The following is a 144,179-nucleotide window of genomic DNA, read 5'->3' on the forward strand; positions in this document are numbered from 1 at the left end:
TGGCGTAACCTACTCAGGTTCTCTCAGTGTGGAAAACATGCACAAAAGCAATGGTGCCTTTTTACAGCGAAGACTTTCACCTATTATTACTTACAGTTGTCATCATTTCTTACGATAAACCCTCGACTCACCCATCCATCATTTTAATAGTAGCATGTCTGTGAACAATATGTGAACTAATAAAACTACTAAGACGATGCGTACAAGGGAACAAATCAAAGTCAGCAATTAGCCTGATGAATTCACTGTTGAGTTCACAGTGTGTGACAACAAGTTAGACTAGTGATAAATAATCATCAGTAATGTGGATATAATGATTGAGTCAGTAAAGGTAAATAATGGGACAGTTAGAATAGCATCACTTCACTGTAATGCAGCCTTTGAAACCAGAAAGAGACAACATTTGTGACATATAACGATATCAACAATCAAAGACAATATCTAGTCTCATATCACAATATCGATATAATACTGATATATCAACCAGCCCTTTCAGTCAGAGTGCAAACTCAGACCAAGCTGTATAAAACCAAACACCCATTTTGTGTTTCTCTAAAATCTTCAAATAACATAAGTTTCCTTAGCTCTCAAAAGAAACATTCATCTTATATGGGAAGCTGAATACTTTCAATCAACACGGCAAACTAGCTTAACTGCTGGTCAGCTCATATTGTAAACGTAGGCCTATTTATGCTAGAATGGCAAAACAAATCAAAACGCTAGCAGCGTACATCTGTGTGAAGTTGTGAAATGTTCTGCATACCTAACATTGTGATTGAGCACATCAGTATGTTTCCTTTAAAAACAAAAGCACAAAAATATTCCTTTTCCAAGCTTCGATCAGCGAGATTAAAGCCGAGTCTGTGAAAAGCAGCAGCAGCAGCAGCCAGAATAGAGTCTTTCCCTTTGATGTGCCAGAGACTCACAGAAGAGAAAATATTATCAAGAGCGCTGCAGCGGAAGGCTCGGAAGTCAGCGCAAGCGAACACGAGTTAAAGACGCCATCAACCACCAGGACCTCCTCAACCCCAAAACGAGGCTCCACGGTCCCCGAGGGAAACAGCAGGATTGGGGCCCGCCATTTTGTTCCATTTTGCTCTACGAGGATAGGGACGGGGGGGGCAGCAGCAAAGGACTAGGCTGAATTTCAAAAGGGCTTCAGATGCCATTTGAGTATCCGCAGAGATTGTGCTGGTAGAACAGCAGCTATAAAAGATTTACGCAACTCAAACAGGAAAGAAGAGAGGAGAGTGAGAGAGAAACCAAGACAGAGAGAGAAAGAAAGGCAGAGACAGACAAAGAGCAGAGAACCAGGAGTAGCCATGCTTGTTTACCTAAAAAGGACCACACTCAGCACAAAAGGGGGGAGGGGAGAGCCTTTATGGACGGAGGGCAGGCAGAGTGGGTGCTGGAGTTACAGCTGAAGGCTTGTTTTCGCTCTTACACCTATAGCAGAGCGAGCCGCTGCTGCACTGGTTTCTCAGCAATATTCAGGGAAGAAATATTATTGACAGAGGGAGAGACGTGGTGCCAATACTGGACAAATGATATACTATTTGTATATGGCAGTGTTTCTTTTATATTCATTCTGCAAAAGCACATCAGTTTTGTGTTTTCAGCTGAGCTAGATCAGAGCTTGTTCTGTTCATACGATGATGTTTTGCCCGAACTGATCTCTGTGAAGTTTGTGATGTAATGTAACCGTAGTGCAATTTACACACAGGGAGCAAGCACTACACTGGACACCGTCTAAAAAAATAGCCATTTAAATGCTACATTGCTTGTCAGCACAACAGCCAAATTGCCTCTTAAATCCCCATTCTTCAATGGGAATTTAAGAGGCAATTGGACCTTGTATGCTCTGATTAATTGAACATGCAGTTAACCCATCGCTCTTATTTCTTTTTACGAATGAAAACTCCATTTCTTGCATTTGCTCACCTCTTTATTGGAAGAATTAAATAACAAGATGATACATATTTAGAAAAGTAACTGAGAAAGATTTAAAGATACTTCTGTAAGCGTTAGATTTGGGAGCAGAATTTGGTGCGGTGGTAGAATGATGTGCTGATCAATGAGTGTTGACATGAAATACTTGAGTCAAATAACAAAGGACAGGAGTACGACTGACAATTTGTGTTTTTAACATCAGTTAGTGTTTAACCATAAGGGTGATAAACGTTCAGAAAAAAATTACTTTCGAGTGTCTCTATAAATGGGTTGTACCATTCCTCTTTAAAACCAATAGTTGACATATTATGCCAAGTCACACCACACAACTTCAGCTTCGATTAATAGTTTTCAGAATTCTGTGTTTTAAGCACCAATTACATTTTGTCATCAGAAAGTGTCTGATCCTGTGGTGAATAAAATGGAGACAATCCAGTAGGAAAATATGAAAAATGTAATGAATACCAATGAACTTGATGTAACACAACATTGCTCTACTAAAGTGCTTCAATAAAGAAAAAACAATTCAATCACACACGGTGGCCGACTCATATGACCACCTGTGCATCGCGGGGACTCACTACATTAACATCACCGCAATAGCATCGGTATCAATAAGCAGTATCAGCATCCATATCAATAACATAACGATACCCATCCCTAATTGCCAGGCTGGCTGCCAACAATCACCTTTTGGTTGCCAAGAATTCCAGCTTGGTTGATTGGTTATATTTCAAATCACGTTTAACTTGGCTGTAGTGGTCAAGCGTAACTTATAAGCCAAATGTTACCAAGAACACATCAAAAGTTAGGTAAACATACAGGACTTCACAATGTCCGGGGTTTGGTTTAACTAAAAAGACTAAATAAAACAGACGGTGACAAATTTAATACATTTGCAGAGTGATTTAGTGAAATATAAAAAAGGTAGAAAAACGACTGACAAGTCATTTAGTAGTTTGACGGTTCATTTGTGAGGGTAGAGTAAACCGAGCTGCTGATAAGTTAAAATGCAGAGTCATATTCTGAAGAATGAGATCTACTGAGAAACTACTGCAGTGCTCCCTGCATCAGAGTTTTATTCATCTGCCCTCTCATCCCTCATAATATGCTTTTTATATTTTGATGCCGTTTGTACCTTAACTTCGGCTCAAGGGCATCAACAATACTCGTTCACGACCGATCCTCGGGTTGTCCTGTGCAACCGTTTAGTGCTGGGCAGCATACCGGTTCACTGGTTTTAATTTCCTGTATGATATTCGTTTTTCACACACCGTCATACCGCATAGCCGAAACAAATGCCGTCACTCTTCAACAGGCAGCTAAATATATTGCTCGCCGCTATGAGTGCTACAGTGGAGCTAGTTGTCTTAAGTGTATTGAGAGGGAACCCTAATCATGGTTTTAACTTTATAACACAACAATTAACAACTAACTCTCTTTGACAGGGCAAAACACCACGACACAACACTTTGTGACACATAAACAATTTGTAACATTGTAACATGTAAAATTTCACCGCCGAACGGCATGCTGGGTAGAGATGCACCGATCCGATATCAATATCTGTATCGGTCCCGATATAGGAAAAAAATTCTAGATCGGGTATCGGTGACAATGTGACCGATCCATAAAGGCTAAATCTATTCAGTCCAATTATATGCGTTGTGCTCTGCGTAACGTCATGCGCTAGCGAACTGGCCGCATAGATTGTTTTCAAAATGGAGCGAGCGAAATGATCAGCCATCTGGAACTTTTTCACACTACCTCAGCCAACACATTCGACAGCTACCTGCAATACGTGCGCAGCGATGGTTCCAAGGGGCGGCACTGAAACTTCAAGCTATAACACAACCAACTTAATCAAGCATCTCCAGAGATTTCACCCTAATGAGCACGCTCAGTTCGTTGAACTGAATCAACAAAAAGGAGGCGGCCTGAAGCAGCTAACTTTAAAGGAGATGAAGGAAAGAGGTGAAAAGTTTCCACCTAATAGTGTGCAGGCAACAAAAATAACAGAAAGGATACTGAACTTCATTGTCATGGATGGGCAGCCGCTCTCAGTTGTCGGGGATAAGGGATTCCGGCTGCTAGTTAACCACCTGGAACCACGCTACGACATGGTAAGCCGAAAATATTTGTCGGAGACGGCGCTACCTGAACTGCACGGTAAAGTGTGCAAACGCATATTGAAGGAGATAAAAGATGTCAAATCGATAAGTTTCACGACAGACATCTGGAGCTCCGACGTTTCCCCTGTGTCACTTTTAACAGCACACCGGCTGGATGAAACTTTTGTGCCACACAGTGCAATGTTAAATGCAACAAACGTTTGTGGGTCACACACCAGCAAAGCGATAGCAGCTAGCCTGAAGGAAACGTTTGACAAGTGGCAAATTCCGTTGAGCAAAATCCACGTGATTCCGAGGGACAACGTCAGCAACATGAGAAAAGCGATGGACAACCTGGGGGCGCGTAGCGTCGGCTGCGTTGCACAAACAATGCAGCTGGTTGTCAGCGAGGGACTTCTGTCACAGCGTGCGGCCAGTGATGCGGTTGCATGTGCGAGACAGATTGTCGGACACTTTAACAGCTCGAGATGAACATTCAACCTAAACGCCTGCAGCAGGATGTCAAAACCAGGTGGAACAGCACTTACTACATGGTCGAGAGACATTGGATGTTATACTCATAATTGCACTGACTGAACAAATGCAAGTTGTGTTGTTTTTACATGTTTTTATGTGTGTTTAAGTGTGCTGTACTGGTGCAGAGTTTTCAATAAATTTGTAATTCAGTACATTTATGTCTGTGTTTAAAAAAATATATTTTTTAAATCGATTCAGCACTGTTTTTCTCTATTAGATCGGTATCAGATCGGTATCGGCCGATACTAAACCTCAGATATCTGTATCGGTATCGGAAGTGAAAAACGTGGATCGGTGCATCCCTAATGCTGGGTACAGTTCGCTAGCTAGTCTGTTAACAGCTGGGAGAGGCTCTTCTCGCTACAGTAACGTTACATTAAAGAACAGAAAAGAGCGATGCAGGAGGAACAAAGAGAGACCGGAGATAAACCAATAGAGTCTGTGCCCAAGAGAGGAGCTGTGTCTGCTGTTTGGAAGTGTTTTGGTTTTTAAAAAATCCGACATTTTGCGAGTTTGGAGCCACTGTTGATGCCGCTGGTGGTAACACGAGCAACTTACGTCAACCCAGCAGAAAATGTGAGTTATTTTCATGTGTAATAGATGCAATCCGAAATGTACACCTTGAAAACTGCGACTACGTCATGTTTTTATGTTTGTTAAATTATCAGTAGTAATAACTAAATTATATGCTTATTATACAATTACAAACAAAAATACTTTAAAAACTCTAAAGAAATGTAAATTCATTTTTTTGTTGCATTTTTGGCCATTTTGGTTAGACACATATACAACGCTGATTAGACTGTAATAAGTGTGGTATTAATTATAAATGGACGTTGGTACATAGAAGGCAACAAGAAGCTGTAAAAGGAGGGGCTTAGGACCCAGGGGAAAGTAGGTGAAGGAAGCAGGAAGAGACAGAAGACTCCACACAAACAGCTGTTCACCGCTCGGTGCCACCGGTTCCTGTGTTAAAAATGTCCGCTTAATAATTAAACGCGTGATAAAAGAATTTTCGCCGTTATTTAGTTAATGCGTTAACGCGAAGAAAAAAATACCATGATATACAGTGAAACCGCCAGAATCTTACAAAATACCGTGATACACATTTTTGGTCATACCGCCCAGCAACCGTTACCGTCGAGCCACCCAAACACAATCAACCAAGAATGTCTTGTTTTCACCATTGTTGTTGTTTTTGCAATGATTCAAGGGCTCACTCACTCCATCTTCAACTCAGCTTTTTAGTCAGTCACAAAGAATATGTGTTAGACGAAACAAGAATGAGATAGGCAACTTCTAAAGGGATCGAGGAGGACAAACAGAGCAATCAGGCGTGTTCTTACCACAACACTTTGTTCGCAGCACCGTGACAATGGGCTGATGGGCAATCCCAGAGGTCGACAAACTGTGGTGAGGTGCGAACGGGGTCAGCGAATCTCCTGCATCTGAATAAAACGACCAATAACGGAGTCTGAAGAGCTGTGAGACACAAGAGCCACGGTAGAGGAGCAGAGACAGAAACGCCGCCTGCCTTTCTATCACACAGAACGTGTAACCTCCAGCCACAATCACAGCGCCTGATCTTTGTGACCCACAGCAGAACTCCATTTCCTGTTGCAAGCAGAGGGCACGGTTCAATTCTCTGCTACTACTTATAGGAGCGGGGGCAACATCCGGCTAATGGGAACCTGATGGGCCGCACAGCTCGGGGGTTCCACGTCCTGGCAATTATTTACACTTTCAGCTATTTTTTACTTAAAACTGGAAAATAAGACTACTGTTTATTATTGATAAATATGCTGCATTAACTGTAAACATCAGCATGACTACATGGTGTGTTTTCATCAGATTTAGATGAAAACACACCATGTAGGCCCTACTGTCTTAGATTGCCTACTAATCAAAATAGAATTCAGCAGACGAGTAAATTATTCCAAACCAAAAACAATAAATCCAAGCCACACAAGTGCCTGTGTAAAGATGTATGCACAGCATTTAATGTCAAAGAATAAAAAGAACAACTATCAAATTGACAGACCCAGTGATACATTGATTACACCTCATGTGTGACAGAGAAACTTCAGCTTTAATGAGACTGCAATTTTGTGCCATTCTGTGTGTGTGTGTGTGTGTGTGTGTGTGTGTGTGTGTGTGTGTGTGTGTCACTCTTACATTCACAACGTAAACACATCAGTGATGTCCGTTCATGTATTTGAGCTCAAATGTGTTAAGAATTCTGCAAAAGCATCCTTCTCATATTTAAACCCCGCACGTCTGTCTCTTCATGTATAAAAGAATGAGGCATGTCTCACCATTTGAGGCTTTAACTGTAGCACGGAGAAATAGGAGCTACGCAAGCTCCAGGGAGACGGAGATACGCATCACTGCCTCTGCAGTGTAGTCAACACGAACGCCCCAACAAGCTGAAACACTCTGTGTCTTGGTGGAAAACACCACCAGCGGCACTGCAGTGTTTTCCTCAGCATTGGTACTGCACCAAAAAAGTAGAGAGCTTCTCCTCCATATTCCATCTCCTCCACAGCTCATCTCAAATCCCAACATGTCGTGCCCCTCCTTTACATGCTGCTCTACAGAGAAAACACAGGCACTCCAATGAGCTAACGTAGGGAATTGTGACAGGTATCCACCCAAAACAAACCCACTGTTAAGTCCAGTAACTACAGACACTTCCTGGAAAACCCAAAGAGCATTTGGGAATTTCAAAACACTCTTTAAATATTCTTCACGGGCTGGAGTTCTGATGACCTAATTCATTGCTTTCCTTATAGATGGGCTTGCAACACATTCTATGTTGCTTTAGTGCTGGAAGAGACCAGCAACTGGACAGGAAACAGTGCAGTTCATGACTAGAATGCATGAAGCACACTTAACTGGAAAAGCAGGTAGACTAGGATTTCTTTAGCTCAACTGTCAAACAACTACTATCATTGTGACAAGCAACAATAGGTAAACATTTGGCTGTTATTATAGCACTCCCTTGAGACATGTAGTGATAGTTGTCTTGGATTTAAAAAAAGTGTGTTAACCCTGAGAAGATGCAATACATTTAAGCCTATAAACCTAACACGAATGGATGAATAGTAAGTCAGTAAAACAATAAAAAGCCCTTTTTGCCTCCAAGACGAGACTTCACAAACACAAGATGTTCATCTGTCAGTATGCATTCAGGCAGGTGTGTATGTATTAATATATGATATTAATGTTTGCAGCACTAGCTGCTTACTCAACACATTTACATTTAAATTTAAAAATATCACACACTCTCAGTGCCATTCCCATCGCACATTGGCCAGTATGTAACGTACGCAGATGAATTAAATGTAATAAAACAACGTAAGAGCATGCATTACCTCAATGTGAAATACACGATAGTAATACCTTTTGTTGATCAAATATCAATGTTTTAACACAGCTAACGGCATAACCATAGAAAGGCTACATTCAAGAAGCAGAAAAAAAATCGTTGTATATTTCCAGTAAACTAATTTTTTTTTAGCAATTACACATAAGCATGAAGCACACATTAAATGTTTAAAATCCTGAGTAAGTGAAGATATTGCACGTTGACCTTTGTCGCAACACACATGAACCCACGTTAACCAGAGAGACGTGTTGTTGTTAACGCGTTAGCTGTGCAGGACCAGTAATAATGACACTTACCTGTGTCTGAACGTCCACAAATTCAAGTAGATATCTTAATCTGTAATCTTTAGTCTACGCCGCGATGTTTTCGGCCGATGCTTGATGATCCCATTTGTCGCCGTTGGTTCAGTACAGACTGGCCCGGAGACATCCGCATAAAGTAGCGACGACCATCGCAGCTCGACAGCAGAATCGAGGCTAAAACCATGTAGACCAACACACACCAGTCCACAGAAAAAAAAGACTAAAATATCCACGAAAAGTCGTTTACAGGGTTGCTATTTCATCGTCACCGCAAACTACGAACCTTTAACACTCCATTCGTGCAACGGTAGGCTTGCTTAGGTGAACGTAAACCATCAAAAGGTCGTATTTTGTCTCGGTTTAATCCTCTCCGACAACACATTCGAGCGGTTTTCGAGCGGCCTTTGACTTCACTGTGTGGACGCTGGGGACGGAAACGGTTCGGTAATGAAACGAGAGTCCTGATTGGCCGTTGGCGCGGTGGGCGGGTATAGTTGCCACACAAGATGAAACAGACGCCATTTTGGATCCACTCTGCACCCTTCTGTCGCTTCAGAACACACACAAGCAGTGCTCCAACGTGGCGGACCGCGGTTCACAGTTTCAAACGCGAGATACCACACTCCATTATATAGTCGGAGACCAAGAAAAGGAAATGGAGTACAGGCATTGGGTGCACTCGTTTTTACACATTCATAGAAACCTGAAGGTGTGTTTATTCCAACTCATTATTTGGGTATTTAGATTCGTCACAGGTCAACAGTTGATGTGTACTGCGACACTTACACTGACAAGTTAAAAGCATTTCGTAAAGCTGCTAATTTAGGCATCCACACATGCCAGTAGTGGTTAATACACTTCTCATCAATACAGAATCACAGATGTTATTCACCAGACATTATTATATTGATGATGTTAATACAATGTAGGTTTTGTTTCCTATACGTTTTGGTTAGACTCTTTCTACATACAGTCTATGGTTAGACCTCAAACGCAGGTTATGACTGAGAAAAAAACATAGTTGTCATTAAAGCGGAGTGTGCTGGTGAACAAACCTGATGCACCCATGGTCGAACTGAAACGCAAGTATATGAAACGAAGGCTCCCATTGGCTCAGAGATAAGATCTATTCTCTTACTGGTCTAGGTTATATGTCACTCAAACTGACCCGTATACGTCGCTTTAAACGACTGATACTTTACAACCGTGATAAAGGAGATGAGGGGCAGCAATCTGCACGAGTCACTCCCACTACGAACGACTCCTACAGCCTTCCACTGACCGGAGTAAATAGGAAGTAAATAGGAAGTCACCATTAAAATTGCTTACCGAGGGGTGATTATTTGCAACAAAACCCAGCACTGTTGGTCCTGTGTGACACATCGTTCCATGATCTCAAAACATGTGATATGTTTGTGCCAGTTGGATCTTAGAGCTGTCAACAAAAGTGTTCATATGTATTCATTTTTTACTAAACTTAAGTGGATCAAAGTCTACTGACCCCAGAGCGCACTCTGCTGGATCACTGCGGTGTCGACATACTTGGGGGGAAAATACTTTATATATACATATATATTTATTTCAATAGAATACATGTATATTATGTTGTTTTATTTGTATTAATTATTATTATTCATTTCAAGAAAGGGTTACCATTAGGCTGCAGATGACCCATATTTAGTGTATCCATGAAGGTGCATCTAATTACATTGCATGTGGGAACTCTGACACGTTTAAAGCGTTTTTTAAACACTCAATAACAACAACTAGACTCCCATACAACTGTCACTCAGCACAAGAATACTCCTCTGTGCCCATAGAGGCTCAGTATACAGCGCCACTATGAACTGAACCAATATGTGTGTATTGAGCGCACTAGTGTGGATTTGTGCTTTACACCGACAATGTTATCTTGAAGAAGTGTGCAGCATTCAGCAGATATAAAATGCATTTACCGTTAACTGCATGACATGTTATGTGAGACTGGAGATTGCAGCGCTGACATTGATTGTGTAATTCCTGCGCAAATGTGTGCGCAGCGAGTAGGTTCTTGAAAAACAACACAGTTCAAAGTTCGAAGCAAAGATGTTTCCAAAACCAACGAGATGTGTAAAACAGCACTGTTCAATATTCAGCACCGATTAAACATCTTCTCTACGACTTTGATAATGAGACAATACAGATCAAATCTAACTTACAGTAAAAACGTGTCGTTTCTTTCTTTCTTTCCCGTCTGCAGGACGTCCGGGAGTGGACAGTGTGCAGTATTGATCTCGAGCGGACATCTTTGCGCGGCTGCGCAGTTGAATAACATAACATAGCGAGCTAGCTCTGAACGGATTAGGGGGTAAACAAACGTGTCCAAACCCACGATTTGAGCCTGATATACAACTCATAGCGATGGGGATTTCAATTCAGTTAATGTAACGTTACAGTATTTTTGCGATAACAGACACCATGTCGGCGTTGTTGCTGCAGCATCGTACTGGACTCTGTAGTAAATACAGTGCAGGGTTACTGTGGACTCTGTCGAGGCAAAACTCTCGCATATCAACGAGCAAGCATATATCCAGTGATGGTGTTAACAATGTGCTGTTCAGAGGCGATAGTGTCAGAAAGACGCTCCTATCGAAATCAGAGCGGACACTTACAAGTCAGCCACAGAAAGTCATCCAGGTAGGTCAACACACACCATCAACATGGTACTTAGATCGTGCCTCGCATTCATGGCTGGTAGTGGGAACAGTTAGTGATGTGAGTAAAGAGTAAAATGTGGAAACACTGTAAGAAGTAACATATCTGTTACCAAAGAGACGCACGAACAGTCTGTGAAGTGTGATCTGTCTACCCGGTGGCCTCTCATTGAGACCCTTCACCGTGGAATACAAACAATGAGGGACAAACGATGAGATTCTGCTTTCTTCAGCAGAATTTGAAATATACATCTTAATGATTTCCATTAGAGATATCTATTTACAAATAGACTCAGCTGTCTTCATGAGCTTGAAAATAGATCATCAACTTAAATTGTCAGTGTCATCAGGTGACTGTTTTTTTGGAGGTAAGCTGACAGTGACAATCATTGGCACCCATTACAAAACGTTTACCAGCACCCCCTGCATTCACAATTCACTGTGAAGTCCTTTGGATAGATTTCAATTTCCGACTTTAGCGCCGGATGTTTTTATTAAGTGGGATTAAACTGTTATTCGACTGCGGAAGTCCTTTAATTTGAATCTGCATCATGCTTCCTGCTTCTACTTGGTGTATCTTCACTACACCGATTGTTTTTAGTTCCACTCTTGACACGTTTTCTCTGATATTTGGTCTCACCAAAATGTGATGTCCCAATATTCCTATTTTAGAGTCTCCTCCACAGACCCTTGGGTCCTGGCATGGTGGGAATTAGCAAAGAGTTGATCAGGAACAACCTGCTGAGGAATCCTGTTGGTTTGGTAAATCTATTAGGTAAACACGCCGTTATATCATCCTTTGCACTTTTACTAATAATCTTTTATTTTACTTACATATGACTACTTCTGATTTTAAGGGTCAATAAACTTCTTCAGTACATCTCAATCCAAACAAGAGAAAGAGAAAAGTGATGGACCAAAGGGAAAAACTCCAGAGGAAGATGAAGGTACGTGATGAATTGCTTAGCCGATTGATAACTACACCACATATGGCTGTGATCTTAATTTCTTTCTCTGGTCCTTTTTATTCTCCTCCTCCACAATTCTGCCTCACCCTTTCAGAGGAGAAGAAACGCCGCGAGCAGGAGGACCAGATGTACCGGGAGCGCCTGCGGACCCTCTTCATCATAGCGCTCATCATGAGCCTGCTGAACTCCATCAACACCAGCGGGGGAAACATCTCTTGGAATGACTTTGTCAATGAGATGCTGGCCAAGGGAGAGGTGTCCCGTGTGCAGGTCGTTCCCGAGAGTGACATTGTAGAAATCTACCTTCACCCTGGAGCGGTCATCTTTGGAAGGCCTGTATGTTGAGCAGGAGTTTTAATGCAAACACCGAATTAGCCTCGGAACCGTTACGGCAGACGTGCGTGCTAACCTCTCATTTCCTGCCGTGTTTCCTGCTTTGTAGAGGCTGGCGCTCATGTACAGAATGCAGGTCGCCAACATTGACAAATTCGAGGAGAAGCTGAGAGCTGCTGAAGAAGAGCTGAGTATTGACACTAAGGACAGGATACAGGTGTCCTACAAACGCACTGGATTTTTTGGGAAGTAAGAACAATAACCTTTCTCAGTGCACAAAATAAATCCATTTATGAGGTTCAATGAGCAATTTGAAGGAATGTCAACCACCATTTTTCATCTGTCCGCTTTGCAGTGCAGTCTATGCTCTGGGGATGGCTGCTATTGGCGTGGCTATTCTCTGGTACATCTTCCGACTGGCAGGCATGGGTGGCAAAGAAGGCGGCTTCAGTGCTTTTGTGAGTGGAAACCACATCAGAAATTTGGCACGTGCACAATTAGGTTTTTTTGTTTTGTTTCACTGATTTAATTAGTGTGTTAATTGCATATTACAATGGACTTAACAGAATCAGCTGAAGATGGCCAAGTTCACCATTGTGGACGGCAAGTCCGGTAAAGGTGTGAGTTTCAAAGATGTGGCGGGCCTGCATGAGGCCAAGATGGAAATAAAGGAGTTTGTGGACTACCTCAAGGTAAGAAACCAGACTGGATGAGCTGAGCTTCTTTGTTTCTCCCATCCAAGTCTCACACGAGTAAAACCTTAACTTCCCCATTGTCCAGCACTTACCACGTTGATGTTATGTAATGTCAGAATCCTGAACGGTACCTCCAGCTGGGAGCCAAGGTTCCCAAGGGTTCATTGCTGCTCGGGCCTCCGGGCTGTGGGAAGACGCTGCTGGCTAAGGCTGTAGCCACTGAGGCCCAAGTGCCCTTTCTGGCTATGGCCGGCTCCGAGTTCGTGGAGGTCATTGGAGGTACGTAGAGGCAGCAGCAGGAGCAATAAATATGGCTTTAAGACGGTTGACTTACGTTGCTCGTGTGTAGGCCTGGGTGCCGCGAGGGTGAGGAGTCTGTTCAAGGAGGCTCGAAGCAGAGCGCCCTGCATTGTCTACATCGACGAGATCGATGCCGTGGGAAAGAAGCGCTCCACCAACATGTCGGGTTTCTCCAACACTGAAGAGGAGCAGACCCTCAACCAGCTGCTGGTGGAGATGGACGGTGAGTGAAACGTGGGCTCTCAGAGCAGTTTGCCGTCATCAGAGGCGGACCTCTCAGACTGAGTGATGATGCATTTGTCCGTCTTGTTGCAGGAATGGGAACGACAGACCACGTCATTGTCCTCGCTTCCACTAACAGAGCAGATATCTTGGACAACGCTCTCATGAGACCAGGCAGGCTGGACAGGCACATCTTCATAGATCTGCCCACTCTGCAGGTAGTCTTGAGCATTCAACAGCTGCCAGACGCCTTAATTAGAAGTTACTTAACTTAGTTTTATAATGAACATGTGCCTTGCAAGGAAATTTTAAGGCAATTTCTCAAGCAGCTTCTTTTTTTTGCCTTTTTGAGAATATAGTGAATGTTTTTGTTTTATTTTAATCGCTGTCTCTCAGGAGAGGAAGGAGATCTTCGAGCAACATCTGAAGATCTTGAAGCTGACCCAACCAGCTAATTTCTACTCTCTGCGTCTGGCTGAGCTCTCCCCGGGCTTCAGTGGTAAACACATATTTAGTGCTTTGTCCTCCATGTAAATCTATGAACATCTGTGGCCATAACAAAATAACGGCCTGCCTCTATGAATAAACATAAGCTCTCGATCAACAAACGTGAACCATATTACGAAGTCACGACACAACACCGTTGGTGTTTACTCAAATGTCATTTCCATATAATCAGGAAATCTCTGTTGCCAAATCACTTTGTCTCTGCAGGTGCAGATATAGCGAACATCTGTAACGAGGCCGCCCTGCATGCTGCCAGAGAAGGGCACAAGTCCATCGATACCTTCAACTTTGAGTATGCAGTGGAGAGACTAATAGCAGGTACAACGATGCAAATACTGTATTGTGGGAAAATATGCCACTCTGGAGAAATCTGACAGATCTCTGTGTGTGTGTGTGTGTGTGTGTGTGTGTGTGTGTGTCTTCAGGGAGTGTAAAGAAGAGTAAGATCCTGTCCAAAGAGGAGCAGAGGGTGGTCGCCTTCCATGAGTCTGGACATGCCTTAGTGGGATGGCTTCTTGAGCACACCGAGGCAGTCTTGAAGGTAACGGCTTGAGAGTTGAGTGGTTCTGGTTCATTTTTATGTAGACGCAGCAAGACTTGTGTTGAAATCTTTTGATTGTGTGTTTTTCAGGTGTCCATTGCCCCGCGGACAAATGCTGCCCTGGGATTTACCCAGATCTTACCTCGTAACCTGTATCTGTTCACCAAGGAGCAGCTGTTTGAGCGGATGTGTATGGCCCTGGGAGGAAGAGCTGCTGAGGCGATCACCTTTAACAAGGTTACAACAGGTACAGTCCATCTATTGTATAGCCACTGTAATCACTCAAATAACTTCTTCATAGCTTTCTACTGCTCAGATTCCTAGCCCGTCTTAATCTTAACAAATTATTATTATTTTTTTATTATTCTTGAAATGAAGATTGTTCTTTTTCAAATAAGAGGAAACTACTCCAAAACAACTTTTTTTTTCTCTTAGTAAGAATTAGTCTTGAAGGCTGACTCTTATGAAGAATGTGTTGTTGTTGTTGTTGTTTTTAAGTTTATTACCCTGATGATCATTATTTTGATAAATATGTTTCTATTGATCAAACATGACTCATTAACTCTGAGTAGTAGTAGTAATTTCACCCAAGTATCTAAAAAGTAAACCGCGGAACATCCATCAAATATCAATACTCTCCTGTCCTGTGTACCATAACTTGGCACCCCAGGTAAAAGCAGTGGTTGAAGTATCCTCACTGTGTGTCCCCAGGAGCTCAGGATGACTTGCGGAAGGTGACCCGTGTGGCCTACTCTATGGTGAAGCAGTACGGCATGTGTGACAGTGTCGGCCAAGTCTCCTTCCCAGACACAGAGCCACAAGGGGCCGTCGGACGCCGTCCTTTCAGCCAGGGCCTGCAGCAGCAGATGGACCACGTGGGTTCTAATAATGGATTATTTGTCTGTTCTCCGTCATCCCACATGTTCACTCCCTGTTAGCCACACCCCAAACACAGCGAATGTTGTTTCATGTCATAATTGGATATAGATTTGACAGCACGTGTTGTTCTTTCAGGAGGCTAAGATGTTGATAGCGCGGGCTTACAGGCACACAGAGAAGCTGCTGCTGGACAACAGAGACAAGCTGATCCTGGTCAGTCGCTCCCTCCTTTGATCATACATTTGATGTGTTTAGACTGTGGCTTTTTTCCCCATCATTGAGCACAGCACCTCTGTATTACCTATCGCTTTTGTGTTCACTTGTAATAAATCCCAACTTGTTGGGGTCCGTCTTTTCCAGATGGCCAATGCGCTGTTAGAACGAGAGGTGGTGAACTACGATGACATTGAAGCCTTGCTGGGCCCCCCCCTCCACGGGCCCAAGAAGTTGATCCTCCCACAGAGCTGGTTGGAGGCTGAGAGGGACAAACAAGACACGGGGGAAGACAAACCTCAACCGCCTCCCCGTAAACACGGAGAAGAGGACGTGAATCCACAGCTGGTCTGATCTTAAAACAAATGTCTCTGAGTTCTTCTGTGACTGCTGCATTTTGTGAGGGTCGTCAGGCGCTGGGTGCATTTAATAAAACCTGGCTTTGATTCCTCACTTTGAAGCTTTATATGCCTGAAAGTGAAATCGGTAACGTTTCCATACAGATGGTTTGTACCCATTTAAGATAATCTGAAACAGGCCTAAACAACCCAGTGCAACTTGGGAAATGATTACTGTGGGAGGGATTCCATCATTTCTCTTGTGTGTTTGCTGTGTATCATGCCATGGAAGCTCTAGAAACAGGTCTGTTCAAACGGGATGTCTCTAACTATTTTACTGGATGTGCAATCAACATTCACATGCTCTGAGAATCACCAAACAAGGTGCACTGATACCTGAAAATGAGGTAGAATCATTTTTATGCAAACGTAACTTTAGCTTATACAGGTTTGGATGGAAGTATTACTTTTTGAGAATGTATTTTACATCTGTAAATGACATAGCAGAGCAACTGCTATGTCATTTACAATTCATGTCATTCTAGCCTGAAGAGTTGACTTTAGCTGTGATTTGTCCTCTTTGTCAGAGATGACCAGCACCACATATGTCAGCTTTCATTCAGGGTACATGAACACATTAAGGTCTGAATTATTGTCATGTTGATTTTTAAGCTGCAGATATTACACCACACACCTTGTTCATCCTCTGACCAGGAGACATAGAGTTAATAGGTTGACGTTTTATTTAAACTTTTGGACAGTGTATTGGTTTGATTGCCACAAGTGACTATTAAGTCCCAAAGGATGGTGTTGCTATATATGAAAATTTAAATAAAGTTTTTAAATATTGCGTGTTGTTCTTAATGTCACATTTAGTTTTAGTGGTCCCAAACCAATGAGGAAGCAAAACCAGGATTGTTAGATTTTTTTTTTTGCAAATTTATTAGAGATAAACACTGAAATATCACATTGATGTAGTATTCAGTATTTCTTTGAAGCACAGCCTTGAGTCTTCTTGGGTGTGACGAGACAAGCTTTCCACACCTGGACCTGGAGATTCTCTGCAGAGCCTCTCAAGCGCTGTCAGATTGGATGTGGACCGTTGGTGGACAGACATTTTCAGGTCGAGGCCTCTCCCGTCTGCAAGCCTGTGTGCTCAGGATCATTGTCCTGTCGGAAGGTAAATCTTCAGCCCACTCCGGACCAGGTTTTCATTGAGGATATTTCTGTGCTTCGCTCCATTCTACTTTCTCTCAACTCTCAAGTCTTCACCGCTGAAAAACGTTGCGACAGCGTCGCACTACCACCACCAGGCTTCACTGTTTGGAGGGTTTTGTGCAGGTGATGATGGTTTCTTCCAAACACAAATCTAAAAAAAATTAGGCCAAACCATTCAATCTTGGTTTCAGCAGACCAGATAATCTGTCTTCTCATAGTCTGAGAGTGTCGTTTGGGTGCTTTTTTGAAAACTCCAAGCAGGCCTTTGTGAGCAGCAGGCCTTTCATTTAGGAGAAGCTTCTGTGACATAAAGCCCAGATCAGCGGAGGGCTGCAGTGATGGCTGTCTCTCTTGAGCTTAGCCAGAAAGGCCGTAGGGTTCTTGGTCACCTCTCTTATCAAGGCCCTTCTCCTCCTCCGGGCGGCCAGCTCAAGGAAGAGTTCTGGTTGTTACAAACTTCTTTTGTGCAGGAATCATGGAGGCCACTGTGCTTTTGGGAACCTTCAATGCAGGAGAAAATGTTTCGCTGCCTCCCCCAGATCTATGCCTCGACACAGTCCGTGTCTCTGCGCTCTACAGAGGGTTCCTTCAACCTCTTGACTTGGTTTATGCTCTGATGCAGTGTCTGCTGTGAGACCTTATATAAACAGGTGTGTTCAAATCATGTACAATCAGTTGAATTGACCACAGGTGAACTCCAATCAAGCTGTGGAAACATGTCAATGATGATCAGGCCCCTGAGCTAAGTGCCATGGCAAAAGATGTGATTACGTTAACGTGATATTTCAGTATTTTCTTTTCAAAAACATTTGCAAAACTTGTCCTGTTTTCCTTTTTCGTTAAAGAGTATTGGGTGTAGATTGATGAAGGAAAAATGGGTTTAAACATTTTTATGTATATGTGTAAGAATGAATTATGTGTAAACCTGGTGCAGCCTGTGAAGAGGGTCACAACAATACACACACTAAATAAAAGATTTACATTTATTATTAGACACCTGTAAACTCTAAACAAAAAAAAAAAACACCATTCAAAGTCCACCCCTCCAATCAATTTGATTACAGAATATTGTTTTGTACAATTTGTTTTGTTGTGAAATATTTTTTTACAAACATAGGCTGGAATGGAGGAAAAGAAAAACAAACAAAATGAATATCAAAGTAAATTTACCTTATAAAATAATCACTTATATAAAAAGAATACATAAAGATTTTTTTTTTTATACCTCAGGCTTGTTATGTGCATCATTACTGAGCAAGTGTGAGGATAAACATAACCAGACATGGACAATCATTTCAACAGTCTGTGTGCCTTGTAGCAATGCACAGCTTCTTTCCTCGTGGCGGATCACGTCAACTCACGATTTTACTGTCTCATTTACTTTCCTCGACCTCACCACAAAACTTTGCAACGAGCCATTTTTGTTGTGTCCAAATGATCCTCAATATAACCTAAGGCACAAAAAAATTAGGGCCCATGGTTTCACACAGCATTTATTTCTTTCTTTAGCACAATCTCATCCTGGACTAAAATCTTTTCAAATGTGTGCAGAAAACCCCCTGATCTGTGTCCCTGACTGGTGGAGAGGCACACAGGTCTTCTTTCTGTGGGGTGCTGTCCACCTTAACGCGGGTCGTACATGTTGGCCAGTTTCTGAAAGCGTGGTCCCCAGTCGTTGAGGTAGTCGTAGTCCTGGTCTCCATCAGAGCTGCTTGAAGCAATGGAGCTGAGACTGCCTGCCAGAGAGCCCTCTCCCTCATAGTCATAGATCAGGGCTGTGTCGTATGGAGGCACATTGGGGTCGTTGTCTGCAGCCTCCAGGCCCTGAAGGAAGAAAAAGTACAAGCTTTTTAAGTTGATGTAGTCACACAGCCCCCTCTAGAGTAAAAAAAAGGTGTATTACAACTTAATATATAGTGCGCTGCAAGACCTGAAAACAGATTTTGATGTGTAAAATCAGTGATGTTGCCTCTAAGTATATGCACACATATGGCAGAAGAGTTTGACCAACACACACACTTCTTTGCTATTAGCTGAACTTAGCCAAAGTTCCCAAACTCCCCCAAAAGATGCTCCATGACTAAGATGATGCATTAAAAGCTCCGCCAGTAATTTGAAATGATATACACTTCCTGTCTCCTAAGTGGGCGTGGTCATGGCGCGACCACGATATTTTATTTTGAAAACATGGTGTATTTACACAGCTAAAAACCATATTTAGCATTACGAAAATGAGTTAGACGGAACGTTTGCAGATGTTGGTTGCCGGATCTCGCCAGAGTGTGTCCGTCTATCAGGCCTGTTGATTACTTTAAGTGATTTTGATAGAAAGGTCATGATTTGTACTTTGCTTTTAGGGATGGGTATACCCTTTAAGATAACTTTACATAATAGTCTGAGATTTCGGAGTATGTTTAGTCACGGAAGAAGCGTCTCACATCATTGATGTAGTCCTCGATATCAGTGGGATCCGCTGGAGGCCTCCGTGGGTAGATGGGTGAGGGCAGGTTATGCGGGGCGTCCCTCCTGAGGGGCTGCTTGCCTCGAGGGACACCACACCCTGGGTAGTAGGACCCCGGGGTCGAAGGTGCATCGTGGGGATTCCACAGCAGGTCGATGTTAAAGGCGTTCTGCACGGTTAGAGGAAGAAGCTACAGATTCTGCATGTACTTTCAGGATGCAGTGAAAACGTGCATAAACTGGACCACAGGATCGTCCAGGCCTCTTGACTCATGACCTGTGCAGCCTTACCTCGTCCTCCTCACCCCCGCCTTGCTCATCATAGTTGAAGACATTGTCACGAATGTCATCTTCGGATTCCCCGACTAGCAGACCTGCTCCTTTCTTGATATGGTGGCGTCTCCCGCAGGTGGTCACCGCCACAGCCAGGAGGAGCAGCACTGCGATCCAACAGAGGGAAACCACGAAGAGCTGTTAATCATTGTGTGTACGATTATAGGGCTTCAGCTAACGATTATTTTCATTATCAATTTATCTGCTGATTTATCATTTAGTCAATAAAATCTCAGAAAAAAGTGAAAAATGTCAATCCAAAGTCCAAAGTCACAATCGATAAAGAACCCCAACTGAAAAAAACAAAACATTTTCATATCTGACAGGTTGAAAACAGCAATCTTATGGGATTTTTGCTTTAAAAAACTGATACTCTATTTTTTAGTGCATGATATGATCTAGACAAGGTATTCAAGTTCCAAAATGGGTTCTCTAACATATTTGCATGAAGCCTCACTATGGGTTCTGTCTATCAAACTGCAGATGGCATAGTGAATATTTGTAAAATGAACTCCAAGTCATTTATTTCAACTGAAAATATCTGAGGTCCTGTTTGCTTTATTCTTGTTTAGCGAAAAAAGAAAAAAAGTATTTGAAGACTGGACGATTCAAGACGACACTTACACAGTAGGAGTGCAATGCTGGCCATGATGATGATGAGAGCGATGAAGCTGATTCCCATACTGGAGCCGAGCACAGCCCCCGCCTCAGACTTACAATCTCCAAAGGAGTCACAGACACACACGGTGACGTTGACCTGAGCATAAGCGCTCAGAACTGGGCTGCCGTAGTCGGACACAAACACTGTGACCGCGTACTCTCCTGCCTGCAGCTCTTCGAGGGGCAGAAGCACCGCATGAGTATCTGAAGAGGGAAAGAGAGTAGCGTGAGGTTCGGAGATTCATGCAAACCCCCTCTCACTCCAGCCTCACCCCCAATGCTCTTTCCTTACCGTTGACTTGATTAACGGTCCAGTTGATCGACAGGTCATCGGGCATCTCGAAGGTGAAGGGCGCAGCGTGGGGAGGGAGGTCTTCATCCACAGCCGTCAGGACCAGACCGGAACGCCTGCGGCCTGCGCCTCGACACACAGTGCCGCTCAGAGGGAAGAGCTGAGGGGGGAAGTCGTTGGTCTCCTTCAGTGTGATGGCCACTGTGGCCGTGGTCGACACACCACCAGCATCTACACAGGAGAACACAAATGCACAGCTTTAGCCTTTGTCACAACACTTGTCTTTGACTGTTTGTCTTTCTGAAAAGTGCAAACAAGTCATTTTAGTTTTTATGAAGAGGTGCAGAGGTGAAGAACCTGTCATGTGTGGTAAGCATATATAAACTGACCTGTAACTTTGACAACAGCTTTGTAGATATTGTTTCTAACGTTTGGAGATCGCATGTTAAAGGTTCTCTTGGCAGTAATGTCTCCCGTGTCTCTGTTGATCTCCAGCCACCTCTCCGGATCTCTGCTAATCTCATACCTGCCACAGAGAGCAGAGTTACAGCTATTAACTGTCCAATTACTTTTCTCAAATTCATAAAAGCACAAAAAATACTCTGCATCGTACCTCAGGTCAGAATTATCAGGGTCAAAGGCAATATTGCTTTTCAGTAACGTCCCAGGAACCACAGACTCAGGGACCACGATCTGTATGGGGTCCTCCCTGAAAAGTGGAGCTTCATTCTCGTTCACGACGGTCACCACCACCGTAGCGCTGCTTACTGGGAGGTTGGGAGCCTTGTTGCTCAGGCGATTGACATTTTCCACCGTCAGAATCAGGACGTGCTCATCCTGGGCTTCATAATCCAGAGGCTGCAGGACAAAACAGAGCAGAGAAGGCTGTTTGTGGAAGGAAACGTTGCACTGTGGTTGGATAATAAATCAGTTACCAACACATAGGAAAAGTCAAATAAGCAATTTTGTCTCAGTAACTTGTAGTTTAAAACTCAATAATAAACCCAATAGAGAGTGTTGTTCAGTTACAGTATATCTGAGGCCCTCCAAGCACGTTTTGACTTTAAAGGGCAAACCACCCATTCTGAAAATTCAGATTATTGTTACTGAACAGATCAGTCAGTAGGTTTTCCATATAGAAACTCTATGGGTAGAAAAAGACGATACTTTGACTAAGATATGCATCACAACTTTGCATAGTACGTTCCAGAAAACCTAAAATGATTAGGAAATAATGGACCCGTAATGTATAGCATTACCACAACCACTTCCCTGAGCCATACCCTTAGTTTGTCAGACTTTTTTTTGCATGTCTGCAGTGAAGAATATGGTAAAATGACAAACCAGATTAAAGATAAAATAGGGACTCGTGAGGTCAGGGTGAGGAACAAAGCTGAGAGAAATCATTTGTTTTCTTATCCACTTACATTTGTCAGTGGGACTTTGGATGCATGGCAAAAAATGTGTAATGCTCACTCAAAAATGATTCCCAACTCCTCCCTCAAACTCTTCCAGTTAACAGCAGATCAGCAGACTGTACCTTCACCACTGTCAGAACGCCCTCATTGCTGCCGGGATCCGTACTGATGGCGAAGTTGCCTTCAGGGTCGTTGGAAATGAAGTACTTGGCCTCCCAGTTACCCGCTCCACGATCATCTCTGTCTGTCACATTCACTCGGCCAATCTCATAGTCCTTCCTGTTCTCCACCGCTGACATACTGTACTACAACGGCCACACACAAAACACAGATCAAAAGTTTCAACATCCAACTAAGCACTAAAGTGAAAATATCCCTGACACATGTTGTCGGCTGAGACTCACCGAGGTGGGGCTGAACTGCGGGGCGTGGTTGTTGATATCAGAAACGTGTATGACTGCCACACCTTCACTTGTTAGTCCCATGCCCCCCATATCAGCAACCAGCAGTTTTAATCTGAAACTTTTCACCACCTAAGACAGAGCATGGCACATATCAGTGAAATGAACCATACTATAACGATCTGCAAAAAAATCTGAACGTTAACCTGAGTTTTACCTCTCGGTCCAGACCCACATCTCTGGTGTAGATGGCTCCCGTCTCGTTGTTGATACCAAACATAGTCTTGGTAACAGCGTTGGCCGGGATGCTCTCCTGGCCAATGATAGAGTAGCTCAGATAAGCGTTTTCTGTCATTGGGTCATCTGCATCAGTGGCCGACACTGACATCACCGAGGTGCCTGTCAAAAATAATTGAAAGCTTCGGTCAGCTGGATGATTCATACGTGACCTGTGTGCTAAGGCTGCAGTAAAAACATGTAAAAAGTAAAACATACTATTCTTAGAATGGAATGGATGTGCATCTATGAAAGCAATTTACTAACTTGGTTCACATGCAAATCATTTTATGTTAGTTGTGATCTTCTGCTGTTGTCTAAGTGATACCATGATCTGCATTCAAGAACAGGACAACTGTGCAGCCACTGATAAATATCATCTAGGATTTCAGTATTTCACTTAGAGCAGAAAACAAGCTGTGAACACAACACTGACATATTTAATGTAAGTTGATTTGGCAAACAGTTGCTTATTTACACATGTAAGTCTAACTTTCACACTCCCTTTTAGCTCCGGTCTGAGCTTTACCAACTCCTGAAGGAAGATATCTAACTGTGTCTGTCTGCTGTTTTGGTGCTGGGCAGGTCAGACTTTAGAGCTTTCTGCTGCAACTGCAAATTATGCTTATGAGAGCGGCAAAACCAAAACAGTGAGCTGAAAGATTTTAAAATGCTCTGCAGAGTTCAGGAATCGGGTGACAATTATCTGTCCATTGATAATATAAAAATATTGATTATAGCAGCTCTAAACTGTTTAAAGGGCAATTTCAATGACTGAAACAAACAGAAAGTATGGGGGAAAGTTCTATACTTCAGTCAAAGCTACTTTATAAACTTTTGAAGCAACTTCAGGAAGAAAATTATAAAGAATTGAATGACTTTTTGGAACATCGTGGCTCAAGACGATACGTTTGTAATGCAGTACGTTATAAATGGATGTACCTGGGACTGAGAACTCAGAGACAGCGCCACCAAACTGGCTCTGGGTGAAGGCGGGTCTGTTGTCGTTCTGATCCAGCACCACTATCTCTATGGTGGTAGGATTCTCTAGTCTCTCTCCACTGGGGGACAGCGCAAAGGCTTTCAGCTACACACACACACACACACACACACACACACACACACACACACACACACACACACACACACAACAGACAGACAAAAGTCAATGCTAGTGAAAAAAAAGAAAAATTGAGATTGTAGTTTCTTACTATTACCACAAATCTCATGCGTTCCATTTAGGAAAACATCCAACTCTCCTGGTGACTGTGGGTATTTGTGGTGCCTGTACTCAACATGTGCTGGAAATAGCGTAAAGAAATGTGCAGGAGGTTTGGTTCGACATAACAGGTTGCATCACAGTCATCTGGTCTGAAACCCTCTGAAGTCTCTCCCAAGATTCCCATAAAGGACCCTTGGAAACTGACCTCTGCCTGTTTATACTAGTTGTGAGACATTGATATATGCTTTAAGACAAAAACATGGACCTAAGCTTCGAAACACATTGTGCAAGGTCTTATTGATTGCACTGTGGCTTGTGTTAAGTACTTGTGCTTGATGGCACATTTTAAGTGTCTGGGTGATTAAATAATGTTAGTCCCACAAATGCTCTCTCACCGTGAAGCTGTTGTATCTCTCTCTGTCCAGCGGCCGCTTGCTCCTGATTACTCCTGTTTTATCATCGATCTCAAACAGATTCTTGGGCTGCTGGTCCACCCCCGGCCCCTCTAACTTGTAGATCACCTCACCTGTAAAGATTTTGTCCGATTTGATCTAGACAGAGAGAGGAGATAAAGTTGGTGATCATCACAACCTCATGGAACGGTGAGGGGGGGGGGGATTTTAAACCGTATGTCGTAACACCAGATGTGAGTGTGCTGACAGTTAAGGACCTTGAGACAAGCGTGTTTAAACTCACAGGGTCTATATTTCATGCATTTTACATATGGTTTACGCTGCCTTTTTATCACCATGTAAAAAAGAGGCTGTATATTTCTCCTTGTACGGTAGGATTTACACATTAACTGGTCGCCTGTGACAGCATTAACACAACATTACATTTCACAAGTCTTTTAACTTAGACACTGGTCTCTGCCATATGTGATCATCTGTGATGAAGAATTACGATCAGCACTGCATGGCTGTACAGCGCTGTGTTTAACTGGATCCAGTGTCGTATAGCTCCATACGGTCAGTCAGCCACCAGCTCTTTGCATTTCCATGATGAGGTTTAATTTTCATCATAGTCTATGTATTATTATAACTTGCATTATGTATATTTATTGTAAGGATTAATTGAACAGGGTGTTTGTTGGCTATATGCATGCTGCAAACAAAAATATTCATTGTATTGGGAGAAATATCTGTATTAGCTTAAGATAAACGCCTGAATACATTTTTGCATAAAATGAGGACTGTGGATTCTGTTCCCCATCACTTACATTAAAAGCAAATGTGGAGGGGATCTTTTACTGTCCAGTGTAACCCAGAGGAAGTGAAGCAAGCAATTTAGACAGACTTGGCAAATTGTGAACCCATATGTTAAGAACCATTTATACCAGAAAATGACAAAGCAGTTATCCAGTGATGAAATTCTGCTGTGAAAAGCTATGCTTTGACATTTTTTTTACCTGGACAAGGTCTTCAGGAACCTGCTTGCTATTCTCCAGCACTCTGATTGGAGGGATGATCCAGTCCCTCTTCACCCTGACCACTCCCTTTCCTTGATTCCTCCATGGGTAAAGGAACTCTTCTTCTCTGTGATGAGGTTCTGCAGAGCTCCACACCTGAAGGAAAACAAGAACAGCGTGAAACTCACAGAAGAAAGTCACAGGAACAGTCAGACATGAAGTATATGTTTTGGTTCCAGTAATTCTCCCTCATGTAGGACAAATTAGGTCATTATAGATATTTGCAGCTGTTTAAAAAGAGTCTCCCTCAGCGCTATGACATTCCCAGTGGTCTGCTGGAATGGCTGTATGCTGGCTGTAGCGCTGAGGCTGTCTGTAATGTGGAATTAATGGGATTGTGCAGGGCATAAGGGGTGCAGGCCCACAGCTTCAGGTTTCACTCACTAATACATGTCTTTGTCAGCTTCCTTTGATCCGTGTGCAAATTCATCTCAGGACGAGGAAACACAAACACCCACACTCATTTCACAAGCCCTCATTCACCGCATTGCTGTCTTGACCATGTTCTCTCTCACACACACACACACACACACACACACACACACACACACACACACACACACACACACACACACACACACACAACAGCTGTCGACTATGGATTTAGATCCTGTGCTTTCCCACCCGCATTCCCGCTCACACTCACAAATTCCCCTTTATGCTCAGCTCTGCACCTGACTGGGAGTTTGGGATCACCTTACGGATCTGCTCCGCTGTAGGAATTCCACAGACACACTCATATACACGCTTTCTCACACACGCACACACACGCACACACACAGGCTGATATAGTACATGCATGTGCATCAACAAAACACCCACCCACTCATGCGTATACATTTCCGTTAGTTGCTTCCTCTTTCTCTGTGGGAATTCACCGGATTCAGCACGACTTCCCATATGTTTAACAGCTCAAAGGCATACTCCATAGAAGTAGAGATACATGTAGATGTACTTGCCAAAAAGCTTAGCCTGTAAAACATTCTAATATAACTAAATCTTGATGGACAACCTGTTTTAGTAATACATAACCCAAATACTGGATAGAGGATAAATATGTGAGTATTTTGTGAATGGCCTGTGATCCCTGTCTTGTCTCTGGGGCCGGTGATGTGATATACTGATCCTTCGGCATGCTGCTGGACAGTGCAGGGAGGAATGGCAACCATGGCTGGCATCTGCTGGCCAAGTGAGGCTGGAGGGCAGGCTAATCTGGGACTGTTCTATAGTCTCGACCCCTACAAATTTAACTTTTTGTAGCCATCGTCATCTCCACCCTCACACTGGTGTTTACACTCACATTCCAGCAGTGCGTGTCACCCGCACAAATTCATCCTTGTAGCCATCTACTTCCATACTTAAGACATCTGCATAAATGAGCTCTCATGGCATTGCATTCATTCTGCATTGTCACTTAACCTCAACATCAATAACAGCTGCATCCCGGTTGTATTTCCAAGTATAGCACTTTCTAAGTTTGCCTGATTTGCGGCCACTTTGGCCTACATGAGCACCTGTTTCTCACTTTGAGAACGCACACTCAGCGAGATGCAGACCGCAGACCAGTGTGAGCTTCAAAGCAAGTTCATCCAATTTAAAAACACATCGCACAACTCTTCTCCCGTGTGCCATGCTTTAGACGCCAAGTAGGACATTTAGGATGAATGTGTTAAGATTAGCCACAGATTGACTTTAACATTAGAGTAATCCATTAACCTGAAGGGATGGAAGAGACTTGAGTATACTGTGTAAAAATGAAATATGTTGAGAATGTACTACTTTGTATTTAACAAGAAATCACAGTCATGGTAGTTGTGCTTTTAGGCTGTACAAACTTCTGATACATCTTAGGTCAGTGTGTCAGCGTGCTAAAATTTCTAATAAGCACTACTAAAGCTGAGAATGATGGGAAATCATTAGTTTTGCAGAAATAAACCAAAGTATTGGACCAAAAAACGTTTGACCTGGTGATGGCCCTAGAGGATAAGGGACCACCAAAGTTATTACAATTCACCCTGAAGACTTTGTGAATTTGTATATTAAATTTCATTACAGTCCATTCAATACTCAGTGGAGACATTTTACTCAAAACTACAAACGTTAACCTCAGGGTGCCGCTGGAGGAAAAGTCAGAGGATCACCAAAGTCATTAGGATACATAATCTGGGAATCATGAACGTCTGTAACAAATTGAATGGCAATCTATCCCATTGTTGACAAAACATGTCACTACAGTAGAAAACATAAATGTCAACCTATTGGTGGAACTAGTGGAAAAGTAGGATTTATGAATATTTATACAAAATTTAATATAAATTCATCCAATAGATATTTTTGATATCTTTTTTGTATTCATGTCTTGAATTTCTCTTGTGAATTTCTGTATTCACAAGGAGTAAATATCTTTAGTATTCTGTGAAAACTTTAATATGATGATGGTCGTGGATCTATGCATCACACAACTGATCAATGGACCATACAAGCTCAGACACCATCCTGATGAATGCAAGAAATACACAGAACGTTTGGTCAATAAAGCATTAATTACAGGAGTTAAAGTTCTGCTACATGTTTTTAAGTTTGATGGACTAATGTGACCACCTTCACGGTTGCAGTAAGGCTGAAGGAAACCACAATGCCGTGTTAGAGCTTTTCCAAATTACAAAACATTAACAGTTTACAATACAACAACATTTTCTTAATTTGCACACTTCTTTTTCACGCAGTGTCTTGTTCTGAACCTTCAATCTGAGCTAAAAATGACTCTGTGTTTTGGATTCTGGCTCCACTAAGTATCTCCGACTGTTCTAATGTTTTTACCAGACCAGGATGCAGTAACACCAAAGTGTCATGTTGCCAATTAGACCAGTGAGTGCCTTTTTTCTGACAGGCAGAGCAAGGACACCACACACAGATGAACTGTTTTAGAAGCTTTTCCCAGATACTTTTACAGCTTGGCCTTTCACCTCGCGCCCTCACAGAAGTATGGACAGCTTGTTTGGGGGCGATATTGCCCTCTCAGAAGAACCGTTAAGCACTCTGTTTGAGTGTTTACTTTACGGAGCTCTGATGTCGGCTTTGCAGAACAAAAGTCTACTGTCACATTACACAACAGTATTCTGGTTTATTTAAATCAAGAGATGTGCACTAAATGCCTTCCGTATCATAGTCAGTGTACTTAGGTTTTGAATCTGCCCTTTTTATTTATTTATAGGAGACGATTGGTAATGATGAGCTTGAAATTTTACAAATTATACCGGTTTGTCAGGCTTGCTGTCACATTTTCATCTGCCATCTAGTAACATTTATGTATTGATAAAAGCACCTCCTCTGAGAAAATCTACTGTAGCTGTGTAGAGGAGTATATATCACTTTTTGTCTCTGTACCAAGTCTCTGTTGGCCGGAGTGTCTCCTCACCAGACATGTTTGAGGGGAACAGTCGTTCAAATAGCTCAAGACCTCTTGTCCAGCCGAAAAGTAATGCCTGCAACATTCCTGGCGGTCCCTTTGGCCACGAGGCTAGAGGTCGCACAGGTGTCCCTCTGGTCACTTCTGTTACTGGACATTCAACCAGTCAGTCACCAACAGTACTGGTCCCACACCCCTAATCTCTGCTAAATCATGACTGCCTGGCATGGGTATAGACACTCTATTTATGGTGCCACTACTAGTGTGAGTCCCCCTCAGAGCAGATCTCTGAGCTCTAGTAATGCTGAGCAAGGTTATAATATTAATTACTAACTACCAATAAAGTAGGAACATACAGTATGTTACAATAAAAAAAATAAAATAAAGAAATTTAGAGAAAAATGTCAATGGAAAAGGGGGTTTAAGGTGTAAATAGAAACAAGTACAAATTCAAAAGTAATATCTTTACAGATTCAAAAACATGCTTTGACTGTGTTTTTGTGGCGATTGCCTTTTAAACACCTCTACATGAGTTAATTAACTTATTCATGGGGGATATAAAATGTGAAAAACCCATCATAACATTGCTGCTTATTCGTGTGCATGGCCTCTTAAACAACAACTGTCATCACTTGGACTTCTGTGTCTCAGTCCATAAAAATAATGAGGTGAAAAAAGGAAAGGACTTCACTGTTCTGACTATCTTTAATGATCTGGAAGTTGCCTCTCAACCCTTTGCTCCCTCTGAAACTCTAGTCAGTGTAAAACAGCCTACAGGTATCCACACCCAGCAGGACCTGTGATTCGGACTCTAAATCCTCTGACTGATTGTTTCCGACGAGTGAGACCTCTGCGGCAGCTGGCCGCTGCTACAGACTCTTGATTTGTACCCGATTTCATGGTTCAGAAACGGCCCACTCCTCTTTCCACGAGGGGGATTACAGAGCGGGACAAATGGCATCACGTATGCATCTGGGAACAGCTGTGGCTGCTGCTCACTCCTCAACACAACACACACCCAGCAGGCCAGTTCAAAACAACACCAGCTCACTGCAAATTAAAAGAGAACAACTGAAAGCTATCAGGTTACACTGATCGAAGTCTTTGGATTGGATTGACAGCTGGTGATCGTTAAATTAATTGAAACAAAAGAAAAAAGTAACACATTTTGGCCACCTGCAACCTACAAAAACATTGTGTGCAGATACAGCAGGTAAAAGCACAACTAATCTGGTTTATACAACTTTTGTTTAGCACGTAGCAATCTGTCCTCTTTCAACATGGAGAAAAATAGCGACTCAAGACTCTGTAAAAGGCCACTATTAATGATGAAGATTCAATCATCAAAGGAATACGCCACCAACCAGTGGCAGAAAACAAAATTAAAAAGGGCACCAGCTGCATGCACTGGGGGACCAGCGTGGAGAGAGTTTTATGGCATGTAGGGCAGCCAATATGGCACTGCATACTGTTTTCTCCACTTAGGAGTGCCAATTAGTGCACTTCATCATGTTTTCTCCACCGGAAGGACACACCAGAGACCACTTCATCATGTTTTCTCCATCAGAAGGACACACCAGAGACCACTTCATCATGTTTTCTCCACCGGAAGGACACACCAGAGACCACTTCATCATGTTTTCTCCATCAGAAGGACACACCAGAGACCACTTCATCATGTTTTATCCACTGGAAGGACACACCAGAGACCACTTCATCATGTTTTCTCCACTGGAAGGACACACCAGAGACCACTTCATCATGTTTTATCCACTGGAAGGACACACCAGAGACCACTTCATCATGTTTTCTCCACACCAGAGACCACTTCATCATGTTTTCTCCACTGGAAGGACACACCAGAGACCACTTCATCATGTTTTCTCCACTGGAAGGACACACCAGAGACCACTTCATCATGTTTTATCCACTGGAAGGACACACCAGAGACCACTTCATCATGTTTTCTCCACTGGAAGGACACACCAGAGACCACTTCATCATGTGTTCTCCACAACAGGGACATACAAGAGGGCACTTTTGCTATTTCTTTTGAACATTAAGGCACACGTTGCTCAACAGTCTTGAAAGGTAGCTTTGAAATGTTTATAGCTTGTTTATTAGTGGAGGCTTGGATTCACTGCAGTTTCAATGGATTGCAACGGCTCACCTGAACAAAGTGTATTAAGCATTGTATTGGTAAAGAGAGGACTGGTTGGAATGGATTTAGATGTTTTGATGCTGTTGTTTTTGCTGTGAGGTAGGGACACCATCCACTAATGCTGCTGTTCCATGTGAAAGAGTCAGGTATAAACTTCTCAGAGCCACCTTTCAAACCTCCTCTATTTCAAACTCAAAAGATAAGTGGGGCAGATTGATCGTATGTAATACAAAGTACAACACAGTTAACAAACTGCAAGAGTCCATTTTTGTTTATTTGGGTATCTTTGGCTTGTAACATCTTTGGCATTTGAAGATGCAATTTAACCCCATATCTGCCTCAGCACACAGAGCTTAAGTAGTTCTCCAATATCTGCATTCAGCCTGTGGACTGCTGGACCTTAAAGGTCATACTTCAGGGTTTACAGGTCTTTCAAGTCACACACAGGCTTATTTATTCATGTTTGTAGGAAAGGTCATGAGTACAATTATTAATAAGGTCCTGAAGTTTTGACCGAAACATCTTTTGTGTAATGTCATTAGGGGCTTAGGCCTCACTGTGACAAACTGCTTTTCTCCGTGTTTTTCCCATGTTCAGAAACACTTATTTTGATCGATTTTTTCCACCATAAATTAGCCAGAGAATATGAACATGAACCACAAAAGCAGAATACATTCACCATCAAGGCTTTCAACCACACAGATACTGAAAAGTCGCTGTAACTTTTAACAATCGACAAGGCCAGACACTTCCCTGATTGAGATCTGAATTATTCATTTCTAAGCATCTGCAACATTTACAATGAATTATAGAGCACATCATAGCAAGACTTCGCTCACGAATCACCGGAGCCAACTCACTCACCCACCCTCCCAACCTGGGCTCCATTACTTCTCCAAACAGAGAGAAAGACTGATGGTGGTTGGAAGTGCTGTTGGTAATATGTCAGTTTACATTGTCATCCATTTTAGATCTCATAATGGCGTCTGCTGACAGGGGCCACTAATGATGCCCCAAGCCCTGTGTACACATCTGGAGTCTCGTCCTCCTCAAAACACTTCATCACCCTCTTTACAAGCAGGATGAAATGTTTAGATCAGCCGCAACCTCTGATTGCAGAGCCAGTTTAATGCTTCTATTGCTGTGCTGTTTTGTTGAAAACATCACTCAGGTAAAAACATAAACTGTATATTTGAAGAGTGGGGCAGCTATAGGTTATACTCCAACCAAGATGACACTCTGAGTCTTGGGCTTGAGTCCTAAGGTAGGCTGAATCCATACAGCAAAGGGGAGGAGGGGGGGGGCGCTGTAGTTCAAGTGCAAGTGGAATACTTTTGAAGCAACCTAGCCAATCCATATAGGTTCATCACCTGTTGTGGCCATTTTCATAGCAATCAGAAATCCACTAACCCTATTGCTCAGACACCTGCGCTCTCAGCTCCTTTCTAGAGTCAAAAGTTAAACTAAATCAACAACTGAAGGTAATATTGTCGGCAAAACACAGAAAACGAACACAAAAAGTACTTCAACGCTCAACGTAAATCAACATATTTCGTTCCTTTTAGTCAACAGCAGCTATGAAGAGATTTTTCTTACCTGACAAAGCAGAGTTCCCAGCACACACACCATCAACATCCGTTCCACCATCCTCAGTACCTGCACTCAGAAGCTCAGCTTAGTATGAACAGACCTCTGGTGACTGAAAGATCTGAGGCTCCTCCACTAAGAACTGGGCTCCTGAGTGGCTCTACTGGGCAAAAAAAAGGCCAAACTCTCCAACCCTGAAACCTTCCCCACTCTTTCCTTCTCTCTATCCTCTTGCTGTCTCTCTCTCCCTCTTTTCCTCTCCCGGCGTTTGTCTCTCACGGCTCCTCCCTGTCCATAGCTGGGGTATGTATCACAGTCGTGGGGTAAGGGGTTAGAATTTCAGCAGCGGCCCTCCCATGTGCCCCAGCACATGTGCTGTCACTCACAGGCCGATGAGAGAAAGACAGAGACAGAGAGAGAGAGAGAGAGAGAGAGAGAGAGAGAGAGAGAGAGAGAGAGAGAGAGAGAGAGAGAGAGAGAGAGAGAGAGCGATGAAGAGAGAAGCAGGGCAGCTGTTGGTGGTGTAGACAGAAACACTGTCTACACCATTTAAAAGTAAGTAAGTAAGTGAACCGTAACGCTTTACAAAAGAATTGTGCTTTACAGAGAGACAAGAACATATGTAAAACACATACAGAGTAGAAAATATAGAATTATAAACAGGTTTTCGGTTTACAATGATGTCAAACAGAAAAGCAGAAACAGGAGCAAACAGAAACTGAAACCAGAGTGTTTGTAGAGCATATTTTTTCGTGGAAAGAAATACTCACTTATCAAACAATGAATGGATTAAAAAAAACAATTTTTCAGTCTATCGACTAATCAATCAATCGACTCAGCCTTACACTAAATTATTTTGTCACTCGCAAATACATCCAAAGCACAACTTTTTAAAATTCATACATGTTAATAAGCCACCACGACCGACCATTTCCAGTTTTTGTTCAAACTGAAAAACAGCCAATGATGTCAATCTAAGAAATAAATTGCCACAAACATCAATTCAACAGCTCCTTGACCACATTGAAGTCTTTTGATATCTGTTGCTGCCACACTGAGAGGAAACCAGAAATTGAAACATTTCGTTTACAGCCCTCACTACACTCCTGCCTTAAGTTTAGCACTTGTTTTCTTCTTAAATCCTTCTTGTCCGGATCAACCTTCATGACGTAACCTCGCTGCCCAGAGCGGTCTGTGTCGTGCCCTCACGCATTCAGAACATTCAGCCAGAACTCTTTGATCTGCTGCTATTTTGAACACTTGTGTCAAAGCAGATGATGAAGATCTATGGAGCTCAATGGGTGATGTCGAAGCAGAGGTTGGCACGTCTGCGATGCTTGAAATTTGGCGGAAACACCACCATGAGTGACGACGTACAAGTGTTTTAGTCGACCACCTCCGTTGCAAGAAGAGGTGGTTGTTGTCCAGAAACAGAGTGAGGAAGTTAGTGTTAATATGTTCTCAACCTGCAGGAAAGATGTGTTTGGCATTAGGAGACGGTGAGATCTCCGAAGTTCTACTTTCGACACCCTATCAGCAAGTCTGCCCTGATGGTCAAAGGTCGATACGGATCTTTAGAAAGTAAACAACTTCGAACAACGCTGGCGTCCCTCTCACCACAGAGACACTCCTTTACTTGAGGCACAGACACCTGTTCATGTTGAAAACCAATAGTGACGACTAACATTACAGTACTTACAGTACAAGACTTACATCACAGTTATAAACAAGGAATCAGCCACACAAATAAAACTCTCTGAGTTATGAATGCATGAGATACTGTTGATACTGCAGTCTAGAAACGCTCATGTTAGAAACTAGAGCAGTGAAATAAGTCAGTGCATTGGCATGGTGACTGTGCTGAGCGTGCTGAGTGGGTGTCGGCATGCGTCCATGTGTGTGTGTGTGTGTGTGTGTGGGTGTGTGTGTGTTCTGGTATAAAGGGGTGATTTTACAGCACCTGTCTCTGTCATTTTAGGCAGAGTCAGTTGGCAGGAGGCACCCTGATGTTTCTCTTCCTTCACCATGCACACACACACACACACGCACGCATGCACGCACGCACGCACGCACGCACGCACGCATACACACGCGCACACACACACACACACACACACACACACACACACACACACACACACACACACACACACACACACACAGGCTCTCAGGCCAGAGCACATGCACACATTTCATATGGTGCCAGAAGGATGTAACGCACCCATTGGCTAGTCTACACCAGTGTTTCTGTAAAAGGGATTCATGAGTGTGTCTTATAAATAAAACCAGTTTCAAAGATGATGCTGAAGTTCAAAAGATTACTGAAACCCTTTCTTAAACCCTGTCTGCAGAGCCAGAGACAGCGCTCTGCTGCCCACTGCTGGCAGCAACAACAACTCTCATTAACTCAGAAACATCAGTTGATTGATTACAGCGGGCGAAGCAGCCTATTAAAACTAACAGTGTACCAATGATGGAAACTACCATTAAAATATCCTGAGCTGAATTTTTTATCGCTACATTATTGAATCAAATACAATGCAATAGATTTTTGTTCACTTGGGAGCAGCAGAACAAGTTGTTCATGTAAACAAAACGTCAGTGGTGGAATGTAACTGAAATACTGTACTTATGTACAATTTGGAGGTACTTGTACTTTAATTGCTATAAACAGGTTCTGCATTCCAATACAGATCACAATCGGTAGGCAACGGGACAAGATTTTGGTATCGGAGATGTTCTGGTTTCCGTTTGTAGTTCGAGTGGTATTGACCAATCACAATCGAGCAGGCTTTGGCTGAATGCAGGAAAAAAGCAAAAGAGGAGATTCAGATCAAATATCAGATCAAGATTTGACAGGCAAAACATAGTAGTTTATAAAATATGACACATAGGAACAATGAATAGTTAAAAACTCTGTGAGTGTTACTGCATAATAAATATATTTACTTTTGATACTCAAATGTAATTTAGCTTTTGCTTGTACTTCTGTGACTTTACTTATTGTACTTGACTTTACTATTTACTTGTCTTCTCTTGTATAAAACCTTCCACAGTATATAAACTTGATTTCAGATTTGATTGGGATTGGTGTGCTGCAATGCCTTGAGCTCTCTAGGTCACTGTACTTGCTTGCTAGTAATGCAGCTATAGCTCATTTTCTGGTACTGCAGTTTAAGTCATTCAGGAAGACGTAATCAAGCGAGTGAGAGAGTTTTTTAGCCAAGTCAGTTAACAATTCAACGTATTTTACAGTTTGGACAATATCATTGCATATTTATGGATATTGCAAACTACACATGTTCATTACATAGGAAGAAAGATGACGTGCAAAAGCAGAATTTGTGCACCACACCACAATCACTGAGGACTCTGACCCACCAGTAGACGAAATGAGATGTTGAGTTTCAAAGGCTTTTTGGTGCAGGGTCCCACTGAGGCAATAATAGCTGAGAAGACTTGCGGTGCTCTTGGAGCTGCAGTTAGATTACTATTCACACTATTCCTCTGAACATACAGGTGGCTCGAAGCCCCACTGATCAGGAAATAGGGAACCCAACCTAGCTGTCTGGCTCACCGGGGAGACAGTAAGACAATTATTGATGACCGGAGGGGGGCAGAGGAAACCTGTACTTGGTTTTCACTCTATATCACTGGGTCCAATGACAGGGACAGTGGGGAACCATCTGGAAATCCACTATTATAGTCATATAATGTTATAAGTTCATCCGCTTTAAAAAAAAGAGCAAATAATATAAGACCTAAGTGTATAATATTATTTATAATTCTTAATCCTTTAAGGGTCGCTTCACTTTGAATGCTTCAGCTTGTGTCTCTTGATGAACGAGTAATTCAAACTTGTGTTGATAATTCAATACTTCATGCTAGTCTACTTTTGACCAATAAGGAAATACATTGGAAAACCCCTTCTACAGGACAGCTAATGCAACTCGACTTATTTATTATTTTATTTTAGGGTTATTATTACGGTTATATTTGCTTGCTTGCCACCTCGACAGGAAGTCAGTTCCAGTGCCAACAAAGTAATACAGGCTCTAAGCGGCTAATTGGGCCAAAGCTCTAACACCCTTTGAAGTGCATTGCAAAGCACTAATACTATTTCTGCATGTATAATGTAGAAACTTCCATCATTAGCCATCGATCGGCTGCCAAAACATTTGCCATAGTTGCAGTTTTGCAAAATGTTGCAAATTTGTTGAACAACATGTATCACACGTTAAAATAAAGTTTTGTTTTAAAAATACACTCATGTCCTGTCATATTTCATTTTTAGATTAAATTACCTGCAGTAAATGTTGCATTTTTCAGGAGCAGTTTGCATTGACGAGCAGAGAAACCGTAAAATGAGCCAGTTTATCATCTGTTGTCCCCGTACAGATGTTAAAAGGCTTCAGAGAAACTAAATGTATTACTTGAAGCTATGAAATTCTCTCAGTTACATCAAATTAACAGGGCAAAAAAAACTATTTTTATTTGGAAAATAACAAACCAAACAAATAAATAAAAAGCTAAAAGTAAGTAAGTATCTGTATCTGTTTTATCCCAGCATAGAACACGGGAGACTGAATAAGACATTACTTTGCATCAGTTTGTCAGTTTCGACTGTTGACTTCTATCCTGTTGACTTCTATCCTGTTGACTTCTATCCTGTGCCTTTGTTCATGACGGCAGCATTTTCTTTTCGCACCAAATGTTGTGACTCCAAACACCTGCAGAGGGCAGTGTTAGATCAGGTAAGCATTGAGCTGCAGAGGAGCGGAGAGACAGGAAACACATGAGACGTGAGTGTTTGTCTAATAAGAGATCCGTCTGAAGAATAGAACAAATAATGACCCTGAGGATGGAGGGCACAATACCAAGCAGAAGAACAACACTGACTCACAATGCAACACTGAGGCAGCAAAACATCAGACACTTTGCGTCATGCAGCAACTATACACCATATACAAAAATGATGATAATGGTCTCTGCATTATAGTCAGCTAATGAAATTGTTTTCTATAATGTCTCTGACCGTGTATTTGCCTTCAACTGATTTACATATCTGTAAATGTCGTTGCCAGTGCAGGAAAACAACAGCGACTGGAAAGCTTTGAAACAGCACAATGCAACGTTTCCCGAGGTGAGACTCTGAGAGCGGGAGGTGGTTGGGTTACTGCAGCTCTGCCTTCGCCCCAGTCAGCCTCCACCGTGGTGGGTTGCCAATTAGAGCCAACACATATGACACACTTGACTCCCCCGCTTGAACCATGGCTGGAGATAATAGGCCTCTTCCTGCAGCTCAATCGATGGCATACTGTCCCAGGGTAGATGTCTGCCTCAGTGTACACACACACGCACGCACGCACGCACACACACACACACACACACACACACACACACACACACACACACCCACGCCCACGCATGCACACACACACGCACGCACACACAAAAGTAACTCTTTCTTTCCCTCTCATCTGTCACAGAGTTAAATGTGAACTTACCGTTTCTTACACGGAAACACAAACACACACACACACACACACACACACACACACACAAAAGCTTTCCGCTCTTTCGTTCTCCTTTTTTTTTAAAACCATAAACAATAACTTCCAACTAAATTGACCTCATTATTCACAGTGAGATAAGAAACTAGTGCAACCCCCCCCCCCCCCCACTGATGCACAGTGAAGTTATGGGAACATAAATAGCTAATCCTTCTCCTTAGTGTGTTCATACGTCTAGGTAACCCCACAGGAGGAGTCCGGGCTGTGAGGGCACCTGAGTCATGGGGATTACAGACATTAGGGTAATGGATATCTGCTGTGAGCTGTAATAGGCAGACGCCTTGTGTGAACTTGCTCTCGGTAGTCCGTTCTCGACATTGTTGCTTCTGACTTGCATCTTGATTTGGTAGTTAGACCTTGGCTATCGATACTGCGGGGCCATAGCTGGCTAAGCAGGAGCATAAACATTGCATCAGTACAAATTCTTAGAGCTGTGTGTGATGCAAACCCACGCATATAACAGTATCCCCTCAGCGCTGAGCCTCTGATGCTCACTTTCTCTGGAAGAAATATGTGTGGAAGTGTGCGTTTCTGTGTGTCTCATTGTTTTTGTGTATGTAGTCGAAAAAGGAGCAAAGGGAGGAACGTTTGGGAGTCAGTGCTGCTCTTTGCATGGCCGGGGGAGGAGAGATGGAGAGAGGAGAAGCAGTTGAGAGGCGGAGAACTGCGGAGGAAGGCCTCTGCGTGGCTTTTTGGATGGGGGGGGGTAGCATCGAGGTGAGGGGTGGATGGGGACGGGTGTGGGGTGGGAGGTGGTTGACAGTTGTGTGCGTGCATGAGCCTAATCTGCCTCCATCAGCTGTCAGAGTCGGGGGGATGTCAGGGCTACCGGGGCTCCTGGTCCTCCCTCTCGCTCTCTCTCTGTCCCTCGCTCTCTTCACTGGCAATGTCATGTTGTCAGCCCACATATGCTTGTCTGCGGTGGCGGGGGGGTCGGGTGGAGGAGACATAGGCACATGGGCAGCCTCCGTCTTTTTCCTGTCGCTGTCGACACTTGTCTGCTTGCCTGATGTTGTTCCCTTTTAACCCCTCCAGCTCCCCCTGTCCTCTCTCCCTGCTGCTCTCCTCTCTGCGTGGAAAACATCAGAGACAGCGCTCAGTTGAGTCGAGAGTTAAACTCACAGGGCTTTTACTTCTGGCATGATTTTTGTCCCCCTGCCGCTCTCTGCTCACTTAACATCACAATAGATTTTGGAGCCTCTTTAATTCCTGGTGCTCACAACATTAAAAAACTATGATTGAACAACAGCATGTCATTCCAGTAACAGTGTCCATGTTAATTCAGAGACGTCGCTTAGATTATGTATTAGATTTGAGTCAGAGAGCTAATCTGAATTTCGATCTTTCAAAAAAGGTTGTTAATCAATATTTAATTCTGTTCTGATTTAAAAAATCCTTCGTGATATGCCACGTTCTTTAAAAAAATGTAAAATACTTGGAAATAAACATTCTTATTCTAACATTTTCGTCTTTTTCCAAATCCAAATAAGGATTGTAGCCGCAAATGAGGAGGTATTCTTTGCTCAATTTGTATAACAACATGAACCAAAATGAAAAATGTTCAGTTATACAGTATTGGTACATATACTAGTTTCTTTTCAATAGTGTATATTTTGGGTTAAAAATGTTTTTGTTTTTCTATAAATGGTTAGAAGAGTCTTAGAGGACTCTGGAAATAGAACAGCAGTAAGTGTTGTTAAGAGATCCTTGCAGAGTATTTGTTTTCTGGGAAAAAACAGATGTTTAGCTCTATGAAACGTAATGTGCTTTAAACGACCAACAAAATCCATTCAACACAATGTTTTACGATGGAGGCAGAAATCTTAAAACCTGGACAAATGAATACAAAGTCTATCTGCTTGGCTAGATAACATCTCTTATTGTTATAGTGTGAGTCCATCAAGCATTTTTACATTGTTATCATAAATCTAAAACAGTAAAATCCAATGTGCAGTGTTTTTTTTAACTCATAATTTTCTGCTATTTTGGGCATTTCATTCATTATTAATATTTAAAATATTAAAAATGTTTTTTTTATTTCAAGTAGTACGATGCCATTTGTTTGCATGATACAGGGATTTATCAATTATAGCTACAATGTGGTTTTCTTTGTCATTTCTTCTTTTAGGCTCAGCTGTACTGTATGCTATTTCTTTACTGTTCATTTTATGTAACTAAGACAATTTAATAGCTTTGAGTAATACATTTAGTTTCTATGGAGCCTTTGCATCTGAACAGGGACAACAGATTGTCTGAAAAATCAACCATTGGGCTCAAGTGTCGTGAGCAACGAGAGGCGCACATGCCAATAACAGCAGTCAAGCGTTTATATCTGTATGGGTAACGGTGCTCTCGCCCCAGTGACCTGCCCCTGGCACTTGCCACAGGGGGCTTTGAGACTACCTGTCAATCAAACTCAGAGTCCTTTCTCTGACTCACGATGCGAGTCTCGGCCATCTCATTACATCTCATGCCCCCATCTCCGACTCCCAGTTTCCACACAAAGATGATATCTCTATACGTGCCGACTGGAGCGCACCGCCTCCCTGTCTCTGCACGCATGTTGCATGTTAACCATAAATCCCATGTACTGTACATTTTGTCTGCATGAATGGATTATAGTTCTGTAGTACGTCCAGCTACAGGCGGCAGCTGTGGTTCCTTATTGAGCCGAGTTACAACCCTGTGTGAAGATTTCTAGTCTGCAGGATATTAATGCTGAGCAGCTTTAAGCAGGAGCAGGTCAAGTCTCACATTTTAGCCTCTGCAGACTGCTTGTGAAAGGAGGGATTTTTGTTAAAGAATTAGAGTACTGTGCTGCCTTCAGTGCTTCCAGAAACTGGGACTGGGATGTCCGGATATTAGAGGTATTTCTAATTAGTATTAAAACTTTAGTTTCAGCAATATGTTTGATTCATAAAATGTGATCAATGGGATGAAGCTTTCATGAGCAAGCCTTGTGTGTCTACATTACGTTTTCACAAGCACACCTGCAAGCAAGCACAAAAAACACATATATACGCTAAATGAAAACTCTCCCTGTCACGAGCTAACACAAACACAGACAATCACACACACACACACACACACACACACACACACACACACCCCTCCTGGCTATGAGTACCCTTGCCCCGAGTGCTCCCTTGCTGCAGTCTCCATAGAAGGCAGGGAGACTGTCTGAGTGCTTTATGTTTGCTGTAACACAGAGTCATCACTGTCAGAGCCATTGATTTGTCAACAACATAGTGATACACAAGATGGATAATGGCCCATCTTGTGCACAGTTGCTACATTTTTCTGGACAGCCAGGGAGCATCTGTTATTTTGTTTTTTTTCCTTCCTCCTCCTCCTCTTAAACCGCCCTCAAACCACCCAAACACACCCCTACACACACATCTTTGCAGTTTGAAAACAATAAAAGAAAAGCAATGTGTCTTGTTCAGCTACTAAATAGCTGTCTGGTTTGTGTCTCCTGAGGTGGCTGCACATCAGTGGCTAGCCCATCTATCAGGCCAATGCATGGCCCTCAAACCTCCAGGCATAAAGATGATAAATGCCGCACCTCCTGAAAAGGGCATGGAAAAAGATGGATGGATATGGAAAGAGAGAGACAGGTATAGAACTCGAAATGGAGTGATTGGGGGAGAAAAAGCGGGAGAAATTCAAGAAGAAGACAGAGAGAGTAGAATCAAAATGTCTCAGTAGCTTTTTTCACTCGCTCTTTATAAGTTCAAACTTGGCTTGGTTATAACTTAAGTGTTGACTAAGTTGAGATTTACGCATCACTCAAGTTAAATCGGTTGCACAACACAAACAAACTAATTAGCTCTCACAGAAGGTGAGTTGTTAGCCTATTGATTTACACCCACTAACCCATGTAGCTAATTAAACCAACTGACCAAGCGAATATTAGCTTGCTAATACTGTACATGACATGTTCAGAGTGAAAAGTCAAAAAAATAACTATATGAAATATTGGTGAAATATCTGACCTGACACTTGGTCAAAATGCTGTTTGATAACTATGTGGCTGAGAAGAATTTAAATACTTGTAATAACCTCAAATTACAAAACGTCAGACTACATGACTAACGCTAACCACTAGCTAAATAGGCTAGGTTAGCAGAATCAGATATTTCACTCTTACTCTAGACTGCATGAATACTGCTAAATCTGCCACACACATTCTTATCCATGTATGTGTTTACAAATATTACAAAGCCCAAGTCACCTACATTTACAAAGGATCAGCAGTTAACTTTAATATATCTTTTGGGCCGCTCTAAAACAGTTATATTTAGCAGTTATGTTAGACCTTGAGATTCGGAAGAGACTTCCTGTTTACATTGTTTCCTTGCAAACACTTAATTACAGCAAAATGTTTTAAATTTGCAAAAATAAAACATAAAAAATTCAAAATGCAATCATCTTTCTTCTTAACATAATTGCGCTACATTCTAAGCCTGCCCACTTTCTAGCGGCCAAATCAAATACAAATACATTTGAATTAAATCCCTTTTGTAAATGTACACCGTTTAAATATTCTGTTTTACTGGGGGATACGTCACAGAACAGAAGCTAAAGACGCTCTAACTTCCGTTTCACTGGCACAATAAATAGGATTTGTCAGTTGCGGTTTGTAAACACAACATTTAAAGTTGGCCTCACCTCTCCGGCTCAACAAAGGGTTAGGGTGCTCGGCAGTAAGAAAAAAGACAACCACAGATCCACTCTTGTTTTGGAACAAGCTTTGTCTGCTTGGCGTTTGGCATTGCTATATTTACTTTTTCGGAGCTGTGTCCGCCATTTTAGTAACCTACGATCTGGATACGTCTTTATAAAGGTTGAAGCCCGGAAACGTCCTGAACACAGCAAAATGAAAAGAAAGGGAAAGATAAAAAACACCACTACAAACTTCTAAATGGTCAAAGGATGATTGAGAAGGATTGTTTTTGTATCAATCTAACAACTTTTAGGAAAAACCTGCTCACTGTGTCTTTAAGTAGAACTTTACACACTTGGATTCATGAACAGCAAGGATAACCTAGACCACGCTCCTTGCGCTCATTCCCTATTCCCTCCACTATTTGATTAAACAGTACTTTCCCCCCATTCCCCCTTATCTGGGCTGTCGCTGCATGAAGGAGCTATCTGCAGTGTGACTGGCACACTACTGTCTGCTGCCTCTGATAGCATTCCACTTTGGTTAGGTAAATAGGAACTTAACTGAACTGAGACTATTTAAACAGTCTAAATGTAAGGAGATTAAAACTGGCCAAACAGCGACTGAGCACAGGGATGCATCGCTGCTAGTTATGCACTTCTGCAAGAACGAGAAGCACACACGCAAGGTTTGTGCGCGGCAAACACAAATTTCACAAAGTCAAACAGAAAGACACATGCATCAGGGTGACGCTCAGCAAAAGACGGACGGAGCGAGAGGACACATAGAAGCAGCCTTTAGTTGTTTTTGATGCCTTAGTGCCCCCTGACCTATAAAATCTCTGTCTGTGCTTACAAAATCTCCACACAAACACAGACACACACACACACACACACACGGATACAAATGGCATGAGGCAGGGAAAGCAGGATGGACCTGGGGACAAGTTTCCGCCTGGACGCCCTCATATGCGAGCCAGTCCTGCCCTGCTCTGCCCACAGGCCTTTCCAGACTGGCCAGTCGAGTGAGCGACCTACCCTGACTCTAACACTGTGTGGCAGGGGGACCTAGAGACAGATGTTCCGTGCCACTGGCGTGGTGCTGAAGAGGATATGGTACCCCATGTGCACACAGTGTGTGTCTCTGAAGACAGAGAGATAGAGAGAGAGAGAGAGAGAGAGAGAGAGAGAGAGAGAGAGAGAGAGAGAGAAAGACAGAGAGAGAGAGAGAGAGAGAGAGACAGAGAGAGAGAGAGAGAGAGAGACTGAATGGTTGAACAGTGATGTTGGGAGGAAGAAGGAGGAGCTGTGGTGGGTGGCTGGGTGGTGGAGGTGGTGGTGGTGAGTGGAGGGGTGTAAAAGGAGAAATAAATCAAGTCAAAGCAATTTGTGGCAATGGCTCTGCTGCAGTGTCATTAGGAATCCCGTCACGCAGCAGCTCCTCTGAGCAGTCAGCAGACGCAGGTTGACAGCAGGCCAAGGAGGAATTTTAATTCTCCCCTGTCTCACAGCCTCCACCTCAAATACATCGCCTATCCTGGCCAGCCCTGCCAATAGTCGCCTTCAAACTCATCCTCAACACGACTGGCCCCTCCTGGATTAATGGCTTTTTCAATACCATAATACCACACGATCGCTGCGAATTGTCGTGCAAAACTCTGTTTGAATTTCCTTGTACTTTTACTGAAGTTTCACTCACAAGTGACAATTCAAGCATTGGGAGAATTAATCTTGTTTGCAGCAGCTTTTAAATCAGCATATGTCACTATATACTATGTCACTATACTATGGTGTACACAACAGATCATGCCATTCAGTGAAATAATAATTATAGATTTACTTTAAAACATTATTTCAAATTGAAACAAATCTTTCTTGGCTTTATTTAACAGCGTTTCAAGGGAAATACATAGATTATCTACTTTATTAACATATTATCAATATCAACGATCAGGATGTTCAGATCATGTGATCCTGTTTCATAGAAAAATGAGTCACTTCTAAGAGACAGCTTTGAGCCACGGCACAGAGCCGGTGTTATCAGATGATGTAATTGACAGTTTTTATATTCACACTTTGCCTCATTCTGCATCGTTTACTTGAGCCTGCGTGATGATTTTCCAACATTCCCCCAAAATGATTGACATGACATGCCATGACTGAGGTGAACTATTTTGATTACGTTACAGATGACATTTCATGGTGCATTTGACCTTTAAATAAAAATCTGCTGGATGTGACAGAGATAACATCTCTTATAGAAACAGCGCAGCAGGCCAAGTGACACAGACACAATATGGACGTGTGTCAAACCAACAGATCCAAATCAATGTTATGGGAGGATAAGCAGCGCAAACTGAGAATGTGGTAATAACGCTGCCACGAGCAGAGCAGGGCAGAGTAATGCAGAACATTTCTCCTCCCAGCTGCCACTTTAATGAGCAGACAAAATGGCCACCGTTGAATAATTAATATGCGGGTCCATTAACAAGGCATTAGAATGCATTCTATCTCTTATTGATTTTTTCCTGTCTCTTTTTTTTTTTTTTTTTTTTCTAGTTGAAAACTTTTACTCCATCCGTAGACCACTCTGCGTCCAGCGCTTGCGAGAGTGAAATATGGCTGCTGCTGTTTAAATGTCAGCTTTGTAATTACACATGGAGCCACGAGCTGGGCTATCCCACGGCCTGAGGGCCTCTGATTTATGGTCAGGCACTGATGGCAACAGCACAGACACATACAGACGAAATGCATTCACACATAACACATCTCCTTAACCCTCACACACACACACACACACACACACACACACACACACACACACACACACACACACACACACACACACACACACACACGCTATCTTAAATCAGATTACGACCTTTTTTATTTAATGCATAGAGTTTATCCACTAAGTTCATGCTTTCATTTATTAACAGAAAGTACAACAGCTGAATACATATTATTATAATATAAATTGTTTGTTCCTTACCCAGTTCTTGCTATTCCACAACCTAATTACTTTAAAAATGATGCATAAATTATTTTTTTGTAAGAGTTTCTTTGTTGTGACTGTGATGTTGTTATACTGCGCTGACTGGTTTGTGTATGGTAAGTCACTGACACAGTGAGTGGGTTAATATACACAAAACATAACACGTGACATTGAAATATATCAACACGTTTTGAAAATAACGTTTTTTGGCATCTAAAAGTTGTTGAGAAAAAAAAGGTAATTATTGGCAAAATCAACAAACATTTTGAGGCTTTTGTAAAAGTAATGCTATGTTCTGAAACGTTGAATTTAATTTGTTGCTAAACCTGTGTTACTTGAGTATCGGGCCTCTTAAGACCCGAGGTGTACACTGTAGGAATGTTTAGCAAAACACCCATCCCATCTAAATCCTGTTTGCACACCTTTGGTGCTGAAACAATAAATCATTAATCGATCAAAAGAAAATCAATCGATATAAATTTAGTTTCAGCTTATCAAGTGTGAGGATTTGCTTTTCTGTGTTTTATAACATTAAACTTATTTGGAAGTTGGAAAAAACAATTGTGATGGGCATTTTTCACTATTTTATTGACTATACAATTAATGGATGAATCTAAAAGCGATAATGGGGCGGTTAAAAATGATAGTTGGAACCCTACACACCTTTATCTTTGCCACTGCATCGATTCAGAAACTGATAAGAGTGTCACTCCAGTGTCTGTTTGACTTGTATGAAGTGCAACCTCGCCCCTCCTTTCCTCTTTGCTTTTTGCTTAGCGGTCTAACACACTCTAGTGGCATGTGGGACACCTTGGTTCGATACACCCTCCCTTACGCTCTCCGCCCATCAGTCAGATTCTAGGCACAGATACCTGCTGGGAAAACCAATCTATATTTGGACGAATAGGGGAGGAGAGGCGCGGCCAGATCAATGTACAGATATTGATACACGCAGCCATGCGAGGAGACTACACTCCTTCTGAACTCATTCTCTCTCTCACTGAAAAGATTAGGAATCAAGATGAACTGCTGAGTAAGGCCTCTGTGTGTGTGTGTGTGTGTGTGTGTGTGTGTGTAGATGACAAAAAGAGACACTGTAACACACTGGCAGATACTACAGATAGAGCAGGGGGAAAGAGGAGAGATGGAGGAGGGAGTGCAGATACGTAGTACACACATAGATTACCACCACAGAGCTCAGTAATGGTGTGAGGGGAGCACGTCAATAATAAATACCTCCTATTACACCACGGCGGACCGCTGCAGCAGGCTGTACAGCACGACACCTGCTGACTCCCTGATCTACCTCAAATTACACTGATGCTCTCACACTGAGCTTCTGTGGACTACAACACACACTGACTGCATCATACACAGAGATATACTGCACAGTTACGCACAAAATCATACATGCGGCTCTGAATTCATTTTTTTCAGAGCAGTACGGAGGTGGAGCGTCAGGGTTTGATCCCCGCTGACGACTCCCTGTTGGGCTCTGGATTTTTTTTAAGCCCCCCCCCCCCCTCTCTTCAAAGAGACGAGGCTTGACATCCAGGTGTTTTATAGTATTTGTGGCTCTGATCATCCATCAAGCCGATCGATCACTCTCCCAGCAGCTTTTATTAATGATCTTGTCAGCCAGCCCGCTCTCGGGTGCAGCCGCTTGTCCAGGATGATAGATCATTAGCTAGTCTGCCTGCTATTTATTCTCTCATGACCTTGTCTCTCTCCATTGTTGAGTGGGCCGAGTTATGAGAGCTAGAACATGATAATTCACTATTGATTCTGTATTTTTCAGTTTTTTTTCCCCCGCAAAAACTTTTTTAGCTGTGATCGTGTGCAAAGACAGACAGTTACGGAAAGAGTCTTAAAAAAACAATTTTTTTAAAGGAGACATGTCATTCTCATTTTCATGTTCATGCTTGTTTTTTGGGTTTATACTAGAACATGAATACATGTGTAATGTTGAAAAACCAAACATTTTTCTCATACTGTCTGTCTGATTATACCTGTATTCACCCTCTGTCTGATACGCTCCGTTTTAGCGCCTGTCTCTTTAAGAACCCTTCCTGAAAAAAACCCAGTCTGCTCTGATTGGCTTGAGAGAAAAATCTGGCGTACCTTTGCAGAAACTTAATTTTCAAGCCGTAAGTGAAAACTGACTGTTATCGTATTTCACAGTTTGTGGGTTGGTTGGCGCTTCAGATACCCAAATGTATGTGCACAAGCACTGAAAGTTGAGTTTTTCATGATATTTCCCCTTTAAGAAAAAGTAAGAATACCACAATATAAAAATATACATTACATTTTGCAGAATGGTTCCTTACATAGTTAGATCAATATATCTTGGATCATTATTACTGCTTTATTATTATGCAAGTTGTATTTTGTACTATTATAATTAATTTGTACATATAATTTTATGTAATATTAAGTACCTTAGAGTTGTACTTAATTAGTAAGTAAACTGAACTTGACACAGAAGTGGTGCTGCAGAGCAAATAAGCAGGATAGCTTGATTCGTCATCGCCTTCATTTCAAAGACATGTTTTGGAACATCACAGAAAATGAGAAAAACATAATTAACAGAGGGACAGACAGGAAAAAATGGGCGAAAGAGAGAGAGAGAGAGAGAGAGAGACAGAGAGAGAGAGAGAAAGAGAGAGGGGAAAAAGGTCAACAGAGAAAAAGGCAATGAGAAAACAGAGAGCGAGTCAGCGGGAGTTTCACAAGAACGAAGCCCGAGGCTGAGCCAGTGAGGTGTAAGTAGCTTTAGAATAAACATGAGCTCCATGTAAACAACAACCTGCCACTACAAGCATCGGTTACGCACCCACACAGACCTGGTGGGGTTCTGGATTCACTGATGTGTGTTTGTATGTGTGTGTACTGTATACTCAGGGTGTCCCTGGGGCTGAAGAGCCTTGCCTGTCATCCTCCCATCACTCCTCTCTCTACCCACTTACATCCATAAAGCCTGTCATGTTGATCAAGTAGCTGCAGGCCCGAAGCCTTTTGTGATTGTCAAAAGAGTGCACATGGTAATGTTTGACTGTATAATTGAAGCCTGATTTTCTGTTTGTGACGGCAATGTACAACACAGCGGCAGTGTGTAAGTGCTGCCACAAATTCAGAGGCTACTGTGTGTCTGTGGCTCATTACTTCAGTCTGACCTGTTTATTATGCAGTTGGTGTTCAAAGAGAAGAGGGAGGAACTTCTTTCTCCTCCAGAATCCTATATGATGGATGGCTTTCATGTTCACAGCAGAATGACGGGCAGACCGAGACCTCTGTGGAGTCAGAGTGACAGAGGATGAGCTTCAAAGCCGCGTCCTGTATGCACAAGTGCAAATGCAAATCCTCAGAGAACAAGGAGCATAATACTACAGTGTTGACCTCTCTGCATTGGCTGCTTTGTGATGCTTAAATATTACGCTTGCATTTCTGAACTGTTGTGTCCATATAGTAGCCTAAAACTCTCTCTTATTCGCTTTCTTCCTGAGAGTTACGTGAGAAGATCAATATCAATCTTCTCATTTAACTCTTGGTAAGAAAGCGAATAAGTATTTCCCTAAAATGTCATTGTTTTTCAGCAGCACCACTGGGTGTGGTCAGAAGGGTCCCGTTGCACCTGTAACCACACACAACCGTGATGTCATCGTGTACCGACACACTCTGGAGGTTAAACCACTGGGCATCAGCTGGTGTTCAGTTGCTCTTTAATTGCTCTTATTCTGAAGCCCTTTGTGACTTTTTGTTTAGAAAATATCGATATAGATAGTTCATACCTGTCCTTGTGTCCTTTGTTCTGTTCATAACAACTTGATTGATTGTACAGAGGTCTCCGTCAGCCCCATGACAAAGTTGCATGCTGTCAAGCTTTTCTGTCTGCCTTCAACCAGGTGTATGCTGGGATACGATGCTGAGAAGCGGGTACAGAAAATGAATCAATGATTGAATGAGCTGGCATTCAATCAGTGTGCTGGATGTAATAAACAAAAAAATCTCACTTTGAAATCTAATACTGTTTCAATCTGTTGTTAGCTTGTGATGCCAGCTGGCTCCTGCTATAACCTAATGTGTCCATCGTCTGAAAAGATAGATACACTAATCTAGGAAGGTAAATAAATATCATTTTTGAGGCAGAAGTTTTACATTAGAAGTGAAATTGTGACAAAGTAAAAAGACACCAAAACAACATGACAATGTAAACTCTCCCGTCATCTCCTTACAACATTGCCTACTATTTTTAAACCTTTGTCATTCTACCCAATCTCTCTAAGTGTCTCGAACACATAAACAACCTCACCGGTGTCCCCCATAACCCAGCCTCCCGGACCCTGGGGCCCAATAAGCAGCCATCTGCAGACAACCACCCTCACCATGCTCCAGCAAACACAGGACGGGACAGTTTGACTGTGTGTGTGTGGGTGTGTGTGTGTGTGTGTGTGTGTGTGTGTTTGAGAAAGGGAGGTGGATGAAGTTCAAGGGCACGAGTACTCCATCAAGCTCGAGTCCAGGGAATATCCACTAGCTTCCCTTCCCCCCTTTTGTGCACCAAGGAGGCACTGGAACCCGTCCTTAGTGCCCCCCCCCCCCCCCTAAACACACACACACACACACACACACATACCTACAGTAAAGTGTATCTATTACTACACACCAGCTCTACGCTCTTCAGTTTTCATTTTGACCCACTGCTGCTAGCTGCAGCCTCGGCGTGGCAGCCCCAGCCCTCCTGCCCGTGGCCCTGGCCGACTCCCAGGTCTGGCGTGGGTGGTTGGGTGGGGCGGCGGGGGGATTTGGGGGCACTGAAGCTGTCCTCTGGTGCTCTTGCAGCCCTGCCTGCTCATCCATCCTAGCCTGCCAGCCCACAGATCGATAGCTCTGCTCTCTTAATCAGGTCTCTGGTGACTGTGGGCGGACAAGTGTGTGTGTGTGTGTGTGTGTGTGTGTGTGTGTGTGTATGTGTGTGTGTGTGTGTGTGTGTGTGTGTGTGTGTGGACAGGAGGTTGTATCGGCTGGGGTTGCACTTGTGTTTCTTTCCATCTCCAGCTCTCTGGCTGTTCATCACGACTGTTTATCTCAACCGTATTTTAGAGCCTTTCTCCTTTATCTCCAAATCCTTTGCATATCATCTCGCTCATAATCCTACGCTGACTTTCTTCTATATCTTCATTTCTGTCATCCGCCTCTCTTCTATCAACTTTCTTGAGCCAGCTCTTGTTAAGGCTTCAATTTCTCTCACAGTTCCGCTTCATGCGTTTGCTCCTCTCTGTGCCTTTTCTTACATCCCCTCTCACTCACACACACACACACACACACACACACACACACACACACACACACACACACACACACACACACACACACACACACACACACACACACTGCCTATTCTGGCAGCGCGCCAGGGCTCATTCAAAAGGAGTCTTCACAGTCAAGTTGGTCCCGGTGCTACTGCAATCTGTTTTGGCTTGTGATGAAGACAGAAGAGGTGAAGTGTTGGAGAAATGGTGATGAGAAAGGATGAGAGGTGAGAAGAGCGAGCGGAGAGAGAGGGTTAGTCAGATGGAGTGCGGGGCGTCCAGCTGTGGTGTTGTGCCTTGCTAGAGAATCCGCCTTCAGGCTCTCATCACACCTGTGTAACCACAGCTGCACGCACACGCGCACACACACACACACACACACACACACACACACACACACACACACAAGCACAGAGAAAACAAGTGTGACTACACTGTAGTAAAAGTAGCAGACAAAAATAACTCCAAAACACTTCTTCATTTCTATTTTGTACTTTTTTTTTAACTTTTCAGATAAACTGTTATTTCAAGTGCACCAGCGTGTGAACAATGCTCACACTAAGTGTTTTGTCACTGATCACATTTCAGTCTCCTCTCTACCGCCACAGTGTCTTTTATTTTGTTTAGTGCTATTTAATTAAGAATGCTTTTTGATTCTGGTCACACCGCTCTACCACCAAATGTGTCCATTAGTATTCTCTGATCAAACCATTTTAAAATACACCAAAACACTCTTCACCAATAGGTACCGCTGTGTTCTAGCAAATTTTATGAGAACAGTTGAACATCTGGTTGATGGAAAGCACATGCCCATCCAACGCTCAGTATTAGTATCGCTCCAAAATCACTGAATCGGATATCAAGAAACAAAAAAAATAGAAAAAAGTGTAATCCGATCCGATCCATTAGCCTTAACTATATGTCAAGAAATGTCATTGAGGTATAGGCCACATTGAGTGTTGAGTTATATCAAGTATTTTACGCCACACTTATAATGTCCTTTACACAAAAGTGCACTTTAATTTAAAGTGCACAAAATGTAATTTTGAATGTTGCTGACTAATCCAAAATGCTGCTAAACGTTCTGTGTGTGGAAAAGTTTAAAAAATAAAATAGTATATTTCTTTCACAGTTTAAGCATGATGCTTTTTAGATGGCTAGGTTAGGAAAAGTGCATCCATACGACTGTATTATGAACAGCTCAGTTGTTCAAAAGAGGGGGAAAAGGCTGTATTGGATTGGTATCGGCAGATACTCAAGGTTGCCATATCGGTGTCAGTGTCGGACATGAAGAAGGCAGATTGAACAGTTCCTCTGGGTGCAGACATTTCATAAACAGGATTGACTTTGATGTAAGTGTATCACATTTAAGTCGCAGTTCTATATTACATACTAATTGTATAAAGTATGCACTATACATTCATCTTTATAGTACACGATTTTTGCAGTTAGTATACAAGAAATCAAGAAACTGCACCAATAGTGCCACAGTGAAATGAACTTCACAGAGAGAAAGCAAAATGTTTTTTCCAAAGATTTTATGCTTATTATTTAGTTTTCCAAGAACTGTCTCACTATCATCTGCACTTCCTTTGTCCACTCCATTGTGGGATGATAGTGTCCATAAAGTCGGCATAACAACTTTTTTGAGCATACTTACTTTTGTGATGTCTCCAGTGTGAAGTTACTACATACTCAACCTGCGTAGAGTTCACACAGTATGATGGAACTGGGACATCACTACAATTACAAACCCTACAAAAGTGGGCCATTTTAGGCTGCATACCAATCAACAGTACTTGACAATGTCTTAGATATTATACGTCTGTCACATCCATATTGGTTAGTTTAAATTTGAACCACTTTGACCACCACCATCTATTTTTGATACCACTTCAGAGAATGTGGACTAGTTGCGATCTGGACAGACATTTAGTGTCCTCTTGGTGGAGTTCCGTTTCATACTGCCTCAATAAATCACATATCAAAGTGATGATTTCCAGACCTCTCTTGCACAGTAACTGATAAACAACGCTTGGCATAAGTGGCAATCAATGTAATAGAATTACCTTTGTAGCCCTGTTCATAGTTATGATTAAGTTACCTCAGAGGTTCAGTCATTTTCCATGAGGTGTTTCTTTCCATTACATCGTATTTCCTCGGAATACTTGTCTGATCTAAGGACAGCCGGGAAGTGGCGTACATCTGCAGTTTTTCACCAGGAACATCTATGTTGACAATACATATTGAGGAGATCCAGTCATGGGAAGAAGTGTCTCAGGAGGTCCTTCTTGTTGACCTTGCCCATCTGATTCCTTGGCACCTCCTCCACCAGCACCAGGCCTGTGGGGATGGTGTAGGGTGCCATGTGCTCCCTGCAATAAACACTGATGTTAATACACTGCCAATTGTTTACTGCAAAAAGGAAGATAAAGGCATTCACAACGACAAGAACAACACTGATCACTGTGCACACATGGATGGGAATATGCACACGCACACATATGCAACAACAAAGGGAAAAAAAAGAAAAAGAAAACAATTGCAAAACAAAGGCTAGCCCTGTGGCAGAGTAGTCGAGATAAGAAAAGAAATGTCCTTCATACACTGTGCAGCTCTCCTCCCTAATATCCCCAATTCGCCTTCCAGACACAGACAATTCCCTTCTCGTACAAAACAATATAATCACTGTGAGATGAAATAAAAAAAAAAAAAAGAAGAAAGAAATAATAAAAAGAAAAACAGAAGGCTGGGATAATTAAAAGTGTTTTATTTTTTCGCTTTTGAGTGCACGGTTGTTACGTCAAGTCTTGAAGCCTGGAGCTTTTCTATTATCTTCTAACCTAGTTTGTTTGTTTGTTTGTGCCTGAGTGTGTGAGTGTGTGCATGCTTGTGCTGCGAGTGAGCATAATGACTCATACTGCTGCCATCAAACACTCCTTTCAGCAGATGTCTCCGTCTCTCTGACTCAGTGAGTAAAGTGTGAGCGAGTATATGTGCATACATACACATCTCTGTAATGGGGCTCGCTCGTGTCACCAATTTCTCCCGGGCAGTGTGCCTGTGTGTGCGTGAGTGTGTGTGTGTGTGTGTGTGTGTGTCCAAGGCAGTGTGGGGCGCAGAGGGTGTGATAGAGATTCAGACTGACAGCTGAAGCCAGGGCACTGAAGAGTGAGCATCCATCTACTTGTTTATGTCTCATTTTATCTCTCTCTCTCTGCCCTGCACCCTGGCCTCAGCAGTGGGCCGTGTGCTGGCACTGCCTGTCCGCTGGCAGCACCCCTGGCTGCAAACACTGTGTGTGTGTAAGAGTGTGTGTGTGTGTTAACCTGGGTCACAAGCAGTAGTAGTAAGCCACCATGCTAGACCAGCAGGCCACAGCAGTAGGATCTAAAACCCCCACACCATATGGGGCCCACAGCCGTGATTGACACACCACACACACACACACACACACACACACACACACACACACACACACACACACACACACACACACACACACACACACACACACTTCAGAGCTGTGAATAAATGGTAGAGGTGGGTAGTAGAGATATAGTGTAGTGGACAAAAACAGATGGTGGGAAAGTGAAGAAATAAGTGGAAAAATTAAAGACAAAAATGATATAGTGGGTGAGTAAAAGAGAAGGCAATGGAAAAAGATGAGTGTTTGTGCCTTCAGTCGCTCCAAAGCGAAGGGCTGCATGTCACCACCAACTGTCTGCGTTAGACAAAATAAACTCTACTGACATTTAGAAAGGGCAGAAAAGGAAAATCAGTTTGCACGTAAGGCAAAGCCTTTCGTAACAACCATTTGTTCGCTTCCTCCGCATCTTCCTTCTTTTTTGCTCGTCTGTCTTTCGTTCAGCTCCCCTCATTAGTCCATCTCTGGCCTCTCTTTCTCTCACATCCCTTCATATTGATCTGCGGACTGCAGGGCCGGTCGCTGGGGATGTGTGTGCTGAACTGTAGAGTCTGCATTAGGAGCCTTCATTTGTTTACCACCAGACTGACAAAGAGCTGCGGAAATTGTCTTCTTGAATCAGCGTAATAAGATTTAACCAAGACAGGGTCAGTCCTCCTTTGTAATAACGGGATTTGGTGCTCTTTTTGTGTTTGTGGATTGGTTGTAAGTTATTCAGGTCACAGTCCCCACTGGTGGTACGGTTTGGAGACCACCTGCTGCCGCAAAGATTATAATACTTGAGCCGGGTTTAACTTTTTTGCTGAGCCTGCATTTTCTTTTGCTGGAAACGAATGAAGGGGTTGTGTTTTTTTCATGCAATGCTGTTGTCTATCTAAAGACAACCTTAGACAGAAGGATGCAGGTTTATACCTCTGTTTACAAGCTTCTTCCACACTTTAGTGTCTGTGAACAATAGTTAATCATTAATATGATCAAACTGTGACATGCATTTAGTACGCACAATAACAGCAAGTATACACACAACAACAGTCAAATTGAATCAGAGCGCTAACCACCAGGCAGTGTCTAGTAAAGAGAGATTATCTAGCTGAAAGTCACAGTACCTTGCCCAGGTCTTTAACTCTGGCAGGGTCATAGTCTGCCCATTCTTCAGCTGCACCACCGCAGTGACTTTCTGGCCCCATGTAGCATCTGGGGCCCCGATCACAGCCACATCTGCAAGGTTAGAAATCACACAGACAGGCAGACATGTTGTTGTTAAGTTTCAACTGCTTAAATTCTATCATCTCGCAGTGCAGTGCGTAAGTATTAGGACGTTGCCACTGTGTTGGCTCTGTGCTTCAGCACATTGATTTTAAAAGGGAATAATAACTGGGGTTAAAGGAGCTGACTCTAATGTTTAAGTGGAGGGTGTTTACATGCACATCGGATGGACAGTGTAGGAAATGTCTTTTTTTTCTTAAGATAGTCTATTCATTTTAAGGAACGATTAAGAAAATTCCACTGCATTAAAACAAATTAAACTCCATTATAAGGGCTACAAGCCCTATAAGTGTTGACCTATTATTGATGACCGCCCTCTAATTTCTTGACACTTTAACTTAATGTGCTACAGAACAGAGCCAAAATACAATAACTAAAAAAACATCATCTACTTACAGACTAACTCTGTAGAGCACTCTTACCTATGATGTCTGGATGAGCCAGTAGGTGACGCTCCACCTCGAGTGCACTAATCTTGTAGCCACCACTCTTGATGATGTCAACGCTGCTGCGGCCCATAATCCAATACACACCGTCTTTGTAGATCGCCGTGTCTCCTAAAAGACACGACCATACAAGGAGAGAGGCAGAACTAATTAATTAAGAATAAAACGGATTAGAAAAAGGACATATCGAGAAAAAAAGAAAGAAATCAATGGTTGTAATTAATGTAATTCATTTTTGCATTTTTAAACAAACTAAGGGCCTACAGGCTTTACTTAGACACAATGGTGCTTTGAGCGAAATGCTGATGTCAGCATGATAATATGCTGACAATGGGTAAAACCACCTGCTGGTGGCGCTACAGGAAAGGTCAGGGATGTATAAATATTAACGATGATCCATCCGCTAGTCGTCAGATATTTCATGCGGCTAGCATTGCAATTAACAAAAATCTGGCAAAACTGAATTGATTGAATCAGCAGCATTTTAACATTTTCTCTTAATTTTTGTAATGCATAATTTTGGGTTAGTACATTTGGTTGTATACAAGCTGTGTGTGTAAGCATGCATGTGTGTTTGAGACAGAGGGTCAGACTGCAGTCGATGGATGAGTGTTTGTAAGATACCCCCCCCCCACATACACACACACACACACACACACACACACACACACACACACACACACACACACACACACACACACACACACACACACACACACACTAGGTGTCTGGGGGACAGGTGTGGGGGAGGATGAGTACAGTATGTGGGATGAGGGGCTCAGCTGGGCCTGGGGATGACGAGCAGAGGAAATGGGTCAGTATGGATGAGTGGAGAGAGACAGAGGGGGAGAAAAATGGACAGAGGAGGAAAAGAGGGGAGAGTGGAAAAGCAGGTATAGGAAGGAGTCCGTTTGGATTATTACAGGTGGTACGTCCACAGCTGGGACTGAGGAGGGAATAGGTGTGTGTGTGTGTGTGTGTGTGTGTGTGTGTGTGTGTGTGTGTGTGTGTGTGTGTGTGTGATGCTGTGATGAGGTTAAGTGGACAGTGTAGTTAAGGTTGGAGGGTTGAATACAGGGGGTGGACTGAGAGGTCGACAAAGGTCAGGGATAGCTTCAACACAACTGAGGACAATTTATCTGCTAAATGGATGAGGAGGAATTTATATTCCACAATTACACACAAATAACAAGAGTTTTTAACTTTTAAGGCAAATTGGGATTTTTTTTTAATGAATATTCTCAAATATGACAATCTTTTCTATACAAATATAATGCAAATAAAAAAATCTTAAAATCTGCACATTTATTCAAATATAGAAACAATATTGTGGTTACGGACCCTCTTCAGACATACTGTTTCCTTTTTTATACTGAACAACAATTTAAAATAAATGAAAATAAAGGGATCTATAATTTACCCACCAGAATTCAATACCTGCCATTGTGAAGAAACATTAAGACCATTGTGCAGGGAGATGAAATATATATATATTAAATGTATATCTATGAAAATGCAGTAATATAAGTAAAAAAAAGTAATATAAAAACTGTAAAACACCATTGTTAATAAAATATTATCTCATCTAAATAATGTAATAATAATAATGTTGGACTATTCCTTTATTTTTTATAAAGGGTTATAGGGTTGGGGCTGCACGGAAGAGACTTTGCACTCTCAGCATTTAAAAGATCCTGGATACGGCCCTGCTAGGAGCATTTCCACCAGGTCAAGCTGTGTGTGTTTGCAGACACTACGGCAGGAAAGAGTCCACACCTGAAATATGGCGTCAGTAACAAAAAGGACTGTCCCTGACTCACTTAGAATCAACACAATGAAGCATGTTAGGAGAACAATTATATTTTGATGGTGGTCTGTGTTTACTGCCATCTTCCATCAGTCCTCTACTTCATCATTTAATCTCATTTCTCATTCTCTAGTCTAACCCCCGTATGCATCTATCTATCTTACATTTATGTCCACTTTCTCAGTGTCAGCCAAACACACACAACTACGTTTTTTGTAATTATTTCCTTTGGTTCCATCCTTGCCCTCCATTTTTTCCTCACTATCTCTGGAGCATCTCTCATCACATCTCGCGTTTCCTTCTCTCCACCTATCTTCACCGTCTCTTCTTCCCCCTCTTGCCTCTCCGCTTCAGCATCAATAGAGGGCCCATCTGTTCCCATACATCACGCACTTCATTTCAGTTTATTAGCTGGGATAAATCATAAATATTTCATTATACATCACGGGCGGCTGTCGCCTGCACACCGACAATTTATCACCGCTGCCCTCTCTGCCGGCTTTCAACGGCGGCTATAAGCTTTCCAGTCTATTAAACAAGATTGATACAGTGTGTAAATTTAGATATTGGGAATTTCTTCACAGACCACTGCACCGCACTGATAGGCCAGGGTAACAGGGGAGGAGAGGGAGAAGGGAGGGAGAGGGAGGGGGAGCAGAGGGAGGGAGTGGAGAAGCTTGGTTGGGTGTTAACATCACTAACAGTAGTCACAGTTCCCCCTATCCTCTCCTCTGGAAGGGGGGGGGGGAGGGGGGCAGAATGTAGGAATAATTTGGTTACAGCTATGAAGAAATGGGGGAAAATAGCAGTTTATAGTGTGTCCCGTGTGTGTATGCTTGATCTGAAACTAATACAATTATCACCAAATTTGCCCATTTGCCTGCAACTGTTTAAGCGTAAAGGGGAAGGAAACAGCATTAATGAGGCAATGTTTGACAATAGGGTTGAAAAGAAACCTTCAGACAACATACTTGAATTGAGTTTGAAGTACTTATACAGGACTCTTTAACCTTGTCTCTTTGAGGAGGAGGAAATAACGAGGGAAAGAACGGCATGTTTGGAGAGAGTCACAAGTGGGAATAGTGATTGGAGAACACGGACTGATAAGAGAGGAAAGAAGGGCGGGAGAGAGATTGTTGGGAACTGTGTTACTAGGACACACACATACACACAAGCTTGTACACAAACATACTGTATGTGCACACACGCTACATGCATACACACACGCTACATGCATACACACACGCTACATGCATACACAGACATACGCACGCAAACACTACTTCAGGCATCAGAGACTCTCTGCCATTATGTGTTATGGCGTCGGAGGCAGATATGGCCGAATGGCTTTCTTAATTAAAACGATAAGAAGCCTAATTGCACTGGGCTTTCATCTCATTCTGAGGCATTAAAGAAAGTGAAGGCACACAGTGTAGGGAAAAAAGAAAGAAATAAAAACAGTTCAAGACTTTAACTGGAGGATGGAGGGCAGAGGAAACTTCCATCATGTCTTTCAGAGAAGAAGAAAATGATATTAACTGGCTCTGCAGGAAACAGCATCCTGTTACAGCGCAATTCAAATTTCTTAAAATGAACACTAAATTATTCAAAGTCGTTAATTATCATTTTCTTAACAGGAAAAACAACAGTGTGCACAGAAGTGTGTTATGAACAGCGTTTAAAATTCTAGCCACAGACATTTTTCAGAGTAACACAAAATTGCCTTCAGAGGCAATTTTGTTGGAGCGTGACATTTTAACATCTTAGCAGAACTCCAGTGATTGGCCTTCAGTCCTGCTGACATCTTTTTGGTTTCTCAAAGAAGTCGACAGCGGTGTCATTCTTGACAATTTCAATGGTAAACCAAGCCTATTACATTGAACAAACTAGAGGAAAGAGGAGAAATATGAATAGTCTGCAGTGAGAGGGGGCGAGGTAACCCCAAAGATGTAAAAGCAAAACACATCTTAGAACACGTTGCCTCCACCCTGCAGAAAACACAGAGATAATATTTGACTGTACCTGGAAGGTAATATATATAACCAGATTTCTAAACACAAAAAAACTATTTATTCAACACAATTTTGATCATGCAAAGTCTATTTGATATTTAGCTTCATGACTACATGTTATGCAGGTAGGCTCCCTCCGGCTGCACTAGGCTGTTGGCTCTTTACCCATCAAACAAGCTGTTTGCCTTCCTCCCTCAGCACCCACTCATCAAACTCTCAGAGCTGGCAGGGAAGCAGCATGGGGGCTCCACAGTGATGGTGCCATTTATGTTGCCTCAGAAAAATGTGAAGTATGATTTGACACAATTCAGAAATAGCAATGGGGTATTTTCCAGGCTTTCCACAAATAATTCATTGCTGTCATTAATTGATTTCTGATTGAGCGCACACATGCTCCATGTAATTGTAGAGGTCTTGGTCAACTATTCAAAAACTACACAGACGCACACAGTCTGGACAGGTTTGTTTGCCTGGACAAAAAGTGTGTGAAAGAAAAGGGCAGCGTGTGACATATGACAAAGGTCAACATCACAAAAACACTTCAGCCTGTGTGCCACTAGCGTCGCTGCTGGAGGTGTCGGGGAAAGAGAGAGGCAACTGAAATTGCACAAAAACATTGTTTTTTTTGTGGAGGTGACAGAAGTCATCTATAAGGGCTTCAGGACCTTCGAGCGGTAACCCGCAACAGACTTCTGCTGAAACTGAAATAAATAAGTGATCTACGACTGTTTGTAACTGTATGTGATCTCACCACCATGTACTTGAATTCTGTGTGCAGACCCCACTCAACCCTGGAGATCTGGCTGGCATGTAGCCTGCTTTAAAGTGCACACTAAACGTGATCAAATGAAACCAAAGTCCAGATTCACATTATCATCTCATTCTGGCTTTGACGTACTGTCGTGAACACTCAAAATCAGAGAGAAACTTTGATCCATGGGTACAGGGTACAAATCTAATCCCAGGCACTCAGTGGGTGGTTAAAATGATAACGAATTTAATAAATATGGGCTACTACATTATACAAATAAACAAACACATATTAGCAGAGTAATGTTATACTGGTATCACTGTATGCTGCGTTATTAAAATGTTGTTATACCGTGTACATTTTTCTATGGTATTGAAAAAATGTGTGTATGAGTTAAAGGTACAGACAAGAGAAGTCCGTCTGCGCTGTTGTTGCAATATTTACTAATTGTTAATCGTCATTGGACATTATTCTGAAAGCTCAAAGCTGATTTTTCTACAATGCTGCTTTTTAAAAAAGTCAGGTATATAATTCTGTTATTGTTCGGTCATTGTAACTGATATTAATACCAATACCAATACCAATACCACTACTACTACTACTACTACTACTACTAACAACAACAATAATGTATGCCGTGACATTGTGATATTTTCTTAGACACCAGTGGCTCCGTCACATCTGCATAGATTCAAATCACAGTGTATCTGCAGTGTGAGACGTGTGTGAGTGAAAGAAACGTCTGATAAACTGGCAGTCTAGATGGAGGGCTAACCAATTGTCGGTTATATTCTTTCAAACATTACAGTGGTCATTGCTGACACACCTGGCGAAGATCTGCACTCTACTGAGTTCAATTAATAAGCGTATTTAAGCTACAGTGAAGTCTTCTGTATACCATCTCTGCAGACACCTAGGCATGCTAGAAGAATGTTAAAACCCATTGAATAGCTTCAAAAACTACAAGTGTTATTCCTTTTCAGAGGTACAATTTATCAGCCATGTTGTGTTTATTATACATGTCACTCCACTAGGATCACTTAAGTGCTTAAAGTGAGCCCGATGAGGAGGTGAGAAGGTACAAGTGGACCTAAACTCTCACACCGCGGGTTAAAGCTGAGTGTCCTCCATCATCGCTGTGGAGAGGAGAGCCTTATCCGCACAGAGATGTGAGAGGTCTAGATGAGAGTTGTGCCTCTTCTCACAGTGACTGTAAACACTTAGCATATATGAATATTAATGTTCCACATTAAAGCCCCGATGCCTAGATGGAAGAGTTAATGAGGATAAATAACAGACAGCCAAGCAGTGAAATCTCAGCTCTGACATTATTTATCATCCTTAACTTTTGTCACAGCTCTTTTTTTTTAGTAATTAATATCGTACAAGAAAGCACTTTGCACTTGGATGAGTGATCTAATTTGTTTAATATAATGCCATTAAAGGAGCTTGAATTGCTTTATATTCGTGTGGCTGATTATATTCCTTGCTGGGATGCCTCTCCACTAGCAGATAACAAGCTGAACTTGAGGATTGATGTCCGTCTCAGATCTGCCATGTTCATCAAGCAAACTACTTAACTGCCGTTTACATGGTCCTTCTCTGCACTGAATCACACAAATCTGATTGTCGACCAAGACACATCGGTTTCCAGAAAACAGCCGTCGAATTATTTAGCCTGAACAGTGAGCAGATTTCAAAACTCAGATTACTTAAATTTTCCAAGGTTTTCTGCAGGAGAATATACAGAGAACAAAGTGGCAGCTGCTTCACCAGTTTGCCAAACACTCCTGGAGTTTAGTGGCTCATATGAAGCAGTGTTTCACTACTCATGTACCTGCAACTGGTGTTCGTAAAACCCCCGAACCGCCGTGTGTTGACACCTAGGCTGTAAATGTTACAGGGGCGGCTGGTTTGAACATAGTGCTGCGAGCGCGGGGTGTTTGTGAATCCCACAGGGAGCTCTGACATTGGAGTTAGGAGGACACATAGTGACTTGAGGTTAAATCTGACATTGGGAACACAGAGAGAGGGATGGAGGCAGGGAAGAGGAGAGCACAGCTGGGAGCGAAAGAGCGATGCACAAATGACTAGTGATGGCTCTGCGGGATATGAGCCACACTTCTGTTTGTCTGTCTGTCCGTGGAGAGTTTACCCTGCAGACCTGAAGCTCACCTTTACAGCTGGGGTTACATCAGCCACACACAAGCAGACACAAGCAGACACACACACACACACACACACACACACACACACACACACACACACACACACACACACACACACACACACACACACACACACACACACACACACACACACACACACAATCAAATGTGTTTTAACATTTGAGAATCTGGTTCAGACTGAAATGCAGCAACATAATATAAGGCTGGCAGGTGAATCCTAAAATAATTGTGGAAATGGTTTTAGTTGCAACAACAGAATCTCGACCAAATAATATTTTACATAATAATAATAATAATAATATCTAACAGGATTCAGTTGGCTCACACAAGCAGGTTGAGTAGGAATGAGCAGAGTGTAAAACTGAGGTAAAATGACCACCTTTTATCCCCTTTGTTAACTTTTTTTGATTCTGAACGTAAGTCTCTCCAAGTTAATCAAATTAATAATTAAACATCAGATAAGGCAGGGTTAACTCAAACACACACACACACACACAGCTTCCGCTAAATCACTAATGCCTAAGCTTACCTCTCTTCCCACAAGTCCTTATTAATTTATGTATTCATACATTTATTAATGGTTTATTTCAGCACATCATAATTCATTCCGGGTGGAGTACCAGGCTCTCTTGGTTGGAAGGTTACGACTAAAGCCAAATCTACAACACCGATTTCAGTTTATTTCTTGCTCGTGTCTCACCTTTGTTGCCCCCATACTTGAAGTATTTACATGGGCGCATCAAATCCAACAACAAAAGCCCTCGCTGTCTGCAGCTCTGGACGGCAGACAGACGAGCAGAAAAAGAGGGCTTAAAAAAGGCGAGAGGGGATCAATGTGTGCCGAGATGTTCATGAAGATGAGTGGAAAGAGAGAGCACTCAGGAGAAGGTGACAGCTTGCCTATAGAGCTGCCAGTCATGCTACACAGGAGCCGCTCGCACTAGAGAAGACACCTCTGGCCAGCTGAGAATTTATCGATCTAAACTCTCACGCTCCTCTCCACTTCTTATGCTCCACTTTATTCTCTTTCCCTTTGTCTCCTCTTCCTATTGGCCTGTCAGTCTCCCCTCTAAGCTGTATTTACTTCTCAGACTTCATCTTCCACTTTGTGTCATCCACACATCGCAAACAGAATGGCTTTTAAGACATTTTCAACTGCGATGGATTTTAAACCATTTTTGCTTTTATTTCAGCTAAATGCAGTTCTGCTGGCTGACCAGACAGGTTGTGAATGCAGCAGCCTGAAATGCTCTATTTAATCCAGCTTTGGATAACTGGGAGGAATATGGCTTTCCTCCACAGTAAGTGCATTTCCATCAACCTGTCTTTAGTGCAGAAAAAATATTGCATACAAAGTCAAACAATGGAAACAGATTTAGCGAATAAATAATGACGTACATGAAGCATGTGACTTAGACGTCCACTGAAGCTTCAGTTTCACAGCGGAGATGAAAAAAAAATCAGATCTGTGAGGATCTGTAACTATTAAAAACAAACCATCCCCGACTCTTTTAAAATCTTGATACGACCTCTTCTTGAATGGTTCAATGGTACCCGGCTGGAGAATAAGCGCCTCTAGCTCTTTATCTCAATGCGCCTGATTCTTGATGAATGCATAACAGTAGTGGGTGGAAACATACACAATTTGCCATTTATTTTGTTGATTTTCTGGAAATGTTGATGAAATTTGACCTACAGTTGAACAGAAACTATTATCTCACTAAAGATTGAAGATGCAATAAAGGTCTGGAAATTGTATGCGGAGGCTCAATGGCTCAATAATAATTTACATAATATATTCGTTAAACAATCTTTGTAATAATTCATACTAAACCTAGAAATAACCTGACGGACATTGACATTACTTCTGTTGTACCATAACTTTGTTCGTCCTGTAGATCTCAGATACAGTATATCAACAGAGCCATCAGATAACTTTAAACCTAGAGGACTATCTTTTTAAAAAGCTCTTGTTGGTACTGCACTCAAGCCAGAAGCTAGCTTGATAAATGGCAATTCTTGGCCAGAGTTGAGTCTCTCAGGCTGCATACAAATCCTGACTGGCACACTGATGGAGCGTTGCAGCCTGAGAGTAGATGGTGCTTAGGAGGCACAATTTAGGGCAGGGAAGTTCCTTAAACACTTCACTCTGGTCTCGTTAGTGGATGAATGAGATGTTATGAGTATCTTACTGCGTTATCGTCCTATTTGGAATTCAAGGGAAGACATCGATATATTTTCCTCGATGACATGGAGGTCAAACACTGGATGTAGAAAAAGTGAGAGACAGAAAGCTCAATGGGAAGGTGACAAAAGATGAGCAAGAGTTAAGAAGTCAGAATTGGAGTGTGAGTTTGAGACAGAGTGAGTAAATTCACATTTGAAAGTTTTCTTTTAATAATATGCTCAATGTTGCACAACAAAGAAACAGGATAATTCAACAGAACCAGAGGTTAACGTTAAGGTCATCAGTCAGGCTAAAGTGTCAGTTTAAATTGCTACAACTTTATTTAAAAAAATTTAAAAAACACATTTTCTGTCACTTTGCTAAATAGATGCTCTTATTATTACAATACCCATGAGCCTTGGCTCAAGTGCTTTAATTGCCACCTAACATTGTCTCAGCAAAAAATGTAAACTTTCCCTTTTGGTACCCTGGATGAACAAAAAAAAAACCTCCTCCCATTTCACATCTAAGTGTGAGTGCGTTTAAGTTGGCATCAGGGAACACAGGTAGGTGGGTAAGTAATGTGTTTGATACATTCCTATTGAGCAGGCCACGGTGTGTGTGTGTGTGTGTGTGTGTGTGTGTGTGTGTGTGTGTGTGTGTGTGTGTGTGTATGTGTGTGTGTGTGTGTGTGTGTGTGTGTGTGTGTGTGTGTGTGTGTGTGTGTGTGGCTTGAGGGACTGGTCTGTGGGGAGCTGATTGCGCGGCTCTCATTATGTGGCCACTGGCTGTAATGGAGTGTGACAGCAGCGTGCTGTGCTCTGGATCTCTGTCCTTCCAGCCTGCAAAGCCAATTAAACACACTCTGCCCTGCTCTCCCACTGCCTTACCCAGCATCGCTCTCCATCACTTGCTCCATCCTTGCTTCTATTCATCCCTCCAACCCCTCGTCCTCCACCACCACCACCCCATCACCGGCTCTCCATCCTCACCTTAACCGTACCCACTCTCTGGGGCCCCTTTTGTAGCCGACTCTCTCAACCTACCACACACATAGTTCCAGCTCTTTCTTCACTCTTTTGCCTCTGGCCTTTTATTTCCTGTTGTCTACACGACAATCAAAAGCTCCAATCGCTTCTGCCCTCCCTTCTTGTGTCCCCAAGCCTCCCCTCACGCAAACCTAACGCCCGTCTCCCTGTGGCTTTGCAGTGCAGCAAAGCTCCTTTGGGGGGGCAGAGAGAGGATTTCTGGGCTGCAGGGAGAGAGAGATGACAGCTTCCCTGTGTGCTGCCACACACACACACACACACACACACACACACACACACACACACACACACACACATTAAAGGGAGGGAGAGAAAGAGAGAAAGAGAGAGAGAGAGAGAGAGAGAGAGAGAGAGAGAGAGAGAGAGAGAGAGAGAGAGCAAAACTTGGTTTCTCAAGACCCAGAGCAGTCACAACCACTTAGGAGGAAAAATGCCCTGCAGCACCAAAAACACACATCGTCCATTTATCACTCCCTCATAGTCCCCCAAAATGTGTGTGCGTGCATGCACACACACGCACACACACAAACACACACATTCAATTTCTGAGTGTGTGTGTGTGCCTACTGGACTGGATTCCTGGTTTTTAAGTGTTTAAAATCAAACCCCTGAAAGTGCAGTCTGTACCAAAGACGAAAAAATCTTTTGACATCATTCCTCCTTGTGTGAATCCATCTGACAGCACAACTCATGTAGATGCAATTAATGGCAGACATCACTCCCTCCAAGGTAGAATGTGTGTGTGTGTGTGTGTGTGTGTGTGTGTGTGTGTGTGTGTGTGTGTGTGTGTGTGTGTAGGCATGCACAGTGTTGAAGGGTGAGTTAAGAGAAAGGGGAAGAAGACAGGAGGGTTTGGTACCTGTTTTGAACCAGCCGTCATCAGTGAAAGACTCTGTGGTCTCTTGAGGTTTGTTCCAGTACTCTTTAAAGACAGACGGACCTCGAACTAGGAGCTCCCCTTCTTTCCCCTCCAGACCTGGACGTACCTGCGATATATTTTCACAAAGATAAAGGGAGAGACCGAGATGGATGATATAGACGGTTTAAAAGAGTTGAGTGCACTATCCACTTGATACAATAGCCAACATCAGCAAGGCAATACATGCTGAACCGCATGCAAAGTTATGAAGGCAACATACTGTATTTCCATTGAAAATAAATAAGATGGCGTTTACAATAAAGTATGGAGTTTGTAATTCATAATCAGTGACACTTCTTGACATGTTTTTAATCCAGTCTGTAGATAAATCAGCTTAGAATTTGATAGTTCATTTGTTACCTGAGTCTCGCGGTGGTTGCCCTCCACAATTGTGGTGTTGCTTGAGTTATTCATGACAATCCGTACTTCCACACTGGGAAGTGGAAACCCTACGGCTCCTGTCAACAAACCACACAAAAAACACATGAGTACAAAGGGAAGAAAGCAAGATGGGATGATTTGTGTCACTTTTACAGAAGCTGAACACTTGTGTCTAACCAATAGAGTGATCGACACAGAGTGCATGATTTCTCCCACACTGGGAGTGCTCTCTTTCTGATGGCATTAACCTCCGTCCGCAGGCCATAACTGGTCACTAAATGCTTTGCTGAGCTTGTAAAACACTAAACTGAAAGCCATTCGTCTCAGTCACCACAAGTCAGTTGACTTGTCGAGTAATGGGGATTTCTGGGGCAATGCCTGATGCAGCTGTTTACTTCGACATCAAGTACACACCAAAATAAGAGAAATCTTATAAACAGATGCCAGACCCAGTACACACTCCATCACATTGTGATCTATCAAAAAGTATTGAGTCTTCTCAGAATGACACTGAACCGCAGCATCCATGGCATTAAGTCAACCCATAACTCACAATATAACTCTCACAATGCCAGTAATACTCTCTACTTTTGTATGTCTTATGCAGTTTTTGACTGTACAGTAGAATTCAGCCCTTCAGTCCAAACTACTGCTGAAAGCTTCACAAGGCTTTTTATTGCAGCACAGTTGCATAAAAATGTTATAATTGAGCTGCCTAATTATGAAATACAATAGGGACTCAGCGGCAAAACTATTCAGAACTGTGAGCTGCAGTAATGTTTAAATGTGTAAACTATCATTAAGAAATGTGTAAAAAATGTGTTACAAATTGAAAATCCCCACATGTACTGACACCACCTGCAGCCTCCATCTTTGTGTGTGTGTGTGTGTGTGTGTGTGTGTGTGTGTGTGTGTGTGTGTGTGTGTGTGTGTGTGTGTGTGTGTGTGTGAACTCCTCAGTTAAGTAATTATAACAAAGAGTGCAGTGGGGATACACAAGGATGGCCTTCGTGGTCTTCTCTCTCTCTGTGTGTGTGTGTGTGTGTGTGTGTGTGTGTGTGTGTGTGTGTGTGTGTGTGTGTGTGTGTGTGTGGTAGCGTGCCTTCCTTGAGGCTATTATGCCATTTCACAGACCACTGCTCTCCCAATAAAGAGCAGGTCAGGTCCTGATTAAAGAGTGATTCTCTCACTTCATATTGATCGTATCCACTCCTGTCCTGATTGGCAATGTCTATCACACACCATCACAGCTGGGAAAAAACAACTGACCACAGAAGTAACTCGACTGTTTCTGAGAAGACAAGCAGGATGACAAACAAGCTTGAGTCAGAAGGTTAGACAAGCTGAATCCAGCCAAGTTATAGTGATCGGTGCATCCTGAAGCGCTGTACGCAGTGTGAACAAGGTTCTTTTGGACCTGAACTCGAGGTGGCTCTGTTGACTACAACACCGCTACACTGTTGTTTGCTGTTGGTGATCCTTGCACTACTGTGTAGTTTACCTAGTTAGCTAATTTAATTTAATACCATTCTATTATATTGTATACTCTTATTTATACTTTTATTTTATAATGCATTATGTTCTGCTGTTATTTTATTGTATGGTATATATTGAGCATTGTTCATACTTAATATTTGTATGTTTACTCTGTAACTTCGTTTGCTGCTGCTACAAACAAATTTCCCCCTGGGAATGGATAAAGTATAGAGCAGGGGTCACTAATAGGCGGACCAAGGTCCGGATCCGGACCCAGACGCCATTGTATCCGGACCCAGACGCCGTTGTATCTGGACCCTGGACCTAAAACCGAAAGATAATTGAGAATTATTACATTTTGACGGAGCGCCTATATTTTAACCGGCGCAGCTTTTCTAGCCTTTACGGCACTCGGTCAGTGGTCCAGGAAACAAACCGACCAATTACATGCGTTGTGAATCACATCACGTGATGCAGCTCAGTCAATCAAATATGGCTATTCTGACACGTTTCCTGACTCGAGTGAGACGTACAAACACGGGGCTGAGACGAGGAAAGAGAACGGAGGGCAGGAGAATTATGTGAGTCAGAGAAGTTGTTTCACATGATGTTCTCCTAAAAGAGTCTTTAACCAAGAATGAACAGACTCTTATAGGTTAATTCTTCCCACGGACAGTTTAAAACCAGTGTGTCTCATATGTTCAGAGACCGTGACGATTATTAAGAGGAAATGGTGCATAGTTACAAAATCATTTCACCTCAGGTTGATAGCAGAATACCTCAAGGTGTCACTCAGAGAGAACCAGGACATTCTGATGTAGCATTTCAAAATTAAAGCCCTTCAAAATCTCATGCATGATCTAACTTCAAATCATATTCATGAGACAATTTGTCTAATTTCAGATGGGATTTTAGAGGAAATGGTGCATAGATACATTTAATTTTGAAATGCTACATCAGAATGTTCTGGTTCTCTCTAAGTGACACCTTGAGGTGGTCTGCTATCAACCTGAAGTGAAATGATTTTGTAACTATGCACCATCTCCTCTTAAGATGCACATTTTTTGAAAGTTTTCAGTTATGTCAGTTATTCTTTAATCCAGCCCTTATTTTACTTGAAATGAGGAGAACATTTATTTATGTATTTCTATGTATTATTTATAATCCATCCAGTTCAATTTGAAAATTGTTAAAATATAATTGATGTGTACTTTCTTTATTTGATTTGACAGTTGTTGACTACACAGAGACGTTAAATAGCGCAAGTTAGATATTATTGTAATGTTCCAGACCTTTGCATGAGGAGATTTTCTCAATCTGGACCTTTTGGAAAGTTAATTGAATACCCCTGGTATAGAGTATATCTACAGTTGTGGTCAAAAGTTTACATACACTTGTAAAGAACATGATGTCATGGCTCTCTTGAGTTTCCAGTTATTTCTACAACTCTGATTTTTCTCTGATAGAGTGATTGGAACAAATACTTCTTTGTCACAAAAAACATTCATGAAGTTTGGTTCTTTCATGACTTTATTATGGGTTAACAGAAAAAGTGACAAAATCTGCTGGGTCAAAAATATACATACAGCAACATGAATTAGCAATTTTGGTGACTTAGAAAGTTGTGTCAATGAAATGAGCTTCATAGCATGGCCTCTTAACTTCTTGTGAGTGATTATGAGTGACTACAGCTGGTGACTTCTCTGAGGCCATTTAAATAGGGCTCATTGGATACAAACGCCCACAAACGCTACAATGGGAAAGTCAAAGGAGCTCAGCATGGATCTGAAAAAGCGAATCATTGACTTGAACAAGTCAGGAAAGTCACTTGGAGCCATTTCAAAGCAGCTGCAGGTCCCAAGAGCAACAGTGCAAACAATTGTTTGTAAGTATAAAGTGCATGGCACTGTTTTGTCACTGCCACGATCAGGAAGAAAACGCAAGCTATCACCTGCTGCTGAGAGAAAATTGGTCAGGAGGGTGAAGAGTCAACCGAGAACCACCAAAAAGCAGATCTGCCAAGAATTAGAAGCTGCTGGAACACAGGTGTCAGTGTCTACAGTCAAGCGTGTTTTGCATCTCCATGGACTGAGAGGCTGCCGTGCAAGAAGGAAGCCCTTGCTCCAAAAGCGGCACCTTAAGGCTCGACTGAAGTTTGCTGCTGATCACATGGACAAAGATAAGACCTTCTGGAGGAAAGTTCTGTGGTCAGACGAAACAAAAATCGAGCTGTTTGGCCACAATGCCCAGCAATATGTTTGGAGGAGAAAAGGTGAGGCCTTTAACCCCAAGAACACCATGCCTACCGTCAAGCACGGTGGTGGTAGTATTATGCTGTGGGGCTGTTTTGCTGCCAATGGAACTGGTGCTTTACAGAGAGTAAATGGGATAATGAAGAAGGAGGATTACCTTCAAATTCTTCAAGACAACCTAAAATCATCAGCCCGAAGGTTGGGTCTTGGGCGCAGTTGGGTGTTCCAACAGGACAATGACCCCAAACACACATCAAAAGTGGTAATGGAATGGCTAAATCAGGCTAGAATTAGGGTTTTAGAATGGCCTTCCCAAAGTCCTGACTTAAATCCCATTGAGAACATGTGGACAATGCTGAAGAAACAAGTCCATGTCAGAAAGCCATCAAATTTAACTGAACTGCACCAATTCTGTCAAGAGGAGTGGTCAAAGATTCAACGAGAAGCTTGCCAGAAGCTTGTGGATGGCTACCAAAAGCGCCTAATTGAAGTGAAAATGGCCAAGGGACATGTAACCAAATATTAGCACTGCTGTATGTATATTTTTGACCCAGCAGATTTGATCACTTTTTCTGTTAACCCATAATAAAGTCATGAAAGAACCAAACTTCATGAATGTTTTTTGTGACAAAGAAGTATCTGTTCCAATCACTCTATCAGAGAAAAATCAGAGTTGTAGAAATAACGGGGAAACTCAAGAGAGCCATGACATTATGTTCTTTACAAGTGTATGCAAACTTTTGACCACAACTGTATCTATCCATCTTATTGTATTGGAGTGACAGCATGGAGGACGCAGTGGACCAGGAGGACATTCACGGTCTTGTTCGAGGACATTTCAGCAGCGCTAAGATGCCAATATGCTTCATCAGAACTGCTGGTCGGACATTCAAATAGCTTCAGAAACCTCCTCCCCTCTTTACCTGTCACAATAACTACATTTGTTGGCTGATTTATTGTCCCACAAATAATTGTGATAAATTATATTATTGTAATTTTATTCCACTCATATAATGATAACATAATAGCATAATACTGCAAGTACACAGCAATCAACTTTACATTCTTAATATTGAAAAACAAATATTAAAATATCTGAAAGAAATGAACAAAAATGAAATAAAACCACAAAACCAAACAATAAATAAAATGGACTGTGGGCTCTGTTAACAAAAATTGCACTTAAATAAATATTAAACATTTGGCACAGGAGTATGGAGAGTTATTCATTCCTTACCAGCCAATAAATGGTTGTGACCTTTGTTAACAAAAAAACATATTAGTCATAGATTAAATAAGTAGTAACAAAAACACTGCTCTTTCATTTGACTTAAAGCCAAAATGTTTCCACACCAGAGCTGTGGACAAGCCGAAAACATAAAAGGTATAGAAGTTATGTCCATATATCAAATGATAAGTCAATATAGTAATTACTGTGACAGGTCTACTCCTCACATATCTTTCCGTCATGGCGTTGGTTGGGCTGTGTCCAACCAATGCCTTTTTGAAACAGACAATCCCACATTCACACCCACTTCACGCCGCAATAACTGCGTGGAGGTGAGAAAAGAGCCAGGGTTTGAACTTCTCACTCTAGTTCTTTGTGCGTTTTTGCCTCGTCAGACTTCTTTGCAATCCCGCCACATTCCCAAATCTCCAAAATCAACATGTTGAGTTTAAGGTTATTAGCTACTGGAATGATGGACGAAACTTTAAAAATAATACTGAAGGGAAACTGGGCAAATAAGAGATTACAAATCTCTCAGCCTCTCGTCATCTTTTCCTCTGATCGGGTGAAGAGGAGTAGACCGAATAATAGCTTGAGTTCTTCACCCTGTCCAGCAAAAACACCACCGTCTACAAAATGACAAAAACAGAGTTGTCTCCCCCAATGACGTGTCCAAAATCAATTTAAGTGTTCGTTGCAGGGAATCTCTCTTCCCGTCTACGCCCTCCTCTATCATCATTTTTTTTCATCTCACATCAGGAGCTGTAGAAATCGTGTAGCATTCGAGTCTCGATGATTCAACAAGATTGAGTGCCATTTTGAAGAGTACCGGCAGGTTATAAATGCTACATGCTCTGTGGGAAAAGGTCTATGTGTAGTGGAGAATGACAAAGGTCCAGATAAGATTGTTCTACAGTTATTCTTCCAAGAAGTTAATGAAAGACACAAAGCTTTAGCTGGATGACATCAGGAGGAAGACAACACTTAGGGCTGGAAGGTGAGATGTCATCTCTGTTGTCTATGACCATTAAAAGACAAAAAAAGGCTGATAGGTTTAAAGAAAAAGAATCAAAAGAGAAAATGATGAGATGAAAAGAACACAGATGAACTAATCTAACATACGTACATGTCAACAAGGGCTATATGACCTAGAAAGCCACACTGCTGTTAATCTGAAATGCTCTAAAACTGTAGACTACACAGCAAAATCGGGCCAAATAGACGCCCTAATTACAGTAGAAAAATATGAATACAATTGCTGTCAATAAGTGTATTAAGAGCTCCTCAGTTGGCGGAGGGCAGAAAGAAAAAAAAGTGAGTGTGTGTAAGAGAGGGTGACTCCACTCCACTACTCTTCTGAGAGTGTTTCCTGTGGTTGCTATTGATCCATTTTAACCTACTTAAAAACAAGACAAGAACACACTGACGCAAACAGGCACAAGCTCATGGCTGCGCACACACACACACACACACACACACACACACACACACACACACACACACACACACACACACACACACACACACACACACACACACACACACACACACACACACACCTTCCACAAAGTCTGCAGTGGAAACATCAATAGAACCACAGCTATTCTTAATAATCACCAGAGAGGAATCAAACAAAGCCTGCTCGGTTTATGCCGAACATTACCTGACAAACAAACAAAACAATTCCCCAACAAAGCAGCAGACACAGGGTTACCCAATCCACTTGCAAGCTAATTAGCTTTACCTGTAAGAGGAAGAGTTGGCTGGGGAGGAGGAAGGGTAGGAGAAGGTGGGGAGGGAGAGAAAAGGGGGAGGACAGGACTAGACGTGAGAAGAAAGCAAGCGCCACCAGTCTGACCTCATTTCCAGACATTGCCTTTGTTTTTGCATGTGTGAGGGAGGTGTCGTTGGGATCATGGGGTTTTACCTGACATCACAGCAGAGAAAACTGCCAACGATCAAAACACAACACATGAAGCCGAAGTGCTGAATCAAACCGGTGAGGGAGGTGGAATAATATCAGAGATATTTTAAGAGATATGTGATAAACAAAGAGGAAAGTTACCAAGTGTGAGGTCACACCAACAGCTTGGTTTCTTTGGTGGAAAGTGCAGAACAATAAAAGAAAGTTGGCTGAATTAAACCAGCTGTCATTACTGCGGTTGCATCTCATTTGTAAACCCAGGCAATAAGGTCAAATATTTTTTGTGGGTGGGTGTATAAGAGTATCCAGTCAGTAAAACTTGAGTACCTGGGATGCGTGAGCCCTTGAGAGGGTTGGACAGTGCCATGCCGATCTCTGTCATGCCGTAGCGTTCCAGCAGTGTGTGTCCTGTAATCTCCTCCCAGCGCTGCAGAGTGGGAAGAGGGAGAGCAGCCGAGCCCGAAACCATCAGCCTAGAAAGAGAGATCATTTAAATGTATTTTAAATTCTATCAGGACTGGAAATTAGCAGGAGTTCAGGGCAAAGACCATTTTTGCACATCCATAGTACATATCATGTGTTGCATTGTCACACATCCCTATGTGACGTTGGTGATTTGTGAGAGTCAAATGAGTTACTTAGGATTTTGTCTACGGTGTTTCACATCGTAAAGTTCTGCACAATTTGATGGAAAAGTGCAAAATATTGTCATTACACAGCCAACTAATTAGGAAAATGTGGACACTTCGAAAACATTGACATCTCACAATGTAAAAAAAATTGTAAAAGATTAAATGTGTTATTACACTATAAATAAAACACCCTCTGAAATGAATTGTTAATTCTGATATGTATGCACACATTTAGACGCCAGCTTCATTGTTCCTCGACACAGATAGTACAAGTCTCTGGAACGCCGCAGGAGGGATGAACACCATTCTTCCAAAAGATATTCCCTTATTTAATATTTTGATGATGGTGCTGCTGATGGAGAGCTCTGTCTGCCACTTTGTGTGTGTATATATTTATATATGTATAAAAAACACCCATACATGCATGCATCTACATATACATTAACCCATGAGTAAGCTGTCTGTCATTGATCTCACAGCCAGTACCTGATCCTCTCTTTGCAGACTGCTTTGACAAAGTCCTTGACGTGAGGCTGTGTGAAGTGCTGATCATAGTACTGGATCAGCTTAGAGTAGATGGTTGGCACGGCCATGAACACATTAACCAGGGGAGCCTTGGAGCTCAACAGCATCTCCCACACCTAAAACACACACACAGAGAGAGAGAGAGAGAGAGAGAGAGAGAGAGAGAGGAGAGAGAGAGAGAGAGAGAGAGAGAGAGAGAGAGAGAGAGAGAGAGAGAGAGAGAGAGAGAGAGAGAGAGAGAGTACAACATATAACTGAATAGGGAGGAAGGTAGAGGGAGATAAGGAAAGGCGAAAAGGAAAGAAGTGTATCTAATAGACGGGCCATGCAAACTAAATTATTACATCCAGACTCATTTGCGCATGTGAAAGTGCCGTTTTATTCTTTTATTTGATGTAAATGGCAAAGTAAGGTCCGGACAGTAGCCTCATATCAAACCTGTCAACATACTAAAAAAACAACAACAAGGAAAAAGATTTTTAGATTTGCAAAGGTCAGAAGGAGGAAAACAGCAGAGCGCTGTAGGGCAGAGCCCGCATGTCGGCCAGTTAGAAGGCTTTCTGTGCAGCTACTTTTGACAAACGTGATTGGTGACTGTTACAGAAGGAGCCGTTCGTATCTTAGCCTGCATCAAGCATGCTGCTTTAAACACACAGGCTTTAATGTGCATAAGCATACATGGTGAACTACTGTCATGCTCATATAAAAACACTGTTCAAATATCACATAAACTCACTTGTTCAAGGACAAAGCTATTTTACACACCCCGCCCCTCCCACTCTATCTCATCCCTCACACACACACACACACACACACCCCCACACAGTCTGGGTACATCGCAGTAGACGATGGGAGGATGGGACGACATCATGAATTAAGCGAAGGTGAACGACAGCTTCTCCCCCCTGGGAGACAAACGCTCCTCCCCTGCTGTCTCCCCTTCCCCTCCTCTCTCAGTCTACTTATCCTCACTTCTTCTTCTTCTTTCATTCTACTTCCATTCCCCAAGTGCTTCTTTTTCATTCCCTACCTGCATCTCTGACTCCACAAGCTTCCCTTCATCTTTCTTTCTTCCCTTCACCCTTTGCTTCCTATCTCACATTCACTTACCTTCTCTCTCCATTTCGTAATTTCCTGCATCGCTGCCTCCACAGTCTCTCTCTCTCTCTCTCTCTCTCTCTCTCTCTCTCTCTGACACATACTCACACACAGAGAGAGATGCACTCTCTCCCCTCATCCATCTCACCTATGTAGCACCATATCCTTCTTAATATGCCAGCAATTTCTAAACTCTTCCTTCCACTCCTCCTTTGAGTCACCTCGCTGTAGACTCCCCCACCCTCACCTCCTCTGACCCTAATAAACAAACAGAACTCAAATAGATAGACAGATACAGCTGAGGTGATCTCATAATATCATTGCAAGTTGATCTAAAAATTGTGGAGCATTCACAGGTCACCTGCACACATACAGAATAGAACTTTGTGCAGAGACGGATTATTATCCGAGTGTGCCCTGACCATTCTGGGTGGGTCGTGTCTATCAAGTGCAGTGGAGCGCTTCCACCAAGTCCAGTCTGGAGGGGAGAGGAAGGCAATTTATGTCCGTCAAAGAGTTGAACTCCACCGAGGGGACAGGATGTGATGAGAGCAGAGGACCATGGCCTGCATCCTAAACAACTCTATGGTCTACTCAGGCCTCAACATGGGACTCCAAAACAAATTGCTTCTTCCTGAGAAGGACTGGATGTTGAACGTCAAAGTGTCTGACGATCGAAAACTGTCAGGTATCAAAAGTTGGCATTGATGCTCGGCCATATCCTTTGATCAGCTACCACAATTTTGCTATTTTGTTAAAAAAGAAAGAAAATGATTCCTCAAGGTGAAGTATCAGAAATGTTGGTATCGGCGCTGAAACTCAGGTAGGCTTATTGTATTGGCCTTGATATCAAAATTAGAGTCTACGGGTCGCACTCTAACACTTGCTAAATAGCATTAAACACAAAATACGGCTGGTATGCAGGTATTTGATCATTTGACACATAATATAACACTTGAACTAAAGAGTTGGATAATTTGAAATTTTGAACTAATGATGAAAAGTGATTACAATTCATTCTGAGGGGAACATGAATGTCAGCACCAAAATCTAATCAAGCCTTTCGATAACTCATTAATAATTGTTCATTCATTTCACTCTAAAGCACCTCATGGTGGTGGTAAAGGAAAAGTCAGGAAATCACTAAAGTTGATGGGATTTATCCTCTAGGTACAGACATTCATGATCCCCACTGTTGTGCCAATAAATCTAGTAGTGGTTAAGCTATTTCATTGGATGAATTCAAACTTTGCGCTGCTGTTGGCACCAGAGGAGAAGTGAAGGGTTCACCAAAATCAGTAGGCTTCATCCTCCGGCGGCCATGAATGTCTGTATAAGATTTCATGGGAATCCATCTAATAGTTGCTGAGATAATTCTGTCAGGACCAAAGTGGTGGACAGGCCGACAGACAGATTGACTGTATAAAGACATTGTCATCACTTGAGACAAAACACAAACATCCTGAGTCCTCCCATCTTCTCCCACCTAAACCATTAAATGTATGAATATTACTTTATTAAATCTTCAATTATAGAATAGGCAAATGTGAGTTTGTAAGTAGCACCTCATCAATCCGTAAATAAAATGCCTTCATCTGGTAGAACACAATGAATTGATGCATTATCCCTCCCTCTTATTAAAAATCTTAATTTTCTCTGTGAAGACATATTTTTTGAATGTATTAATGAGTTGTTTCCTCAAGGTTAATCAAACATATTAGTTGCTGTGATGAAGTCGTCAGTATTCCAATAAACAAAACAATCTGACGAGTGCAGCTGAAACCCCAGGAAGAGTATCTGCTCCTGTCAGTCTGCAGCAGCACACTTGAAACAGACGTGCTGTATGTGCGTTTTACTGGATCACAATTCCTGCACTGAAAATGTTTGTCACTATCTCCAGGCAAAATCAGAAAAAAATCAATGCCGGCCTCTGCTGCCTGGGCTACCCTTCAGAGATCTTAGGGGATAGAAGAGACAGACTATCGATCACTTCATCAATGTACTGTTACTTCAGGAGGAGGAGGATAAAGGCTGCTTTCTGAGGGTGAGAGGAGGGGTTTTGTGATTTGGTACACAAGGTCAGGGATAACAGCTGAATACTGATATAACAGTGTAGCAATACCCATGTTGACAGATATTCCCTTTAAACACCTTTCCTCTCCATGTACCTTCACTGCCGCAGCTGCAAAGGACCTGACATGCAAACAAAAATACACACACACACACACACACACACACACACACACACACACACACACACACACACACACACACACACACACACACACACACGTGAATCTTTACCCCTATATGTTTCAAAGCCCCACACACACACACACACACACACACACACACACACACACACACACACACACACACACACACACACACACACACAGCACCCCATCTTCCCCTCCCTTCTCAGGGCCAAACAAGCACCATCATCCTTCAATGTCAGCTCATCGATTGATCTGCTGCTTAAGCCCCTGCCGTGAGTCGGCATTGGTCAGATACAAAGCCACACAAGGCAATTCATCACTGAGCCCCAAACACTTAGCTTGACAGTCAGAGAGGGAAGAGGAAGAGAAGGAGGAGGAGGGGGAGGAGAGAATGATAGAAGCAGAGAGGAGGTGAAGCGAGGAGGAAGGAGGAAGAAGAAAAGTGGAAAGGGAAAGGGAAAAGGAAACACTGATAGAGAAAGAGGGACTGCTGTGGAAAAAGGCTGAATGTCCACACAGAACTTCTCCATCTGAAGTACTTCTACGCCTCGCTGCCAATGACTGCATGGCCGAGTCTTACAACTGCCTCTTTTTGTTCAGGGGTGTTAGTGAAAAGGTGTAATGCATCAAGAGAAAGAGTCAGATCAAGAGGGAGAGGGAGACGGAGTGCAGTTGAGACCTTCTGAGGCTGGAATTCGGGCAGCATGACGCAGGTGGCGCCCACCCAGAGCGGACACAGCAGCTTGTTAACAATGCCATGCACATGGTGGAGCGGCAAGGTGTGGAGGATGACGTCGTCTCTGGACCACGCCCACTCTGAAACCAGACACTGGACCTGGTGGGTGAGGGGGGTAAGCAGGGGAGGAAAGAAAGGAGGGGGTCAGCAACCTCAGTCAGCTGCAGATATTTGTCTCGCTATTTTGTGGTGTTGCGGTGCAGTTGAGTTGGTTTCGTACCTTCCTACTAAACTGCTGCATTCAAAGCTTAATTAGTAATTTCCTGCTGCTTCAAGAATGACTTCCGACAACCACTGAGAACAGTGAATTTGGTTGCAGCATAATAATAACTCAAGACCATTATAATCTAACTGCATTATTATTCTACTGAGACTCCTGTTGACACTCCACGTGGCAGCGTTCGAGCTGTGTGTGTGTGTGTGTTGATGTGGTGTTTTCTATGTTCGATCCGTGTGTGCCGGGGTTTGGTAGCTGTGAATATCAAATAATGGAGGAACACAAGAAATCTGTGTGTGTCGCAGTAGGCTGAGAAAAAAAAAATAGTATCTGTACATTAATTATATTATATTATTAATTCTAATTAATTGCATTACATGCTTTACAAACATTGTCAAAGACAACAAAAATGGTGGAAGTTTGGGATCAGATCATACATTTGGAAGTAATACAGCAGATTTATTTTCCTTGCAAGTTTGCTTCAAGTCTTCATTCACATTAACCTGACAGAGGAGCTTTCCAGGAACTCTGACAACCTGATGTTGTTGCCCTCCAGGAAAACAGACAGACTCACTTAATCATCTACTCACTCACTTCCCTGGGCCAACCAGAGGCATCTGAAGCTCTGCCTTCTTTCAGATGGATTTAATTTTCCACACTATTGGACATGTAGGTCAATTTCACTTAAAAAATATACAGGGAAATCTTCAGGAGATCTCTAATGGCATAAATTAGTGATTATTCAGAAAGCTCGACTGGAACAAAAGAGGAATGATGCTAATCGGGGAGTCAAATGTGGGTGTGGGGATGTCTAAACACTTGCACTCAGAAACGTGCATATATTTTATGTGTCTCCATTTGTTGGCGCTCTGGATAGTCACTTCACCGCGTGAAACATCACATGTCCTGTTTTAAATAGGCCTAAATCAAACTCAGAAGACAAACACGGACAGCATGAAAAAGATCATGTAAATTTAGCAAGTGCGTCGGAAAAAATAAGATTTCGGACTCTGAAGTCACTGATGTCTGAGCTTCCAAAAGCACCTGAACACACCAGCAAGGAGGCATTCAGAGGCCCCAAATATCCTCATGACTACAAACATCGTATGTTAATTCATTTGATATAATAAATCTGAAAAAAGTAAGTTCGATAAAGTCCCTTGAATTGGAAATTACAGGGATGTTATCAATTAGGTTAATGATTTTACAGTATTACATAAAGACTACGGTAAACTGTGAAACAGTGTTATGTTTATCTGCCATAAAGGTTTAGCATAATCTAAAAGATATTAAGAGTTGACTCACAACACACACTGCTCGTTATTTTAAGTCCATAAGCACAAACTGTACCATCCACTGCTATGTCAACGCATTGAACCAATATTTTTCACTGTTGATAAACATATCTTATTAGTCGAAGTACAAGCCAATGGGGCTCATTCACCAATACCGTCATAAGTTATTTCTTACATTTTTTCTTGAGAAAGGTAAGTCTCCTTCACTTTCATGGCATGTTCTTTAACCACAGACTAATTCTTATAATGACTCGTAAACTTAAAGCGTGTGCCTGTCGATCCTAATGAACACAGAGAGACGCCCCGCCAGTCGCCATTAAAGTGCATGAGACTGCAGGGCCGTGTGCATCATTGAAAAGAAAAGTTGAGAGAATTAAGTCAAGAATGCCCAAACCAATGTCGAAAGAGGGTGAAGCACAAAGCTTGAAAAGTGGTGTTACTTCTGCAGGAAGTAAACGCCAAACCAGCTGTGAGATTTAGTGTCAGCAGAGGATATATTATAATAATAACTAAGAAAAAGATGCATGGGATGCGTTTACTCGTTCAGTGCTGAAGTGTTTATTCATGTTTTAAGACTATGCTTTGTAAAATAATTTAAATAATTACTAAATAATATCATAAATGTAATTTAAGTCTTATAATACTATACAACTGAAGAGAACTCAATAATCAATTTCTTTGCACAAATATGTCAGCACTCTAATATTCAAAAGAGGGCTCTAGTGTGCGTAGAATCTGCTCTTACCTAAGAACAAATCCCAAAAAAGAAAACTTTGTTGAATGCCAGAATCGTCAAGAAAAGGTGGGTTTTAAGAAGACATTTAAGAAGGAATGTAATGTACTTAGTCTCCAGTGTAATCATGGTTTAGAAGACAGCATTTACCATGGCGTGGAGGCCTCTGTGTGTATGTAGAACTCCCTTGGGTCTCCCTGTGGTACCACTGGTGTAGATGATCATAGCTGCTCGATCAGCCCAGTCTGTGATGTCTCCCGTCTCCTTCTCTTGGCCGTCTGCTCCGTCTGAAGTGTCCAGGTTAGAAGTAGAGGGCAGTGTCAGACATGGCAGCCCCAGCCTCTGTGCCAGTGGCTCAAGCGTTTCAGCATAGGGATGCCCTGCCACCAGCAGTGAACTCTGGGAGTCGGAGATGATGTACTCCAGCTCAGATTCAGGGTGTTTTCGGTAGAGCGGCACTGCCGTCCCACCGCTCATCCAAGCAGCCCACTGTGCCACTGTATAGGAAGCATCATTAGCACACAGGAAGGATACACGTTTCCCTTCCAGACCCCCAAAGTCAGCGTTGAGGGCGGTGCTGATTCTACCTGCAAGACCTAAGCTGCTGCGGTACAGCTGCTTGTAGCTGTGGCCACCGCTGCTGTCAATGATTGCAAGCTTATCTCCAAATGCTGGGGCTCTTTTAAACACGGGCTTCTGGTTTATCCTCGATGATGGAGCTGTAGTCCATCTATGAGCCCCTCTTTGAACCACAGCTCCCAGTAGCCGTTGCCCTGGCTTTGATGGGCTATACGTCTTATAAAGAGCGTCTTTCCAGTGAGGTAAGGTCCACTTCAGAGAGTGGCAGGCAGCAGCAACGCGTCCTGACAGCATATTTGAGATTGTCAGACCCTCTGGAGTCAGAACCTCAAGACAGCTCCATCCTCAGCCTCTTGCACACTGCTTCTATCAGACATCTGAGAGTTAAGAGGGAAATAAAGGCTTAGTTTGATCAACAAGCACACAAAGTTTGATCTATCTCTGTATTATTTAATTTTCCCACCACATTTAACACAAACTCACTACACCTGGCTTCAATGTATTGCTTGTTATATCATTTAAAAACATGGTGTGCAGAAAAAGTGGCAGACTAAAAAAAATGATTCAAAATCAAAGGAGCGCTTATATTCTATTTCTAAAACCAGGTTTTAACCTATTTTTCAGTAACTTCTTTAAACATGCGATAGTTGTAGTAAAAAGGTAGCTCGTGTGTAAACTTTTAACAAGTGTAACGTTATTAAGTGTAACCGTGCCCACGAAAATGAAGTAAAACAATGTCCAGTTTATTATTGATTCGTTCGGTGTTATTGCCACTAACGCTTCCGAACTCAGTAACGTTACAGCAGGTTACGTTAAGCTTAATGCTGGCCGTTGACGTCACTGTGACATTTGACATTATTTAACGGTAGCTAACTGACAGCGACAGACTGAAGACAACTGACCGGACAGCAGCGAAAAAGACGGACAATAAAATCTCCTTTCTACAGCAAATACTATCCGAATATTTCTACAGTAATGCCTGTGTTCCTCTGCACTAATATCTACTGTAATTCCTATTCACCTTACCCTAAACATAAGCCGGTACGTCTTGTAGTGGAGGACGACAGTGCAACCGCATTACTCTTCCGACATGAAACGATTTGCTTCAATGGTTCCTGCCTCGTATATTCTGTACACACAGCATACCCAGCTCCTGAGTGATACTTTTAGAAATATTGTTTTTAATTGTCCAAGAACATGATGTTTTGTTACTTTAGTGACGTTTTACTTACTTTTACTACTTTTATTTCACTACATGGAATAATTTAAATGCACATCTCTGTAGATATAAATTATAATGCTTTTAGATTTATTTATTTAATTAATTAATTAAGTATTTTTTGAACATTCAGCCTTTTTGATATCTTTAAGTTTAAATGTTACACATGATCTGACGCAGTACTTTGTACGATACTAGATGTCAGAGGTAACACAGTAATTTAGACCTCTTTAGTAGTTATTAGTAATTACAGGCCTCAGACAGCTAGTTTAAGATACATGTATCATTTATTACAGAGCTATAGCATGTCTGGGGTTGTTATCTGCCTTCCTGTAATTCCTAACTCAGCTTGGTGGGTGTTGGCAAGATCCCCCCCCCCCTTTTATTTTTTAGGACCTGCAGATCCAGTGGAGAGGCTGCTCACCAGAGATGAGGACAGGGGAACGGAGAATGCAGTATATGTGCAGCTACCACACACAGAGCTGTGTTTGGCTTTAGATCACATGCCAGTCCTACTACTCAGTGTGCCAACTAGCTTGGCTGGCTTCGTCATCACAGTGCAAGTGGGCACATTCAGCCGCCAGCTGGCAGTCGCGTGCCTCAGATAAGAGAATGGTACAGACATGGCACACGTTCAAAAAGTTTTCACTTCCCTCCCCAAACCCCCTACACTGCAAACGATGATGGCATGTTCCTAACGAAATTGGAGCCTTTGTTTCACAGAACTCCCCTCCACTCTCAGGAATAGTATCGTCAAAGACCACTCGCTCCCATTCGTGGGGAAAACGCTATTCAAGGGGATGCTATGCTACCCCGGCAGCAATGTAAATTGTAATTGTTGTAGATGATAGTGCCGCATTTTCTAAGGATTCAACCTAAAAAAGATTGAACGTCGTCTTCGATGAAACAAAATAGGGCACAGATGACACATGTTTTTGGATTTGTTTATTGGAAGTTGGCCATATTTTTGCCTTGCGTTGTATGGGGACTGGAATCTGAGCAGTTGAAGGAGTTATCTACAGCTACTGGAGACAGCGGGGATGGCTGAAGAGTGGAAGATGATATAGGGCATCACGCATATCACTGTTTGTCAGCGGTGAGAGGACAAGACATTGATAAGGAGTTATGGTTACGGTTATGGCGAAAACATGATTAGACAGAGTATCCAGCAGAAGCTGGCATTCTGTTGCAATGGCCTGCTGCCAACACGCCATACAGCAACGGGCACCTGAAAGGATCCAGCTAGTGATGGGCAGGACGGCCGCGAGCAGGCGCCAACTCCCATCTTGGCAAAGGACTGCGTCTGAGGAAAAGAGAACGAGGGAAAGAGGGGACCCCCCACAGATCTGTGAGAGAAGCTGAGATGGTAACACAAACCGTGGGGAGTACCCAAGCATGTGTCAGGTTGGCATCAATGTGAGAATCTCTTGGCAAGCGCTCCGCTCTCTCCCCTCCCACCCCAGCTCACACACAAACACACTGTTGCCCTGCTTGGAACACATGGTACATCAGCAGCGGCATCTGGCCGCGCTGACTCCTGGCAGCTGCGCTTCGTCTTCGCCAGTTGGGAGTCTTGGCACTGCCACTTCATCAACTACCTGTGGCTCCTCCTGGGTAAAAAGGCGAGGGATGAATTATTCCGAGGCTGCAGCTGCAAACTTGACTTTCATCCAAGAGATTCACTGTAAACATATGACTGCCTCACAGAGCACATGCCACCCACATACTAATGCACGGTTGACAACATGGCTTGTATTCTGCGCAGAGGGACTTGTGTGACCGCACGTGATGGCATGGTTCATTTGAGGCGAAAGATGAAGGATGCTTTGTGATGATTCCCTACGTGATGTATGTCAAACGCAAGTGCTTCCAAAGCACAAGCTCTTGGCTTACCAAAAGTGTTTTTTTTTTCTTCTTTTAAAGCATCAAATCAACAAAAGCACAGTGAGCAAAAGTGGCAGTAACATTCAGAAAGGCACTGCATTTTGGCCTCAGTGCTCTTCATCCGGCAGCTTTGGCCCATCTCTTTGTGTTGAAAGATCAAATCAAAAGGCAGCCAAGGATTACACTGAAAGGAATTTCCCTCCCATTTTTCTAATGAACAAATGGACGAGTGACCTTTCAACTCTGCAATTATTGCCTCACATTCCATTTATGATGGAGGTTTTGACAACCAAGGACATTTGCCTGAAGTGCCCTGAATGCAATTTAGCTGTGACAGCTTTGTCTGAAGATTACCCCATTATACTTTTTTTTCTTTTGTCTCGGAATATACCATCTACTGGTCTGGGCGATTCCATTTTGTCACTGAGGTGCATTAAATACCAACTCTTCTCCACCTGTCAAGGTGTTGGGTTCTCTTGCACTCTCAATTGATTTCCTGAAACGCTGCCAGGGAATAAACCCAAAGCTTTAATTGTAACTCAAATGTCATCTTTCATGCTATCCAGGTTTGATAATAATTTGCAAAAAAAGTATATTTACAGTGTGTTTACTGTGATCACAGTTGCAGTATTAAATGGCAACATCATGAACAGTAACCCACGTTATTAATCATCTTAATTTGACTCTGTTTATACTTGAAGGAAAGGAAAAGAAAGCAGCAGAGGGAAGAGAAGTTAAAAAAAGCAGAAAGCTGAAATGTGATGTCAGGGATTTTTGACATCCACTGAATTTCTTTAAACTTCGTGGTTTGCTCTTAGCTACTCAAGCACAGCGTGACCCAATTTCAATTCAAAACTTGTTGTGTTAGTATTTAGTTCTAGCCTTGTTTCAATAGAAATGTTGGCAAGCTGTTAGAATCTGTCAAAAACTGACTACATCTCTCCCTTACACACACACACACACACACACACACACACACACACACACACACACACACACACACACACACACACACACATATATATTATCTTACATTTTTCTGTGGGTGTTAGTCATCTGACAGTGACCCAGTGGGAGTTTTTTCTCCATCTGTGTCGGTCTGACCCATTTTAGCCCTCGGCCACGTCCAACTGTTCCGTTTCCCAAACATATGTGCGGTGGCAGGGGGATAAGCGAACCGTCGCCACGCGGGACCTGCAGACACACACTGCAGATATGACACTGGACCCTGCTTTCCTGTCTGTCTGCTTCCCACAACATATGTCATCATCAATACCGGCCCCGAGGATTCACACCTTAGTGATTTGACAAAACAATACTGCTGCCTCTCCTGAGTCAAGGAAATCTGTCTGTTGTCAATTTCATTATCAGACAAAGTAAATTTAAAAAGACTTTGGATCATGTGTTGTATTTTAGTTGTTATTATGTCAATGCACTTACTGTTAGACAACATGCGCAGCCATCGTGACTCCGCATCTCTTATTCAGTATTCAACAGTATTCAACCATTTCTTTTGTTCCTACTGGCCGGCCTATGTCTGATTGGGCACTTGACTTGGTGAAGAGACTGGCTGCAGCTTTGTGCAGATCATAACACATGCCAGTGAGGGCAGAATAGGCTGACCAGACGAGGGATTGTTTTTTTATTCCCCCAAGTGGTCCATGTTGGCAGATGAGATGGTATCACTGCACAGAGCCAGGACCCACTGGGGACTGTGGGGTGTGAGGCACATATGGGCAAACAGGCTGCTGATGAGCTGCTTACACGAGCCTCTCATCACGGCCTTCGAGAGAGATATCTCCACTAGAGGATTTGAAGTGGCTATATGCTGTGGGTCTGCTTTGTTTGGGTTGGCACAGGATACTAACTGTAGAGAGCAGACATGTTTGTTTGCAGAGATGCTCTCCCTTTATATTTCATACAAATCCATTGGGGACAAACACTGTATATCAATAAAGGTTATATAAAGATGCCTGCAATTTGTTATTGTAATTTACACGTTCTCTGAATAACAGAGGCAGACGGCACGGTCAAATGGACGGAATAAAGTTGATTTAACTGTAGTCTTAAGGTAACTCACATTAAATAAATGATATCCAACTTCCTGACCTACTGGCTGTAGTTTCAGATCGCTGCAGATTTTTTAAATGGCTTTCCACTAATGCCTTATTGATTCTCCTATTTCCCTTTTAACTCACACACATGAAAATGGAAACTCTTTTGCTAGACAGGCGATCAGGACTTCCGCTCTTCCGTCTAATTCAGCGCACTAACTCTGTCCTGCATCCTCAACAATATGCGGCCTCTGGACAGCAGGAGGTTTATAGCATGACATTCAAACAAGCAGGCCAATGTTACAACCAGATGTAAAGTGAAATATTTAATCCTTCCTTCTTCTATCGAGCATGTTTGTGATACAGCTTGGATAGAAATATGTACTCTGAGTTCACATCAGGATATGGTTGTTTCTTAACCCTCTGAAAGCCATGTAAATGTCTGTTTAGCTTGTGTGGATATGGAAGGGGAAAAAAAAGACATGTTTCATACATCATCAATTTATTTCTTCTGCCATGCAAAAAAAACTTGGCAGGCATCTTTCTTGTTCCATCATCTGCAAACATGCACAAACTACAGGCAGGCACAAGCACACTCACTCATACACATTCATAAACACACACACGCACACACTGAGTCTGCCAGGCTGCTTGGGTGGCGTGTTGTTCTCTGGGAGACGGTGCCATATGTTGTCTAGCCTCCCAGGGAGAGCAGAGCCTACCGCTGCACTGTTGTCCTGACTCTAAGGGAAGCCCACTGCTGTATAACACCTCGGCCCTAAAACGCTACCTATTTCTGTGGATTTTGTAATTTGACCTTGCAGTGCATGCACTCAGTATGGTATTGAATGAATTTCTATCTTGAGAACCAAAATAAAAACTAATTTTCTAAAGGTATAAATTATCCAGATTTGACTTTCTTTGAGCTAGAAATGTGTATTTTTATTCATTAACCTTCATTCACACTTGGGGACGACACATTGAAGAACAAGAGTGCTCTTTTACAAGGGTGCTAACACTTTGTGTGTTTGTTTTCTTGCAATTTTTTCAAAGAAAGAAGGAATACATGCAAACATACTGTAAATGTTTGTGTGCACTTAGCCCCCAGAGTCCTCGCCTTGTTGGACGATAGGAAGTGCTACTGGTAGTGCAGTGTGAACACTTCTGTCAAACTGTAAACAAGTAAAGAGCCGTTGAGAAGGATTATAGACAAAGGCTAACCTTGCAGTGAGAGGACCTGACAATGCCTTTGCACACCTGCAGATGAGAAGTCTTGAAAAATTAATTACAGCCAGGCAAAGGGAAAAAAAGCTTTCGTTCACTTGTGCCATGTTAGGTATTTTAGAGCCCTTGGATTTGTGGTTTCTTATAATTTTTAAGAGAATGAGAGACAGAGAGGAAAAGAGGAAAGTCATAGAATGCAAAGCGATTAAAAGAGTGTTTGGATACCTCTGGTCAGGAGTGCGGGGAGGTGATGGGTGTGTTTGCTGAGAAGGGGTTTGAAGGAAAGAGTGGGTGTAAAGATTGTGTTTGTGCAATGACTTGAGGGGCAGGGGATGCATGTTCAGAATTTATCTTATCTGTGTGTTCATTACTACTTTGCATTTCAGGCAGAGAGCTTGGGTGCTCCACTAAATCGCAGCAAGGATTGTTAGACACGCGTGTTATTAATTTTTTCAGGGTCCCTGTGGCGTCTGTATGAATCTTAATGCTGCTGACTGGGCTGCAGCTCTATCGACTTTCTTTAAAATATGAAGAAGCTTTGCTGGAAGCGCCTGGGGTCATTAGCTGAAGAGTAGGCGCAAATCCCTCACCGAGGCTGCTCTGGCTTCGCCATGTTAAATGTGCTCTTAAAATATTCATAATCATACTCTTGCCTGCACACATGCACTCTCTCTCTCACACACACACACACACACACACACACACACACACACACACACACACACACACACACACACACACACACACACACACACACACACATATGCACACAGACAATGCACCAGGGACATTAGGGGATCAATATTAAAATGTATTCCTGTTTTGGTGTGCGGTTAATTAGCTGCGGTTCTTTTAAACCATGAAGTTTGAGATAGATTAACAGTATCTTTTTGTACACAAGCTAATATTTACTTCTGCTCCATCCGTGCAGACATAAATGAAATGCACATCAGTGGATGTTGACATATGGAAACCACAGAAAACAGGGATTTTTATTTTGGACTGTTCTTTAATATTTTACAAAAGCGTTTTATTATCAGAGTGAAATATGCATTGGCTTCTGTTTCACAGACACACTGTGACTATTTCTACTCTGCTTTAAATTGTATATGTTCATTTTTCTATAATTCAGTGTGTATTTGCATTCAATTTGCATGAAATGTTCTCAAACAACATTTGATCCACTGTAATGAAATGGTGAAATCATATGTTTCCAGTTGGTTTACTACATTTTCTCCATCTTTAACAAATATGTTTATTATTTAAATAGAACAAATACTTCAATTCGTAACAAATCAATATTCAAATAAAGTCAGAATATGGACATTATTACAGTTTGAAACTGTATTTTTATGACAGGGTGTACTGACTGTGGGAGTTTATAGGGTAGCTGGTGACTTCAGGTAAACAAGGGGGCCTTTTTGAGCACTGTGACTCTTCGTAGTAGCTAAGAATGAGTAATAAATCTGTAGTTCAGAGACTGATGGAGATACTATACTAACTTGAGTCAGCAGTTGTGATTGTTAAGTGTACATATATGCTGTACACATGTGTTGCGAGTGCTGTCTGGTTCCTCTTTGAGAACACGGGCTCCTTGCAGCACTCTGCTCTGGCTTTTGTTATCCAATCCCCGCTCAATGATCAGTAACGCTTGTATCAAGACATTTTTCAGAGTTTTTTAGAGACAATACATTTATGACAGAGATCCATATGCAGGACAACTTCCTTAGCCGAGGTACTTTTATCAGAGTGCAATAAATGCAGTTTGACAGATTTGTGTTTTTGGAGTCCGATGCTGATATTTGTGCCAATACTCCTTTTCAAGCATAACACGATTCTTGCAGTTAGCAATACTGTATCTTTTTTTGGCAGCAGTTAATTTCCACCTACTTAAGTATAGGTACCTTAACATTACTGATCTAATGAGCAGAACTCAACTGCAAAGCTTTGTTAAAGTCTAGAAATGGGATGCTCTGATGTTAGGGGTTTCAGACACCATGAATTGCAAGTGCCAGGTTTGAGTCTGGCTGACTTTTATTGCGTTCCATTCCCCATCTTTCTTTCTTTCTTTCTTTCTTTTTTTCTGGTACTGTCTCTTGTAAATGTCCACAAAATACTTTACAGCAGGCAGGGGGAGAGATCACAATAGATATTTGAATTCAGAGTCAGTATAAATTAAACAATAAAACATTTCATGAAGAAGTACATATTTGATGTGTGACAGTAGAATCAAATTTGTGCATTTACAGATAATTTTTTGACATTGACCTGATATATTTGTGAAAGGACAACCTGTGTGATCCTATGATGACTTTCATGCTTCAGCACTTTATCATCAACTTATCACATCATTCTCAATTTAAGTAAGCTCCGTAAGGACTGACCTTACTTATCTAAAAGCAGCAGCAGTAATCAGTCCAGTGTGAGCTCTGAAATATATAGACATTTTGATAATAAACTTTTTATATGTCAATACCCATGATGCCCCTGGCAATAAAAAATGGCATTTGTGTCATACGCGCTGTCCCGTGGTTGGTTGTAATAATTTATACAGTAAAGAGATCTTAACTGAACTAATCATTAGCTGAACATGACCGTGCTATTTTTACCCCTGGGTAATTTGAACAGGAGTTAAGTTACGGCCCATCAAAGGACTCCAACATGTGCGAAACAGGTGCTGCGATGGAGACCAGGCCAAAACAATCACATCGCTACAGAAAGGGACGGCCTGTCTAATTGGTGCCTGTTTGTGTGGCATGCTGCTGGACAATGGATCAGGGCTGGCAGATGTATCAGGGGGGTGAATGATACACACAAATCCACTGAGAACAATACCACAGGAACAATGGGAGCAGGCAAGCGCACGTGTCGGTTGGTGTGTGTGTGTGTGTGTGTGTGTGTGTACGCGCGCGCGTGTGTGTGTGTGTGTGTGTGTGTGTGTGTGTGTGTGTGTGTGTGTGTGTGTGTGTGTGCCCAGAGACAGACAAAGATAGGAAGAGGGTGGGAGCAAGAGAGAAAGTGAGAGGATTCATAAGTCCATAAGTTACTCACACTTAATATTCTTCACCGTACGTGAGAATTAGCACAGAAGTACTGGTATTAAAAGTAAGTATTTCCTTATGGAGCGACTCTCATGCCACAATGTTTTAGAAAGAAATACAATACTTACCATACTCATTAATTTATTATGAATTAGGCTACATAATGACTGAGTTCTTAACCCCTAATTCATCATGTTTTAACAGTTGTAGGTATTGTGCCAACACTAATAAAGACAAAAAAGTACTTTCTACTGCAGCATATAAAAGCTGCAGTTACCTGTAACATGAAAACTATTAAATAGCATATGAGTGCAATGCAGTAGAGCAGCACCTGGACCAGCTACACCATTACAATGCTTGTAACAAATTAAAACATGAATATTTAACAACTTGGAAGGAATCAGTCTTTTGAATGAGTCATTTTACTGTAATACATTAGTTTAATTTACGGCTAATGTTCCTTACTTTTCCTCAAGTTTGAATGAGTATTTTTAATGGATTCTTTGTACATTATGGTGCTTCTATTTTTTCCTAGGTAGCTTGAAGGCTATGAATTATTTTTTTCACCACTGAATACCAGTTTATTCATGTTTTGGCTACTATATGATGTTGTTTGTCTTCAATCAAAGTGGTGTTTCCTTTATCGCAATAGCTGTTAAAGACCTGACAAGATTTTCAGTATAAAAACAATCAAACAGACAGAAAATAAACATAATTGTTCTTGTTTTCTATCTTGTTAATTATCCTGTGACCCCCTTGGGGGATCTTGACCCTTAGGTTGGGAACCCCTGCTGTAGGTAACCTCAGATTTAAGACTAGTGTACTTACTGCAGTAAAACATGAATGCATCTTGTAGTCGAGGCGTTAAAGGATGTTTTATATCCTTTAACATTTAACTTTCATGAAGGAAAAGGCTTCATCGTGATATTACTCAAGATGTTCTCCCCCACCCCCCTTTCCAGTGGTATGTATTGATCTGTGTGTAGCTTAATGTTGGTCTTTATGGCTACACTGCGGTTAGACAAGCCAGTAGGAAAACTACTTACTTCAGCCCACCGTTATAACTGAATCAATCCATTAGGTGAGTATTGAAACTGTGGTTACTTTCCACAACATGTAGTGATTATATATGGCTGCAAATTGAATTATTCAAAATGCAATTCAGTTATGAGCAGCATGTAAAAACCCAGATAGAGATGGATGTTTTCCTCGGGCCACAATGCATTACATCTATACATTAAATTGAAAATGGGATCCACAAGGGCCATGAGACGCAATTACAGGCCGTTAAAAAACAGTAGGGCATGAAATAAAAGTGTGTGAGTGTGAGAGAGAGAAAGAGGAGCAGTGTGTGTGTGTGTGTGTGTGTGTGTGTCCCTGGGAAAGTGACTGCTGTTTGGCTTGGCCCCCTGCCCCCTCTTCCAAAAGACTGTGAAATCAGAAATTAAACGCTTCGCCATCGTGAAGCAATTCAGCCTGATACGTCTTCCTCCCTTGTAATTGTTTGTTTATTGGACCCTTTTCAAAAGCAATATTGTGAGGGTCTCTGCAGGCTCTGGGAGCCAGCTTGTATAGTGGAGGAAGGTCACACCGTGGCAGTTAACATAAGTGGACAGATAGCAAGGACATGAAGAAAGAAGGAAAAAGTAGAAGTAACAAGAAGACATGAGGAAAAATGCATATTTTCTGGTATTCAAACACATTTAAATATAATTTAATTTGTATATAATTCACATATTCTGTATGCTTTGTAAGCATGCTGTGTGTGTGGCTTAATGAGAGGGCAGATACATGTGACCTGACCAGCACTAACAAGCTGCTGAGGTGGTGGCAGCACAGACCACATCGCTACTAACTGACCACAGGGGTCACGACCGAAGTAACCTTTTAACCTTTTACTTCTGTGGTCCATTGTCCACTTCTATTCTCGTCCATTTGCTCTCCCTTGCTCCTCTTTTGTTCACAGTTTTGCACAAGGGGGAAAAAAACATAGCCGGGCATAACATTTCAGTTAATGAGATGAGGGAGAGAGAGGAGACATTAAAGTCCTGAGCAAAGAGATACAGTGGCTTAGTGATTCAAGGCAAAAGGCCAGCCGAAGGCAGAAGCAGCAGGAATGTGAAGCTGAGGACTGTTGTTTAAAGTTGCAACGTCAGTTTGCTTTAGTATTTTAATAAAAACACAACGTTTGTAGACTCACTGGAACTGTGTGCGACTAAAGATACATTGTTCCCCAGGAAGGGAACATAGAACAATCATTGATATTGTGTTATATTGGGACATTAGAATATAATCTAAAGTGTCTCAAAAGTCCAATCAAGTATAGAGAAAATGTATTGTAATATTAATATCCCTGACGGTGGCAGTAGCAGCTGCAACAGTCAGTTCTGACAGAAGAGCAGTTTTCATTCAGTATGAATTTTGAATTGTCGAATGCAGATATTTCTTTAAGTAGAATAATGCTCTCAACTGGCAATAATTTGCAACTGATGCATCAATGTGAGGCATGAAACATTAAACCCCTAATAAATAGACAGATAGACAGACATGAGCTTAGTGACAGCTGCAGGGTCTAAGAGCAGGTGTGATGGATAGAGGAGACTAATTTAGCCATACACTTGTGGTGCTAACAAGACCTCCACTGTGTGCATGCACACACACACACACACACACACACACACACACACACACACACACACACACACACACACACTCACTCACACACGACATAGTACCATTCTGGTTGTGTGTGTGTGTGTGTGTGTGTGTGTGTGTGTATCTAGGCCCACGTACCATATGGACTCACCTAGACACCTATCAATAGAAGGTTGAGAAGAATGGCAATGACGTGTGATGAATAATTCAACTTTGGCCGCAAGTTCTCCTGAACCTTCACAGAGAGATCACTGCATCTTACATCTTCTGTCACTTTATTCTTTGACAACACAGCGACTTTGTCCGACTACGAACAATAATCTTTTAGCAAACCTGCAAACAACGGTTTTCTAAATATTTTTTGAAATATTTTCAAACAATATATATATATATATATATATATATATTGTCTATATATATATATTATCTGTAATAGTTATTTTAGCATCTAAATTATTATTACAGTACAGTGACTAATCAAGCAGAAACTTTCTGTATGGCAGATGATCATCATTCACTATAAACAATTATGAAACATGCTAAACACAAAGATACCCTACCAGACTGTTGTCAATATGCCAGGAATAATTAACATGCTCTTTGCTATGTTTTCTCTCTTTCAACCAAATATGTCCCCTACTGATAAAACAAAATGTGTATTGGGTTTTTAGAGAAATCAACAAACTACATCTCTGCTTTGCGTCACCGTAGGACAAAGCGATCTCTCTCTAATGTCCCACACTATTTAGGTCAGTCACGTCTCCTGTGTAGCATCACTCTTATACAAGCAATTAAATAACCATCAGTAAACTAACAAGTGCAAGGTTGCACACAATATAGCTCTGTAGGTAGAGAACAAACAGCTACAACAAACTCAGTTTGTGAGTAAATAAAAAAATAAATAAAACATAAAACAAAAGGCCCGTGAATGGAATCTATTTTCATTCTTTGTCAGTTCACGACAACCCAAAGCCATACAATACATGCTAATGAGTTGCCATTGTTTGAAGCATGAGCCATGGAAATGAGAACACACTGAGCTGCGACGTGTGAGATGAGGGTGACATCAGATAGAGGAAACAGACAGAGAGCAGGAGACTGAGCCCCAGGGCCCCGAGATCTCACCACAGCAGAGCTGTAGAGCAGGGAGGAGAAGGTGTTGCTGCAAACTATGCTACTGTGTGCAATATGTGTGTATGTGTATGTATGTGTGTGTGTGTGTGTGTGTGTGTGTGTTTGAGGGTGTGAGGGGTTAGCTGTGGAAGGCAGATGTCAGACCTCTCAGCTCCACCCCCACTATGATGGGACCACCTGTTGGACCGAGGCCATCTGGAGGGTGGGCCATCTCTCCGGACTGATACTGCGAGGGTCTGACCCAGCATGCTGACCAATGACACATGATCACATGACAGGAAACGTCCCGCGTGTCTAGTGCTCGTCCTTCTGTCTGTCTGTCTGTTTTATTCTGTCCATTTGTGTCTGCATCTTTCTCAGTTTGTCTTTTTCTGGCTGTTTATCCGTAAATTGAAAGAGTTGTATAATAGGCATGAAAATCTAAAATTCAAAAAGAATAATAATAATCAAAAGCAATATCACCCCGAGCAACTGGACTGTAAACATAGAGATAGTGTTGGAAAATAAAATGAAATGTGAATTGTTGTAGTCTGAGTGGTGCATGGTGTATGCATGAAAAAACTTCACCACTCCTGATTAGAAGAAAAATAACTTTTGTTTTTATAACAAGTTCTTTTTCTTTGAAATTACTTAAATGATTGCCAAACTTAAACAATTAAGATAATATAAAAATCCTGGATCAATGTCCCCTATTAATGTAGAAAAAAAGAGCATCCACTTGTTTCAGTTGTTTTAGTCAGTTCAGTTACCATGATTCTCTGCTAATCGGACTTTTTCCTCAAAAGGCCATTTTTGGGGAAGACATTTTCATAAGTCACAGTAGGAAGAAGCACAGGTGTGAAATCATCAACTTAACAACTTAACATATTGTGCATGCTGGCACACTGTCACACTGCCATTGTTTACTAGCACACCTGAATAGAACTCATTACAAGTCAAAATGTTGCTTGGAAAAAGGCTCACATGCATAAGTCCTATGGTCAGTGGTTTATACAATTAGTGTCAAATGTTCAACAATTTGTAAGTTATCCCACAGCCATAACGTCTTTGTTCTTATCCTAACCTTAATGAAAGTTCACACATTTTATTCCCAAGGCATTATTTGTGTTTCAGACTTTACTGTTTTTCTTTCACCTTGACATTTTAAAGGAGGAAAGCATTCATATTTTTCTTTACGGTCTGTTTTCATCCAATTTCGAAGGGACGTTTTCTGGCACTTAACCTTCACACTCCTAATCAGAGAGAGGGGAAATTGACAGCTTGTGAAGATTACAGAGACGTCACCCAGACAGAAGAATCTTCTGTGATTCTGCAACAACCTGCCTAATGGGTGAAAGAGTTAGTGTTAAAAAAGGAGGTGTGCACATTCCAAACAGCTGTGCTGGCACTATATTGGTAACTCAGGTGGGAAGGTGGTGTGTGCAATTGTGCCGATTTTGAGAACTCCACCTGTTAACATCAAACCTCTGTGGTAACACGCTTTTTGCTGTAACTGAGAAAATCACGGCAGAAAACTTTGGATTTGGATATTTTCTTGTATAAACGTATGTAATTAAATATAGTGAGCATAAATATCACACCTTTGCACTGAGAAGAATTACATCTACTGACAAACCTCTTTTCATTTGAGTGCTATGATTTCAAACAAATAAACATTATAATCATGCACATTTCCTTTGATTATTGATTTAAAGAACTGTTCTGGATTAAAAGTCTGTAACCTTGAAGGAATAGTTCAACATTTTGGGAAATAAGCTTATTCCCTTTTAGAGTTAAGATAACCAGCTGCTGGCTGTAGCTCCGTAGATGTGATCTCTCTGAAAGAAAACAAGGAAGACAGTGTGTAGTGATATATCCTCAGATACCCATTTTCTTTCTTCTTAAAATTGTATTTTTATAGTGCAACAGTATGTTGCCTGATAAACCTATATGTATGACTAATTCAAACTCATATATTTCGTGAATATACTCTGTTCTGTTTTCCAACCCTTTTCCATCCTGATTCTATTTCTGAAAAAATAAACCATACATTAAAAGTATGCATTCACATACACAGAATGTGTTGCTAGTTATTCTTCTCTATTTTTTATGTTCATCCCTTCTGGAGTACGTCCTCGTGGAGACTGAAACTTTAGCAGCTTTTTACAGCTACTACGTTATTGCCAGACTGTTGGGGACTATATACTAATATGGGGAGTAAAAAATACCTTTTTGGTCAAAGGCTCTTTTAATTTGGCATCCCTGCCGAGAAGGCTTGAACACCATTCACATCACTGTCAAAAATAAAGTCAGATGTTAGGCTACATGAATACCTTGTGAACAATGGCAAGCAATTTGAATGATGTGCCATAAAAATCGCCATGGCTCTATTTAAAAAAAAAAAAAAGGGTTACGTTTAATAAAAAATGTTTTATAAAGTAGATCTCAAGTTAAGTTGGGCAAAAGAGTTGAGCATTAAGCATGAGTAAAGAGGGTTTTGTTATGTGATAGGCTTGCAATCATGTGGAATACATATTTTGATTTATTACTGGAGAGTTGACAAATACAATAGTATCATCTTGTATGCTTTTACTCTGCATTATTTATCCGCACAGTAAACCATGCCCCCATCAGATGCACAATAGTAGGACTATAATGTGTCAAAGCAATATAACAGCTGAAGATCTTGTTCTGGGAGGAACAATTTTTCTAAGGCCTGGTTGTCTGAGGACAGGTGTGACAGATCTCAGACATCTCCATGCTTAAGTCACATGTTCTATTCATGCTCAAAGTTATGTCAAGACTATGTCCAAAAAGGATTAAAAATAAAAACTGCCCTTTTATCCCAATATGTGGAAGCCCCACAGGACTGTTCACCTCTAACCAGTTAGACACTTAAACCCTCATATCGCTATTAGCACGACGCCGTCTTCTACTCCACTGGAAATCTACTCGGGCACCACCCATCTCTCATCCCTAATTGTCTAAAACTAGACAACTAACTCTGGGAATTTTTTTTAGAAAATGGCAACCCTTAATAACATGCTTCACTTCACCGAAGGTCTTACCGCCTGACCAAACCTCTCTCCTTTTAATTCTTTTACTATCATTCTTTTTTGGTTGCATAGTTTCATTATTGCTTCTTTGACATTCAGAGTTTATTAAGATGTGCAAGGGATGCGTACAGCTGCGAGCAATTGTCTAGTACTTGTGGGGGTGGGTGAAGGGTTGGTTACGCAACTGAAAATGATGCTGAAAATTGTTTTGTATATTTCTGGCAGTCTGACTAACCGGATGTAGACTGCGTGTATAAGCCTGCCATTTTTCACGAGGCATTCTCCTTCTCTTCTGTTGTCTGCATTATCTATTCTGCAAGGCAACTGCCGCTGCGTCCTGTGCTTAGTGCCGCCCAAGACGATTGTGATTGGTTTAAAGACAATACAAACACGCCAGAGCGTTTTCTTCCCCTATAGCAGAATGGTAATGTGTTCTGGAGATAGGCCCTGCTATATTTTTGGTCAGACAACACTATGATCCTCTAGATCTCCCTTGTACACTGAGGCTGAGGAGAAACAATAATAAGGATTTCTATAATAGCACTGCTGAGTCACTGCCAGTGTGTCATAATATTCACATACATATGCGCTTAAGTGTGTGCAAGCATATGTCTCTGTGTGTAGTACGCCTGCAAGTGTACTGTACATATTTTTGTGTGTGTCCAACTCAAGCCTGTGTGTTTATTATCGCTTGTCTATTTTGGGGTCATATTTGATAAGCCCTTGAGTGATGTGGCAAGATGAAGTGACAGTTTGTCAGAAAGCGGGTCATGGGGCAGTCACTGTGTAGGCGGTCCTCTGCGCCCGTGTACTGGTTATAATTAGGCACTCATTACCATATCAGTCAATTACCAACAACCACTCTGGGTGCTTTCTCTCAGGAATCTGCCCTTCTGGACACCAGTTCTGAAGGAGGACAGATTTTTTTCTCCTGGCTGCAGAAGTAATTATTTTCCCTGTCTCTCTCCCTTCTTCCCCTTATTATGATTGCTACTGGTAAAACAATGGCTTAGGTTTTGTTTTGTTGTGTTGCTGCGGGCACCATCTGTGGTGGTGAGGGGGAGGCACAACAATACCCGTCCATATGGTCAGGGCATCAGCAGCGGGCTGTATCTGCTCATCAAGTCCTGTCATTGTCATCAGCCACTCTGCTCATACGCTAGTCCATGTTCATCTGTCACACTCACACACAGACACGGGACTGACACAGCAAGATGTGGTCGTATACTTATTTATGAGGAGAAGATGTGGTTGGATGAGCAGCTGTCTCATTAAAGCATATATAAATGTTATTTTATGAAACATTGTACAGAAATTCTCACTGGAGTCAATTTTTTTTGCCTGATTATGAGTCATCTGGATCTCCACTGTGATCCCTCCAAAATCTTATGAGAGGAACAATAATTCTTGCTGTAATTTCTGTTGAGACTTTTTTTCACTTGTGTAATGTGGTGTGATTTTAATATCTAATGATCAGTTTTCATCTGCACCAATGAAATAATTTGCCACCTCGACATCTATCAATCCCAACCCGCAATCGTTGATTGGTGTTGGGAGCTTGGGGCTTTTTTAGACATACCCATCTGCTGTCTCGCACCTCCTAATCTGCAACATAGAGCACACGCACACGCTTAAACACACACACACACACACACACACACACACACACACACACACACACACACACACACACATATTTACACCAGCAATATGCTTCTTATTTTTACCCGTCAAGGATTGGTGGACAATGAAGATTAATATAAATTGCATGAGATCTGTCTTCATATTTATTAATTTGCGCCTTACTGTAATGGACCAAATCTGTGTAATTCTTCCAGGTGAGAGGCAGGGCTCTGGCTGTGCTCATCAAGATAAAGAGAAGATGAAGAAGGCACGGAAGAAGACAAGGGGGGCGAAAAGCTACATTATATACGCTGTATGGAAAAGAGATGTGAGGAGATGGTGAGATATGGATATTAAATACAACATACCAAAATAAGCATGTTATATTGAAAGAGGACATGAGGACATGGGCTTGGGGGAAAACAGATTACGTGAGGGAGATCTAAAAGCGATAAAAAGGCAGAGATAGAGAGAGCAGGAAGGAGGGGAAGGAAGGACAAAGCCGAAGGCGTGTGAAAGCTGAGATAACCGGTTATCCCTGCATCATCACAGTCTACGTTTATCTTCGTCTGCCTAGCGCCATATCTTTACCCATCTTCCAGTCTCAACAAATAATAGAAAACTTGAAACAAAGCCCAGTGTGACTGTGGTTTTTAATTGGTCTTCAGAATCCATAATTAACACAGTGCCTTAACGTGCAGACAACAAACTGCCTGCCATTACATTTGAAATTGCTCTCGCATTTTCGCATCAAACTCTTCCCAATGAGGAAAATTATGAGTTTATGAGCATTTATTCCACTCCCCACTGGATTTAAGATTGATTCATTTGGTGCGTTGTCTGATTAGACGATTTGCTTAGAGTCCATTTTTTACAAAGGAAATAAATAAAAGTAAAGGAAGTTTATATAGGAGTGAATGCAGTGGTGTCAGGACTTGAAGGGGACGCTAATAGATTGGGGAAAAACAAATGGTCTGGAAGCTGAATATCAATGGGCTTGTTATGAGGAAATGAAGAGGGGTTATATAAATCTGGCCTGTTCACTTAGGCTGGTTTGTCTTGCTGTTATAAGCAGGGAGGTCCGTATAGACAGGCTAATACTCAGCAGATCACAGGGATTGGGATATTGTTTATAGGATCAACTGAACAATAGGATGGGGAGCTCTCCTCTCCGCTCTCTATCTCTGTTTTGCCTCAGGTGGTGTAGGAGACTGCCCTATACCCACATCTCTCCCTCTACTTCTTCAAACCAACACTCAACATCATCCTGACCTCACCCTTCCTCTCTTTTACCCTCTGTTCCTGTCCTCTTGCGTCCCCTCCAATCTGTCCCCTCCTCCTCCACTACAGTCAGGGACGATTTTTGGGGCTGCTTGTCCTGATTGTTGTTGTGGACCAATCATCCTGCAGAGCTGTTTGCCCTCTGGTCACCTGGCCCCACACCGCAGCAGAGGGGATTTCGGGGCTGACAGTTGCCCCTGGCGAAGCAAAAACAGACTGAGGGACAAAATGGGTGATGGGACAGGAGGGAGGAGGGGGTAGGGTTGCATGGCTGCCTCAGTCAGTTTCAGCCCTGGGAGACAGCTGGACTCCCTCTAACCTCCTGGTTTGAGGGGGTCAGCAGCCATAAGGACCAAATCCTTGGCCTGGAACATGACCAACGTCTACGGGATTTGGCCCGGAGAAAGTGCCTTGTACCAAAACACAATTAATGTACACAGAAAACAGCCTGGACTACAGCCCTGTGGGTCACTATTTTATCTACACAGATATGCTTTTTGTCGTTTGCAATGGTAATAATGAACATATAACTACTACGACTGAATGAACATAAAACTATAAACTGAAAAATGTTATGGAATGAAAGAGAAAGGGAGGACGGAAGTCAAGGAAAAGGGAGGAAAGAAAAAAGGAACCCAAACCACTGCCCGTAAAACTTCCCTTTCTTATAGTATCCAACTTTCTAAAAGTGCAGCACACGCTTGGCAGCTGTGTTTTGCATCTGTGATTGTCTTACACATATTTCCTTTTTATCAAATTTCATGAAAGGTGTAATTATGTCGGCCCCCTTGAAATATCCCCGGCGTGTTCGCTCGTGGTCGTGTGGTGCTCAGCACATATAATTTAATTTGAATTCATTACTCCCCCTCCTGTCAGTTAATATATTCATGACTTCCAATTCCCTCAGAGCTGTCCCACCACCTGGAGTGTCCTCCCTCATCTGTGTCACTCCTCCCCCTCTTCCTCCCCCATCCTTCCTACTCCTCACCCCTCCTGGTCCTGTGGAATCCCTGGGGGCCCATGAAGGGGTGTTAGGGCCAGGGTCACAGAGGCTGGGGGGCCCGCTGTCATTAGGGTGCAGTGGAATGTGTTAGCAGGGACCAGCTGGGACCAGCCAGCTCTGTACCAGCCCTTTCTCTGCTGGTGCTGCTGGTGTTGGTGTGTGTGTGTGTGTGTGTGTGTGTGTGTGTGTGTGTGTGTGTGTGTGTCTCTACTGTATGTGCGTGTGGTGGTGGGGAGTTGGTGACGCCTGCAAATGACAGGCAGAGGTGGGTGTTCACACTGCTGAACTCAGCGTTCTTCTGTATCATCTTCTGTTGTTGTTCAGGCTTTGAAAGGGTTCAGGTGAGAATTGCAGCGTACTCATTTGCAAGTGGATGTTACTTTGTTCATGTTTCTATTTCTGTTTTACAACTTTGACAGGGTTGGAGTCTCCAGATTAAGATTCATATCTAATATTCACATCCTTATTTGATGATTGAATTCAACAACAAAGTAAGCTCTTAGCACTATTAGCAATCAGTGTATTGTTGAACTAAGTGAGCATTGGAGTTTTGCATATAGCATGATTTATATTTGAATAGAATACATGCAAGAGGGCAAAGTGAAAGACTATGAGTCTTACATGTTTGGATGACAGTGAGAACGCTTTCATGTATCATCTGTTTGACTTCCTCCTTCTCTTTGGGAATTAGATGCATTATTTATCCTCTGCCAAAGTATTACATCACTCAATAAAATGCTAACTGAGTAGTCGTGTTTCTTTGCAGTTTCACAGTAGAAAGGATGGAGTTTCAGCTTCAAAATGCTCCTCTACTCGTTTCATATTCTCTCTGTCTTTCATGTTGCACCTTTGTACCCGCCTCTCGACCGACACTGACTGAATATGTCCCTTCTGTGTGGTAAATATTTCATGGCGGGGAGCAGCTCGAAGTTTGATCGTTGCAGGGTGCCGGTGTAGGAGTTCAAAGGAGACGGTGGGTCCTCTGACAGCCAGCCAGAACAGAGTAGAGGAGGAGGAGAGACTGGGGGTAAGACAGGAGATGGGGGAAGAGAAGAGAAGGCGAGTGGGAAGGGGGAGCAAGGGAGGGAGGCACTGCTGTGTGCTCAGTTTAAATTCAGCACCACCATTATCTTGGACAGCTCCCTTGGTCTTCAACACAGTGGAAAACACAAAGTTGTGCAGTGGACTTTTGGAACATTTTGAAACCAACTTCTATACTGATTTTATATTTTTATCCATGCATTTGAATAGTTATCTAATTGAGGGAGCGACAGTGACAGACTTCTTTATTGCCAGTCATTAGAGTTAAATGAGCATGTGTGTGTGCGTGTGTGTGTGTGTGTTACCCACATACTCATCTTGCAGTTTGTGTGTCTGTGCGTACATGTCTTCGTATTTCTGTGTGTGTGCGTGTATTAGAGGGAGGTGGGTTGGGGGGGGGCTTCATTATTAATCAGGGCCCTTCCCTTAGTGTGAGAGCTGCTCACACTCCATGCCTTAATGACTGAAAATGAGTCGTAATTATGGGCTGTCAGTCCAGCCCCTGGCACCCTCTCTGCTCCTCCATCTCATGGGTCCATGTCCTCCCCTCTGCTGCACCACAGTCAGACTGCCATCATTTACCGCCATTGCTTATCACATGCAGTATATCTCAGAACTCCTATCACTTTTAAGCCACATCAATTAACTCCTTACATCATACGTATAGTAAAGTAGATTACTAATTAGAAATTATATTTCCACCATTCAAAGCTGAACCAATGATCTGGAAACTATTTTATTCAGAAGATTTTGCGTGACAACATACCTGAACTCTTCATCCGGGCTGCAATGATCCCAACCAATTAAGTATGGATGCATGATGGTTGCCATATATACCTCCTGTTTTCCTGCTATCCGTCCCTTGTCTGTTTCTCGCTCTAACCCTCCCTTCCTCTTGCTCTGTGCACTTAAGCTCATCGTTATGCGGCGTGTGGTTTGTCAGAGCTGATGATGAATTTGTTTATGAGTGGAGAGAGCTGATTTCCCCTGAGTGGTCTTCCTCCCTCTCTCTCTTACTCTTTTTCTTTCTCTCCTTCTCTTTGCATCAGTCTATCATATCAAGACAACCTCTCTGCCCTCACTTCCCCCTCCAGCCCTGTCCACCCCCGCAGGGTGCTTCACCCGTCTGATATCGGGATTTAATTCCAGCCAATCCTGACCTGGAGGGGTTACTGACCATCGGACCATACAAAGAGACATGTGGATACAATTGAGATCCTGAATTTCTTAGAGCGTGGGGATTTGTTTGCACAACCTTGTCAGTTAAAAAGCTTTAAACATGCTCAGTATTTGCGTTAATGTCATATTTTCCCTCCTGCAGCAGCAACTGAGAGAGAAAGCACCACAGTCGTACGATGAATGGATTGTAGGCAACACACAAACGCAAACAAGGACAAACAGCCACAGTCAAAGAAACCCACATTTAACAATAGAATCCAACAGTGCCCTGAAAGCTCTCATGCATGAGTAATGTGTTGCTTGTTTAAGTCTTCAGCATCTCTTACAAGATGGCAAGTTTAAAAATGTAGGCATGTTGATGCTACAGACAATACAAACCATTTTGTCTGACAGGTCCCCCTCCTGGGCCTTTCAATATAAGCATGCTGTTTGAAATCTGCCTACATGCGCACATGTACCGCATGCATATACACAGGCGCCTTCACACACACACACACACACACACACACACACACGCATACACGCACTAATGTCCCCGTTGGAGGTGGTGGAAGTGCCAGCTATTATCAATTAATCTTTGCTGTGTTTTTTTTCTCTTGCAGAGAGTGGTACCATATGGTTCTCTGTCAGCCACTGCTTTTAATTTACTCCTTGCGTCTGCTGTGAAAACAGACCAACATCCTATCTAAATTGCTGATTTGATAGAGGGAGTACAGGGAGACATGCCGGAGAGCACTGTATGTACACACACTATGTATAATACATGTTGTGCATGCAGTGAGTCGCATTAGTTTGCGTCCTCTAGATCTTGTTGTACCTCTCCTTCACTACACGCTGCACACTGATGTGCAGATGCTCATACCGTACACACAAACATAGGGGAACGAAATTCACATTGATAACATTTATTTAGATATAAAGCACAGTTACAATTTGATTTATTTTTCTTGTAAAATAGGGTTAAGGGGAAAGATTTATCAATTACAGTCATCCATTTGTGAAGGTGTTGCCATAAAAGAGCACGTACAATTATCCAACCTACTATGTTGCATTAAATGTATTAAAAACTGATAAAGAAACAGGAAAGTGACTAAATAGGTCCCATAAAGGACATTCATGAAACAACATCTGTTTGTGAAATGTATTTTGCAGAAGCATTTCAGAGTCACAGTTTGATTAAAATGTTTGGAATATGAGCTGAATTACTATTGTATAGCCGAAGTTTAGACTACTTCAAGAAGCTGTTTTGGCTAATGCTCTTATAGGTCTATTTGTACTTGTGATTAACTAACAAATATAAGTAAACTTTTTACGTAGAGAAAACACTTACTGAGTAACCTGCTTTCTTTATGTTAGCATTCTTTTTTTTGTTTATCAGTGAGTCAAATTTGGTGGGTGTCAATCTCCACTTATGCTATTCAAATGGCGCATAATCTGAGCGTAAAGTAAGGCACAACGGAAATAGGGGTTGTATTTAGTCTCTTAATTAAAAATAGGTGTGTGAGGTCATGGGCAACCAATACCCCCATGGACGCACAGATGGGCGCAAGTACATTAGCTACTTACACAACGTAGGTGCAGAGCGTGAAAAGGATAATTGTGTCGGTCAGAAACTAGGAATGACAGCTGTGCGTCGCTTGCCGCTGAGTGCAAGCCATAAATGTTCCTTATCAATGCTGGAGCAATATAACGATGTAAATGTTCCTGCAAACTAACACTATTCAAGCAAAATTACAGTATAGCCAACTGTAATGCGTTTGTTTGGTAGCTAAATGCGGCAATGCAGAAAATCTCCACAAGGCCAAGTGGAAGGCAAATCTCTGAATGCAACTCTAAATGAATACTGCTTATGTATACATACCTACTTGATAGCCTTTATCCACCAATACTGATGTGTTTGAATGATTTTAGCTTTTATAAACTGTAACGTTCAACATTAACACCCACAATGAAAGCAATTGAGAATTTCTTACACACTTTACAACTCAATTAAATTGGCTTTGTGGCCTTTCTTATCAATCTCAAAGTTTTCCCTCACTATCACTGCTTGGAAAAAGCTAGATGTGAGTAGCTGAAGGTTACATACTTTCAACTGCACTGGAGTGCCACAGTCTGCTAAGACATTTTATGAAGCACTAGCAAAGTCATGGGGGTGCAGGGAGCAGAGCTGTTTTCCCTGCCCTGCTGTGTGTGGGTGTAAAAAGGGTAGAGGTGAAGATGGAGAGGCCATCTCTGTTGTAGAGGACAGATGTGTGTGTGTGTTTTTTTCTGGATGTGAAGGTCTCAGGTGTAAAAGGAAATATGTTGGCGTGATGTTAAGGTGAATGTGTGTGTGTGTGTGTGTGTGTGTGTGTGTGTGTGTGTGTGAGAGAGGCGTGGTGTGCCTGTGTGATGGATGAGGTGTGCTAATGTGGTCTCTCACTACAGATATTATGGTCAAACAGACAATACATCAGAGCATATTGGACCCGAGGATTCCTCCACTCACATCAGTCCTGTGCACTGCGGAGCAGACTAGTAGCGTGCTCAAGAATGATACAAACTGTAATATGTGGGAAATTCTTCTCTGTGTTTGTACATAACATACATAATACAAACATTTATTTTAAATGCCGGTAGACATTTAGCTAATGTTCTCTCAGTCTCGAGAAGTTGCAATAACCAACACTGTCATCAGCCAATAACAATAACCATGCTCAAAGCCACAAGACCTCAACAAAGTACAGCAAGTATTTGTATCGCTTATGGTTATCAAAACATTTAAAGGCATTTAAAGAAGATTAAGGCACTTAAAGCATTTCCTTTGTTCAAGAAGAACAAGTGAGTCAAAAAATCAAAGCACTTCAATTTCCACTCAAACAGCAACCCGTTGGAGTGTCTCTAGGACGCCAAAGCCGTCTTTTCAACCATCATTGATTAAAACCATATATTTTGTCTGCTCAGAAAAAAATGTATGGAATAAAACCTACATTTTCATTTCTTCTGCTTTGGTTTCTCAGTTATATTTGATGTTTCTGGAAGAAAATTATTTGAAGATTACTCAGTAATAACCAATGCCGGCCATCATTTTGTTAGATGTGGTGTATAGTTTATTAAATATAAGTTATTTGGAAGGATCAGTTTGATACTGTACAACCATATATGTTTTGTTTTACAGTAACATAGTCTTGTTGCAGCAAACATTCATGTACAACTGCCATGATAATGAAGCCCTCTGAAAGAGCATGTCAGGCAGCAGCAGTGTTGTTAGGAGCGAGCCGGCTAGTGAGTAGTGCTCAGGTGCTCGCTGGTGAAAGCAAATCATCACAGGGTTGGCTCTGCCTAATGAGGGGATCTCCATGATCCAGTACCCAGGACAAGGTACCCTGACCCTCATCCACCAATGCTCTCAGCTCCGGGCTCCAGCTGCAACGCCCTACTGGTATATCTCATTTAATCTTGTAAGAACTCAGAAATATATCTTGAAAGTGATTTTAATGCTAGTGCTTCTTTTTATTCCAAGTGGCTGAATGAGGCTTCAACTAACTATTCTAAAACACAACTTCATCATCTTATATCACAGGAAACATGATGCATTTCCTTAATTTGATTTTGTAGAGGTTTCAAATCAAAGTCTTACAGAAAGACTTGAAACAATATTTAATATTTCTTTTTCATTTCTCAGTTTCTGAATGATGTATTTTGATGGAAGCTATACCTGATATATATATATATACACCTGACTTTTTGGTTGTTTCTTTTGACATCTTTTTAAACATTTTAGTCAGTCAAACAACCTCATTGTAAATACAACAACAGTACTTCCAAGTCCTGTAAATGTGTTTTTATGAAAATCTCACCAACATGGACTGATCAATCACTGAGTGCACATGTAGGTAAGTTCATTCATAAATCACATGTGTGAAGTGTTTAGGGTCTCTCCATTCCTTAGTAAAAGTTTCTCTCAGCAGCTTTCTGAAAGGATCTAAAGTGTCACAAATACTCCAAGTGATAAGATAAATACTTTGTGAGTTACTAGCCAGTCTTTTATTAACCTTGGAGATTTGACTGGGCTTAGCTACAATTTGACAGTGAGATGGGACAAAAATAATGCATTTTGGAGTGCATATGAAAGCTAGTGTGACTAAGGGCATGTTGATGTTACAGTAGATGATGCACTACCTCTCAGTTAAATCACCATTACTCTGAGGATCGAACTCTCACGCACAGACACAAAACTGTTTTATGAGTGTTTGTGTGTGAACCAGCAGATAAAGAGAGATAAACGCAAATGCAAAAAAAAACAACTAAACATTATTTACTGCTGTAAAAAGAAGCAATGTCGGTCACTCTCATCTAGATTTAGATAAATTAAAATGATCTGGAGACACGACCACTATAAAATATTCGGTTATACTTTATAATGATGATCAGTCATAAGTCATTTAGTTAATAATAAACTAATTAAAAATAATTTCCATATGTTTGTAAATGATTAATAATTGCGATGTTAACATCTCACAAACGTACGTCATCTATAAACCTTTAGTGAATGCTGAAATAATCTCAAGCACATCATTAGTAAATGATTGATAAGTAATGTGTTGCTATATTATGAATCACTGTTATCTGGGAAATAATTCATGCAGGTGAAAAGAAGCAGCAGGTGACTCCATGTGTGTCAGAAAGCGTACGGTTGTTTAAACCCTCTGTACTGTAGTACACACAACAAATGGGCCATATGCACTGACTAAGTACAATACGTTTAGAAGAAGTAAACAAAGCCTCTTCAGGTGTAAACTGTTTTACGACAAACATGATCAGTGTTACTCACCTCTTATAAATCAGGTGCGTATCACTGAATCATTTACAAGTCATTTACAAACGTCTCGGCATCCCCCTAAACTATTAAATTCATCACCTGAAAATGTGTTAACATATCATTTCTACATCTCCCTCACCTGTTACACATGTTGCTTATAAAAGTCATTTACAATTCTTAAGTCTGTGCACCATGTGCAAATACAATCTTCACTGCTAGTCACGTGTAACAAATGAACGGAGCAATTTTTAAATGTATCATTTGTTAATCGTGTGCAAAAATGTTGGTATAGCCTTAAGTTACAGGACATCAACTGTAAACATCAGTTATGAAACCTGGCTCACTTTACAGTAATTGATGAAAGACAACATACAACAGTATGCAATTACTTCAGCCATATTCACTTTTGACATCTTGCTGGAATGGCCGCCTCATTCATGACATTGAAAAACTTTATTAAAAAGTGTGTCTGGCGTGGCACTTTCAATGGCGTTTCCATTGAAAGTGCCACGCCAAGCAATACGGGAAAGCGTTAATTATACATTTTTATTGTATTTGACATTTGTCATTTAATTTAAGTTAGATTCTGCTGTTGGGTAGTTTTATAGATTATTTGTTAATCAGCTGTTAATTTGAATGGTTTTCCTTTTTCTCTAACTAACTAACTTGCTGGGTATGTCAAGAGCCTCCACCAACAGTAGCATGTCTGAAACACTCATTGTCCTTTTTATGATCCACATTAAAAGATGCATACTGTCTAAATGGCAGGCAGCCTGTTCATGTCGCAGAGTAATGCAAACTACTCATCTGATACTAAATTGTCTCTAAAGCATATATCAAGGGATCTTGGGCCATTTTAAGAGACGTATTGTAGCCTTAATAATGTTCAAAGCGACGACGGTTTTGTTAGGAAGCAGTCATTGCAAGAGTTGCGTTATATTCAATTTCCACTCAAACAGCAACCCGATGGAGTGTCTCTCGAACGCCAAAGCCGTCTTTTCAACCATCGTTGATTAAAACCATATATTTTGTCTGCTCAGAGAAAAAAAATCTAAAATAAAACCTGCATTTTCATTTCTTCTGCTTTGGTTTCTCAGTTATATTTGTTCTATTTCTGGAATAAAATATTCCACAGTAAATAAATACATTCTGAATTCACAGATGATATTTTGATTATCAAGAGATTAAGCAGAGATTTGAAGATTACTCAGTAATAACCAATGCCGGCCATAATTGTGTTAGATGTGGTGTATAGTTTATTAAGTATAAGTTATTTGGAAGGATCAGTTTGATACTGTACAACCATATATGTTTTGTTTTACAGTAACATAGTCTTGTTGCAGCAAACATTCATGTACAACTGCCATGATAATGAAGCCCTCTGAAAGAGCATGTCAGGCAGCAGCAGTGTTGTTAGGAGCGAGCCGGCTAGTGAGTAGTGCTCAGGTGCTCGCTGGTGAAAGCAAATCATCACAGGGTTGGCTCTGCCTAATGAGGGGATCTCCATGATCCAGTACCCAGGACAAGGTACCCTGACCCTCATCCACCAATGCTCTCAGCTCTGGGCTCCAGCTGCAACGCCCTACTGGTATATCTCATTTAATCTTGTAAGAACTCAGAAATATATCTTGAAAGTGATTTTAATGCTAGTGCTTCTTTTTATTCCAAGTGGCTGAATGAGGCTTCAACTAACTATTCTAAAACACAACTTCATCATCTTATATCACAGGAAACATGATGCATTTCCTTAATTTGATTTTGTAGAGGTTTCAAATCATTTCTATGTAGTGGAGATGCTTAAACTGATTAAAATACAACACCAAGCTCTGTTTACTGTCAGTTGCCAACCAAAAAAAGAAATTGCCACCAGAGAGAGAAAACATATTATTTTGCAAAATCACAGTCAGTTTTCACATTCAGTACAAAATGTGCATCAAATGTGCATCAAATGTGCATCAAATGTGCAGTAACTCTGAATGACAGTGTTGATCTTTTGTTGTCTGATGCGCCCGTCTTTACATTAAGTATAGATAAAACAAAAGAGTTATAAAAAACAAAACAAGCAAAATGATTTACAAGACCTGAAAACAAACAAGCATATTTTTTTACTTTCACTGAAAGTCACAGGAGGAATCACAATGAGTCAGACAAATGAATTAATTTCACCATGCTCTCGCTTGCTTGTTAGATAGTTGCTTTCAGCACACAGACGCTCTGTGCATGGTTTTCTAACTAACCTTGCAACTACTGTAATGCAAAAAGGGTTGGGATTTTTGTTCTTGAAAAGGAATGTCAGACGCTTTCTAAAGCAGAAATCCTTGAGGTGTGTCAGTGTAGGGAGCTTCATTATACCATTCTGAGCATTCTCCTCCACTCCGAAAGATGTATTCCCCACTCAGAGTAATCTCTTTTAATCAAAAACTGGAATTGCTGCAGAAAGCAAAAACTTTTTTATCACACATACATTACGTGCATACAGTGTGTGTGTGTGTGAGAGTCCACACGTTCTTGTCAGTATCATTGTGTGTGACTTATCTTGATTGTCCCCACACCAGAAAGACAATAAGACAACATTTGTCAGTGCCCACAAAATCCAACACATTTCTGTTCCACATGCTCACATCAGTGATCACTGATCCTCCTCTATGGTTAAGGTCTCTTTAGGATTAAGAAAATAAAACTAACTAAGCTTTAGAAAAGAGTGTGGGTGTCCCAACAGACAAAGATTGCCTTCACTGTTAAAAGAATCTATAGTTGGCTCTTGGTAGGAGATGGGAGGCACACTGTAGTGTCTATTGTTAAAGTCCCACACTTTGCATGTTCACCAATCAATTAGTACCCCCTCTTCCCTGGCATTTCATTTAGGATAATGTACTTTTAAGCATGTATATAAATAAATAAAATAAAAAACAATATTGTCATTTTATGGTAAAAATAGTGTCTAAAGATGTACCAAACTCCTTGGTAAAGGAAAAGATCTTCTTCCTGGTGAAAGAAAAGCAGCACTGCCTTTAGGGCAGAGATGTCTTTTGACTTTCCTGAAGCTTTAAATGGAGTCATAACAATAAATTGCTGTAAGTAGCTTTATGCCGTTGGAAGAAACGACCAATGCGGTTGTTTCTGCCTCATAATTTGCAGTATCGTAGGAATTCCTGTATGTATATTGTTTGATTCCACACCTCACAAGTCACATCCAATACCGACATTTAGTGCCAGTACAGGAAGTAGTGTGCCCTTGTAAAGAGTTTGGAAGTGAGGTTGTATCACGCCTGACTTTCATGCAGGGGACCCGACATTGCATTCCTGCTATTCATTACTGCAAACACAATCTTTCTCTAACCGTAACCAGGTATTTTGGTTGCATGACCTTTAACCACAGTACTTTAAATCATAGTTTATTGGCATATACACAATATTTCACTAATCTTTACCGTACCATAGTTGTCACGTACAGATTATACGTGGACAATGTAACTGAATGTATTTAAGGGTTTTGCAAAATCGTTGTCGTCAATGATGTTTCTGGTGAGGACAGTCTCTCATATTCATTATCTAGCCAAAGTGTTTGGACCGCTCCAACAATACAGATGCATGACCAAGGCCACAGTCATTGTGCCTCTTTGCTTTGCAATCTCCAATCTGCATTATACAGATAACTCGCTCGGCTCTTCACCATTTTCACATTTCCATCCTAACAGCTTTCTTCACGTTGAGCCCTGTTGAATCACCGCTTTGCACGTTCAACCCTCAACTCCCCGCTGGCATACATACTAATATAACATAGAGAGGGACAAGTCAGTGATTGACAACATAGTCACAAATGTAATACACTCATTCAGAGTGGTTTCTGAATAACAGCAGCACAAAACTCAACAGCTCTCTCGCAACCGACTTCTAACTATATTGAGTCTTGCCAATTTGAATGCTAATTCATCACCATGCAAACAAGTGCCTCATATACAAATACGATATGAAATAGATGTTTGATCACACACAAAGCTGAAGCTGAAAAAAGATGACCCTGATGCTGTGCAGTAGGATTTATTTTGCTAACTGAATTCATTCATTCAGTTTGTTTTGTACTGGCTGGGCCCGCTGGTCTTAAAATCGAATTAGCAAAACAAATCAACCATATGATGCGCAGGCTTGCTGATTGCTGCTGTTTTTTTTTTCTCCCTTCATTTTATTGGCATTTTTTCCCTCCTTTCCTCCTTTCTTCCTGAAGTTGCAGCTTTCTCGCCACGAGGGTCCCTGTGGACCGGACCAGATGTTCCAGGCAGCACACTTCCCCACTCTCTGCCTCATGGAATATTCATGGGCAACCAGGCACCTCGGCACAGCACAGCACCGCGCCACACAGACCAGAGACCACTTATTTATTTATTTCATCACCCTGCTGCCTGGCTGTCTAATGCACAACAACAGTTCAACATGCAAGAGCATCTTCTCACCTTCCTGTTTCTCTCAGAGTCACTCACCACATGCTTTTTTCTTTCTTTTCATTGGCACGGTTCCCCTGGATACATAAACATGGCTTACTCCATACTGTATCTGTGGATAGTTTGATGGATCATTCCCTGTCTTGCCATTCCTTTCTACCTTTCTTTCTTCTGCTCTTGGTTTCTCTCTCTCTCTCTTTCTCTCCCTTACTTTTATTAGGCAGATGGGTGGGGAGTGAATGGAGTGTTGAATAACTGATGTTTGTCTGTGAAGCCTAATGGTAGTGCTTAAATACAATGCCATTATTTACAACCCTGCCTAATGCATTGGGACACTTAAATTCTTTGTTTGGTGGTGATAATTGGGCTAAATGCTCCACAGTAATGCATCCTGTTGGGCTGTTAGTGGCATGTTTTCCGTGATGGATTGGCTTGTTGTTTGGACAGAGGTTTGGAGGCCATTACTTATCAGCAGACGCCCAAGTAACATTTCTGATTTGCCTCATTGGCCAAGTAGTGGCCCTCCATATCCTGAACCTGGAATGGACATACTTTGTTTCTTAACCTCAAACCACCCAAAATAATCTGTATTCAAGGAAGTTAGGGTCGAGAGCAAAAAGTGAGAAGAGGGCTGAAGGAAGGAGTGGAGGCTCATTTTCAAAGCTGCAGATAGACAAACCAGCGCTCTGGGTACAAAAGGAGGCAGGGAGCCAGGCGGTACCTCTGCTCCACTTGACTGTGGTCCAAAATGACAGCTGATGGCTGCCGCGTAGACATCATGGACGAGCAGATGTGGCGGCAGCTTTCCAAGTGCAGAAGCACTTCATCCCCTCCTTTCTTACTCTCTCCTTTCTTCTTCTTCTTCTTCTTCTTCTTCTTCTTCTTCTTCTTCTTCTTCTTCTTCTCTGCCTTCGGGTACATGCCCTGCCTGCCTGTCTGTCCATTTCTCAATGGATCCCTCTATGTCTTTCTGCCTGTCTCTGTCTCACTCGTCTGTCTCTCCCACAACTGAATGCTTTCTGATTTAAATGTACACTCTTTCACTTTCCTGTTTTCTGCCCTATCCAGAGAACATTGTAAAAGAGGCAACAAGAGAAAGGTTGTGTTTTAGTTTTTTTCTGCTTTCAAGCAGTTGTTTATTTGCAGAGACTGATCCCCCTGCAGACAGGTTATTCAGCTCTCTCCCAGCTGAGGCACAGCTGACTACTCTCTGGCCCACATCCACTCCAGCTAATCAAATTGCTTTTACATCATCAGCTAATTAGCAGCTAATATAATTCTTCAATTATTAGCTACTCTAAACATTTCATTTTTAACATTTGTCTGTCTTTCCCTCATTTCTTACTTTCTTTAATTTTCTCTCCATCTCTGCAACTGTGTGTATCTGTATCTACCATCTCTTTTTGGGTAGACTTTATTCCGATCACTCAATGTTTATGGCCTTCTCTGGTCCATAAGATAGTAATCCTCATGCAGCAGCAGGCAAAGAAAAGCAGGGATCCTTGGTGGGATGAGTTTATCAGGAGTGTAGGTCAACTAGGCCAGTTAATAATGCTGTTATCTCTGAGGCAAGGGGGAGGAGGAAGGAGGGAAGAGGGAGCAAAGGAGAGGAGATGTGGGGTGAGAGAGAGGTTGGGAGGGAGGGGTGCAGAGAGAAAGTAAAAGTAAATAAAAGAAGATGAAGAAGGGGTGGGAGGGAGGGAGGACAAGAAGTGCAAAAGGGAATTAGCCCATGGTTCAAAAGGAGCTGTGCCCACAGAGAGAGAGCCCTGCTGGGTCTATGCAGGGGGGGGGGGCAGGTGGCCGTCTGGAGGGCTGTGTATCCGTGCATGTGGCTGTGTTTCTTTGTGTGCAGTATGCAAAGGCGGGTCTGCCATATTCAATATTCCTGTCAGCCTGGACTTGGAATACCAAAACAACCTGTCTGGGAGTATACAGATGCTCCTGCCCCCCCCCCCCCCCCCTGTCCTCATCCACCTCCACTGCTCTGTTTTCTCCCCTCGCTCTTCTCACACATATGGTCCACCATTTCAACTGCTATTCCTCTGACAAAACTGATATTTGTTTCCAATGGGGGTTTAAGTTTGAATAAAACATTTGTTTTGAGTGCTCATTGATGTGTGCTAATAGATGAAGAGTACGGCCGTAGCATTTTGTCTAAGGTGACATATATCTCAGACAATTTTCACAGTTTGATCTCTGTCAGTGCTGGTGAGTAGAGGCAAAAGACTGTCTATTGCTGAAGGCACAACTCTGAAGAGATAAAAAAGAAGCAAGGTTTGCAATCTCTTGCGTAAAAACAGAGAAAAAAGTCTCGCTGAAATGTGTTTTGGGCTTGTATCTGCTGTGGATTTGAATAGGGAAAAACAACAACATTGCAACATTTCTCTTTCCTGCTCCCTCTCACATTTAGACAAACCTCATAAGATATGCTTGTAGTGTTGAGAAGAAGGCATGCTCCGCAGAACAAATGGTGTTAATTTGCCGCGCCTCTCTGAAGCTGCACATTAGAGAGAAGCCTTCAGGGAGAGAGGGAGGGAGGAGGAGACGTGGGGTTGAGGGGGTGGGTGGGGGTGGTGGGGAGAGGATGGAGGGAGGAGGAGGAGGAAGAGGCAGCAGCTGTGCTGGAATTAATGTCTGCATGCCAAATTAGAAACACCATGCATCTCCGTCAGAGATTCACAGAAAAAAAAATTGGGGAGGGGATGGAGGGAAAAAGAAAGAAACAGAAAGAGAGTGAGATAAACATAAAAGACAGACAGACAGACAGAGATAGATAGATAGATAGATAGATAGATAGATAGATAGATAGATAGATAGATAGATAGATAGATAGATAGATACTGTACATGCATGCAATTCAAAGATTGATAGATCCCATAAGCAACCTTTAATCCTCTTTCATCACTTTATGTCTCTCCAATGTAACACTATACCAGCAGAATATCCATCATGCCACAGTCACACCTATGCGCTGTTAAGGCATGCGTATCGCATGCCTCTGTGCTGGCTGGTTTCAAAGTATATCTGTGTGTGTGTGCATGTGTGTGCTGATGTGTCGTTGATGGAACACCCTTACAGCAGCGGTGCAGGGCTGGTGGGGGCCACCGGTCCCAGTGGTGCCCCCTAGGGACTTAGCATGCATAGCATTATCAGGCAGGGGATCAATAATGAGAGTACAGGCTCTCTCTAATGATAGCTGCAGGCCACAGGGCCAGGGGCCTCAGGGTACCGAGCTGGCAGGACAGCCCTCATGAATACAGGATAAGACTGTGTGTGTGTGTGTGTGTGTGTGTGTGTGTGTGTGTGTGTGTTGTGTATAGGTCGAGTGTTTCTCTGTGCATGTGCATGCGTCTGTACGGGCCAATATGGGTGAGAAGTATGTCAGATGAAGGACACAGAGAGCAGATGGCTGGTTGGAGCTGTATGAAAACCTCATCTCTCCTTGCCTCTGTGCATCATTCAGCCTGGACTTTTTCCTCTGCAGCATGACTTAATGTACCTCGCTGCTCACTCACCTCAACACCACACAAGCATGAATCTACCTCCAGCAAACACACAAAGAGCACATTCTGTGTCATACACAGCCGTTTCTGTACCCTGGGGTTCAATATTTACACCTTTTCACTCAGTGATAAAGCCCTGAGATATATGCGCAGATGCATGCCTGGTAAACAATTTTCTGGGTGCAGATGTATGGTCTATTAGACAGAATTATCCTCATTGTCGTTCTCGTCACATGATTCCTCACAGACATGAGCTGGCGGAGGTCACACAGCAAAGCGACCATATAGAGCGACAACAAGAACAACAACAACATGCTCATTAGCTCATTTCTGGTTTTTTTCCTTTCTTTCTCTGCTGAGCTAAATTAACCATCCCACTTCTCTTCTTTGTGTGTCCTCTGCAGAAACAAAGCCATGTGTCCCCCCCCCCCACGCACACACACACACACACACACACACACACACACACACACACACACACACACACACACACACACACCCCTCCTCCACATTATCCTTTCCTCCCTCCCCGCCTCTCGCTTCCCCTCCCTACTCCCCACCCATCCTGTCATTGTAAAGTGTGCGTCTCCTGTCTGACCGTACTCCCCCCTCTCCTTACCCCCGCCTCACACCTCCTTCCACACCCCACCCCTCACTCTCTCTCTCTCTCTCTCTCTCTCTCTCTCTCTCTCTCTCTCTCTCTCTCTCTGTCTCTGTCTCTCTCTCTCTCTCTCTCTCTCTGTCTCTCTCCCACCCTGCCTTCCAATCACCCCCCGGGAGGTGACATCTGCCGGGATGTGCTCGGCTGGTTCCAGATGCACCACCGCCTCTTCCACCACCGCCACCCGAGCGAGTGAGCGAGCGAACGACACCCCAGCACTCATTTCAATTCCATCACCCTCTCCCAATCATCTTGCCTCTCCCCAGTGCAACATTAACGAGCCTCTTTCATTTGAATACATAATTAGCCGCCCGAGCACTCTGCTTCACTAATTTTGAGACAAAAGGATGGAGGAGACGAGGGGGGTGGGTGGTGGGGTGGAGGGCGAAAGGGTGGGGGTGGCATGTGGGATGAAGAGGATGAGGCAAATAATGATAACAAAAAAAAAGAAAAAAAAACATTTGCATTTTAATTTGGGAGCGGAGGGGGGGACTGTTTTTTTTCAATCAGGATCTTTTTCTTTGTCTTTGTCTTCTTGCTCTTGCCCTTGCTCTATCCATCATATCTACATATGGAATTCTACAGTTTATTTTCTTCTGTATACCTCAGTATTTCAATGTGACTCCATCTCCCTTTAAGTTGTTCTTTGTGTGTGTGTGTGTGTGTGCATATCTCTAAATGACAATGCATGCATGTGTGTGAGTGAATCCATCACCAGCCCTTAGGGCATGCAGTGCTCCCAAGCCAAAATAAACCCCACTTACTCCTGCACAATAAATCATTCTTCTCAATGAGCTGAAGCCAGCTGAGACGCTCCTTAGTGCATTACAATATCATCTACATTCAATAAACATCGCTCCTATTGCCCTCACTGTGGGTGACTTCAGTTTGCTAGAAATAACGGCCTTGAGGCTTGACAGAATATTCAAAGATAAATGAACATGCATCAGGCCGATATTATATTCCTGACTTATATTCCCATAACGTACTGGAGCTCCATTAGCTCTATTGTATGTTTTGCGTGAATGTATGTCTCTGTAAAAGAGAAGGAAGGACTGAGAGAAAGAAAAAAGAAGACATCAAAAGCAGCAAAGTAGGGAGACCTAGTGGGAACGAGACGCAGCAAAAAGAAAAGCGGCTGTGTTTGACTATGTGTACTTACGTAGCCTGTGAAAGTGATGTTGTCTCTCGTCTTTCTTGGTGGTGTGCCAGGCCTGGCCTCCTGTCAGCCATCGGGGGAGCCAAATGACAGCTTTGATCCTATTAGGATCAGCGCCAAATCAACACTTTGCTCATTAAGGGCCTGCACACGCCAGCTAACAACGCGCCCGCCTTCCATGCCGACCCTCTGTGCCAACCAGCCATGCCCTGTGAGTGCCAGACTCACCTGTCGTCACTGGGAAACACAGCAGCATGGAGGAAACACTTTGCAGAGTCAGTGCTGACTCAACAGACTTTAAATTACACAGTTTAACTACAATGTATGTATGTGTGTAGAAAATAATTTATAACGGAAAATGTTAAAGGATTTAAGGTGCTGAATACGAGATTGGGAACATTTCGTTTGCCTTTCAACGGCTCGTAGCTAACGGTGCTAACAGCAAAAATGCTACAAACTACGGTTAAATGGCTGACAGAGAAGAGAAGGGATGCCATGAGTTAGCCAGTGTGGGACACACACTCACATGCGTGAAAAATGCATTAAAAGCACAGGCGGCTGGCTACGCTATGTAAACAAAGCAAGGAGAAGCTCTGATAACAGCATACAGAGAGGAAGAGGGACTCATCCTATGCTCAGGTAGGTATTACTCCACTATATCGTTACATAGCAAACTTTGCTATGTTTGCTATGAATGCTCTGAATATCAAAATTAGCACCTTTAATATTTTGCACAACAGTTAATAATGTACACATCCAGGTAACACATTCTTTTTTTTAGCATACGCAAACTGAAAACAATACAGCTAGTACTTTATGATGAAACCAATTTTCAGATTCTGCTTTTAAATAGACAAATGCTCACATCGACATGCATTGTAAAAAAAACTGTATCAAAAAATACATTTGTTTCACACTCACTAAAGACTTCCACATACCAGTGCGCACAGCACAGATGCTTACACACACCCTACTGTGACCCGTCCACCAACGCCCCCCCCCCCCCCCCCTCTAATGGAACTCTCCAGGTGACTGTGTCATTTTATTGACGTGTTATTGGCCATTGACAGGGTGGGAGGCGGGGTCAAGAAGGTCACAGGGTTCAGGTTGAGCTAACACACTCTTGGGAGGAAACACTAACACACAGCTCAGTTCCATCTTATTTACTGCTCGACCCCGATCTTTGTCTCTCACTTCTCACCTCCTCGTGGGCAATATACGTATGGATCTTCACTGCTCCGCTGACTCATTGAGCGGAAAACACTCCTGCCAAACTTTGGACACTTAAATATGCACACATAAACCCACACATTCACACACATGAGTCTATGATGCAGGCCTCTAATTTTAAGAGAGATTTAAATCAGCAGCTCTGGCTCAGAAATAAACATTAGTTAAACAAATATAAGCACAGTTTTGATGTTGCTGGTGACAATACTGATAATGGACTGTCATATTGTGCTATATTCTTGTATGATCGAGCAAACACTTAATTCACGGCAGATTGCGGATCTCATCAAGGTGAATTACTGTGTCAATGTAACTAATGCCGCTACAGTTTTACTCCAGCTTTTATACGTCCTAACAAACAAATACACACATTATCTCTATCGTACATTGTAATGAATTGTTTGCACTTTGTTCATAATTTTGACTTAAGGATTTCCCGCATTGTTACGAAAGGGTTAAGTCCATTTTCAGTGTGTTGTTTGCTCCGCATCGATGTACATTATGTACTCCTAATTTGCATACTGCAGCGCGAGCTCAATTAAAATGAACTTTTAATTTCTTACAAGTAAATTAGTTTTGCATGCGATGCGTGCAAATGTCGGGATAATGGGTGCTTTTTAATGAGCTCACAAGCTGAGTGCACCCGATCAACTCCCGGGGTGGAGGAGAATGACGCAAGGGACACGGCACCCAACCACCTCACCTCGCTGTCACCACCCTTCCTTTAAATCGCTTTCCCATTTTTACCACCACCCACTCTATGTTTCCGACCGCACCCTAAACCTGTTCTTAGAATCTTTGTGTCTCCCCCAATCCTTCTTTCTTTTCTTACACTCTGTCTCCACATGACTCACATCCAGCCTTTCAACATCCCTCTGCCACCTCTCACTCATTCTTACCTCCCTCTCTTACCGTCGCACTTTCCCTCCCTATAGTCGGCTCCCCCCCAAAGCCCTAATTCATTCTCCCTCCTGCTGCTCCCCTCTGGGGTGCAGAGGTGGTCTTTGTGCGCTGAGTGCTGCTGATGTCAGGGCTGCTGAACAGGTGCGCAGACAGAAAGAGCCCCGTTGTTGTGGCATGACGGCTGGGTAAACAAACGCACCAGAGGTCTATGCCACATTGTCACACCCACCCACCCACACACACACACACACACACGCGCACACACACACACACACACACACACACACACACACACACACACACACACACACACACACACACACACACACAGATTCACCAATCAGATGCACACCCACAAATATCTAACATCTCAGTTCAGAGGAGTAGGAGTGCAGAATGGAGTTAAACATGGCTGGGGGGGGGCGACACAATGCTGGATTACAATGATGAAGTGACTCTCGCTGTGCTGCAGGTGCTCTCTGTGTGAACTGCTACAGGCCAAGAAGCCACTGAGGGGTTATCTGAAAGCCACTGACCTCACCACACACACACACTCTCTCTCTCTATCTCTCTCACACACACACACACACACACACACACACACACACACACACACACACACACACAAGCAAACTTTGTGCCCTCAGTGTTTTTGGCTAAAAGTTTTTTTGTCAATCATTTTTCTATTTACGCTTTCTCACTCCACCTCTCCTTTGTTTCCCTCTCTTTCGTCCTCTTCCATCTGCCAGCATCTGTGTTTCTCCAGTCTTCTCTTTGTCTCACCAACATCCTCTCTCCAGGCCGCCCTCTGGCTCTTCATCTCACCCACCTTCCCTCCATCTCCCCTCTCCATCTCTTTCTCCATCCCTGCCAGCCCTCCTCCATTTCTCCATTCTGCCCTTGCTCTCTTGCTTTTTTTCCCCTCCTCCCTCCTCTGCCGTGCTGCACAGCTGTGCAGAGGCAGATTAGTGTGTTAGTACCTGTGAGGCAGAGGCACGGCAAGCTGCATGCTAAAACCCAATCAGCTAATGCTGATAAAGGAGGCGGGGTACGGACATCTGTTCACACAAAACACCAAACTCATTTGAATCACAAGATAAAATGACTCACATCTGCTGAATTGGAAAATATATTTTTGCCCTCCTTGTTTTAATTTGGGTGGAGGTGGGTATACTCCAGATGCCAGGGTGATATTCTGAGTGACAGGCCTCAAGGATAGCACAGGATATATCAGTGCATTTATGTCTATAAATGTTTTTATGAACATACTTATTTCATGTACTCTTTAAATGTATACATGTAGATGCAATTGTGATACAGATTTCAGCAAGATGAACATGTTTCTATGTTGTGGCAACCATTCTGACTCCCAACTTGTCAACAATCCTTGTTCAGAGCTTTCTTTAGCAACTGTGAGACACACTGGGCTTTCAACTAACTCCAATGGAAACACATCTGTGTCATTATAAGAGAATCAGAGCAACTGACGTATCATAAAAAACGTTGAGTTATTTCGCCGTAGTTTTGTTTGCTGACATCCATGCTAAACTAACGCCAATTAACAAATATAATTATTTTAACCCAAACCACGATCTTTTTCCTAAATTTAACCAAGTAGCTTTGTTGTGTAAGTAAACCTAGACACTAAATAAACCTTATGTTGGAAGTTTATTTTGAAAAGACACTGTACAGATGCAACGATGAGGAGCGGGCTACAGAGGTCTTGTAAGCTCACTTCTTGCCGACTCCACACCATCACATTTTTCATTTTCAAACTACATTCTTCAGACCCAACCGACGCTGACTCAAATAACATCACTTGAGGCAATTTATTAGCTCCATCTGGAAAAAAAAGACTTTTTAACATATGCAGTAGAAGTCCTCAATACCTGTAAACACACTTTGATGTGTAACATGTTCTGTGTGTTTCACTTCTAAGGCATACAATGCAGGAATCGTCTATTTTGATGTTTTTAAGTTGGCCCCCTCCTCCCACTTGGTTCAACAACACAATATGGTTTTAGTACAACTACTCTTAGCAATACTCAGTTCTTCAACATGACTAAAAAAGATATATTGCATTTTAAAAACAAATATATTGAGACCAGAATTAGAAGTAATTTATAATTTAGATATAACTAAATACTGTTTCTTGAGCAGCAACAGTTATGTTTATAACAGCAAAGTCACTATATAAAGTCATTAATATCTCACTGGAAACAAATATAAAATGCCATTAAAATAAATAACATATCTGAGGGGAAGTTTATAAAGAATGAAGAACATGGCATCCATCAGTATCAGTCATTCCTCAGCTGTCCTCTGTGCTCCCGGCTGCTTTTTCTTAGTCGGCAAAGAAGTATACCGAAAACAAGCTTTTTGCCAATCCTTCATGCTGTGCTTGTGTAAACACAATGGCCATGGCCAACTGAAGTATGTTTCACTTTCATTTACATGTTCACAGATGCATTGATTAAGTATTGTTTATTTTACTCCAAATATCTTATCGTGTAGTTGTCGTCAACTCGAGTGTCCTTCACTTGGTTCACTTAGAGGAGCTCAGCCCATCAAAGAGAGCAGAGCAGATCTTCACTGCATCGTGATAATAAATGACGCCAAAACATTAAAAAGTACCAGTAATGTAGGGGCTTATCTATGCTACGATCTTTAATTATTTAGCACCGGGGCACGTTTAATAAACTTCAAAAAACGTAAAACGCGAAAGGCTCTCTCTAGAGCCAGTTTCCGTTGTGGGCTGCTGTAGAAACATGGCGGTGCAAGATGGCTCCGTGTAAAACGACCCGCTCCTTATGTGGATATAAATAACTTTTTCTTAGCTAACTTTTTCTAAGCTAACGAAAACACTACTTTTCTTAGTTTCAGGTCATTATACACTGATTAAATCATAGTTATGAATATTATATTCTATATATAATAATATATTCATATATGCCCCCCCCCCCCCCCCCCCCCCAAAGGTTACACACTCTTCCTTTAAGTGAGGCAAGTTCATACAACCTCATACAACTGTCATCTGCCCGACTGGAAGCTCCCCTCTTTACAAATGTGTGTCACAACGTACATGCAAGCACATTTATACATGCATGCATTAGTCTATATAAAATATTTGTATAGCATATAAACAGTCATAAACAACTCAGAAAGAAGGAAGACCACACCCTCTTACTTTCTCTCCCCATCTACTCTCTCCTTCCTTTTTTCTTTCTAAGAAAACAGACACTCGCACACACCCTGCCTCTGGCCACTTACCCTATGACCTGGTCACAGTTAAACACTCAGCACAAGTGTTTATGGGCCAAACACTGAGCTCTGTAAAAGGAGAAGCTGTTCGAGATTCTGGATGTGGCTGAAGGACAGGAGTGAAATCAGGAGGCAACCTTTCTAATGGCCAGCAGAAATAGATTATGCATTTATGCATATGCATTGCATTCTGGTGTATACGTAAATAAACATGAACGCAACTTTGATGCTGGATGATGCACGTCAGTACTAACTGACTCCATGTCTGCATCATTCACAGGGCCCTACACATTGATACATAATGACTTGGTTTAAAAATCTCACACATTTGTTACGATAATGCAAAATACTGTAAGTCTTATCATAATGTCAAACACATGTATTCATTTAACCAATAAATAAAGTAAATGTTTTCACTTTAATATCATATTGGAATAGGAATTTTTTCCTAATGTCACCTCAGAGTTTTAGATATTTTGACAATGTGCAATGACTTGTGGTATGAATCTTTGAAAGCTTAATTTAGCCCAGATACAAATGACATTGCCTTGACAACATGACTTCAGAACCTATGTTATTCAAATAAATCCCTAATTGCTGTATGAAGAAGAAGCCATGCAAGCACAGAAGAAGAGTATGTAACATGAACGTTAGCAGTGACCTTGATTAATCCGACTGTAACATAACATTAAAGCAGTGGTGGGCCATCAGGGCCAGCAAAGCCTTCTCTGCTGGCCTAGACAGAATCACAAAATTATAGCTACCCAGCATGGAAAAGGATTTGTACGAACCGTATTCCTGGCTAACAGCGTCGGAGAAGCGCTGCACATTTTATGGCTGGGAATGTGCTTTATTTGCGACTGAGCGTCTTGGTGTTTGGAGCTACGCTGGATTTGCAAACCTGAGTTGGTTAACCAAGGCAGCAACAAGACACCATAGCACGACAGGACACTTACAAGCTACGGTGCTTTTGGAAACTTTTGCTGAGACTCGAGTGGATCTACAACTCAACGAACACGTTCACAGGAGGACCTCTGGCTGGAACTGAATCGCACCGATGTTCTGTACAACCACATCATTAAACTCTTTGTAATCAAAGAAAGGAGGATGGACTTTGTCTCTAAATAGTGAACAGCAGCTTTGGTAAGTGAACTGCTTTGTTTTTACATCTGCAGTAGCGTTACTGCTGTGTTAATTTGTCTATGGTGTCATTTTTACGATATGGTTAATATTGTTCCTTCTGATTTGAATAATATTTCAATGGCCCGTGCCCATGAGTGTGTGGTGGAAGACGTGTTTTAACACCACAGTTTTTCTGGATTGATTTGTCATGCTTTGTTGTCATATAAATATATGTGACTGGCTCTTGTGAGTTTGTTCTTGTCATTGTGTTAATTACATTGATTTTGACAACATGCATTGTCAGATAATGACACAGCATCCCGTAATGCGCGTATTCATGTATCTGCACTCTGCAGTTAGTGTATTTGTAGGTGTTGAGCTTCATGTAACATTTTATTTCACTTGTCAAATGTTGCAGTGTTATTTGAATATGAGGTTTTTACACCAAACAAAAAACAACCCGTAGCTGTGGCGTCATAATGAGGTTATTAGGAGGTGGTTCAATTGTAGTAGGACAGCACTGAAGGCCCAGGTATAAAACACACGGCCCACCACTGCATTTAAGACAACCGTTTCCACGATACTTTTTCACATGAAAATGTTCCCAACAGAAGACGATCAACAGTTGTCATAACAGTTGTGAGAAAGGATTTTTTTATAATATTATCATCTACACAGGATGATTTTGTTTGATGTGTGCAATGAGTCGGACCTGCTCAAGAAGGCAGAATCTGTGTGTTGGTGGCTTTTCACTGCAGACGAAGCAGATGTTACCGTAAAATGTGCCTGCAGATGTTTTGAAAATATTTCAAAGACATTTGTTCATTAGACATTTTTATTAGACACTGAATAAAACCGGATTTGTTTTTGATGTTGTATTGTCATTTAAATCAAACACACGCACACAAACAGGCTGAAACAAGAAGTCAATACCTTACATCTTCTGAAATAAAATTTTAAGCATTTATATAATTAATTTGTAATAAATCTGCAGTGTCAGTTTTACTCCCTGAAATGAGCAACTCCATCTTTCCCTTCAGGGGATGAATGGGAAACTAATTCAATAAATCACACAAACAAACTCTGTTGTCCCTCAAAAAGAAATTTGATGTGAAGCTAGTAAGGACAAAAGTAATTCAATACCCAAACAAAATGAATTGGTGGTAACAATAGCTATGAAATAATAGTATCGTGAAAACGATTTAAGGTTATACTTTACTGTATCCTCCTATTTAGCATTACTTAGCAGTGAATAAACAATTAATAATTTAATAAAACACGTTAATGTTGTTGTAGGCAGATATAAAGTTGAGTTTTTTTTAAAGTATTTGTCAACCAGTTTAACTCATCTTGAATGAAACTATAACACAACACAGCTGTAATAACATAAAATATGTGTTCATAGGAGAAGTTATTATTATTGAAATGACTGTATATTAATAAACACTTAAGATGTCCTTATTTCTGCATTTTTATAATAATTAACAATGTATTGTTTAATTTCATATTATAGCTGGACAATAGGGGAGGTTAAGGGAAGTAAGGAAATCTGAGTAACACATGGCATTTTAAATGTATGAATATTAAATTAAATGAAAATGCACATTTGAGGCCACATGAAAGGACATAAAGAGTCTGTAGCATGGGGCTGCAAGTTAAAATAACATACAAATGTTGCAATGAACATAATGTTATTTTACGCCATTTGATTATTAGTATTTTCAGTTGGTCTCCGTCATACACTATGTTTAGCGGAGCTTCATTTTTTTTGCTCAAGGCCTGTGTGTTTGTTGATGCGTTTTACATTCATCTTTGTGCGCGTCTGTATCTGGTCCGTTTTCTGATGGTCTGTCTATCTGAGCTGCTCCCCATGCACTCGCACAAGCTCTAGGCATGCATATTTTCTTTGTACATGAATGGCGATTAGCGCAGGTCTGCCAATCACTATAATTTACATTAAATTTGAAATTAATTTCACACTTTTTTTTCCCTCTGTAATTATGTCAACAGCTGCTGTGAAACCAAGCTGCACACATGAATTTTAATGGCTGTTTCTTTCAAATCCCTCTGAACTTTGGAGAGAAAAACACAACATTATGGCAATATTTCTGTTATGAGCTTGCAAGGATTTGGTGCTAGAGAGGGAAAAGGAAATTGATCATTAAGTATCCCCTGCTTTAGTCTCACAAAACTACAAGACTGTCCCCTGGATCCATCTGTTCATCCATCTGTCTGTCAGCCACTGAACATTGAAACTTTAGAGTAGATTTGTCTTTTTGAAAGCTCTCGTGATGCATGAGAACATCTAAAATGACGAGGACAAGGTTTGAGTCATATCTCAAAGTGTTTCTAGGTTTTTAATAAAAAATAAAAAATGAAATGTATGTTTATAATAGGACTTAAAATCACTGCATGGAAGAACAAATGTATACATAAAAATGATCTCTTCATCACATGATTTTATGATCTCTACCGTGAGGGCTATTGAATCACATGATGCAGGAGCCTCATGTAGCGACAACAATGGATTCAGTGTGCCCTTCTCTTTATCTCTATGTCACTGTTAAGGCTTCAAAGATTGCACCTGCAAGCCCCCCACTATCCTGTGCATTAACAAAACCTGGCCCAGCCCTGCGTGTGCCCACCTCCATGCTGGGCCGGACATTAGACTGTTTACCACAGCGAGAAATGTATCTGCGTATGGTCAGTATGCAAGTTTCACTGTATTTGTGGGGGAGAGAGAGAGACACAGACGGAGAGAAAGAGACGGAAATTAAGAGTCACATTGACAGAAAACGAGGGAGAGAGTGAAAAAGACAGAATGAGAGGTGGGATCGAGGGGTCAGGATTGAAGCAGTCAAGCTCTCATCTCTACACAGCAGGAGCCCACGAACAGCAGCCCTGTAATTACATAGCCATTTAGGACAGACGCAGAGGGAGGGAGGCCCAAACCCCCTTAAAGCTTTCCAACTAGGGCCTTTATGGAGCCGAATGTGTTATACATTTGAAAGACAAGATTTTTGATGAAAAGCTGGATTTGACACTGAACGCTGAAGTGCCTTGAACCCCAAAAATGATGAAACAATTAACCAAACTATAAACGCATGAACGGTGTCTCACTTCAACATTAATTTCTGGAATTTTCCTTGCATAAATAATATTAATATTTTTTTCATTCCTTTATACATTTTTCTACCCACTTGTCCCATACCTCAACACTGAGATGATATCATGGACATAAATATACATTTTCTAGGCTTTGGGAAAGTTTAAAAAATGTGGATTCTTAATGGTTTGAAATTCATAATAATAACTAAACTGTTTGCAGTTTGAGGTGTCCTGTCAGCACTTTAACAGACATAGCAGTCGTTGGGAAAAATGCTTTTCTGGGCCGCAGGGGATTTTATTTTTTCACTGCGCTGCAGTTGGTCACTGGGATGAACTGGCATTAACGACTGACTCACCAGCAGCATTGAGCTCTCTCACGTCTTGATTGTCATGTGCTAAACCTTTTACAAACATGGCCGACATACTTACGCTTTTTTTCCACCTCCATTCCCTGAATTGTTTTGTGCTTGAATTTAGATTTCACAGTTTGAATTTAGTCATTCACGTTTTTCCATTTCTGATGTCGGATAATTATTCACTTGATCAGAGGGGTTCATCTGCATGCTAGAAATTACTGTTTGGTGAACTTACATTGTCTGTCATGACTCATATTGTCATGTAATGACAATATTTAATGACTCATATGAGGTGATATGGGATCTGTAACTATTGAGAAAAACATGTTATAATTGATTACTACATAATAAAAGAGAATTAAAGAGGTAGGAGTTAAAGATTCTCAAACTATCTAAATCATGTTTCTCTCCCCCCCCCCGGTCTGTCTGCCTCATACACACACTCACTCAACCCCTTTTTGTTCTTCATACAAGTGTGTGAGTGCAAAAGGCGGAGGCAGAGGGATATCGATGTGAGGTTGGTTGATGAAACGAGCAGGTCATCAACTTCTCCACAGTCGGCCGCTCCTCTTGAAGACTCAATGGTAACCAATCAGAGCAAAGATCTATTGATTAGCGGGGTAAGAAAATGAGGTGCTGGTTGGTGAGTCGTGTGCAGAGGGGTGTCTCGTGGGAGGAAAAAAAGCCCAGGTGATAATGACTGCGGCCTCCTCCGCCCTCCCTCCTTGTCTTGCTTCATCACAATCACACTGGCCTTTAAACATCTTCTCCAGGCCTCCTGCTGCTTTCTCACTCTATCGCTCGCGCCGTCTCAGATAAACACACACTCATTCACACACACACACACACACACACACACACACACACACACACACACACACACACACACACGCATGTCTCTCAAAATTAGTCACACTTACTTTCACAGAAAGCACCAAGAACAATGGCGTTCTGATCCTCTATAATCAGATTGCTGTGTTTTTAGATCGCATCATGATCTCCACCAGATTCAAATAAATAAAAAATAAAAAATAAATGATACAAATGAAACAACATAGACCAAAATAAAAAAAAGGCTTTCGTGTCTCTCAAATGTAACAAGGAACTGGCCTACACAATCTGATAGTTGGTCTCATGTTTTATATGACTGTATTTTAAGCCACATCCAGAGACGTTGCTAATATTACTTGCCACTTTTCATTCAGATGTAATGAAAAGTGTCAAGTAATATTAGGAACTTCACCTACACTACCCTTCTCTTGCATTTCAAAAGCATTTTCTTGTAGCTGTCACTGGATGCCAGATGAGTTTGCATGAAAAATCCACCAGAGACGAGTTGAACCTATTTGTTCTCTGTGTTCTCTCTCTGGACTCTTTTTTTTCTATTTAAAAAATATCATGAAATTAAATATTTAAACACAACCTCTTAAATCAAAAATAATGGAAAGATGACGAGGAAATTGAGAATACAAAGTGAAGCTTTTGGTTAACAAGATTAGATTAGTGTAAATAATACATTTCACAATAAAATAGCCCTCTTTTAAAGTACCGTCATCTGTTTGCTTGTTACCACATTTCATTGTAAATTTTTCTATTTTTCTATTTTTAAATTATATCTCAATTAGTACACTGTGGTCATTGTTTATTGTAATGCACCATTCACCAAGTCAAATTACTTGTATGTGTAACGTACTTGGCAATAAACGGTTCTGATTCTAATTCTGATTCTGGTTCTGGTTCTCTTGGGCTGGCTGCTGGCCAGTTTGGTTGCTATGGATGCAGTTTACTACCTTATTTCTTCATCACAGGCTAGAGTCACATTGATTACATTATTTGTATATTGAGCAACTGCGATTGTGAGGGTTTTGCTTCACTTTCTCTGGTCCCCGAGGTTTCGGTTGCCAATAGCTCTGGAGAGAGGTTTCCCACTTGTTTCCAATGGCAGCCATAATCTCTCTTGTCTTTATGTTTATAGTGATGATGTTAACATGAGTATTTAAACTAATTTACTCAATAAAGTAAATGATGTTTGCGCTATATGACTGATTTAACGGGTCATCATTGCGATGGCATGTGGGAAAAAAAAAATGTTCTTGTGTCTGGTTGTTTTGGCGTGTTCTGTAGTGCTTACCAGAGAGGAGAAGTTAAAACAGGTTGGGTCCAGGATGTAAAAGATCTGCAGTGATGTTTCCTGCCTGTTTCCCGACTTTTGGAGAGTGGGCTTTCTTTAGTTCATCAGGTGAATACCTTTTTCGCTCTTACCTGTCGCCATGTGATCATTGCCATTCTGTCCTTAATTATGTCCGTTCGTGTAATTCCCAACTTTTCTCGTTTACGCACAGAGACACTACCCAGCCCTATAGTGTTAATGGGGAACACAGTCCTGGAAACAAGCCCTTTGTGCTTTACTGTGCATGTGTGTGTGAGTGTGTGTGTGTGTGTGTTTTTGGGGTCTCCTAAATGATGTTCAGCATATCAATGGATCCTAAAGGAGTCGGGTCTTTGTTACAGACAATTAAACTCAGCTCTGGTTTGTGCCCCCTGCCAGACAAACACACACACTTGCACAGACGTGCTCAATCCACCTACGCAGAACACACACACACACACACACACACACACACACACACATACACACACACACACACACATACGCACACCACGACAGTGAACAGACATTGTAACCATAGAAGTGAGGTTCAAATACCACTCAACCTCACAGGGGAGGCTGGTGACCTTTACCATTGTAGCGCAGCCTGTCCCTTTCCTCCCGTCACTCTATCGCTCTCTCCCCTCTCCCTTTTTACTTCTCCCTCCATTCCTCCTCTACACCTTATCAGACTTCCTCATCCCTCTTGCTCCCCAGAGAGATCTGCTGCTCCCTCTGTTCCACCAAACCCACCCCTTCCCCTTCACATCTCCCGTTTATACCTTGAACCTCTTTGACAGCCAGGGCAGGTTTTCATCTATCCATCCGTCATATCTGTCAGAGCCCCTTTACACCCACTACCCCCCAATGTTGGGAAAAGGAGAAGCCAAACAAAACATAACCATGTTACATACTGTAATATATTCCAGACAACAACAGCAGCAGCAACGAAGCAGTAAAGACAACATGGAACAAGACTACACTGTAAAGATGTTTTCTGTTAAATAACAGTAAAGTGCTGGCAGCAGAGATACCAGCAACATACTGTAATTCTACAGTATTCATACCGTGAAATGACTTAACAGCATTGTACTGTAAAAGTAGAATACAGTATATTTCTGTATTTTTTCAATCTAGAGTATAATATTGGCAGCAGAGATGCCAGCAACATACTGTAATTTTACAGTAGTCATACTGTTGAAATATTTCACATATATTACTGTAAAAATTAACGCAGTATTTTTCTGTGATAATTTGAAGTAACATTCTGGTTAAGGGGTTATATTATTTTAAATTTTCAGTGTTTACTGTATACATTGATAATACAATAACTCAATTTAAGTTTAGAATATCTAAAATATCATTCTGCAATGCAATTAACATTACAACTTTATTTTTTTGTGTGCTACAGACATCTGCATTATCATGTAAATTATGCAACATAAGCAATAAACAACTTAGAAAGGATAAAAATCAAACAAACTTGTATTTAACAGGACAGTGTCAACATAAATATCGCTACTGTAAAAAATAATAATAACCAAAATAAAACTCTGATGTCATCATTGTAGTCGTCTGAGAAAAACTGTGTCCCCTTCTCCAATAAAACAGCTGGAGGGAAGAAGTTGACAGCACTCAGAAATGCCTGTAATAGCTGATGTCTCTCTGCAAGAGTAGAACATGGATTCTTAAAGTTACACAATTTCCTCAAACACTGTTTAAAATATGTGTGTTTGCTCTCAAATCTTAATGTCCATAGACAAATAAGTGGCCCAATCAGTATAATGGGCTCTGGATAATGACTGACATAATGGTGTTTGGGCTTCAGTGGGTGGTCAGGAAAGGCTTGCTTTCAGCAATGCAAATATTCATCGATCAGAACTCTTAGATAAGCTATCTGGCCAGTTGAAATGGCTGGTGCACAAATAAGCTCCACAACTTCTCTAAGTTGTAAAACCAACTGCCATATTTCTTTGTCACCTGGATCTTCAATTTTGTCTCCAATCAAGATTGGCAACATTCTGAGCAAACACCAATTTTGCACAGCATGTCCCCCAAGTTTTCTACCCTCTGGATTAACCTCACAAGGTTTGTCGTTAGCATCTTTACCGAGATATTTAACTGATTTAATCGCCGATTCAACTCAAGGTAGCTGAACTGTTTATCCACCTTAACAAGATGGTTAATGTACAATGCCAGATCAGAGGATACAATACCTTCAAAAAGATCATGGCCAAGATCATGGAGGTAACCCTGGCTGACATGAAGTATCAAATGAAGAGTCAAATTTAACACCTCCACTTGATGAAGATTGTGCTTCACTGCTCTGGACATGGTCACTGTATGACTGACTTGAGTGGTTAGTGCCCTTGATAAGAGGATCTCCATTGAATACTTCTCTGCTGATCTCACAATATCTGCAGAAGTGTGTACTCCTGCTGAAATTCTCAACGAAGCCCCCTATGTTATGTGAGCCTAGGTTGTCCCCTGCAATGGCACACAACGTTCCCCTGTAGACCTTTCCATCAGACAAGGTAACGCCATTGAGCTCAAGATCTTTAAGGTCATTGACCAGGCAGCCCATAACCAAATCTTGACCAAAATACTTAAAGTCCTGTTCTCTACAGAGAACAAGTTGCATGTGATCAGTGCTTGATCTACTGTGTGGCATTACATCTGCAAGAGTGAGATACATTGCAAGTATCTTGTGTTTTTTCTTCCCAGATCCCAGTGGGTTTACCACTTCAAATGCATCCTGATATAGGGTCAAGTTCAATGATGAGCTCTCTGTCTGGAAGAACACATTCTCTGCAACAATTTTGCCATCCTACACATCCCGAAGAATATCCTTCGAACCGATACTGGAGTGTACTTGCTTATATTGTTCCTGCACTGTCTCACAATGAAAGAGACATTCAATTGTTTGTATAGGAACAAACAATTGAATAGGAACATACTGAACAAAAATCTATTTGTCTGCCTCATTCTGACCTAGACAGATCTGAACTGGCTCAACATATTTGAAGCTGTTCTTGAAAACAGTTTTTCTTTTCTGGTCAGTTTTCAGTGACTGAGTGTTGCAGGCCCTGAAGAGATCCTCAGTTTTCAGGTGATTGATCTCATTGCTTGTGTCAGCTTCTGAAAAACCAAGTTTAACCAACTTCTCTTTCAGTTTGAAAAACAAATGTGACTGGCTGATATCATGTATTTCCTGAAAATCTTCAATAATTGTCTGAATGACAGAGGATGGAAGCAACAAATTTGCTTGCAATTTCAAATAAAACATTTTTCAAGAACTGGGATTCATCTGCATTTTCTGCATAAATCTCTGCTTGCTCATCACCTTCATCACTGGAAGAATTAATATGCGAATCAGACTGCTCTTGTTCACTCTCATGGGAAATTTCAGGATTCACAACTGAATCAACCAGATTTTCTTTAGCACTATTTTTATATTTCCTACTCATGTGTGACATGAATGTTGATAACACTGTAAACCTCTTGTCACAGTGTCTGTAAGGACAAGCATCTGTTTTTCCCTCTCTGATGTGTATTTTCAAGTGAGAGTAAAAGGCCTTCAAGTTCTCGCACCTTGCACTGCAGAAGTCAACATGACATTTTAGTTCCACTACACCACACAACCTAGGTCAAACCAAACATTTGTCTTTATGTCTGTGAATGTGACCCTTAAAAGTTGAAAAGTTTTGACTGAAATCTGTCATAACACACTTAAAAGTTAAATTAGATGTATTTTTATGAATTCTCATGTGCCTTATAAGCCAAAATCGAGGCACAGTTATGACCACAGATCTGACAGGGGAACATTTTTGCTGTCAATGCGGAAAAAAATTAAATATCCTACACAATTGTCAGACTTTTACTCAAAATAGTCACTTCCATTTCACCAACATTCAAATTTAGTGTTGACCCTCAACAGATAATCAAACATATCATGCATTGATGTTAATTAGGCTAAAATATGTCAAGAAGAAGCCCAGTATAATTACTGCTTCTCTGTACCACCTGTATCAATGTTTGCACTGAAATTTCTAATCTTAAACCAAACCGGAATGTTAAACTTGGTTGGCTATGTAATCAACAGTGAAATAAATCAACGCTTTAATTATATGCAACACTAAAGGCCCATCCACACTCTCCTCTCAAAGATAAACCACCTTTCTACTTTAAATTATCCCCTAACCATTCCCACCTTCAACTTTGTTTGTTTCTTTGTGGCATTTGAAGCTATTAACAAGGGGCAAAAGGCTATCAGCTAGCTAGCTAGCAACAACTGCTACCAGTCTTAAGAAATTAAAAGGTTAGCATTTGATTAAAATGGTGCCTCTAAAATGTATGTGAATACAAATCTTTACAAAACTGCAGATTTCCAAAAAATACTGTAGTGTACTGTAATTTAAAACATTATGATACTGTTTAGGGCCTCTGTGCTGTTGCTTCAAATGGGCCAGATCCTTCAAAGTGGACAGTGGTGTGTTTTAACAATTTTACTAGATGAAATGTCGGGATTACATGTCACCCTGTATTACACAGTAGAAGACAAACACCTTTATCATCCAAATGAGTGTGTGTGTGTGTGTGTGTGTGTGTGTGTGTGTGTGTGTGTGTGTGTGTGTGTGGTTGAAATCTGGGGATGCAGGTACAAAAGACATGTGAGTCTTTAAATATAACTTAAAATAATAATGAATACAAAGTACACAGAATATTGTAAGGGTAAAACAGGCAAGGACATTTCAGAGGAGGATAGATTAAACAAGATTAATTTGGGCTAATGTATTAAAGTTCAAAGTTTCGATCGGTGCGAGTTGATTTTCATATGGATAAGTGTGAATGTAAATTTGATCAATGTAGCATACATTTACTTAATGCATTTGCACAATAAACAGTGTAGATAAAGTGATTTTTACTTATTCTTTGGCATAGTTATCAGGTTCCTCATCGTGGTGGCATAATGTATACAAGCCACCCGCATGGTATTATCAGACTGAGATACCTGCAATGGTTACGGTGGTGCATTCCCATGTGTTTCAGATCAAACACTGACAAAACGCAACCTTGTTTGTGGGACAATTAAGTTCTCAATCTTCAACCTAAAATTTTCCAAATTTATTAGAACAATCGACTGAGTTAGTTAGGACAATCAGGACACCTGGGAGCTGCTGGATGAGAGGAAGTGGGCAAAATCCTTGCAGGCATTTCTCCCCTGTGCATTTTCCTCAGATCTCTTGAAAGACTATCCTCCAAGATTCCTCTCTCTGGTTTGCTTTCCTCCTCTCTCCTTCTCTGTATAGACTTGTAATGCAGCCTACTCCCAATGAACGGAAAAGAGGGGAAGCAAGTGCAGGAGAGAAAGGAAGAGGCAATAAGAAAAACTGAAAAAAACAGACTGAGAGGACAAGGACTTAGACGAAGAGGGAGAACGAGGGTGCATGGAGGAAGGGAGGAAGGAGGAGGAGTTGATAGTTTGAGGGGTCGAGCACCACCTGGTATTCCTTTACAACCAACGAAAATGCCTAGAGAAATGATAATAAAATAGAGAGAAGTCGCAGAGCCTTCTGTTGCTGACAGGAGCTGTGTATGTGCCCTGCAAGAGGCGTGTGTGTATGTGTGTGTGTGTGTGTGTGTGTGTGTGTGTATGTGCAAGTGTGTGCAAGTGTGTGTGATGAATAATTCATGGTTGTTCATTAAGGAGAGAAAGTGTGAGTGAGTGATTGTGTATGGGTGTGTACGTATGTGTGCACCCTTCGTTGCTCCGCGCCACGTCGCCTGCCTTGTGGCTGCCATCTGGCTTCACGCCATCAGAGTGCCACCCTCCAAAGCCCTCGCTCTTGCAAACATGGCAGGAGAGGAGAGGGGTGGTGTATGGGGTGAGGGTGGAGAGATGGGGGGGGCAGCATATATGGGGAGGAGGGAAGGGCACAGAGCCTCAAGTTAACTTCTCCTTTTCACTGATATCATGCGACGTCCACAGTCTGGTAAAGAGAGATGTGCAGTTGGATGTGAAGCGTAATGACAGTCCATCACACATGATGCAAAGTGATGCACTGTCATGTCAGTTAACATAGACCTCCTCCTCAATTTTTTCTCCTCTTCTCCCTCTATTCATTTTAGCTCGGGCCTTTTTTTTTGCTGCTGTTTAGTGCCCTTAGTCTGTGTGCACTATGGCACAAACAAGCAGCGAGGAGTTGGTTGAAATGTCTGAGCTTCCATCTTTTTTGTTGTGAATATAGATACATTTTAATGACTATTGTAACATCTTGTTAGAAATAGCTAAACACCTCCAAACAGACAAAAACTTAACCTTGTTAGGAACAGCATGTCGATTTACGTGTTTTGAAAATTGTCCCTTGACATAATGAATGTAGACCTTGTTTTCGTGGATAAGTTGTTTTGTTATCGTCATGCCAATAGGAGCACCTGTGTGCCATGTCTCACATGTGTTAATTAGCTCATTCTATATATAGTGGAAGAGGAGAGACACAGAGCTGAAGATGTTTTGTCTTAAGTGGTATTGAAAGAAGTATCACATATTGATTAATCAGTTTTTTCTGTAGTTTTTGTCATAACTTTGTACTCATCACAATAATTACAGATATTTTGACATGTCACAGCAGGAAAGGCACAGGTGTAAATAACCAAATTAATGATAGCTGAATCCCATTAAGCTGCCTCAGTTTCAGGTTGCTAATGTTGTGCATGCTGGCTCACTCGCTGTCACAAAATCATTGCTTACTGGGACACTTGAATAGAACAGTTACGAGCAACCCCTGTGATTTTCTTACATGACAACTCTGGCCTACAGCAAACTGTTTATTTGGGGCACAATTTAGAGACATGTAGAATAAAGTATTTTTGGTAAAATATCACAAGTTTATGCTTCAAAGTGGTTGCTTTTTCTGACAAGAGTTCATCACACATGATGTGTTCAAGGACCGTCGACAATATAATCTCAAACTAGCCGGCGGGTTTTGCTGTTCAAAGGGTTTGACCCACTGTACTTGTTGTAGCCGTGTGCAAAGTTTTGCTGTGGAATGAGGGATTCTTACAAACATTTCAGAGACTCTCGCCTTACATGGTACCTCCAAATAAAGATAAAAAATTGTATGATCCTCTGACAGCTCATATTTTCCCCGTAGTCATACTAGCATTAGTTCCTGTAGGGCGCTTCCTAATGCCGACGCATTGCCCTTTGCTCATGCACATGGCGAGGGACCACGACAGATGATTGAGTATTTGTAAGTATGTACTGTATGCAATGGGTGTGTAATCAACACAATCAGCAATGGTTGCAAGACAGTGTCCTGAAATGAGGTGCCAGGTGTTGTCTGTGTAGTATCTGTGTTTGTGTGTGTATGTGTGTGTGTGTGTGTGTGTGTGTGTGTGTGTGTGTGTGTGTGTGTGTCCATCTGGAAGGGTCTTTGGGGTCACAGTAATCTGGCACAGCAATCTCGCACTGTAATCATCTCAGTGCTCAGCAGGTGGTCTGGCAGAAGGCTGGGGAGAGAAGTTTCTGCACATTTCTTCTTAGGCAGCTACGGCCATTCTGCTATAGACGGGCGTATACGCTGAACATTACACATGTGAGCGTGCATGATACAGCGCCTTGTGAAACCAAAGTGGACTTAAACGCAACTCTGTGTGTGTGTAAAAAGAGAAGAAGTAAATCAAAATCTTTGGTTAAAAAGAACAGAATCATATGTATCTAAAGATAGATTTTCATATCATATTACTGTCTGCAGCCGTGAGAGGGCCGTGTTGACAGTCCTGTCACCGGATTTGGTGCACTTGACACATTCCTCTGGGCTGGTCCACATGTGGAAAGTGCCAACAATGGCAAAAGGATAGCCCAGTCGGCTTAGAAAATACAGCAGGAGGCGCATTTACGCAGGGACAACAGCATCGTTATGGCATGAGGTACAACAGTGTGTCCTCACTACATCAGAAAACATATTTCCTGATAGCTGTTTACCTCTGGGACGGAAGCGCCTTATTCTCCTGTAATGGAAGGTGACAGATAACAGAGCAGAGAGGATAATGATATATATTCTACCTCGGGATCTTTTTTTTCTATTTAGCAGTGGAAGGTCTTAGCTCAATAGCATAGCTATTTCAGGAGATCTCGGCCTTATCATGCCACCACACACAGGGATAATGAACTTGTCCTATCCTGGTACATTATATACATGTCAGTGTGTGTGGGTGTATGTGTGTGTTCTGTTTTACCTCAAGAGGACAGCCTGTGTGTTGTTACATAGTGATGAAGGGCGCTTGGTTATCTCTACCTGGCACCCTTATCACATCTGCACATGTGACACCTTTCAATAACCCTCAGTCCCCACCTTTCTCCCCACTGCTCTCTAAAAATGGGGGCCAGAGAGATAAGGAGTTTGTGTTTGCATGCGTGTGAGTATGTGCACGTGTGGGACAGTTAGTGGGAGAGAATGAAAAATTGTGTGCCTGAGAGAGAGAAAAGGGGAGAGAAAGTGATTGGAAGAAAAAGGAAAGTCAGATGCAACCTTTTTTTGAGAGACAGAGATAGCCTGAGCAGTGGTGGAAAGTATATTTATCCAAGTGTATAGAGTCTTGAGTTTATTTTACTGTACTTAAATTTATATACCTTACATTTCAGAGAGAGAAATTGTCCAAGGATGAGGAAATCTCTGCACATCAGATAATGAGACAGTATCTGGAGGGATACACATACAGTACAGCACTACTACAAGAAGAAGCCCCAAATTATAACAATCAGGACAAAGTAAAATCAAAATCGAAATGAATTAACTAGTTTGAGTTTACGTGGTGGTATTGCTACTTCTGATTACTTCCTCCATCACTGCAGTCTAGGGAAAGAGCAAGAGAGATTGGGCAGAGAGAGAGAGAGAGAGTGGGAGAGGGGAGAGGGGAGAGACAGAGAAATATAAGAGCAGGAAGTGGCTAGCTATCAGGAGTGTGAATGGGCAGAGTTTTGAGCAGAGAGCCAGGCCTGTTGGCCAGTCTCCAGTGGGGATAGTGGGTGTCCCTTTGCCAGCTGGCAGCCTGTCTCTCCCATCTGTGGAGCCTAAGAGAGTGTGCAGTAATCTCCTAGAGACAGCGGCTCGACCCAGGCCAGATTTAAAGGGATATGGCCAGCTGGCCAGGCATGGGCAGGTCTTTACCAGGGAGAGAAAGGAAGGGCAGGAGAAGGCCACAGAGAAGGGATGGCAATGAGTGAGTGATCTGTGATGAAGCAGGTCAGGTGTAATGGCGAGCATGATAGGGGAGCTGAGGATTGGTGGTCAGGGAGCAATAAAGAGCGCTGATAAGAATGATTATAGTCCAGCTGCCATCATATAATGGAACAGGCCGAATGTAATGTTCCTGCTTTTAAATGTGAAAACTACTGTACAATGGATTTGTGCCGGCTGCGGTATATGTGCCTAACATGTACCTGTGTCAATCACCGCTCCGTTGCCTTTTCTCACCGTTCTGTGTCACAAAACGAATGAAGCTAATTGAAGAGAGTGCTCTGTGCTTACTCCACCAAAAGAAATAAAACAAGCTGTAGGCCAAGTGGCTCTGCTTGGGTCTTGGTTTACTCCTCTCTGTGATTGTATTTCAAAATTATATTAGTCTTAGCAAGTCATTTAATATAGTATTTTACTTTATTTTGAGTGGGAAGATTACAAAAAGAAGAAGATAATTTCTCCAATATTCTCCAATTCAACAATTTTACAATTTTGCTTCTATTTTGCTGCGAAACGGCTCACCTTTGTTGAGGAAAGGACTATTTGGTAAGAGAACACCAGCATCAATAACTTGTTAGAATCACTTTTTCTCGCAGTGTGGGTGCCAGGTGAGGTAAGGAGAACGTTAGGAGGGAGGGAGAGGATGATTCGAGTTTACAGCTGTGGCCTGACTCCATGTGTTAACATGCAATTACAAAAACGCTGCACGAAAATATACGATCACAAAAACACCTATTGCAGCAAGCAAAGAAAGTGGGCATACATTCACATCTAGGTATGCTTATATCTGAAAGATATCTAGAAAAACAATATCATGTTCACATGCATACACAGGTGTGCTCAACTCACACAGTCTCACATACAAGACACCCAGAGACACACACGCCTGCGGCAATTGCAGAAGAATAAGTGAAGCCATGCAAATACCCAGATGTGGAAAGATGAAGAAGAGAGGTTTGAGTGGGGTGCCTGGAAGGGTGGAGGAGGGGTCTGATGAAGGGAGAAGGGATAGAGGGGGTGTGGTGGGGAGGGGTGGGTGTTTACCACTGTTTAAAAGGCAGTGGGTGCTGTGTGCAGATTAATAAACAGGAGGTAATAGCAGAAGGACTCTATATTTATTTTTTATCTTAAATGTTGCTTGTTTGTCGAGCTGGATGAATATTGACTGTGAAATTGGGATCAGGGGCGACACATGCCAGTGCTCGGCCTTATCTCTGGGATGCAGGCAGGCCTGCAGCCGTTATCGCAGTGCCACAGTGGCGTGCCGGCACTCCAGCGCTCTCAAAGCCGCCACATTCCCTTTGTATCTGCCTGGAGAAGCCTGTTTACCTTTCACTGGCTTGATATTCCTATTAGAGCCGCTGACTATTTACTCGCTGCCTCCTCCTCCTCTCCCTCCACCGGGCACTGTGCTGTCTCTCATCTCTTCCTCTTTCTGTTTCCCTCACTCTGTTTGGCTATGCCTATCTAGCTCTTTTTTACTGCCTTTCTCTTTGCTGTATATCTTTTTGTCCTGCTTCTGCTTCTGACCTTCACCATGACATAAAGTTCTGGACATGGCTTTGCTCTCCATGTAAATAGCTCAAAAGTAGGGGAGCACTGAGATATTACGTACATAATGAGGGAGATTGCTTTACACCACTGCAGGAAGATGGCCTCATTAGAAAAATAACAACATTGGTCATGTGTTAACACATTTCCTAAACTATGAAAAGTCTGTGGCTTTAACATTGGAGTTTGCACTTCATGTCCCATCTCAATCACGGTGAACATTTGTTTCTAAACATAACCAAAAATCTACTATAAATGTGGCAGATAAGAAAACACACAAAATTGTATGGGTTATTTTGGAAGAAACTAGCAAACACTTATTTTATCGTCTAGGTGTGAGAACTTGCTGCAAGTGATATTTCACAATTTTGCTGAATGAAAGGTCTAGTTTCTAGTTCTCATCCTGCCTCTGCTTTTTGGTGACAGGAGGGTGAATGCAAAGTACTGCCTCTGAAGCATCCACCTTCATCTTACCAAAACTCAATGGCCCACATAAACAAACATACTCTTAACTATAATATAATTTATCCCGCTAAGACACATACTCACAAAACTAAAATCAATTAGGCATCTATTATTTCATTGAAAAAGTTAACCCTGTTTAAACAAGCATTTTGATTTAATTTTGAGTTGCCAAGACGTTATAAGCAGGATATAAAAGTTATAAAGGCCGCTGTGTACAGCTCATAGAATTGGGCATACATTACATTACAGTCATTTAGCAGACGCTTTTATCCAAAGCAACTTACAATAAGTGTATTCAACATTGGTATTCAAGAGAAATGCTAGTCACCAGAAGTCATAAGTACATCTCCTTTTCCAAACAAGCATCTAAGAGCATGAAGCAGAGCATAACTCAGAGCCAAAATACAGGGCAGAAACAAAGTAAAACAGTAAGTGCAAAAAAAAGTAATACGAATACAATAAGTGCAATAAACTAGTATGAATACAATAAGTGCTAAGTGGAAGGCTCAGGGTAGCACTTCCTGAAGAGGTGGGTTTTCAGCCTGCGCCGAAAGATGGGCAGCGACTCCGCTGTCCTGACGTCAGTGGGAAGTTCATTCCACCACTGTGGGGCCAGGACAGAAAACAGCCGTGACCGGGTCGATCGGCCGCCAGGACCTCTGAGCGACGGGGCGACCAATCGCCCCGAGGCAGCAGAGCGAAGTGGTCGGGCGGGGGTGTAAGGCTTGACCATGGCCTGGAGAGCACCCATTTGTTTGTGGATTGAGGTTTTGAAGCCCCCAGTTTGGCATTTTGTCTGTCGTCATCTTGGCGTTTTGCAACCAGAGGTGACTTGTGAGGGTGGAGCTAAGTACAACTTGATGCTGAATAAGACATTTTTCTGCGAACACAGACTCCCAGACCGGACAACGCCATGGTAGCCCTGTCTATCACAAGGTAGCTATGCCCTATATACCCTGCTTTATCGTCTTTACTCCAGATAGTACCGTCATTTTCCATACAATCAGACTTCCATACAATCAGACTTCTTTTTGCAACTAGTAGAGCCGCCCATTCTGGCCATTTGAAAGAATGCAAGTTTATAGCACTTCCGCATCGGTT

The 144,179-nt window shown here is 41.9% G+C and overlaps 3 protein-coding genes across 4 annotated transcripts; 1 reads left to right on the forward strand and 2 right to left on the reverse strand.

Moving 5' to 3' along the window:
* The first annotated feature begins 10,492 nt into the window (after window positions 1-10,492).
* On the forward strand, window positions 10,493-16,827 carry spg7 (SPG7 matrix AAA peptidase subunit, paraplegin). Its single transcript, XM_068730922.1, has 17 exons — window positions 10,493-10,964; window positions 11,654-11,756; window positions 11,839-11,928; window positions 12,044-12,285; window positions 12,392-12,531; window positions 12,638-12,740; window positions 12,849-12,974; window positions 13,094-13,256; window positions 13,327-13,500; window positions 13,593-13,717; window positions 13,896-13,998; window positions 14,214-14,324; window positions 14,432-14,547; window positions 14,638-14,794; window positions 15,259-15,422; window positions 15,562-15,639; window positions 15,787-16,827. Exons 1-17 carry the CDS (start codon window positions 10,746-10,748, stop codon window positions 15,991-15,993), a joined length of 2,421 nt encoding a protein of 806 aa, XP_068587023.1. The 5' UTR covers window positions 10,493-10,745; the 3' UTR covers window positions 15,994-16,827.
* Window positions 16,828-18,205: 1,378 nt separating this feature from the next.
* Window positions 18,206-33,084, reverse strand: cdh15 (cadherin 15, type 1, M-cadherin (myotubule)). Its single transcript, XM_068730674.1, has 14 exons — window positions 32,892-33,084; window positions 25,666-25,821; window positions 24,653-24,808; window positions 23,978-24,122; window positions 22,977-23,158; window positions 22,763-22,891; window positions 22,481-22,663; window positions 21,554-21,798; window positions 21,330-21,466; window positions 20,941-21,171; window positions 20,613-20,852; window positions 19,947-20,095; window positions 19,634-19,825; window positions 18,206-19,019 (listed from the first exon to the last, which is right to left on the reverse strand). The coding sequence occupies exons 1-14, from the start codon at window positions 32,940-32,942 to the stop codon at window positions 18,819-18,821; spliced, it is 2,397 nt and encodes a 798-aa protein (XP_068586775.1). The 5' UTR covers window positions 32,943-33,084; the 3' UTR covers window positions 18,206-18,818.
* A 19,086-nt stretch (window positions 33,085-52,170) lies between these two features.
* acsf3 (acyl-CoA synthetase family member 3) lies at window positions 52,171-83,853 on the reverse strand. Of its 2 annotated transcripts, XM_068731103.1 has the most exons (10): window positions 83,779-83,853; window positions 82,324-83,129; window positions 79,872-80,027; window positions 75,837-75,991; window positions 75,046-75,191; window positions 67,818-67,915; window positions 67,398-67,524; window positions 56,540-56,674; window positions 55,958-56,069; window positions 52,171-53,799 (listed from the first exon to the last, which is right to left on the reverse strand). In XM_068731103.1, exons 2-10 carry the CDS (start codon window positions 83,044-83,046, stop codon window positions 53,685-53,687), a joined length of 1,767 nt encoding a protein of 588 aa, XP_068587204.1. In that variant the 5' UTR covers window positions 83,047-83,129; window positions 83,779-83,853; the 3' UTR covers window positions 52,171-53,684. The 2 variants fall into 2 exon arrangements, with proteins under 2 accessions (XP_068587204.1, XP_068587205.1); XM_068731104.1 differs by lacking the exon at window positions 79,872-80,027.
* Between the last annotated feature and the right edge of the window lie 60,326 nt (window positions 83,854-144,179).

Source organism: Cebidichthys violaceus, unplaced genomic scaffold, assembly GCF_023349555.1.
Source record: "Cebidichthys violaceus isolate CVI_PGR_0920_01 unplaced genomic scaffold, fCebVio1.0.p SCAF_5, whole genome shotgun sequence".
Lineage (NCBI taxonomy): Eukaryota > Metazoa > Chordata > Actinopteri > Perciformes > Stichaeidae > Cebidichthys > Cebidichthys violaceus.

Excerpts from the sequence above, each read along its gene's own strand:
- spg7 (XM_068730922.1), top strand. The coding sequence starts at position 10,746 with ATGTCGGCGTTGTTGCTGCAGCATCGTACTGGACTCTGTAGTAAATAC. Across the intron at positions 12,286-12,391 it reads CGGTCATCTTTGGAAGGCCT|AGGCTGGCGCTCATGTACAG; the intron begins GTATGTTGAGCA and ends CCTGCTTTGTAG. Across the intron at positions 15,423-15,561 it reads TGCAGCAGCAGATGGACCAC|GAGGCTAAGATGTTGATAGC; the intron begins GTGGGTTCTAAT and ends TTGTTCTTTCAG.
- cdh15 (XM_068730674.1), bottom strand. The coding sequence starts at position 32,942 with ATGGTGGAACGGATGTTGATGGTGTGTGTGCTGGGAACTCTGCTTTGT. Across the intron at positions 22,664-22,762 it reads CGCAGTTCAGCCCCACCTCG|TACAGTATGTCAGCGGTGGA; the intron begins GTGAGTCTCAGC and ends TGGCCGTTGTAG. Across the intron at positions 20,096-20,612 it reads CAGCATTGCACTCCTACTGT|TGCTGCTCCTCCTGGCTGTG; the intron begins GTAAGTGTCGTC and ends GTTGGATCGCAG.
- acsf3 (XM_068731103.1), bottom strand. The coding sequence starts at position 83,046 with ATGCTGTCAGGACGCGTTGCTGCTGCCTGCCACTCTCTGAAGTGGACC. Across the intron at positions 67,916-75,045 it reads CAAGGGCTCACGCATCCCAG|GAGCCGTAGGGTTTCCACTT; the intron begins GTACTCAAGTTT and ends GTTTGTTGACAG. Across the intron at positions 56,675-67,397 it reads TGACGGCTGGTTCAAAACAG|GAGACACGGCGATCTACAAA; the intron begins GTACCAAACCCT and ends CGTGTCTTTTAG.